We start from the raw sequence: 142341 nt of genomic DNA on the forward strand, positions 1-142341 counted from the left end.
CTACCCACCTTCACTATATGCGCATGAATTAAGAATGATTGTTTATTGTAAGAACTTATACATTTGTGTAATGTACAACACTACTTTAACACTTAAGGGAGAACCTTGAATGTCTGTGATGTACAGTACATCAATCTATTGCATTTCTACCGAAAAGAATACCATAATAATATATGCCATTTAGCAGACGCTTTTATCCAAAGCGACTTACAGTCATGTGTGCATACATTCTACGTATGGGTGGTCCCGGGGATCGAACCCACTACCCTGGCGTTACAAGCGCCATGCTCTACCAACTGAGCTACAGAAGGACCACCATGACAATTATTTTCTCTCCAAACAATGACAAAATACAGGTCTCCAGCATCAATAATTTCACAAGAGTTATGAACACACTTCTTTAAAACATCAAGCTTCAAACATAAGATAACTACAATTATAGACATTTTTCAATCATGTAACTGGAATTCTAAACAGATTTCAAAGTAAAGTAAATCACTGAATCAAGTAAACACTTATTTATCCCCTCAAGTCCTCTGGACCTTGTTGGCAGGTGCATTGTCTTTCCTAAGGTGGCTTAACTTTAGATAATTGAACTGTCTTTACAGGTTTGGAATTCAGGCCTGCCATATGTGGGGGAATGTTTGAGGCAAGGATGTTTAGAGATCTGTTGGTGGAGCAGAGGTGTAGCACAATTTATTGTAATCAGCTAAGGTTTACAGTAAACCGATGGCATGGTTGCACTGTCCTTGGCCAGCTTTGCAGTTGTATTTAGTATCCATGAAAAATGGACTTTCAGAGGAGAACTCCATCTGGGGAAAAAAAATAGAGACTTGAGTTAGACAAGTTGGCCTAATATTTATTTCAATACACCATAAGGGTCACAGACAGAACAGAATGATATGAATTGTCCATACAATTCCGTAATGCATGAACTTATCCAGGCTGTATCATATCCGGCCGTGATTGGGAGTACCATAGGGCAGTGTACAATTGACCCGGGTTTGGCCTGAGGTAGGCCATCATTGTAAATAATAATTTGTTAACTGACTTGTCTAGTTAAATAAAGGTTAAATTGTTATTATTATTTTATTTTTAACTTAGGCTAAAACAAAGGAGATGCCAAAAGGAGAACAATGCATAACAGAGTACTTGCCTGAAATGAATATCAAAAAGGTTTGATTATTGCATAGATTTACGGATTTTCAACAATGTTTTTAAAGACTACAAAGTATTGTTATTGTAACTTTCTGGTAGGGCCAAAATTATTCAATTCGGTATATTAAATCTAATTAAATCCATAAACATTTGCATTTCAGCAGCGTGTTTAGCAAGCAGATTTGAAATCACTTTCTCATTTCAGAGAAAGTGGCTATTAATTATTTTAACAATATATTATTCTGGATGCAAATAGAAATGTTCTACATTTTACACACATATCACACAGTTCGTGGCATTTTAGCGCACGACTAGAACACATACCACCACAATTCGAGTCTTGCATCCAAACTCGGATTATTCTAAAGTAATCTTATCCTAATTTGCACGTAGAAACTGACATATTCAACTGACACCCCCATTTACCTAATTGACCAGCAAACTACATGAATTATGTACGGATCATTATTTCACATTGAGCAAAATCGTTCGTAAATCGTTCGTAAATTCAATCTGGAGTGCCAGAGCTCTAAAGAGCGTTAGGCTCTTTAGAGCATTCAGAGCGCACACAGGATGCGTTCTGACCTCACAAACTCAGTCAAGCACCCAAGCTAACGGGCTAATGTTGGCTAACTTGCTAGCTACTTCCAGACACAAATGAGAGAACACCTCACTGACCATTTTAGTCACTTTAATAATGTTTACATATCTTGCATTACTCATCTCATATGTACAGTTGAAGTTTACATACACCTTAGCCAAATACATTTAAACTCAGTTTTTCACAATTCTGACATTTAATCCTAATAAATTCTGTTTTAGGTCAGTTAGGATCACCACTTTATTTTAAGAATGTGAAATGCCAGAATAATAGTAGAGAGAATGACTTATTTCAGCTTTTATTTATTTCATCACATTCCCAGTGGGTCAGAAGTTTGCATACACTAAATGAGTATTTAGTAGCCTTGCCTTTAAACTGTTTAACTTGGGTCAAACATTTCAGGTAGCCTTCACAAGCTTCCCACAATAAGTTGGGTGAATTTTGACCCATTCCTCCTGACAGAGCAGGTGTAACTGAGTCAGATTCGTAGGCCTCCTTGCTCGCACAATACACCAAGTCACTTGGCTCTGTCATAACCTCACATGGTCTCTCTTATCATTGCTATGCAGACGACACACAATTAATCTTCTCCTTTCCCCCTTCTGATGACCAGGTGGCGAATCGCATCTCTGCATGTCTGGCAGACATATCAGTGTGGATGACGGATCACCACCTCAAGCTGAACCTCGGCAAGACGGAGCTGCTCTTCCTCCCGGGGAAGGACTGCCCGTTCCATGATCTCGCCATCACGGTTGACAACTCCATTGTGTCCTCCTCCCAGAGCGCCAAGAACCTTGGCGTGATCCTGGACAACACCCTGTCGTTCTCAACCAACATCAAGGCGGTGGCCCGTTCCTGTAGGTTCATGCTCTACAACATCCGCAGAGTACGACCCTGCCTCACACAGGAAGCGGCGCAGGTCCTAATCCAGGCACTTGTCATCTCCCGTCTGGATTACTGCAACTCGCTGTTGGCTGGGCTCCCTGCCTGTGCCATTAAACCCCTTCAACTCATCCAGAACGCCGCAGCCCGTCTGGTGTTCAACCTTCCCAAGTTCTCTCACGTCACCCCGCTCCTCCGTTCTCTCCACTGGCTTCCAGTTGAAGCTCGCATCCGCTACAAGACCATGGTGCTTGCCTACGGAGCTGTGAGGGGAACGGCACCTCAGTACCTCCAGGCTCTGATCAGGCCCTACACCCAAACAAGGGCACTGCGTTCATCCACCTCTGGCCTGCTCGCCTCCCTACCACTGAGGAAGTACAGCTCCCGCTCAGCCCAGTCAAAACTGTTCGCTGCCCTGGCCCCCCCAATGGTGGAACAAACTCCCTCACGACGCCAGGACAGCGGAGTCAATCACCACCTTCCGGAGACACCTGAAACCCCACCTCTTTAAGGAATACCTAGGATAGGATAAGTAATCCCTCTCACCCCCCCCCCCCCCTAAGTTTTAGATGCACTATTGTTAAGTGACTGTCCCACTGGATGTCATAAGGTGAATGCACCAATTTGTAAGTCGCTCTGGATAAGAGCGTCTGCTAAATGACTGAAATGTAAATGTAATGTTTTCCAGTTCTACCCACAAATGTTCTATATGATTGAGGTCAGGGCTTTGTGATGGCCACTCCAATACCTTGACTCTGTTGTCTCTAAGCCATTTTGCTACAACTTTGGAAGTATGCTTGGGGTCATTGTCCATTCGGAAGACCCATTTGCGAGCAAGCTTTAACTTCCTTACTGTCTTGAGATGTTGCTTCAATATATCCACATAATTTTCCAGCCTCATGATGCCATCTATTTTGTGAAGTGCACCAGTCCCTCCTGCAGCAAAGCACCCCACAACATGATGCTGCCACCCCAGTACTTCACGGTTGGGATGGTGTTCTTCGGCTTGCAAGCCTCCCCCTTTTTCCTCCAAACATAACGATGGTCATTATGGCCAAACAGTTCTATTTTTGTTTCATCAGACCAGAAGACATTTCTCCAAAAAGTATGATTTTTGTCACCATGTGCAGTTGCAAATCGTAGTCTGGCTATTTAATGGCGGTTTTGGAGTAATGGCTTCTTCCTTGCTGAGCAGCCTTTCAGGTTATGTCGATATAGGACTCGTTTTACTGTGGATATAGATACTTTTCTATCCGTTTCCTCCAGCATCGTCACACGGTCTGTTGCTGTTGTTCTGGGGTTGATTTGCACTTTTCGCACCAAACTACGTTCATCTCTAGGAGACAGAACGCGTTTCCTTCCGGAGCGGTATGACGGCTGCGTGGTCCCATGGTGTTTATACCTGCAGACTATTGTTTGTACAGATGAATGTGGTACCTTCAGGCATTTGGAAATTGCTCCCAAGGGTGAACCAGACTTGTGGAGGTCTACAATTTGTTTGCTGATTTCTTTGGATATTCCTCTTTGTCAAGCAAAGAGGCACTGAGTTTGAAGGTCGGCCTTGAAATACATCCACAGGTACACCTCCAATTGACTCAAATTATGCCTATCAGAAGCTTAGAAAGCCATGAGATCATATTCTGGAATTTTCCAAGCTGTTTAAAAGGCACAGTCAACTTAGTGTATGTAAACTTCTGACCCACTGGATGTGTGATACACAAGTGACATAATCTGTCTTAACAATTGTTGGAAAAATTACTTGTGTCATGCACAAAGTAGATGTCCTAACCGACTTGCCAAACTATAGTTTGTCAACAAGAAATTTGTGGAGTGGTTGAAAAACAAGTTTTAATGACTCCAACCTAAGTGTATGTTAACTTCTGACTTCAACTGTATATACTGTATTTTATACCATCTATGCCGCTCGATCATCGCTCATCCATATATTTATATGTATATATTCTTATTCCATCCCTTTACTTAGATTTGTGTGTATTAGGTAGTTGTTGTGGAATTGTTAGATTACTGTTAGATATTACTGCACTGTTGGAACTAGAAGCACAAGCATTTCGCTACACTTTCAATAACATCTGCTAACCATGTGTATGTGACCAATAAAATGTGATTAGATTTGATTTTACTCGCCCTAGCAGAGCTGGATAGGCTGTTTTCATGTTATCCAGAGCGTTGATGACTAACTGGGCTGCAAGCAATAATTGAATTACACTTTTTTTGCTAACATTTACTGACACCGGCCATATTCAACGGGTGTTGAGCGCTCATAAATAAATCTGTTATTCTGCATTCTGGCACACTCAGACGAGAGTGGTCTGAAATCGGAGTAGATAGCCAGATGGAATTTACGAATGCACCCTACACCTGCCTCACTCACTCCTGACTGTGAAACGATACTTGAGTCTTAAAAAAAGATGGTAAGGACAGCCACAACAAAACAGGAAATATTAGCTAACTACTTAGCTACAAAGGTTGGATGTAGCAATAGCTGAAAACATTCAGCAATATTGTCAAATAAGACATGTTAAAATGGCAACTTTACACCTTTTTCAGCCTACGTACGACATTACGTTAGCCAACTGCTGTAAACAGTAGCTACCAAGCTAGCAACAAACTGTCTGCAAAAAAACCCCACATATACATAATCTTACCTTGTACATCGTGAACGTAACCCTCGATCCAGTAACTGTAACCTTTCAGTTGGACAGCCTTTAGCAGTCTGCAGTCTTCATCTGCCCATTTATTGATATAAGTCGATGTATGAGAGCATAAGTTGTTCTGGATGACTGTGTGATCATGTTCTCCGTAGCCGATATAACACCTTTAAACAGGTCAACATTCACAAGGTCACAGGGCCAGACGGATTACCAAAACGTGTACTCCGAGCATGCGCTGACTAACTGGCAAGTGTCTTCACCGACATTTTCAACCTGTCCCTGACCGAGTCTGTAATACCAACATGTTTGAAGCAGACCACCATAGTCCTTGTGCCTAAGAACACCAAGGTAACCTGCCTAAATGACTACCGACCTGTAGCACTCACATCTGTAGCCATGAAGTGCTTTGAAAGGTTGGTCATGGCTCACATCAACACCATTATCCCAGAAACCCTAGACCCACTCCAATTTGCATACCGCCCCAACAGATCCACAGATGATGCAATCTCTTCTGCATTCTACACTGCCCTTTCCCACCTGGACAAAAGGAACACCTATGTGAGAATGCTGTTCATTGACTACAGCTCAATGTTCAACACCATAGTGCCCACGAAGCTGATTAGTAAGCTAAGGACCCTGGGACTAAACACCTCCCTCTGCAACTGGATCCTGGACTTCCTGACGGGCCGCCCCCAGGTGGTAAGGGTAGGTAAACAACACATCTGCCACACTGATCCTCAACACAGGGGCCCTTCAGGGGTGCGTGCTTAGTCCCCTCCTGTACTCCATGTTCACCCATGACTACATGGCCAGGTATGACTCCAACACTATCAAGTTTGCCATGACAACAACACAACAGGCCTGATCACCGACAATGATGAGCCCTGGCAGTGAGGTGCCAGGATAAAAAAACTCTCCCTCAATGTGATCAAGACAAAGGAGATGATTGTGGACTACAGAAAAAGGAGGACCGAAAACGCCTCCATTATCATCAATCATAATCATCAAAATATATATATTTTTTCCCAAGATGGCATAGCAGTTCAGACGTCTTTTGTCCTCGTCTTGTCCATATATATATATATATATATATATATATATATATATATATATATATATATATATATATATATATATATATACACACACACAACTTTTTTTCATAAATTTTTCTGGTTAGTGTTTATTGGCTTATTTCACTGTAGAGCCTCTAGTCCTGCTCACTATACCTTATCCAACCTATTAGTTCCACCACCCACACATGCAATGACATCTCCTGGTTTCAATGATGTTTCTCGAGACAATATCTCTCTCTTCATCACTCAATACCTAGGTTTACCTCCACTGTATTCACATCCTACCATACCTTTGTCTGTACATTATACCTTGATGCTATTTTATCGCCCCCAGAAACCTCCTTTTACTCTCTGTTCCAGACGACCAATTCTTATTGCTTTTAGCCGCACCCTTATTCTACTCCTCCTATGGTCCTCTGGCGATGTAGACGTGAATCCAAGTCCTGCAGTGCCTAGCTCCACTCCTATTCCCCAGGCGCTCTCTTTTGACAACTTCTGTAACCGTAATAGCCTTGGTTTCATGCATGTTAACATTAGAAGCCTCCTCCCTAAGTTTGTTCTATTCACTGCTTTAGCACACTCTGCCAACCCGGATGTTCTAGCTGTGTCTGAATCCTGGCTTAGGAAGACCACCAAAAACTCTGAAATTTTAATTCCAAACTACAACATTTTCAGACAAGATAGAACTGCCGAAGGGGGCGGTGTTGCAATCTACTGCAAAGATAGCCTGCAGAGTTCTGTCCTACTACCCAGGTCCGTACCCAAACAATTTGAACTTCTACTTTTAAAAATCCACCTCTCTAAAAACAAGTCTCTCACCGTTGCCGCCTGCTATAGACCACCCTCTGCCCCCAGCTGTGCTCTGGACACCATATGTGAACTGATTACACCCCATCTATCTTCAGAGCTCGTGTTGCTAGGCGACCTAAACTGGAACATGCTTAACACCCCAGCCATCCTACAATCTAAACTTGATGCCCTCAATCTCACACAAATGATCAATGAACCTACCAGGTACCTCCCCAAAGCCTTAAACACGGGCACCCTAATAGATATCATCCTAACCAACTTCCCCTCTAAATACACCTCTGCTGTCTTCAACCAAGATCTCAGCGATCACTGCCTGCATCCGTAATGGGTCAGCGGTCAAACGACCTCCACTCATCACTGTAAAACGCTCCCTGAAACACTTCAGCGAGCAGGCCTTTCTAATCGACCTGGCCGGGGTATCCTGGAAGGATATTGATCTCATCCCGTCAGTAGAGGATGCCTGGATATTTTAAAAAAATGCCTTCCTAACCATCTTAAATAAACATGCCCCATTCAAGAAATTTAGAACCAGGAACAGATATAGCCCTTGGTTCTCCCCAGACCTGACTGCCCTTAACCAACACAAAAACATCCTATGGCGCTCTGCATTAGCATCGAACAGCCCCAGTGATATGCAGCTGTTCAGGGAAGCTCGAAAACATTATACACAGGCAGTTAGAAAAACCAAGGCTATCTTTGTCAAGCAGAAATTTTCTTCCTGCAACACTAAATCAAAACATTTCTGGGACACTGTAAAGTCCATGGAGAATAAGAACACCTCCTCCCAGCTGCCCACTGTACTGAAGATAGGAAACATTTCAATAAGCATTATTCTACAGCTGGCCATGCTTTCCACCTGGCTACTCCTACCCCGGTCAACAGCACCTCGCCCAAGCCTCCCCATTTCTCCTTCTCCCAAATCCATTCAGCTGATGTTCTGATAGAGCTGCAAAATCTGGACTCCTACAAATCAGCCGGGCTAGACAATCTGGACCCTTTCTTTCTAAAATTATCTGCCAAAATTGTTGCCACCCCTATTTACTAGCCTGTTCAACCTCTCTTTCGTGTCGTCTGAGATTCCCAAAGATTGGCAAGCAGCTGCGGTCATCCCCCTCTTCAAAGGGGGGACACTCTTGACCCAAACTGCTACAGACCTATATCTATCCTACCATGCCTTTCTAAGGTCTTCGAAAGCCAAGTCAACAAACAGATTACCGACCATTTCGAATCTCACTATACCTTCTCTGCTATGCAATCTGGTTTCAGAGCTGGTCATGGGTGCACCTCAGCCACGCTCAAGGTCCTAAAAGATATCTTAACCACCATCGATAAGAAACATTACTGTGCAGCCGTATTCATTGATCTGGCCAAGGCTTTCGACTCTGTCAATCACCACATCCTCATCGGCAGACTCGACAGCCTTGGTTTCTCAAATGATTGCCTCGCCTGGTTTACCAACTACTTCTCTGATAGAGTTCCGTGTGTCAAATCGGAGGGTCTGCTGTCCGGACCTCTGGCAGTCTCTATGGGGGTGCCACAGGGTTAAATTCTTGGACCGACTCTCTTCTCTGTATACATCAATGAGGTCGCTCTTGCTGCTGGTGAGTCTCTGATCCACCTCTACGCAGACGACACCATTCTGTATACTTCTGGCCCTTCTTTGGACACTGTGTTAACAACCTTCCAGGCAGGCTTCAATGCCATACAACTCTCCTTCCTTGGCCTCCAATTGCTCTTAAATACAAGTAAAACTAAATGCACGCTCTTCAACCGATCGCTACCTGTACCTACCCGCCTGTCCAACATCACTACTCTGGACGGCTCCGACTTAGAATACGTGGACAACTACAAATACTTAGGTGTCTGGTTAGACTGTAAACTCTCCTTCCAGACCCATATCAAACATCTCCAATCCAAAGTTAAATCTAGAATTGGCTTCCTATTTCGTAAAAAAGCATCCTTCACTCATGCTGCCATACCCTTGTAAAACTGACCATCCTACCAATCCTCGACTTTGGCGATGTCATTTACAAAATAGCCTCCAATACCCTACTCAACAAATTGGATGCAGTCTATCACAGTGCAATCCGTTGTTACCAAAGCCCCATATACTACCCACCATTGCGACCTGTACGCTCTCGTTGGCTGGCCCTCGCTTCACACTCGTCGCCAAACCCACTGGCTCCATGTCATCTACAAGACCCTGCTAGGTAAAGTCCCCCCTTATCTCAGCTCGCTGGTCAACATAGCATCTCCCACCTGTAGCACACGCTCCAGCAGGTATATCTCTCTCGTCACCCCCAAAACCAATTCTTTCTTTGGCCGCCTCTCCTTCCAGTTCTCTGCTGCCAATGACCGGAACGAACTACAAAAATCTCTGAAACTGGAAACACTCATCTCCCTCACTAGCTTTAAGCACCAACTGTCAGAGCAGCTCACAGATCACTGCACCTGTGCATAGCCCACCTATAATTTAGCCCAAACAACTACCTCTTTCCCAACTGTATTTAATTTATTTATTTTGCTCCTTTGCACCCCATTATTTTTATTTCTACATTGCACATTCTTCCATTGCAAAACTACCATTCCAGTGTTTTACTTGCTATATTGTATTTACTTTGCCACCATGGCCTTTTTTTGCCTTTACCTCCCTTCTCACCTCATTTGCTCACATTGTATATAGACTTGTTTATACTGTATTATTGACTGTATGTTTGTTTTACTCCATGTGTAACTCTGTGTCGTTGTATCTGTCAAACTGCTTTGCTTTATCTTGGCCACGTCGCAATTGTAAATGTGAACTTGTTCTCAACTTGCCTACCTGTTTAAATAAAGGTGGAAAAAAATGGGGCTGTAGTGCAGCAGGTTGAGAGCTTCAAATTCCTTGGTGTCCACATCACCAACAAACTGTCATGGCCCAAACACACCAAGACAGTCGTGAAGAGGGCACAACAACGCCTATTCACCCTCAGGAGACTGAAAAGATTTGGCATGGTCCTCAGATCCTCATAAAATTCTACAGCTGCACCATCGAGAGCATCACGACCTGGTATGCCAACTGCTCGGCCTCCGATTGCAAGGCACTACAGAGGGTGGTGCGTACGGTCCAGTACATCACCCAGGACCTCTATACCAGGCGTTGTCAGAGGAAGGCCCAAAAAATTGCCAAAGACTCCAGCCACCCTAGTCATAGACTGTTCTCTCTGCTATCGCACGGAATGTGGTACCAGAGCGCCAAGTCTAGGTCAAAAAGGCTTCTTAACAGCTACCCATACTATTTGCATTGTCCCCACCCCCATTTTTACACTGCTGCTACTCTGTTTATTAGCCATGCATAGTCACTTTATTTCTACCTACATGTACATATTACCTCAATTACCTTGAATAACCGGTGACCCCGCACATTGACTCGGTACCGGAACCCACTGTATATAGCTTTGCTACAGTTATTTTACTGTTGCTCCTTAATTATTTGTCATATATAATATTTTTTTTTAACTGCTTTGTTGGTTAAGGGCTTGTAAGTATGCATTTTACTGTAAGGTCTACACCTGTTGTATTTTGCGCATGTGACAAATACAATTTGATTTGAACAGTTTTATACTAGCCCACGCCATTGTTTTGACTAGCAACTTCCGGTGGTTTCCCACGTCAGCCTCGCTAAGTTTTGTAGACTTCACCTTTTGCAGACTTTACCTTTTTCAGAGTAGGCGTTCCCTAACGGATATATGCAGACGCATACTAAAACGTGCCAATAAGATATCACTAGTGCATGCTTGGCTCTGCCCACTATGACTAATTTGTTTAATTTAGAAACGACAAGTTGTGTTCTATCTTGGTTTAGTTATAAAAATAGTTTGTTGTATTATTCCTTTTACGTCGTTTGTGAGCTTATCAACGACGTAAAAGGAATAATACTGCCTTCTTGCGGCCGGTTGGGGTAGTCTAGTCTGCATGTAGGGCAGCCATATCTATTGACAAAAATAATTACAAATGTTGATAGTAAAATGTCTTCCGTTTTAAGTAAATAGATATAGCTACATGTACGGGAGAGTGCAGTGCTGTGGCTCACATGGTTATAAATGCATTTAAAGTCTACAGTGGCTTCAGAAAGTATTCATTTTCTACATTTTGTTGCGTTAAAGCCTGAATTTAAAATGGATTAAATTGACATTTTTGTCACACATACCCCATAATGTCAAAGTGGAATTATGTTTTTTTTGTTTTATGTATTGAGTCAATACGTATTCAACTCCTTTGTTATGGCAAGCCTAAATAAGTTCAGGAGTAAACATTTGCTTAACAAGTCACATAATAAGTTGAATGGATTAGTGTTTAACATGATTTTTGAATGCCTAGCTCATCTCTGTACTCAACACATACAGATAATTGTAAGGTCCCTAGACAAGCAGTGAATTTCAACCATAAAGACCAGGGAGGTTTTCCAATGCCTTGCAAAGAAGGGCACCTATTAGAAGACGGGTAAAAAGCAGACATTGAATAACACTCTGAGCATGGTGAAGTTACTCATTATACTTTGGATGGTGTATCAATACACCCCCCCAGTCACTACAAAGATATAGGTGTCCTTCCTAACTCAGTTGCTGAAGAGGAAGGACACCGCTCAGGGATTTACAAAACACTTTCTTCAACCATTCATAACTCAGTTTATATATGATCAAATATTGTCATTAATATTGTCATTTCCATTCTCCACACAACCTAATGAAACCATTCTGAAACGGTGGTATGGTATTTACTTAAGGAAAATGGATATAACTTGTATGACACACAGGTGGGGAACAAGGTCGATAAACCAGTTTCATGTAAACTTAATTTCATTATATACTCACAGGCCAGTTTAAAAGGTACACCACAGCATTCACAAAAAATGGATCGCTCCTAAAGACAGTGGCTTGCTATATAAAGCAGGCAGACAGGAGGCATTCAGTTCATTTGCTCTTAACTGACTTACCTAGTTAAATAAAGGTAAAATAAAAGTTACCATTTGATTGCATGTTAGAATGGCCAAAACGAGTGACCCAAGCGACTTTGAGCGTGGTATGATCATCTGTGCCAGGAGCGCTGGATCCAGTATTTCAGAAACGACAGCCCAAGTGACTTGCCTAGTTAAATAAAAAAAGAGGAAAAGCTTGTCAAAAATTCTAAAAGCTTCCGTATTGTATTTTTCACATAGAAAGTGTTACTATGTAATTATGAACTATTTGTTCCATCTGGTCTGAGACAACATTAAACTTGTGTGTGGATCCCCTGGGTATGCAGGTGCCCCTACTATGACACTGGACACTTTCCTATGTGAGTTTTCTGATGTGACTTCATACCAGAACACTGGGGGGAAGCATTTCCCACACTGTGTGCACTTGTAGGATTTCTCCCCAGTGTATCACATCTGATCAGGTTGCACTGCTGGGTGAAACTCCTGCCACACTGTTCGCAGGTGTACGGTTTCTCTCCGGTGTGACTCCGGAGGTATTCTTTGAGCTGCCAGAAACGTGGGAAGCTCTTACCACAGAAGGTGCAGCTGAAACGCCTCTCGGTGGTGCCGCCTGATCTCCACTGACTCCTCATTCTCTTCACCATGTTAAAACTACTGTGACTCAGGCTGTATCCAGAGAAGGTGGAGGTGGTGGCCATGTTTGACCCTGTCATGCACTCACTCAATCTCACTGCTGTCCCTCTGGCATCTGTTGTCTAGTCTCATCAGCCAATGTCCTGACATGTATTTTTATATGTTTTGCTGCACTGAACATGTTAGCATGTGGTTTCCATATAGAAGAGTGAAGCGATGGCCCTACATCATCTGTCATAGTAGGAACAGATGGCAGCCCACTATGAGATGGGAAAATTGAGTATTCTGAGAGTACTCTGTGGAATGAAAGGAGAAATCTGGGTGGCCATCAGGGTCAGTGTCTCTGCCTGGATCCACAGAGGTCCACAGCTGCCCACCAGACTCATCCATAACAAACTGGTCAGGTCCTGCCAGGGTCGTGGTCTGTTTCAGCTCCTCATCCTTCACCATCACTAGGTCTAGTGAGTCCTCGTCCTCGGCTGGCCGGTGCTGCTCTGTACTGAACACCTCTGTAGATGCGAGCCGGGGTGTTCCTGGTTCCTCTGGACAATCAGAATTGCGGTAATGTTCCACTGAGTGTTCAGAAGATATGTTGGGTTGTGTGATGAAGTCCTCATCACGGTGCTGTTGCTCAAAGGATGGTGGTTTCCCAGGCTTGAAACCAGATTCTAAAGATTTGGGCATAAATATTAAGAAACATTACAACTGTTTTTTTTGCCCAAATCTTTAGAATTTAGGACTACAAGCGAACTAGAACAAAGTCTCGTTGTCTGGCAAATATTGTGTATCTAATAAGATGAAAGAAGTATCATACAAACTCATTCACAGAATCGACCCTCTAAAGACCATTATTGTACAGATTCAAAATTGCTATTGATAACAAATGTGTATTTTGTGGTTGTGACCCTGAGACTCTTTACCATTTATTTTGGGACTGTTATGTTACAAGATTATGGAGTGAGTTAAAATAAAATCTAAGAAAAACTTCAAATTATATGGACCCCTGATTTAACTTTCATTGTTAGTTTATTTTTCATGGCAGATTCTTTATCCATAAAATGAAGCAGGCAGAGAACAAACCTCTCTTCACATTGTTATGGAAAGAATTGAAACATTTTGAAATGATCTTTAAGTGTAAAAACAAAAGCAATAATAAAACTTTCAAACGCAACATGTAACAATGTCAAAGATTTTACTGAGTTAAGAGTTCATATAAAGGAAATCAATCAATTGACAATTTATTTTATGAATCTATGGATTTCACATGACTGGGAATACAGATATGAATCTGTTGGTCACAGATTCCTTCAAATAAATTAAAAAGGCAGGGGTATGGATCAGGAAAACCATCAGTATCTGGTGTGACCACCAATTTACTAACATTTCTGAAAATGGATATAGTGTTTTGGAATAAAACTCTTCATATACACTCCCCTATGTATTTATTTATAAAGTGAAGCTAAAACTTTTCATTTGGCGCTATACTCCATTTTGGATTTAATATCAAATGTTTTATGAGGTGACCTTTTATTTGAGGGTATTTTCATACATAACTTCTTTACCATTTAGAAATGTATGACCTTTATCTAGTCGCCCCCATGAAAGTTTTATAAGTATTTGGACAAATTTACTTAAGAGTATTACATTGTCAAACGTTTAGTATTTTATCCCATAGTCCTAGCACGCAGTGACTACAAACATGCATGCTTGTTGGAAACACTTGCATTTTTTGTGTTTGGACCAAAAATGTCTCAAAGCAGTGAATTGGGAGCATAAACAATATGAAGGGCCTTCCTCATCGGCACATGTATTCTTTCTTAGCCCAGCACATTTAAGGATGTGCGTATGCCCAACTTCTCTAACGCCATTATGTTGTGCCCAATAGAATTTAAAAGTAAATGATGTAGTGTGTCATTTTGGAGTCATTTTCATTGTAAATTAGAATATATTGTTTGTTTTTAAACAAATAGATTATTATTTTATAAGTGAGGAGTCGTTAAATGTCAAACATGAACAACATTTTACCTTCTGTACCACATTTACCCATAAAGTGTTACAGAAAGAACTATGCAAGTATGAACTATTTGTTCCATCTGGTCTGAGACAACATTAAACTTGTGTGTGGATCCCAGGGTATGTGGGTGCCCCGTATTGAGACACTGGACTCTCGCCTATGTGAGTTCTCTGATGTGACTTCATACCAGAGCGCTGGGGGAAGCATTTCCCACACTGTGTGCACTTGTAGGGCTTCTCTCCGCTGTGGACCACAGCATGTCTGATCAGGTTGCATTGCTTGGTGAAACTCCTGCCACACTGTTCGCAGGTGTACGGTTTCTCTCCGGTGTGACTTCGGAGGTGTTCTTTTAGCTGCCAGAAACGTGGGAAGCTCTTCCCACAGAAGGTGCAGCTGAAACGCCTCTCGGTGGTGCCGCCTGATCTCCACTGAGTCCTCATTCTCTTCACCATGTTAAAACTACTGTGACTCAGGCTGTATCCAGAGAAGGTGGAGGTGGTGGCCATGTTTGACCCTGTCGTGCACTCACTCAATCTCACCGTTGCTTCTGAAGCCCTGTATTGATGCTGCTTTGACTGTAGAGCTAAACTATTTCCATCATTATTTGAGTTCAGCGTCTCGCTACTCTGTCCCTCTGGCATCTGTTGTCTAGTCTCATCAGCCAATGTCCTGACATGTCTTTTCATATGTTTTGCTGCACTGAACACGTTAGCATGTGGTTTCCATATAGAAGAGTGAAGTAACGGTCCTACATCATCCCTCATAGTTGGAACAGATGATAGCCCACTATGAGATGGGAAAATTGAGATATTCTGAGAGTACTCTTCTGTGGAATGAAAGGAGAAATCTGGGTGGCCATCAGGGTCAGTGTCTCTGCCTGGATCCACAGAGGTCAACAGCTGCCCATCAGTCTCATCCATGACAAACTGGTCAGGTCCTGCCAGGGCCGGATCTAACTCCTCCTCTTTCTCATCCTTCACCATCACTAGGTCTAGTGAGTCCTCGTCTGGCCGGTGCTGCTCTGTGTTGAACACCTCTGTAGATGATAGCCAGGGTGTGCCTGGTTCCTCTGGATGATCAGAATTGGGGTAATGTTCCACTGAATCTCTGGGAGATATATTGGGTTGTGTGATGAAGTCCTCATCACAGTGCCGTTGCTCAAAGGATGGTGGTTTCCCAGGCTTGGAACCAGACTCTAAAGATTTGGAGATAAACATAACAAAAGACTCTTAACAGTTGCAAAATATGACTGCTTTAGAACTGAATGTGTGTATGTGCACTCCATATGCCAGAACATAAAACACCAGTCTTCCATAGACAGACAGAGCAGTACCCCTTATGGTCACACCCACCCTCTCCAGTGATCCTGAGCTCTTCCTGAGGGTCAGTCTTCCACACATCCTCTGCTGTCTCCTCATCTTTGATCAGTATGGGTTCAGTCTCCACTCTCTGCTCCACATCTGTAGGCTGTAACAGGGACTGAGGTTATTACTCTGGACACACCATGTCTAATGCTTTTCATACTCATGAATCACACACAATAAGTAAATTGTCCTGATATTCCAATATCAGAACTGTCATTTTAAAATGTGATGTATCACACCTTGGGTTGACAGTCCCCTTCAACAGCCATCTCTCCGCCTCTCCACTGTGAACTACTCCTCTGCTTGTTCAAAACTATCTTGACTGGATATGAAGATCTCTCTGATGCCATGGGATAAAACACGGGAAAATACTAGTAATTGTATTCAGTCAAATATTAGGGCTATTAACACATTTACGTGTTGCATATGCAATCAATTTAACATGAATAACATCAACTACCTTTTCTCCTGACTCGTCCTCGTGTCTTCTTCAGCTCGCTCTCCATCATTTGACACTTCCTTTTCAGTACATCAATATCTCGCTGGCTTTGGATAACTTCCATGCGTATAACAGCACAGCTATCATCTACACGATTGTTTATTTCGGCTACCGCTGCTTTAGCCAATACCTCCATAATGGATATAAACTGCACCTGAAAACTGCAGCTGGCCATCTTGTCCAGCCCAAATTACAGATTTGTATTATCTATGTGAAGTAAAGTCTACAATTTCCAAGCTAATGTTCAATAAACAAGCCGTAAATGTCGATAAATTAAAACAACGCGTGATGCGTGCGCAATTACACTTCCGTTCAACAACTCGTGACCTAAGTATTTATTACCGTAAATATGAGATTGCAACAAACCTTCAAAATTGTTAGAATTAGCAGGGTCTATTATAGTCTGAATGTAGGATAGCCATATCTATTGACCAAAAAAGACGCCGTTTTAAAGAATTCAGATCGTAAAACGTATTAGTCAACACAAGATATGGCTACATGTAGTGTAATGCAGTGACGCACATGGTTATTACAGGTCATGACCATACATGTTTTTCATAAGATTGGATGGTATTTGGATGAAACCTGATCAAAGTATGATAACCAAAGTATGAAAAAAATACTGTTGGTTCTACATTGATACAATTTGATCATAAAGTTACTGGTCCCTTCCTCCATGTCAAACACTTGGATACAGGAGGCACGCTTATTGAGAAGGGTGCAATTGCGCCCTGTGATTTGGAGTGTTCATGCATTTGAGCATTCCTGATAAACCCCACAGAAGTAGGGTCGGGCACTGTTTTTCCCGAGTTCCATTAACGTCGGTGAGGGCAGGCGGGAGCGAAGTACACTGTGTACTAGTTTAGATAGTTTGTCAATGACTCCGGTACACGGAATGAGGGGACCAGTTAGTACATGATGTCGCTAACTATCAAGATAGCTAGTACACGGTGTCACCCGAGCGGGAGGCGGAGACAATCGTGAGACAGATGCAGTAATGCCCACATGCAGGAACACCGCAAATTATGACCTGCAGTTTCACAGAGGATTATTAAAGGAATAGGTTGACATCGCCCTAACTCTCATTTTAATACACCAGTGGTAACATGATATCCTCTTACCTAATTTACATAAGTACCGCCTTGTATCCAACAGGCATTTCTCTACACCCGCGATAACATCTGCTGAACACGTGTATGTGACCAATACAATTTGATTTGAACATTGGAAAACGCGTGTTTGCGGAGGGGGTGCTAGATAGCTATAGAATCTCACAGTGGAGGTCATAATACCCATAAAACCTAACAGGGAAATTGTTCCAATTGCTATTTCCACCATTCATTTTTCCCATAGGGAATTTTAGAAAAACTTAAAATAAGGGCAGTGTTTGGTGTAGGCTTACCCTGGCGTGACATTTTGAGAACCAAATACATCTATGACTTTTATCAAATATTCAGCTCAATTTACTCTCAGATTCAAAAATGCTAATAAGCATCAAAGACATCATGCAAGACTACAAATCTCTAGCTGACATATCTAGCTGACACCAAGAAGGAGAGTGATGTCGTACTGCATCAGATGACCTGGCCTCCACAATTACCCGACCTCAACCATACAGAGATGGTTTGGGATGAGTTGGACCGCAGAGTGAAGGAAAAGCAGCCAACAAGTGCTCAGCATGTGGGAACTCCTTCAAGACTGTTGGAAAAGCATTCCAGGTGAAGCTGGTTGAGAGAACACTAAGAGTGTGCAAAGCTGTCATTAAGATAAAGGGTTGCTACTTTGAAGAATCTAAAATAAACAAATAAAAATACATTTTTATCACACTTTCTTGGTTACTATGTGATTCCATGTGTTATTTCATAGTTTTGCTTTCTTCAATGTAAAAAAAAATAGTAAAAATAAAGAAAAACCCTTGAATGAGTAGCTGTGTTCACATTTGTGACTGGTACTGTGTGAGAGAGCGAGAGATAGCGCACACAAACCCACACTTTATTTCAGGTAATTATTGCATACTACATGCATTATAGCTGATTAACATTCAGAGGTCCTTCTCTTAGGTTTTAAAGGCATGTACATATAAGTATTGGTTATTAGTATGCATATTGTGTTGATTGAGCTGCTTGAGAGAATATTCATAAAAGTACAGTAGTACTGATAGACTACATGCAAAAGTATGTGGACACCTGCTTGTCAAACATCTCATTCCAAAATCATGGGCATTAATATGAAGTTGGTCTCCCCTTCTGCTATAATAACATCCACGCTTCTGGGAAAGCTATCCACTAGATGTTGGAACATTGCTGCGGGGACTTGCTTCTATTCAGCCCCAAGAGCATTAGTAAGGTCGAGCACTGATGTTGGGCGATAAGGCCTGGCTTGCAGTCAGCGTTCCAATTCATACCAAAGGTGTTCAATGGGGTTGAGGTCAGGGCTCACACAGATCTCAACAAACCATTTCTCTATGGGTGCATTGTAATGCTGAAACAGGAAAAGGGCCTGCCCCAAACTGTTGCCACAAAGTTGGAAGCACACAATTATCTAAAATGTAATTCTATGCTGTAGCAGTAAGATTTCCCTTCATTGGAAATAAAGGGCCTAGCCCGACCATGTAAAACATCCCCAGACCATTATTCCTCCTCCACCAAACTTTACAGCTGGCACTATGCATTGGGGCTGGTAGCGTTCGCCTGGCATCCGCCAAACCCAGATTCCTCTGTCGGCCTGCCAGATGGTGAAGCATGATTCATCACTCCAGAGAATGCTCCAGAGTCCTATGGCGGCGAGCTTTACACCACTCCAGCCGACGCTTGGCCTTGTGCATGGTGATCTTAGGCTTGTCTGTGGCTGCTCGGCCATGGAAACCCATTTCAAGAAGCTCCCGACAAACAGTTCTTGTGCTGACGTTACGTCCTGAAGCCGTTTGGAACTCGGTAGTGAGTGTTGCAACCGAGGACAGACAATGTTTTTTTTACACGCTTTGGCGGTCCCGTTCTGTGAGCAGTCCCGTTCTGCAGGGCAGAAATTTGATGAACTGACTTGTTGGAAAGGTGGCCATCCTATGATGGTTCCAGGTTGAAAGTCACTGAGCTCTTCAGTAAGGCCATTCTATTGACAATGTTTGTCTATGGAGATTGCATGGCCCCCCTAGCTCTGACAGCTACGTTAAAGGAACATTTCTACTTTCTATGCCTGTGATGTGGTTGTCCCCCTAGCCATCTTAAGATGAATGCACTAACCTTTAGTCACTCTGGATAAGTGCATCTGCTAAATGACAAAAATGTCCATGTAAAATGTGTGGCTGAAATAGTCAAATCAACTAATTTGAAGGGGTGTCCACATACTTTTGTATATATAGTGTATAAATGTGTGAGAGTAAGTTAATTATGACTCTGTGCGTGTATACAATGTATGTGTGTACACTGGGTGATTATTCTCTCCAGGAGAGGAAGTAGAGCTGGCCCAGTGCATCGCCACACACCAGTTCACTGGAGCAGTGTGGGTTCACCTCCAAGACCAGAACAGGACCCGCACACACAAACACACCCACCTGTGCAGAAACACAGAGATAGTGTAAGCACACACACACACACACACACACACACCCACCTGTGCAGAAACACAGAGATAGTGTAAGCACACACACACACACACCCACCTGTGCAGAAACACAGAGATAGTGTAAGCACACACACACACACACACACACACACACACACACACACACACACACACACACACACACACACACACACACACACACACACACACACACACACCACTGTGACTATTCATCTGTTCTTTGTAAAATGATTTGAGTGCGTGGAAGAGTTAGAATGACATGCACCTGTTTCTTGGTGTTTCTGTCCCACATTTTGACCGTTCTGTCATGGGATGCCGAGATGATAGTGCTGTTGGTGAGTCTCAGAACACTGATCCTGTCACTGTGTGCCTAGGGAAAATCAATCAAAATTATCATAGTAAAATAAGACAACAGTTTCCTCTTCAAGACAGTCACCATCACCATCAGAGAAAAGGGAGGGATCTTACAGGTTTCCTGCTGCTCCAGGAGTTGATGTTTGGTGGCTGGTTGAACCACATATTCCCCTTGGAATCTCCACACACAACCAACTCTGGAGACAGGACACAAATTACAGTGCAGTTAATACATCATTAATTTACAGATGATTCACAAGTAGTATCAAAAGTAATATGAGTATGTGAGTGTCATTGTACTGCAGTGCAGATACCTCTCTCCACAGTCACAGCAGTTATCCAGCCACCTTTTCCACCACAAGTCTCCTCCATTTCTAGCTCAATTTTACCACATGATGACTGCAGGTCAGTCTTTGGGCCCATGGCATACTAGGGAAGGCAGATAGGACCATATTATAATCAACCAATATAACTCTTATTAAAACAATCTAAAACAGCAGCAGTGTTGTCATTGATGATGATTATATCAGTGATGGTGGTAAACTTACCATGAAGCCAAGCACAATCTGTCCTTTCTTTTCGCCCACCAGCCAAGTGCTTTTTTCATCATTGGCCACCATCCCAAGAATTTGTGTGTCATCCTTCCAGCTGCAATTTAGGCAAGTTATGTACATTTCAAGTCAGTATTTTTCATCTAATAATGTGTATACCATGAGTGAGTGAGTGAGTGAGTGAGTGCTTTACTTGTCAATCTCTCGATCAGCGTCAGCAAGGACATTGATGATATTTCCATCCTCACAGGTTCCCAGCAGGATGGAGCAGTAGTACAGGTGCATCACTGGGGTAGGCACTGAGTATGTGGAAACCTTCAACAGACTAGGGACAACAGGATGACAGTCTTTGCCGGCAGGCAATGCAGGAGTACAAGAACAAATGTTGACTAAAATTTTATCCATGTACTAATGAAAGTTATACAAATTTGCAACCAGCAGATATTGCCTGAATCAATCTCTTACAAATGCCAAATTGGGCCAATAGCAACCATCGCCATAGTGTGAAAACTTGACATATAATGGCCAAGAGCTGACCTTGCAGCGTTGTGCTGAGGATTCCACTCCACCTTCCACACTGACACAGAGCGTTGCCTGCATCCCACAGCAAACTGGTCATCAGGCATGGAGCATATCGCTGTTACACTACTGTCAGACACCTGAGCGACACAAGCAAATCAAAGATAAACCAACTTTGTTCTATTAGTCAATGAGAGAATCACAATTACAAAACAAGGTGCTGAATGGTTGGCACTGTATGGAGATACCTTTTTGTGGCCAACTGCAGAATTGTGTTTCCATAGCTCCACTCTGCCAGACTCATAGCCAGACAGTAGCAAATCCCCACTCTGGCAGAAGGACAGAGCGGTAACAGTGCCCCTCTGGTTGAGAGGACTCTCTGGAAGAAAAAATAAAGAGGGGAAATTAATAATAAAAAATAAAAAACAAAGTATAGAAATTGGAGGATTGGTTTAGGTTGACAATTCAGGTTGATAAATGTGTTACCCATTGCTGCAGCAACGCTCCAAGACCTCAACGACCGATCTTGAGACACAGTGAGGAATGTCGGGACTCCTTTCTGCTTTGAGACTGCTCCATGTATCCCTCCGCTGTGGCCTTGCAAGGTGCTGTGATGCTGTACCTAGAATTAGGAGGCAAAGAGACAATCAGACCAAGCATCACTGCATATTGATACATGCATCTTATTCAAAATCAACATAAATCCTAGAAATTACAAGCAAATTGCATTAATCCCACCTGGAAGGGGTGCCACAGCTTCACTGTGCCATCATCAGATGCCGTAGCAACCACCATGTCCTCCTGCTTAGTTTCCTTGGTCTTGTCTGAATACAAAACATTTAGGAACAATACACTACATGACCACAATGGTATGTGTATCATAGTATTTTTAAAAAGGGGAATAATATTAATATGTTTAATTATTTAGTAAAGATGCAGTACCTGGGTCAGGTAGCACAGAGCAGTGGTGTATGCGTGACCTGTGAGCTGAAATCCTGCTGATTTCCATCCCTGAATCCCATTTCCACACGTGCAGCTCCCCCTCGGCACAGCCTGCTATCACAAACTCTCCCTGCGGACCCCCCAAGACAACACAAACATCATCAAGACAAAATGGAAACACCATCACAACTTACAGTGCCTCATTACATATAGACAGCACAATTTCACCGTGAAGAAACTTTTTTTCCCCTCAACACCTTCTCCATTAAGACTACAGTTGAAAGCCATCCATCCAGTGCCATTTTAGAGAGGTCCATACTGTTGTTAGACTCACCAGGCAGCAGACTGCACTGAGGGAAGATCTCGCCAGGATCTCTCTCACACTGCGACCTTTCTGTAGGTCCCACATACGGATCTTGCAGTCACTGGAACAGCTCACCTGAGAGACAAACAGACATCAAGTTACTTGGGTTTAATTCAGAAGTATCTTTGTAGTTGAAATGATAATTATCATCAAGATAAAAAAACAGGCAACAAAAGGACATAGAAGAAAAAAAACACTAAAACAGACACTAACCACACAGTTTGGGCCCCAGACACAGCCAGTTATCCAGTCTCCATGGCAGTGTGGTAGAGACTGAGTGAGAATAGGAGGAGAGGAACTGGCATTCCACACCATTAGAACCTGAAAAGAAAGTCACATTATCACTACAACTGCCGCAAGTAACAGACAGCTCTTAATATTCTTGGTTGTTTCCATCAACAACATCCCCACTATTCACAATAAAAGTACAATTTCAACACACTAACTAATCTCTCGTGGACTGACTACGTAAACAACAGGTACCGTAGATCTGTCATGACGAGCAGCATTCATTTCAGTACTTGTCAATGGTTATTTGGACAAAACACGATTTCACAGGTGTTTGCAACTTTCACATTTCTGAAGGGGACATTTGGCCCATAGACTTGCCCGTAACTTGCAAAGAGAGCGGGTGGAGCTCTTAGTTTCGATCCTCGTTCTCCCTCTTCCTTTAACACGTATGGATCCAGAACTTAAATCGAGCATCTGACCACTTTAGTTCTGGGTTAACTGAGATTACACACCAACCGAAACTCAAATATGAACACACTCTTTAAACCTATACCTGATCTTTTCCACCAGACAGCAACTCCTCCCCAGTTGGACTGAAGGCCAGGCAGGTGACCCCTCCACTGTGACCTCTCAGGACAGAGATCACACTGGGGTCAACCCAGGGGTCAGAGGTCAAGTCCTTCACTGCCCACAGAGCAATGGAGCAGTCATCTGAGGAAAGAGATGGTGAAAGTTAGTAAATTGTTAATAAAATGATTAGATGAATTAGTGATTAGTACAAAATGAGTTTACTACTGATAAACTGAGTGTTTAAGTTATTGGTCTGACCTGAGGCAGTGGCCAGACAAGAGGAGTTTTGTGCCAGGGCCAGGATGGGGCCTTGTTGCACCCCAAAACATCCCAGCAACACCATGTCTGCCTCCTCCTGTCTCCACACCCTCAGCCGCTGGTCCCCGCCCCCAGACACCAGCAGCTCAGGTTCGTCTGCAGCCAGCCACATCAGGCAGAGGATAGACACCCGCAGGTCCTTGCTAGCCCATGTCCTCTCACCTGCACAATAGGGTTGGAGTGTGTTAAGTGATTCATTAAATTGATTCATTTCCTTGGCTTGCAAAGTTGTGTTTGTTGGAAAACTTAAAACCATATACCTGATTCAAGACTGAAAAGCTTCAACCCATCACCATGGTAACCCACAGCAGCATAACCACCAGCGACAGCCACACATAGAGCAGCAGGCTCCGTGGTTGACATCTTCTTTCCCTTCTGAATAACAGACTCCTGAATAACAGACTCCTGTCAAGGCAAAGAAAGTGATTTTTGAGATTCCAAGTGACAGAAATGGAAATTGAGGAACTTCTGAAACATGAGTGGAACAGCATACCTTGGATTCTCCAAATACATTTACAGAGCGACCCAGACCACCTGACCATAACTGGACCTGTGGAGGAAGGGGGAACAGGCAAATAAGGAACCTCTCAAAGTGTGTGTGCGCATATGGGAAGATCTATATTGCTTACTCCTCGCATCCGCTCTCCTCAAAACCCATTGGATGAGAAAGACAGGAGGTCCCTCCTCTCTGAAACTACTCCTACAATGGGTTTTGACAAGGAGAGGATGCAAGGAGTATGCAATTGAGATCTTCCCTGTGTGTGTGTAGGTAAACCATCCTTCTCACCGTGTGGTCAGATCCAGCACTCAGGAGTACCGTCCCGCCCAGCAGGAAGGTGAGCACCTCTGTAGATCCGCTGTGAGCCTGGTAGCGCCCCACGCAGGTAGAGGCTGGAACTGACCACATCCTCACCTCTCCAGACAGACAGCCAGAGCATAGCAGAGAAGAGGAGGGAGAGAAAGACAGACTGCGTACTGACCTCTGATGACCAGAGAGAGTCTGGAAGGGAGGAAGGAAGGAGGAATGATGAAAGGTTGTTTTAAAACAACGAACTAATTAAACATTTAACAGTGTGACATCTCTCGCTGCAATGCGGTCCTTCATTCGACTCACCGTAACTTCACCCTTCAGCCAGTTCCAGAGACGCACAGCTCCATCCCAACCCCCAGCTGCCACAAGATGACCTTCAGGGTCAAAGGTCACACAGTTCAGAGGGCTAGTGCTGGAGAGGGCCGTGACCAGACTGCCCTTTGGAGATGACCACACCTGTGGAGAATAACATTGATAACATTAACGTTCAAATGAATGGCTGAAGTAGGAATCAGAGCGACTGGCATAGTCTTGATGTGAGACTCACTTTAAGGCTCAAGTCCAGAGACACAGTTGCAAGGTGCTTCCTGTCTGCACTGACGTCACTTCCTGTTATTCTGTTTGAGTGGCCATCGATGAGGGCAGTTCTAGAAAGACAAGACAGTTAACCATTTTGTATGTCTGCAAGTTTGGAATTTCGTAATCCCATATAGGCCTTGGGAACTTTTTTTTTATTCCAAGCATTGTCTCACCTGCAGCCATTCTCAACATCCCACAATTCAATCCGTCCATCAAATGAAGTAGTTCCCATAAGCCCCTCCCTCAAGAAGACACATCCTGAGATTCCGTCACAGCTGCTCACCAGTGACCTCACTTCCTGTTAACGGTCAAGGTAAAATGGACTTAGATTCAAAGATGGAGCATTTGAAAGATATTACTGTCATATTTTAGTGCTGATGGTGGCATATAGTCAGTAGTAAGTCCTTTCCTAGTCTGTTAGGTCAGTGGCATATTGTTGTTATGAAAATAGAGCAGGAGTTTACCTGTCCAGTCTCTGTGTGGACGAGGTGGAGGGTGCCCTGTCCAGTCCCTACTGCCATGACCTCACCCCCTGGACTCACAACCACACAGGTGGGCTCAGAGGAGAAGGTGGAGACCAGCTTACTGTGGTAACAGAGGACACCAGCATTACTAAGATAACAATATAACTAACTCACTGAGGTAGGGAACACAGAGGTCAATGTGGTCTAACTGCAATAACTGTACAAATCAGATTAGCTACCTGGTTTCCGTCTGGGTATGTTGTTCATTGTTCAGCCACCTCATCACATGCACCCCTTTTCCCATCATGCCTTGTGCCCATACATGGGCGTCAGTGTGGTTGGGCTCGTTGAGAGCTTGCTGCAGAAACAGGGCTGGCCATGAGGACAGGATGGGTGCATGCCGCTGCAGGAACCCGACACAATCTGTCAGACCGCTCTGGTCTTCAGAGGAAAAAGGAGAGAAAGACTCAACTCTGGGCTTTCTGTCTGAGGAACAGATTCTAGAGACTTTTCTATACAGGTAACCAGTAAAAAGGGCTAAATTATTTTACCTGAAGTGTCCCATGAACCAATACCTTCCGACTCAAACCTCTTGCCTGCAGTGAAGAGAATAATAAAAGTGGAAGTAGAGTAGATTAGTTACTAGATAACCTAACACCCATTATCGAATGAAGTTCTTCCATTTCTCCAGAGAGGTGACTTACCAAACAAGCTGTAGGTCTCCAGGAGGTGGTGCAGGAGGCCATGGCGCACGTTTGCAAACAGGAAATTATAACTAGAGAGCAGGCAATGCAGCGCGTCCCACTGGCCACTTCTCATCTGACCAAAGACAACCAAGTGTTAAGGTGTGGTCAGTGACACAGAGGTCAACTGGGAGAGAGGTTAAAAAGCTAGAGGAAGTGTCACTGACCAGGTGGAATGGCAGGTTCAAAATGGAGCTGGCCTCACAGTGAAGAAATGTGCATGTTCCCTGAGGATCTGCCAGCACCCAAAGATGGGCTGAGAGAGAAATAAACACATCCTTATGTATCCATGTTTGTTTATATACAGATGTAAGCAGTGCATTTGTGTGTAGGATCTTTATAATAGTAGCTACCTGCCAACAGGATATGAGCCCTGGTCCAGTCAGCCTCTCCTGGCAGGAGGAGCTCTTTTTTAAAGGCCAGCTTGACCTCGGGATTGGTCAGTGCCAGGAGGTCATCCGGGCCGTAACAGTGGGATGGATCAATCAGGCTGCAGAACATAGTCAACAAAGAGATGGACTGTGTTTACGTTCAATTCCTTACAACAGCGCATTCCATGAGAGGGAGTGAACACTTCTGGGAGAAGGCTAGAGAATTGAGCATCATCCAATATTAGTTTTATTGCCTCATTAACCCAAATCTGACCTCCGACTGCCCATCATTTGACACAGCCTCATACCTCTGTAGACTCCGCACCATGTGGGAGAAGGTTGCCATTGGGACACGCTTTATGGGCTTTCTGGCCAAGTGCAGCATATCCTGCCATGTTGCCTTCTCACCTCCAGAGGTCAGGCCATTGCACATGTTCAGTATGGCATATAGGTCTCTCTCCCTTAGGCCTGCAATGGAACCAGGGGGGAATTGTTATGGCATGTCACAGAGCAGCATTGCTGAGTGAGATGAGGAAACGTGATTAGTAAGTAGGGTATGACTATTAGTGAGTGGTAGATTTTAGCCACTGGAGTCACTTGAGCAGATATAAAAGTTTGTCCACACCACCATCAGCCACCAGGTAAGGAGTGCATGTCCAAATTAGGTTTTGGGTAACATATATAGGAAGTACAGTTGAAATCAGAAGTTTACATACACTTAAGGTTGGAGACATTAAAACTTGTTTTTTCAACCACTCCACAAATTTCTTGTTAATAACCTCTTGAAGCTAGGGGGCACTATTTTTATTTTTGGAAAAATACGTTCCAAATTTCTCAGGACTAGAAGCTAGAATATGCATATAATTGCCAGCTTAGGATAGAAAACGCTCTAAAGTTTCCAAAACTGTAAAAATATTGTCTGTGAGTAAGACAGAACTGATATTGCAGGCGAAATCCTGAGAAAATCCAATCAGAAAGTGACTCTTATTTTGAAACCTCTGTCTTTCTATGCATTCCTATTGTCCATTGAAAGGAATATCAACCAGATTCCTTTTTCTGTGGCTTCCCTAAAGTTTTTACAGCCTTTAGACAGTTTCGGGCCTTTATTTTGAAGAATGAGCGTAAACGTCCACATTTCTTAAGTGGTCAGTTGTTGGCTCTAAGTGTGATTTTTACGCTAAACAGAGAGGTAGCAATTTTTCCTCCCGGTCCTAGTGAAAAGCCAACTGTCCCGGTTGATATATTATCGAATAGATATTTGAAAAACACCTTGAGGATTGATTATAAAAAACGTTTGCCATGTTTCTGACGACATTATGGATATAATTTGGAATTTTTGTCCGCGTTCACGTGACCGCTATTTCCGGTGGATTCCTAGGCATAACGCATCAAACTAACGGAGGTATTTGAATATAAAAAATATCTTTATGGAATATTTGCCGTCTAACTGGGAGTCCCGTGAGTGAAAACATCCGAAGCTCAAAAGGTAAACGATTAATTTGATTGCTTTTCTGATTTTTGTGACCAAGTTACCTGCCGCTAGGTGTACATAATGTTTTTCTAATATATCGATAAACTTACACAAACGCTTGTATTGTTTTTGCTGTAAAGCATCATGTCAAAATCTGAGACGACAGGGTGATTAACAAAAGGCTAAGATGTTTCGCTATATTTCACTTGTGATTTCATGAATATTAATATTTTCTAGCAGGATTATTTGACCGTTGCGCTATGCTATTTAGTGTAGTTGATGACAATTATCCCAGATCCGGGGGGGTGGTTCCAGGAGGTTAACAAACTATAGTTTTGGCAAGTCGGTTAGAACATCTACTTTGTGCATGACAAGTCATTTTTCCAACAATTATTTACAGACAGATTATTTCACTTATAAATTCACTGCATCACAATTCCAGTGGGTCAGAAATTTACATACACTAAGTTGACTGTACCTTTAAATAGCTTGAAAATTCCAGAAAGTGAAGTCATGGCTTTAGAAGCTTCTGATAGACATATGAGTCAATTGGAGGTGTACCTGTGGATGTATTTCAAGGCCTACCTTCAAACTCAATTTCTCTTTGCTTGACATCATGGGAAAATCAAAAGAAATCAACCAAGACCTCAAAAAGAATGTGCAGACCTCCACAAGTCTGGTTCATCCTTGGGAGCAATTTCCAAACACCTGAAGGTACCACGTTCATCTGTACAAACAATAGTACGCAAGTATAAACACCATGGGACCACGCAGCCGTCATACCTCTCAGGAAGGAGACGCGTTCTGTCTCCTAGAAATTAACATACTTTGGTGAGAAAAGCGCAAATCAATCCCAGAACAACAGCAAACGACCTTGTGAAGATGCCGGAGGAAACAGGTACAAAAGTATCTATATCCACAGTAAAATGAGTCCTATATCGACATAACCTGAAAGGCCGCTCAGCAAGGAAGAAGCCACTGCTCCAAAACCACCATAAAAAAAGCCAGACTACGGTTTGCAACTGCACATGGGGACAAAGATCATACCTTTGGGAGAAATGTCATCTGGTCTGATGAAACAAAAATAGAACTGTTTGGCCAATGACCATTGTTATGTTTGGAGGAAGAAGAGGGAGGCTTGCAAGCCGAAGAACACCATCCAAACCGTGAAGCACAGGGGTGGCAGCATCATGTTGTGGGGGTGCTTTGCTGCAGGAGGGACTGGTGCACTTCACAAAATAGATGGCAACATGAGGCAGAAAAATGATGTGGATATATTGAAGCAACATCTCAAGACATCAGTCAGGAAGTTAAAGCTTGCTCGCAAAATGAGTCTTCCAAATGAACAATGCCACAACTTTGGAAGTATGCTTTGGGGCAAAATGGCTTAAAGACAACAAATTCAAGGTATTGGAGTGGCCATCACAAAGTCCTGACCTCAATCCTATAGGAAATTTGTGGGCAGAACTGAAAAAGCATGTACGAGCAAGGAGGCCTACAAACCTGACTCAGCTCTGTCAGGAGGAATGGGCCAACATTCACCAATCACTTATTGTGGGAAGCTTGTGGAAGGCTATCCGAAACATTTGACCCAAGTTGAACAATTTAAAGGCAATGCTACCAAATACTAATTGAGTGTAATGTGAACTTCTGACCCACTGGGAATGTGATGAAAGAAATAAAAGCTGAAATAAGTCATTCTCTCTACTATTATTCTGGCATTTCAGATTCTTAAAATAAAGTGGTGATCCTAACTGACCTAAGACAGGGAATTTTACTAGGATTAATTGTCAGGAATTGTGAAAAACTGAGTTTAAATGTATTTGGCTAAGGTAAACTTCCGACTTCAACTTTGTGTGTTGAAAAGACAGTGGATGGTGCCTCCCGGGTGGCGCAGTGGTTAACAGTGGATGGTGACAGTGGATGGTGCCTCTGGGTGGCGCAGTGCCACCAGAGACTCTGGGTCGCGCCCAGGCTCTGTCGCGACCGGGAGGTCCGTGGGGCGACGCACAATTGGCCTAGCGTCGTCCGGGTTAGGGAGGGCTTGGTCGGTAGGGATGTCCTTGTCTCATCGTGCACCAGCAACTCCTGTGGCGGGCCGGGCGCAGTGCACACCAACCAAGGTTGCCAGGTGCACGGCGTTTCCTCCGACACATTGGTGCGGCTGGCTTCCGGGTTGGATGGCGCTGTGTTAAGCAGTGCGGCTTGGTTGGGTTGTGTATCGGAGGACGCATGACTTTCAACCTTCGTCTCTCCCGAGCCCGTACGGGAGTTGTAGCGATGAGACAAGATAGTAGCTACTAAAAACAATTGGATACCACAAAATTAGAGAGAAAAAAGTTTTTTTTTTTTTTAAACACACAAAAAATAAAAAAGACAGTGGATGCAGTTTGTGAATAAGGCGGTTTTGAAGTGCCCTGGCTCTCACCGGTGCTGCTGACAGTCAAGGCGGCCAACGCCCAGCCAAGTCCCACTTCTCTGTACTGGGACTGCAGTCTGCTCAGGCTGTGCTGCACCAGCTCACTCAGAGACTGAGGAAGAGCCTGCAGGCTCTCCTTCATCTGGAACACAGACACTTATTCATCATCTGACACAGATCATCATGACTATGGGTCGGGTCATTGTGACATGCATGATGTCTGACCTTTTCAAAGGTGGCAAAGTTCCTCAGGTCCTCACAGGCCAGGTGCAGATAAAGTGGACTCACTGCTCCCTTCTTCATCAGAAGGGTCTGAAGCTATACAGGTACACAGAGACAATAGTTAATTAATGGTGACAAAATTATACAGAGCAGGTCATACTATTCACAACACTGTTAGTAGGCTTTTCAGAGTGATGATATGGGGTCCCATGTGGCTCAGTTGGTAGAGCACGGTCCTTGCAACACCAGGGTTGTGGGTTAGATTCTCACAGGGGACCAGTACAAAAAAGTATCCACTCACTACTGTAAGTTGCTCTGGATAAGAACAGCTGCTAAATGACTAAAATGTAAAGATAATAACCTGATTATTGAAAGCTGAGTCACTAAGCTTCTTCCCATAAATGCCAAGTTCCTTCTGAACTATCTCCTTTCTGTCCGGTAAAGAAAGCTGTCCTAAAGGAAACAAGAAGGCCAGTTTCCTCTTGGCAAGGACTCGCAGCAGGGCCGAAGTGGAGGTGACACTCAGCACCAAAGACACACCCTGTCAGAAGAACACAACAAAAGAAAGAGCAGAAGTTTTTTTTTTTTTTTGTTATTTTACCAGGTAAGTTGACTGAGAACAAGTTCTCATTTGCAGCAACGACCTGAGGAATAGTTACAAGGGAGAGGAGGGGGATTAATGAGCTAATTGTAAACTGGGGATTATTAGGTGACCGTGATGGTTTGAGGGCCAGATTGGGATTTTAGCCAGGACACCGGGGTTAACACCCCTACTCTTAGGATAAGTGCCATGGGATCTTTAATGACCTCAGAAAGTCAGGGCACCCGTTTAACATCCCATCCGAAAGACGGCACCCTACACAGGGCAGTGTCCCCAATCACTAACCTGGGGCATATTTTTTTTAGACCAGAGGAAAGAGTGCCTCCTACTGGCCCTCCAACACCACTTCCAGCAGCATTTGGTCTCCCATCCAGGAACTGACCAGCACCAACCCTGCTTAGCTTCAGAAGCAAGCCAGCAGTGGTGGTATGCAGGGTGGTATGCTGCTAGTGTTATGTCCTATACTACAATGGGGCAAAAAAGTATTTAGTCAGCCACCAATTGTGCAAGTTCTGCAAATTAAAAATATGAGAGAGGCCTGTAATTTGCATCATAGGTACACTTCAACTATGACAGACAAAATGAAAGGGAAAAAAATCCAGAAAATCACATTGTAGGATTTTTAATGAATTTATTTGCAAATTATGGTGGAAAATAAGTATTTGGTCACCTACAAACAAACAAGATTTCTGGATCTCACAGACCTGTAACTTCTTTAAGAGTCTCCTCTGTCCTCCACTCGTTACCTGTATTAATGGCACCTGTTTGAACTTGTTATCAGCATAAAAGACACCTGTCCACAAGTTCAAACAGGTGCCACAGATTTTTTTCTCTCATTTTGTCTGTCATAGTTGAAGTGTACCTATGATAAATTACAGGCCTCTCATCTTTTTAAGTGGGAGAACTTGGCTGACTAAATACTTTTTTGCCCCACTGTATATGATACTACATCACCATCAGTGGAGGCTGCTGAGGGGAGGATGACTCATGTCTGGAACGGAAAGAACAGAATGGCATCAAACACATGGAAACCATGTGTTTGATAACATTCCACTAATTCCACTTCAGCCATTACCACGAGCCCGTCCCCCCCAATGAAGGTGCCATCAACTTCCTTTGGTCACCATCTACACAGAAACCGAAAACATCTGTGTACATTTAGGCTGGGTTTCTGACCTGAGGAAGGTGCTGTGGTATCCAATCAGAGGTCAGCTGTCCTGTACCATCCTGCACATGCTCTGCCCCATCAACAAGCAGGGCCAGTGGTTGGTCCTTCCTGGTGTCACTCAACTGGGAGTGGAATTCTGTCAGCAGATCTCTATGATAAAACAGATATGGTTGGATTAGTCTTGAGCAGCATTGGCCCTTCCTACTGACTCAAGCACATTTATTGGCAGGGTCATTGAAAGGCCATTTGACAAAATCTGGATAAAATGTTTGCTGACTGCACTCACTTATAAGAGGAAGGGAGAGGCAAGTCTTCTTTTTCATTGCCTCTCCGTAACCACTGTACAAGGCAGCGTAGAAGGTTTTCCACAGTGCATGCTGATTGGGTAGCAGCAGTGGAGTAGGAGATGACATCACCTCTAGGGGTTTTCTGGGACTTGGTAGGAGTTCTTAAGGCATTCGCCAGAGCAGCCTGTGTGAAGGGAGGAGACAATTTATGAGAAAAACCTTACAGAAACCGGGGAGGACTAAAAGATGGATAACATCTTTATACTGAGCGAATAAATTGTGTTTGTGTATCTCTGCTAAGCTGCTGCTATGGTTTACCATGAAGACAGTCTTGCCCTCTCCTGGAGCTCCCTCCAGCAGCACCATTCCTCCTTTGAGCTGAGCCTCCTGGACCTTCCCCACCGCCCCAGAGAGCAGCTTGGCACGGCCAAAGAACTGCCGCTGCAAGGCGCCCTGGTGCACTTCCTGCTCTGACAGATCTGACCTGGAATCACTTTCATCCGTTTTCTGTCAGAGAAACAACATCAATACAATGATTGGTGGAAGTGGAACCCAAAATGGCTTCAATGTTAAGTTGCCTGTCATTTTTAAAGTCTCTGACCTCCACAAACTGCTTCAACAGTGCCCCCCAAAGGTCCTCCAGCACCACCTTCCCAAACTCCTCCAGGCCTTTCACATAGGGCTTCCCATCCACAACACCACCCCACTCACAGGGGTAACTGAGACAGAGAGACAGAGCCCATGAGACCAATAATCTTAACAAAGCTACTTCAAGACAATGTGTAAGGAACAAAAACTGAGCTCACTTCTCTGTGACTTTCGCTTCACTATCCACTATTCTTCTTTTCAGGTCAGCCATCTTACATTCAGCCTCCTTGGACTCAGGAGCAAAGTCTGACCTCCACGCCACAGGAACAGACCTGAGAAACAAACATTGTACGATGATTATTAACATTATATTATTTCATATTCAAATGCATACAGTCAATTTTATTGTTCATATCATTGGCAGATGAACAATTGGACAAATTAGTATTTTTCAAGGTGTGAAGCTGGATAAGTGAAGTGGACTGATTTGATACTGTACCTAGACAGATGGGGTGTCCTGAAGTAGCAAAATATGCGATTCTGAGCTGTGTCTGGATGAAGGGCCTGGAACTGTCGAATCTCCATCTCGGTGATTGACAACCCCGAAGGAGCAGAATCCAGCTGTAGAGAATGGTAACCAAATCATGAAATATTTTTATCTTATTAAGCATATTTTCTGACTAGATGTGGCTGCAAATAAAAACGTCTCTCCTGATAGAAAACATGACATTTTGTGCAACCAGACAGCTTAGTAGGACTAAGAAAGAGAGAGATGGAAAGAAAGATAGCGTCTTGAGAAGGCAGGCCTTACCCAGCTGTATTGTGGGAGGTCTGGTAGGGATGGACAGGGAGGAAGCAGTCCATATCGCTCTCCCAGAATGCCTAGCAGCAGTTGGCTACGGCACACCTCTGAGAGGCAGAGCTCCACGACACGCCCAGTCTCCTCCTCAGTCACCCCCCAGCGCAGTTCCACCTCCTGCAGGTAGAGGCAGTGTGGTGCCGCACGACGCCGGAGCTCAGGGAAAACACTGCGCACCAGAACATCTCTCTCAGCGTGCATGTCTCTGAACGTTGAGGAGACAAACACACGCACGCCTCGCCATCTAAAAAGACAGGTAGGACAGAGAGCAAACGACAGGCAGAGAAAAGGAGGGGGATAAGAGTCAGTGATGCAAGAGGAGAGAAGAGAGTAATGCTCAGCTGGTTTCGTGTTCATTCAGCTCTATGGTTCTCTTGGTAACCCTATGGCTACCCTATGTTGTCAGAGACAGCCCAATCATCAAGTATGGATAATCATGGACAACCAAACCAGTTTTGAAGGAAACGTATTCAACCTGCCCTGCCACAGTACCTCATTTTTGGAGTGGCAGGAAGTGGGGTGATGGCAGATTCTCGCTCAGCCTCTTTAGCACCCCCGTGTGGCGGGATAATGTGATGCAGCTTGTCTATGTGCTCCACGTGATCCAGCAGTCTAGACGAGCCTCTTTCAGCCACAAACCTGTAGAGTTAAACAAACACTTCAGAGACACCATGCCACAATATGTGTGTGTGTGTGCGTGTGTGTGTGTCAGAGACAAGAGGGTAAATGAGAAGAAAGCTTGCCTGAGGATCTGCTCGCTGAAGCCTTGGAGTACCACACAGTTCCTGTCTGTGGATTGGTCTATCTTCCTGCAACAGACAGAGGCAGGACATACACGGCAAAGGTTTTAGCCGTTATCCCCAGTGTGTTACAGAACATGGACTGAAAATGCTCCTTCCAGGAAAGAAAGCAAGCAGGATGACTATAGAAAAGGTAGTTTCTCATAGAATAGCAAATGTATGGAGACAGCCCACTGCTTGCTCTCTCCTACGTGGCAGAGATATGCTGCTGCTCAGCACACAGAAAAGCAGCCCCTACCCTTTCCCAAAGAAGATTTTCACTACGAGGACATTGTTGTTCACATCCTTCCTGTATCGGTCAAGCGCTATGTCCATGTTATTATCCAAGTAACGATCCCACAGCACGATGATATTGTCCACCTGAGAATGAAAACGGGAAGGTCACGATTCAAAGTACAATTAAGTCAAATGGAGCCCTGAAAACAATTCAAAATGTGCAAATAAACACACCTTGTTTTTCTGCGTCATCTCTCTGGTCATGAAAGAAGAGAATGTTTCATGCTTGTCATAGGCATTCTGAGCCTCCTGTAAAAGAAATGATTGAATCTACTATCAATCTCCAATACATCAGACTTTAAATATTCCCTTCAGTTTATTTAAAAGGACTTCACAGCAATGGCATTATGTTGGAAGTGTATTGAAACCGTTACAACAGTGTGTAGTTAGACATGAGGGAAAGGAAGCGACAGCCTCACCTCTATCTGCTTCATCACATGCCTGACATTATCCAACAGCACATCCGACTTGAGCTCTACTTCTGCACAACCCCACCAGTAAAAGTGGATCAGCTGGGGATGCTCAGCGCTGTGGGCTATCATCAGTGACAGCAACACTGCCACCTCCTGCATCTGTGAGGAGATACACAAATCAACAGGGTCAGTAATAAGCACAGATTACTGCTGCTAGGCATTGTAGAGTGTGGACCCATCTAGAAAAAGATCCCTAGCCCCTACTCACTAGGCACTTGTCTGGGAGGACTGGACAAGTCTAAGCAATATGGAGAAAATGTGACCTAGCATGTCTGAGGGAAGGGTGAAGCTGCTACCATACTGACTATACTTCCCCATTTTTTTTAAAGATCTACACAAGTGTGTAGAGGGTAGAGGCTAGGGGTTGTTTCTGGTCAGGGACGTAGTGTGTTGAGGGTTCTTACAGAAGGTGTGAGTTTCTCTTCCTTAGTTTCATCTACTTTCTCTGCCTCTACGTCAGGCGGACAGCAGAAGTCCTGAGTGGCGCTCCAGGTGTCGTCCTCAGCCATGTTACCAGCGAACAAGATCACGGTGCGACCAGGGAGGGGTGGCACGTTGTAACGGCACGAGATCTGCACCGCTGTTTCCAGAGCCTTGCGGTACTGCTCCAGAAGGGCCTGCGAATACAGTCTCTGGCTGTGGATGGACACACACACACACTTCAGGGTGCATCGTCCTTACTCAGTATAAACATATATCTATTTATTATCACGCAAACACAATGCAGATTTTAATATTACAGTTTTCCTCTGGACTTCCTCTACCTGATAAATATTCATGATCAAATCTCCCATGTCCCTTGGTTCCCCTGTCTGGATCACCTGATTCCTCTCCCAGGTGAATACCCGGTTTCATACCCGGTGTTGATGTCTGTACCTGGCTTTCTGCAACTGACTCTTCTTCATGTTGTAGATGCGGTAGACAAAGGGCACACCTAACGCCACCCTCAGCCTCTTCTGTCCAGCCGTCTCCCAATCCAAACGACTGAGGCTCTTGCTCTTAGGCATCTTCTTCAGAATGCCCCTGAGGATCTCCTTAGAGCTGGAGACCGCTTTCTCTGATGCACGGGCTAAAAGAGGGAGGTAAAAGCTTTTCAGACAACATCAAATGTAGACTTCTCCAAACTAGAATATATGTTTGTGTGAAAGATACTAACCCATGTTGTTGAGCTCCATTATGACCTTATAGGCGGAGAGGAAACGGAAGGGAAACTGTCTGCTCTGAATCACTGCTTTCTGTAACAACACCAGTGTTTTATTGGGATATAGGTGTTAATGTAAATATGCTGTATTCCCTACTGTAATTTCTAGCAACTTTTATTTGATCCTCCGCTAGACTTGTATCCTAGTGGTCAAAATCTACATGGATGTTGGACATGTGCTGACAATATATTTTTTATTTGTCCAATGATGTATTCTGCCGATTGCTTGAACATATTATAAAACAAGTGGGAATTTTTGTTTTTTAATTAATCATGGTTACTCACCCTGAAGGTCAGTCTTCCCAGAATCTTCTGATGATGCCGCTCACTGATGCCCTGGGTTATCATATTTCTCAAGTTCCTCAGCATTGCCATGAAGGGCAGAGAGTTACTGTCTGTAAAATAAATAAGGACAGCATTATAACAATATTACAGCCACAATCTGCAGCATTGATTCACTGTGAGTGTGTGTGTTTTTAAACTAGACCTATCAGTTTCTCCCAGGTGGAGGCTTTGTTTCCCTCTTGGCTGAGTTTGCGTTCCCATGTGTCTGGCTGTTTGAGCTTCATACGCTGCCCTGCCCGCTCCCTGTCCCACACCCCACTGAGCCCACTGCGGGAGAACGCCTTGGGGTCACCAGGGTACCTGAAACACACATACAAAGCACAGTATCGAGACTGTATACAGCTCAGAAAAGTTTTTAAAAATGTTAGCTAATAGATCGTTGGATCTGTAAAATAGAAAAACATCTGTCAACTTTTGTGTTTGGTATACAGTACCGCTTTCCTAGTATGGCCAGGACATGCTGAGCAGGCTCTTTGATGTGAAGCCTCTTGATCATCTTTTTCAGACTGAACTCACTCTGCTTCTTATCCACCACAGGTCTCTCCTCCATTTTCAACTTCAAACATTTACATTATAGTAATTTAGCAGACACTCTTATCCGGAGCAACTTACAGTTCATGCAAAATCTTAAAATAGCTGTGGGTTTATATTTTTTCAGAAGATGGGTAAGGCTGCTGTCCTAGCTTCATAATCTCCTAGCTTCAAACAGAGATATCACACACACAGTATAGGCTACAATATCAACATTTCCCAAGACATCACAAAGGCTAAAAGAGATTTTTAGCATGCTAGAGAACACAAGACTGTACACACAAAATACATTTCCATCCAAGTTTTATGCAAGTAGAGTCGTACTGTAGGGGAAAAAAATGCAATTTTATAAATGCTGGCAAGTAATTTATTTGTTCAACATCTTCTGTCAGTAAAATGTATTTAGCAAGAAAATGGCAGTGGAAACACCTTCATGCGCATATAGTGATATAATCCTTCTAGACCTATCGGCTGCCTTCGATACTGTGAACCCTCAGATCCTCCTCTCCACCCTCTCAGAGTTGGGCATCTCCGGCACGGCCCACGCTTGGATTGCGTCCTACCTGACAGGTCGCTCCTACCAGGTGGCATGGCGAGAATCTGTCTCCTCACCACGCGCGCTCACCACTGGTGTCCCCCAGGGCTCTGTTCTAGGCCCTCTCCTATTCTCGCTATACACCAAGTCACTTGGCTCTGTCATAACCTCACATGGTCTCTCCTATCATTGCTATGCAGACGACACACAATTAATCTTCTCCTTTCCCCCTTCTGATGACCAGGTGGCGAATCGCATCTCTGCATGTCTGGCAGACATATCAGTGTAGATGACGGATCACCACCTCAAGCTGAACCTCGGCAAGACGGATCTGCTCTTCCTCCAGGGGAATGACTGCCCGTTCCATGATCTCGCCATCACGGTTGACAACTCCATTGTGTCCTCCTCCCAGAGCGCTAAGAACCTTGGCGTGATCCTGGACAACACCCTGTCGTTCTCAACTAACATCAACGCGGTGGCCCGTTCCTGTAGGTTCATGCTCTACAACATCCGCAGAGTACGACCCTGCCTCACACAGGAAGCGGCGCAGGTCCTAATCCAGGCACTTGTCATCTCCCGTCTGGATTACTGCAACTCACTGTTGGCTGGGCTCCCTGCCTGTGCCGTTAAACCCCTACAACTCATCCAGAACGCCGCAGCCCGTCTGGTGTTCAACCTTCCCAAGTTCTCTCACGTCACCCCGCTCCTCCGCTCTCTCCACTGGCTTCCAGTTGAAGCTCGCATCCGCTACAAGACCATGGTGCTTGCCTACAGAGCTGTGAGGGGAACGGCACCTCAGTACCTCCAGGCTCTGATCAGGCCCTACACCCAAACAAGGGCACTGCGTTCATCCACCTCTGGCCTGCTCACCTCCCTACCACTGAGGAAGTACAGTTCCCGCTCAGCCCAGTCAAAACTGTTCGCTGCTCTGGCCCCCCAATGGTGGAACAAACTCCCTCACGACGCCAGGACAGCGGAGTCAATCACCACCTTCCGGAGACACCTGAAACCCCACCTCTTTAAGGAATACCTAGGATAGGATAAAGTAATCCTTCTCACCCCCCCTTAAAAGATTTAGATGCACTATTGTAAAGTGGCTGTTCCACTGGATGTCATAAGGTGAATGCACCAATTTGTAAGTCGCTCTGGGTAAGAGCGTCTGCTAAATGACTTAAATGTAAATGTAAATAATAACCATCATATCGATGTAAACTTGGAATCACGCGATGATATGGTGTGTGGTTCATTTATTTAATCTGTAGCCTAATAAACCTCCCACTACGACTCAGTTTATTGCAGTTTATTAGGCTACAGATTAAATAAAATTAACTTCAAAGGGTAGTAAAAGTGCACAGCGATGAGCATGATGCTCCTTTCCAATAAATATTGAGGGTCTTATTCTGGTGAATGATGATCAATGCTTAAAAATATTCATCTTATCCATTATCCATGTCCTCTAGACTAGCCTACCCGCTCTGTATCTGCCAGCAGTTGTTGGCTAGAGTGCACATGCCAAGAATTTGCTATTTTACAACAGACTGTGACAAAACTAACCGCTAGAGTTGAAAATGCATTAAAACACATTTTTATTCAGTACATGAAAACTGTGTGCACCAAGTCATCATGCACAGATTGTTATCCGCCAACAAGTCTGTTTGGTGGAAACACCACTAGTGGGAAATTTAGTACTTTTCTTCATGTGGATTTTAGAACATTCACATGAAAATCTGTCGCCAATAGGATGGAACCCTAGCACCACACTCACATATTTCTGCAGATTGGTGGCATCACTTCCAAGCATTTTTGCCCATTTCTCCAACTGCTGAGTGGATGGTTTCTGTGATGGAGAGAATGAGAGAAGATGGAGAAGAGAAAAAACAAGGTGTGTGTGCGTGTGTACAGACGCTTGCCGTACCTTGCCTTTGGGTCTAGAGCAACTGTGTTTGCAGCGATGTTTGCGTGTGTTGTATTTGGCCAGCTGATACTCGTTGAACTGCTTGAACTTGTCTCCCAGGGCTTTCTTCAGACAGGTGGGTAAAGAGTGGCCAAAACACTGAAGATGACATCACAGTGGAATGGTTAGGAGAGATATTCAGTGGATCGGCCTGAGCAAAGCACTGCACAGAATCCCTGATCTACAAATCAGTTTGCCTCCCAAACAACTACTCATTAAGTGATCAAGACGAGCAAACATGTGCAGTACCTTACCGAGTCTGTCCCATGTGGGGGGAGAGAGAGAGAGCGAGAGAGAGCGAGAAACATGTGCAGTACCTTACTGAGTCTGTCACATGTAGAGAGAGAGACAAACAAAGAGCAGTTGAGATTAGTAAGAGATTCACTGAGATTGACCAAGACTCACCGTGCTGTAGAGTCTCACCACTTCCAGCCAATCAGAGGGTAGCTGCACAGCTGCACAGAAGTACCTACGCACGTGTGGCTTAGTGGTGGGCAGATGGGCAGCAAGAGCCAAAAGGAAGTTAGCTGTGATACGGATGTTCAACTCCTGTCTGGTGTAAACTGCAACCTAAAGGGGAACAGGAAAATATGGTAAAATAGGATAACTGTTTAATGCACCCGAAAATCCATAGAGGACCCTAGTTGGACATTACCAAGAGAGGTTCTCCAGTAACACACACCTTGAGGACAAACTGGGGATCGTCAGTAGAGATGGCCTTGGACAAGTTCTGGATCCTTTTCCAGACACTTTCCTCTACATCCCAGTCCTTCTGACCGGGAGCAGTGTTCTTATTCACCAGAGAACAGCACACCTCGTTCAGCAGCAGGTACTGATTGAAGGGAAAGTGTGAGGAAAATAAATTGTGGGGTAGAAAGAGAGAGCAGGAAAGGGGAGGGAGAATGGTTTTGAGGTTCAGGTTGATGTTGAGATACATGGTTTTCTGTGCGAGACTAAATGCAGAATCTACTCCCTCACCTTTTTGTCTTTCAGTTCTTCCTCCAGTTCATCTTTCCCCCTCTCCATCTCACCAAAGTCCTGTTCCCCGAATGGCATGGTTTGGTCCAACTTCTCTTCATCCAATGCCATGTCCAGGACAGGCATTTCTGTGGATGCCTCAGTCTCCTCAGCCATGAGGCTGTCCCGGTCAGAATCCTACCATTTCATAAGGAGGAAAGAAAACACATTTGGTACAATGACAACAAAATGTGCCTGGACTGGAAGGGACCTTGTGCAAACCACATCAACAAAGCCAGACTGAAAAGGATGCATTGTGCCATATACCACAGTCATCTCTTCATAGTAAGACAGCGCGTCCTCAGAGGCAGGCTGCCTAATTCTTCCTTCTCCTCCCATCCGCTCGTCTACATTCAGAACCGGAGGGGGGAGAGAACAGGTAGGAGGCAGGACACATGTAGAGGGTGCCAGGGTTGAAGAGAACAGAGGGGGGAGGGGAGAGGGGAGAGAGAGGGAATGAGGGAAGAGTAGTGAATCCTTCTTTAGGAATTTGTTCTCTGTGCTGAGGAGTGGAGAGGTGAGGAGGGGAGAGGTAAGACAGGGAGAAGTGAGGGAGGAGGTGGTAGTGGAGAGGAGGGAGGAGGTGGTGGAGGTGAGCCTGGAGGGCTGGAGAGAGGGGCAGGAGGAGGGCTGGGATACTGGTCCAGAGAAGGACTGAGGCAGCACAGATGCATGGATCAGGCATCTGTTCTCCATGCTCTGGCCATGGTAGTTAGAGTAGAGCCCCCCTGATGCAGCCTGCTGGTCCTGGGCCCCATGAGGCTGGAGCAAAGTCAGCACCTTCATCTCTGCTGGGAGACAGGTCAATAGACTGTCAGGCAAATATTCACTCAGCACAGGGAGGGTCCTTTTTATAGTACATCTAGGACAGCGTTTCCCAAACCCAGTCCTCGGGACCCCAAGGGGTGCACGGTTTGGTTTTTGCCCCAACACTACACAGCTGTTTCAAATAATAAAACATTTATGATTAGTTGAATTAGCTGTGTTGTGCTAGGGCAAAAAAACTAAACGAGGAGAGTTTGAGAAACACAGCTCTAGGACAAACAGATTACACAGTACCTCAAGGTAATAATGTATTTGTACTGTTTTACACCGATTGTAACCTGTGCACGTGGAAAGTAAACTTTGAAACTCGACTGACTACGTTTGTTAGAGATAAGCAGTTCATCCGCATTCTAGACAGGTCTTATTTAAACAGTCAACGGTAAAACATACAAAAGGGCATTCATGTGTTTGGGTGGGTCGCTTGAATGACAAAGAGAGTGGTAAAAAAAGAACAAAGTTCACTCGACACACATAAAGATTGTCTTGTGCTTTAGATATGACTGGCTCATTAAATGAATGACAAATCCAGAACCATGCACCAATGCTGTTCTGTCCATGTCCAGAACACCAGACAGAAGTGGTGCTTGTACACAATGATAGATTGGTACAGTACTGCCTAGCTCTGGTCCAGGGCGTTAGGGACACGCACTAACGCCCTGGACCAGAAGTATAGCGCATCAATGTTCTTCCTACAAATAATAACAACACAGAAACACGAATGTCCAGACTAGAATACATTGTGCCCATAGAACAATATTGTGCGAACTGCACAGGGATGAAAGTCTAAAACCAGGTAGTAATCAAAAAGCACATTGAAGTAGCAAGGCTACCCAGACTTACAGGTACTTTGAATGGGCGTGACTGTAGCTAATTCTTCTGAAAGTCACAAACAGGGACGCAAACTTACCTAATAAGTAGCGGGACAACTACTGGCTAACACTTCAAAAATAATTCTATTTGTGTTCAGTTTTCAAATCACTGGTTCAGAGCAGCCAGATGAAATATTATTTCCGCATACGTCTCCGCCATGTAGCTGTCTGTCAGACGAGCGCAGTCTATACATCTATCCTCTACGGACACCGTAGGAGATCATATGATCAGGCGCTCCTCCCCTCCGTTTGTTTTCGCGGAAGTAAAAATTATCAATGTGGTAGCTAGCTAACTAACATTTGTCTTTCCGACTGAAAATTATCTTTAGAAACATAACACTAGTCAGATAAAATGTTGTTCCAGGAGAATATGACTAATTGTGTTACTTTTCAAACCAAATTAAGCTCAGTTATGGATGTGTTGGCCAAAACTGCGGTGGCAGAAATAAGTAAAATGTTCGATGATGGGTTTGCTGTTTTACGCTTGGAAATGTGCAGAAGAGAAAATGAAATTGAAACCTTGAAAAGACAAATATTATTTATGGAGAACGAACGGCAAACGATGAGGTCCAAAACGCAAGAAGCAGGCTGTTCTTCTACATGCTCGTCCTCTTCCAGCAGAACGGAGGAGGGACAGGGTGAGCCACATCCGGCTTACTGTACTCATAGAAATATAATTCTGAAATATGTTGCTGTAAATCTCAACTCAAGGGTCAATTCTTCAAAAATATATCAAATGCAGTAGGATTGAATCCTTTAGCACAATGCCTAACTACTGTAGCTAGGTTTCAGTTGTATTGTTACTTTGTTAAATTGTGCAGTGCTCTCTCTATTGATTTTGACATACCAGTAACGTTATGCTTCTGACAATTCATTAAAACCTCCTCTTCAGGGTCCAAGGGGTCTGATGAGGATGCTAGTGAAAGCACTTCTTTTGAGCAGAACGCCAGAGAGAAAAATGACCAACTGGATCGAAATAGACCACAGCCACATGCAGAAGAAGTAGAGGGGCTTGATGAACAGTACAGGTCTGGCCACAGAGAGAAGGGTAGTGGACTAGAGTTAGTGAAGAGAGAGCAAGTGGAGGAGTATGATGTTATTTCACTACATTCATCAGTAAGTGAACATGGCACAGAGAGATCAGATCATGAGGAAACTGAGTTTGCTGTGGATGAGAGAGAGAGTCAGCTCTGGGAGTCTTTAACAGAGCGCAACTGTGACTCAGAGGGTCCAGGTTACCATAAGTGCACAGAACAATATCCACTGGATCAAGATACAGACATACAGCTCATTCAAAGTGCAGTGGAGGGTCTCGAAAGCATTCCATCGTCCGAGATGGGTGACATTAACAGAGTTATGAAAGAAGAGATGCGAGCACAGTCTGTTTGGAATGACAGAAGGACCCCTACAGATTTGGATCAGGCACAGCCAGGACAGCACAGAGAAACCATGCACCCAGAGAGAACCCAGGATGGGACAACTACCAGAGTGCCGTCAGACAAACAAACGCTAGCCAATGAGGGTGCAGGATATTCAAATGTTTGGCTAAACAGTGTATTTTCGCTTGCCCCAAATAGTTTTCACTCAGCAAAGGTATCCCCAAGGAGAACCCCAGCAAGAGAGAAGTGGTTTGTTTGCTCCTTTTGTGGAAAGAGCTTTGACCGGTTTGGTCACCTGGAGATGCATCAGCGGATTCATACGGGAGAAAAACCGTACAGCTGTGTCACGTGCGGGAGGTGTTTCGCTCAGCAGAGTAATCTCCGCACACACCAGCGAGTACACAGGGCCCTCAGAACAAACCAAACTGTCTACTGATCCATCACCATGACGAGACAATTTAGAGCATCCTGGAGAAACCAGAAGCCCATCCCACACATTATGAAACACAACCTCATTGACAAACATTTTCTAATGAGAAGACCATCAAGACACTTGCAGAAAGCAGCAGTGTGTTACTTTTGTCTTCCCATTCTATAAAGTGAGAGCAGTGAGACCCTACCACAACTGTTGCACTAGTGGTGCTTATATACTGTAGTGAGGGATCAGAGTTGCAGGTTTACAGCTTCCTGCTTGTAAACTTTTAAGGAACGCTTAAGAGGAGGATCTCCATCATCTTTAGGTTTTTGTAGAGCTATGCCAGACTAACACGACAATGGACATGCTTTTGTCAATGCATACATTTTTATGAATAAATGTGAATTCTCTCAAACTTTGAGCCCTTTCGTGTGTGTGGATTCTATAGGTGCCAGGATAAATGTTCAGGAGGGCTAACATCTGAAATGTTGCAGATAGAACTGACATGGGTCCTTGATGTACATGAGAACCATATCTATTATACACAATGTATTTCTACATTTTTATACAGAACATTCTGTAACGTTGTACCCTACTGAATTCAACCCTTATTAACATCTTAAGCCAACATGTTTGTGTGTGTGTGGGGGGGGGGTGTATTTACACTGAACGAAAATATAAATGCAACATGCAGTTACAGTTCATATAAATCAGTCAATTGATAAATTCATTAGGCCCTAATCTATGGATTTCACATGACTGGGAATCCAGATATGCACCTTAAAGAAACGTAGGGGTGAGGATCAGAAAATGAGTCAGTATCTGGTGTGACCACCATTTGCCTTATGCAGCGTGACACATTTCCTTCGCATAAAATTGATCAGTCTTGATTGTGGCCTGTGGAATGTTGCCCCACTCAATGGCTGTGCGAAGTTGCTGGATATTGGTGGGAACTGGAACACGCTGTCTTACACGTCGATCCAGAGCATCCCAAACATGGTCAATGGGTGACATGTCTGGTGAGTATGCAGGCAATGGAAGAACTGGGACATTTTCAGTTTCCATAAATGATGTACAGACTCTTACGACATGGGGCCGTGTATTATACTGAAACATGAGGTGATGGCTGAGGATGAATGGCACGACTATGGGCCTCTGGAACTCGTCATCGTAGCTCTGCATTAAAATTGAAAAATGCAATTGTGTTCGTTGTCCATAGCTTATGCCTGCCCATACTGTAACCCCAACGCCACCATGGGACGCTCTGTTCACAACGTTGACATGAGCAATACGCTTGCCCACACAATGTCATACACGCTGTCAGCCATCTACCCAGTACAGTTGAAACTGGCATTCATCCATGAAGAACACACTTCTCCCAACATGCCAGTGGCCATGGATGGTGAGCATTTGTCCACTGATGTCGGGTGACGCTGAACTGCATTCAGGTCAAGACCCTGGTTAGGACGAAGAGCATGCAGATGAGCTTCCCTGAGACAGTTTCTAACAGTTTGTGCAGAAATTCTTCGGGTTGTGTAAACCCACAGTTTCATCAGCTGTTTGGGTGGCTTTTCTCAGACAATCCAGCAGGTGAAGAAGCTGGATGTGGAGGTCCTGGGCTGGCATGGTTACACATGTGGTCCTGTGTAGCTCAGTTGGTAGAGCATGGCGCTTGTAACGCCAGGGTAGTGGGTTCGATCCCCGGGACCACCCATACGTAGAATGTATGCACACATGACTAAGTCGCTTTGGATAAAAGCGTCTGCTAAATGGCATATATTATTATTATTATATTACATGGTTCGCGGTTGTGAGGCTGGTTGAACTTATTGCCAAATTCCATAAAATTACATTGGATGCGGCTTACAGTAGAGAAATTAACGATAAATTATCTAGTAACAGCTCTGTTGGACATTCCTGCAGTCAGCAGGCCAATTGCAAGCTCCCTCAACTTGAGACATCTGTGGCATTGTGTTGTGTGACACAACTGCACATTTTAGTGGCCTTCTATTGTTCCAAGCACAAGGTGCACCTGTGTAATGATCATGCTGTTTAATCAGCTTCTTGATATGCCACACCTGTGAGGTGGATGGAATATCTTGGCAAAGGAGAAATGCTCACTAACAGGGATGTAAACAATATTGTTACGATTTTTGTGTGTATGGAGCATTTCTGGGATCTTTTATTTCAGCTCATGAAACATGGGATTAACACATTACAATATATAGTTATATTTTTGGTTCAGTGTATATGGTTAGCTAAAATGACAGCACAAGCAACACTGATGTGGTTAGACAAGACTGGGTTTATAGTTGACACAGTGACGCTGCAATCTTGTCTAATCTCTACTTCGCTGGTAAATATTGTTTACATAGTGGAACACAAGAAGGCAATGCTGATGTAAAAAAGGACAAAAATCAACCATGAAAGTGAGCATGAGATTGCCAAACGCTTACTCTTCAGTCAAACTGTATCCCCGTTCAGTTCACTGGAATAAGTAACAAGCCTCCTGACAACCCAGGTCGCTGAGCATTGAGGGATGTCTGTGGGCTCCACACTGCCATATTATAAGTTTTGCTCTGGGACCAGGTTGGCTTCATGGGGACAAGGGAGGAAGGCCAGTCCTGAGAAATTGAGCCCCACAGTGGAGGTGTCATAAAACCTTGCGGTCAAACAGGGAAATGTTCCCAATCGTTTTTCCACCATTCATCATTCTCATGGGGGATTTTAGAAACACTTAAGGGTTGTTTTATTGTAGGCTTACCGTGATGTTTTGATAACCATGTAAATCTCTCAGACGAGGACTTTTATTAATATATTCAGCTCTATTTACTCTCAGATCTGAAAATGCTAATTAGCATCTCTAGCTGACACCTTTGCTAACAGTTATGTCAATTTAAAACTTGCACAAGACAGTTCACAGAATTATCAATTTAAAGACATTTTGCAAATGTATTCATTACTAGCCAACATTACATGGTTAATCCAGAGATTCTTACATTTTCCTCAACTCGGCAGTCTCGTCCAGATCATCATGGCATTTGTAGTTCTTTATGATAGCCACAATAGCAGCTAATTAGTGTTTTTCGTTTTGGGGGGTTAAATACAGGTGAATATATTAATAAGTCACTTTGTCCTAGAGAGATTTACACGGTTATCAAAATGTCACACCAGGGTAAGCCTACATGAAACACAGCCCTTATTTGAAGTGTTTCTATAATGGGAAAAATGAATGGTGAAAAAACGATTGGAACCTTTTCCTTGTTTGACTGCTAGGTTTTATGGTTATTATGACTCATACTGTGGTACTCTATTGCGAGCTACATATTGCCAGGCATTGAGAGAAATAGATAGGCCTGTGAGTTATTACATAGTAAACTTAATGTGCATTTTTAAACTTTCACAAATCTGTTCCTCTATATTGCCATCTCTTCAATCTAAGCCTACAGGATAGTGTGTCCCCTAAGGCCTGGAGGGAACAAACGAGCATGATATTACAAAAAAATACATTCCACTGCATGAGCCACAGACATTGCCTGACAACTCACCCTGAATTTAATTCCGCTGCTCTATCGATCGCTTCACACATTCAGTCCGAATCTGCCATTCTAGAAGTTGTTTGTGTGACTTCAAAATGGGGGGGGAATTGTACAAAACAAATGAATCAACTACTGGACCGCCTCTAACAAATCTATCCACATCCGAGTATAAAAGTTGATAACATCATTGTGTAGGCCGGCTCTGGCTCCACCCATCGTTTCTGTGACCAATCAGAACGGTCAGAAAGTGTTCACATTCTAGAAATTGTCGCAGGGGAGGGAGGCAAATTCAGACTCTTTGTGGTGTAGAAATGTCAGTTGAACTAGAGCAATGTGGATGGGTAGCCAGGCAACATCAGATATTGATATACTAAAGAGGATTCGTGGAGGGGTTGATTCACTGATGTGGTCATCCTGTCTGGCTTGGCGCCCCCCCTTGGGTTGTGCCATGGCGGAGATCTTTGTGGGCTATACTCAGCCTTGTCTCAGGATGGTAAGTTGGTGGTTGAAGATATCCCTCTAGTGGTGTGGGGGCTGTGCTTTGGCAAAGTGGGTGGGGTTATATCCTTCCTGTTTGGCCCTGTCCGGGGGTGTCCTCGGATGGGGCCACAGTGTCTCCTGACCCCTCCTGTCTCAGCCTCCAGTATTTATGCTGCAGTAGTTTATGTGTCGGGGGGCTAGGGTCAGTTTGCTATATCTGGAGTACTTCTCCTGTCCTATTCTGTGTCCTGTGTGAATCTAAGTGTGCGTTCTCTAATTCTCTCCTCTCTTTCTTTCTCTCTCTCGGAGGACCTGAGCCCTAGGACCATGCCCCAGGACTACCTGACATGATGACTCCTTGCTGTCCCCAGTCCACCTGGCCGTGCTGCTGCTCCAGTTTCAACTGTTCTGCCTTATTATTATTCGACCATGCTGGTCATTTATGAACATTTGAACATCTTGGCCATGTTCTGTTATAATCTCCACCCGGCACAGCCAGAAGAGGACTGGCCACCCCACATAGCCTGGTTCCTCTCTAGGTTTCTTCCTAGGTTTTGGCCTTTCTGGGGAGTTTTTCCTAGCCACCGTGCTTCTACACCTGCATTGCTTGCTGTTTGGGGTTTTAGGCTGGGTTTCTCTACATCACTTTGAGATATCAGCTGATGTACGAAGGGCTATATAAATACATTTGACCAGCACAGTTGAAACTGGAGCTGCAGCACGGCCAGGTGGACTGGGGACAGCAAGCTTAAGCAAAGGGACCGCGAAGTACTGAAGCACTTAAAAATTGTCTGTCCTCGGTTGCAACACTCACTACGGAGTTCCAAACTGCCTCTGGAAGCAACGTCAGCACAATACCTGTTCGGTGGGAGCTTCATGAAATGGGTTTCCATGGCCGAGCAGCCGCACACAAGACTAAAATCACTATAGTTCGGGCTAGGCCCCTTAGTTCCAGAGAAGGGAAATCTTAACGCTACAGCATACAACAACATTCTGTGCTTCCAACTTCATGGCAACGGTTTGGGGCAAGCCCTTTCCGGTTTCAGCATGACAATGCCCCGTGCACAAAGCGAGGTCCATACAGAAATGGTTTGTTGAGATCGGTGTGGAAGAAACTGACTGGGGTGCACAGAGTCCTGACCTCAACCAGAACCCTGTTCAACCATAACCCAAAAGAGCTTCGGGACATCAGAACAGAGATTACTGACCTTGAATTGGACAAACAATTTTTCTTGAATGAGTCGGACGAGAGGGATTTACATCAGACACCCGAACAGGCCCTCATCCCTTTGATTCACAGGAGATAGAGACAGAGATTTCACGGAAGGAGATCGGGGTGCCTTGTGAGGATCAGGCAACGAGTGGCTAATCTGCCTTTGCCATCCATAATTATTAGCCAACGTACAATCGCTGGAAAAAATTTGGAACAAATTAAAATCACACATCCTACCAACGGGACATTTAAAAACTGTAATATCTTATGTTTCACCGAGTCGTGTCTGAACGACGATAGTGTATAACCCGCCAGCTGTATGTTATCCATATCGTCAGGATCGAACAGCAGCCTCTGGTAAGACAAGGAGTGGTGGTCTATGTATATTTGTAAACAAAAGCTGGTGCACTAAGGAAGTCTCGAGGTTTTGCTCGGCTGAGGTAGAGTATCTCATGATAAGCGTTAGACCACACTATCTACCAAGAGAGTTTATCTTTATTTTCTGTAGCTGTCTACATACCAACACAGACAGATGCTGGCACTAAGACCACACTCAAGGATCTGTATACCGCCATAAGCAAATAGGAACATGTTCAGAGGCGGCGCTCCATGCCAAATGTGCAACAAGAGGGGGAAAAAATTCTAGACCACCTTTACTCCACACAAAAAGACGCGTACAAAGCTCACCCTACATTTGGCAAATATGAACATAATTCTATCCTCCTGATTCCTGCTTATAAGCAAAAATTAAAGCAGGAAGCACCAGTGACTCGGTCAATAAAAAAGTGGTCAGATGAAGCAGATGCTAAACTACAGGAATATTTTGTTAGCACAGACTGGAATATGTTCCGGGATTCTTCCGATGGCATTGAGGAGTACACCACATCAGTCACTGGCTTCATCGATGACATCATCCCCACAGTGAATGTACGTACATACCCCAACCAGAAGCCATGGATTACAGGCAGCATCCTCACTGAACTAAAAGGTAGAGCTGCCGCATTCAAGGTGCGGGACTCTAACCTGGAAGATTATAAGAAACCCTGCTTTGCCCCCCAACAGACCATCAAACGGGCAAAGCGTCAATACAGGACTACGCCGGCTCCAATGCTCATCTGATGTTGCAGGGCTTGCAAACTATTACAGAACTCCAAGGGAACCACAGCTGATAGCTGCCCAGTGACACGAGCCTACCAGATGACCTAAATAACTTATATGCTCGCTTCGAGGCAAGAAACACTTAAAAATGCACGAGAGCATCAGCTGTTCCGGATGACTGTGTGATCACGCTCTTCTCAGCCGATGTGAGTAAGACCTTTTTAAAGAGGTCAACACTCACAAGGCAGCAGGGCCAGACGGAATACCAGGACGTGTACTCCGAGCATGCGCTGACCAACTGGCAAGTTTCTTCAATTACATTTTCAACCTCTCCCTGTCTGAGTCTGTAATGTCAACATGTTTCAAGCAGACCACCATAGTCCCTGTGCCCAAGAACACTAAAGTAACCTGCCTAAATGACTACCGACCCGTAGCACTCACGTCTGTAGCCATGAAGTGCTTTGAAAGGCTGTTTCACAACACCATTATCCCAGAAACCCTAGACCCACTCCAATTTGCATACTGCACCAAAAGATGATGCAATCTCTATTGCACTCCACACTGCCCTTTCCCACCTGGACAAAAGGAACACCTACAGTTGAAGTCGGAAGTTTACATACACTTAGGTAGGAGTCATTAAAACTAATTTTTCAACCACTCCACAAAGGTTTAACAGCTGCACTACAGAGGGTAGTGTGTACGGCCCAGTACATCACAGGGACCAAGCTTCCTGCCATCCAGGACTACCAGAAGGCCCTAAAAATTCTCAACGAATCCAGCCACCCTTGTCATAGATTGTTTTCTCTACTACCACACTTCAAGCGGTACCGGAGTGCCAAGTCTAGGTTCAAGGGGCTTCTAAACAGCTTCTACCCCCAAGCCATAAGTCTCATGAACATCTAATCAAATTGCTACCCAGACAATTTGCATTGCCCCCCCATCCCCCCTCTTTTACGCTGCTGTTGTAAGAGCATATTATCATTTTTTAAATGGTGGGGTGGCCCTCAGAACAGCCTCTCTAAGAAATTAATCGGGGCATGAACTCTACAAAGTGTTCCACAGGGATGCTGGTCCATGTTGACTCTAATGCTTCCCACAATTGTCAAGTTGGCTGGATGTCATTTTGGGTGGTGGACCATTCTTGATACACATGGGAAACTGTTGAGTGTGGAAAAACCCAGTAGCGTTGCAGTTTTTGACACAAACCGGTGTGCCTGGCACCTACTTCCATACCACATTCAAAGTCAATATTTTGTCTTGCCTATTTACCCTCTGAATGGCACACATACACAATCTATGTCTCAATTGTATGAAGGCTTAAAAATCATTTAATTCTTCAGTCTAAGACATTGGGGGGGGGATTTTGAATTTTAGGACTCGTTTAGTAGACCATAGAAACGCATTGAATAACACATTCATAAATGTCAAAATGGACAATAAAAAATGGTAGAATAAGAAACAAGGTTTTGAAGTGTCTGTCCTAAATCTAAGAGAGAACCTTTTTTTTACACAATTAATCCCTTTTACTGGTAGGAACAAAACGACCTTACTTCCATTCGTTTTTTTAAAAACGGTACCACTTACCTTTAGAAAAGTCCCGTGACGCTTGTGGGGGTCGTAGAGCAAAATAACACCATCTTGTTCGTGAGAGTCTCCCCTTTCCATAGAATGGTCATAACCGTTTGGACGCTACAGACGTTTACGTGAGAAGACCGATTTTCGGGATGTGTCATGGTCTGCCAAACACCGCTCTAGCTCTGCCTCCTTTCAACGCAGATAAAGAAGTGCGACACTGGCGGATGTGGTGGATTGAGACGCATCCAATGCAAGAAAAAAATCATGTCTCTAGTTTAAACTGACAGGTTTTGATGGGGATTTTTTAGTTATGTAATTTAGATTAACGCACCAATGAGTCAATCGACTCTAGGGGATTAACCTGTCTCCTCCCCCTTACCTACACTGATTTGAAGTGGATTTAACAAGTGATCGATCATAGAGATCAATTTGATTCACCTGGCCAGTCTATGTAATGAAAAGAGCAGGTGTCCTTAATGTTTTGTACACTCTGTGTAATTGTATATATTATTACCAACTTCAGGGGAATTAGACGCAGGTCCTGGTGCAGCCCAACCTCCAGCCTAGGTTGGCCTAGATGTCACATAATGGGCACAGTACTGTATGAGTGTGTTTAAGGCATTATAGATGTACAGATGTAGGATCTTAATTTGAGTCAGTTTGCAACAGCAGGAAAATTATCCTGCAGCAACAGGAAATGTGAGTGAAGTGAATTATAATAAATGTACATTTTGTCAGGGTTGATACGTTTTTCTTAAGGGAAAATAAAGTCTACATTTCAAAGTGGAAATTACAAACTTCAGAAGCCTTTCAAATCCTCAAATACACTATAAGTAAAAAATGTCCTGCGTTGCATAAGTTGTCCTGCAACAGGGTGATCAAATTAAGATGCAACATCTGTATACTTAAGGTTAACTGTTACCAAGGTTATTTTTGAAAATATGTTTACGAGAAAAGTGTGCAGAGAACTTGCCGATCAGATCCTGGCCCTCAACAAATTCCCCTCCCAGGTGAGGCTGTGCTGATTGGTATGGGGTCCTCGAGGTTGTGGACATGGAATTATGTAGAAATAGACCAAAAATAAATGAAATTATATGTTTTTAAAAAAGGCGACAACGCCTAAAAATAAGAAAAGACTTGGTGTAAACACTGAAATCATTCTGTAAGAAAATGCCTGTTCTCTGTCTCTCAAAGCTATCAAATCCAAATCCAATTACTTTTTGAAGTCAAGATTAATGAATTTCGTTATTTACTATTGTGATCCTATGTATTCCCACCAATGATTTCAGCCGTCTTTAAATAATCTTTGACTTTTAATGCCTTCAGGATCCCCTTCAATTCCTGTCCTCCTCACAGCAATGGGCTTTTGTGGTAATGCCTGCCATTTGCCCTGTGTACTGTTAGAGTTGCGTCTTTCGAATCCGGTATCAGGAAGAATAAAATTCAGAATCTGTCGTTAATTATCTTTAATTCAATTCAAGCAATAAATGGTAAATGCAATTTTCGTATATATGGGCTCTCTGCCCCACCTCCCAGGGCAAACAGAGAACTGACTTGTTCCTGACAAAGATATTATAAATATACTCTGACAGAGGTAGTTCCTGCTTTCGAGCCGGCCTGTCACAGAGTAGAGACTGGGTGTGGTTTAGACTCACCCAGACTATCGTTGATTGTTGGCGCAGAGGCTGGTCCCAGCCCCCTAAGCGCTTCAGTGGTCAGTCGTTGTAGCTGTGTAGAATATACAGTTATCAGGCACCTGGCTCCTGTTATCTAACAAAAGACTGTTTGATCTCTCAACACTACGTTCTGAATGTGTCCCCCCCCCAACTCATTGCACAGTTCCTGTCTTCATGTCATTCTGTATTTTTCCATCATGAGAAAGGCCCATGGCCCTGAAACTGTTAACAATGTTTCAAGTCAGCCATGTTGCATAACACATACATCCACACAAGCCAACAGCAGATAATATTCAATCACATATGATATGGTAACGGGCTATAGTGCATAACACAGAACCTCACAGTACCTGCCGTAACTCCTGACATACAGAAAATGTGACAATGTCAGTGACACTGTTTAATCTATGTTTTCTATCAAGGCATTACAAAAACAAAACATTTACTTGTTGAAATAAAGTAGAAATGCTGTTAGCGGAGGTCCAATTCACAAACGTTGCTCTCTAGGGAGCAATTGAAGAATTTTGATTAAAAATGTTATAAATAAACCAAGAGACCACAGCCCATCGTTTCAAACGGGAACAAATTAGTAATAGTGGGCAGAACAAGCAAGGAAGTGGGCAGAGCCAAGTACGAGCTAGCGAGATCCTATTGGCGCGTTCTAGCATCATTTGCATATTTCCGTTAGAGAACGCATACTCTGAAGTGCACGTGTGCCATAATGCTAATTCGACTTTGCACTCCTAAACAAATCAAAAAAATATTTTTACTTTGGGAAAAGGTCCAGTCTAAAAACGTAATCCACTCTGATTCTAGTTTAAGGAACACAAAACTGTATTCAGATCAAATGTTTAATCAATGACAAAACAAGCAGAAAGTCGGTCAAAATCCATCTTCTCCCACTGTCAACCACTGGGCTTCCTCTCACTACCATATTTGGATACGTCACATTTATACATATGGTGAAATATGTATCATTGTTCTATCTTTGCTTTGATCACTTGAGGGTTGATATGACCCACAATTCAATGCAAACTGTAGACACGTGTCAAATTTAATCAACACTGCTGCATTATCGACATGTCAGACAAAATTATGACGTTAGCTTGCATAAAAATAGTTCAAAAGTTTGGACACATCTACTCATTCAAGGGCTTTAATTTTTTTACTATTTTCTACATTGTAGAATAATAGTGTAGAAAAACTATGAAATAACACATATGGAATCATGTGGTAACCACAAAAGTGTTGAACAAATCAAAGTAGATTTTAGATTCTTCAAAGTTGCCAGCCTTTGCCTTATTTGCACATGCTTGGCATTCTCTCAACCAGCTTCATGAGGAATGCTTTTCCAACAGTTTTGAACGAGTTGCCAATATAATTATTTTCATTTATTTAACCTTTTAACTAGGCAAGTCTGTTAAGAACAAATTATTATTTACAATGACGGCCTACCCGGCCAAACCCGGATGACACTGGGCCAAATGTTTGCTGCCCTATGGGACTCCCAATCACGGCCGGATGCGATACAGGCTGGATCATGTGCTGAGCACTTGTTGGCTGCTTTTCCTTCACTCGGTCCAACTCATCCCAAACCATCTTAATTGGGTTGAGGTCGGCTGATTGTGGAGGCCAGGTCATATGATTCAGCACTCCATCACTCTCCTTCAAATGATAGTCCCACTAAGCACAAACCAGATGAGATGGCGTATTGCTGCAGAATGCTGCGATTTCCATGGTGGTTAAGTGTGCTTTGAATTTTAAATAAATCACAGACCGTGTCACCTGCAAAGCAGCCCCACACCTACTCCATGCTTCACGGTGGGAACTACCCATGCGGAGATCATCCGTTCACCTACTCTGCGACTCACAAAGACACGGCGGTTGGAACCAAAAAAAAAAAACATTTGGACTCATCACATTTCAGACCAAAGGACAGATTTCCATTGCTCGTGTTTCTTGGCCCAAGCAGGTCTCTTCTTATTGGTGTCTTTAGTAGTGGTTTGTTTGCAGCAATTCAGCCATGAAGGCCTGACTCACAGTCTTCTCTGAACAGTTGATGTTGATCTGTCTGTTACTTGAACTCTGTGAAGCATTTATTTGGGCTGCAATTTCTGAGGTGCAGTTAACTCTAATGAACTCTAATGATCCTCTGCAGCAGAGGTAACTCTGGGTCTTCCTTTCCTGTGGTGGTCCTCATGAGAGCCAGTTATATCATAGCGCTTGATGGTTTTTGCGAGTGCACTTTAAGAAATGTTCAAAGTTCTTAATATTCTGGATTGACTGACCTTCATGTCTTAAAGTAATGATGGAATGTTGTTTCTCTTTGCTTATTTGAACTGTTCTTGCCATAATATGGACTCGGTCTTTTACCAAATAGGGCTACCTTCTGTATACCTTGTCACAACACAACTGATTGTCTCAAACGCATTAAGGAAAGAAATTCACCAAATTAACTTTTAACAAGGCACACCTGTTAATTGAAATGCATTACATGTGACTACCTCATGAAGCAGATGTCACGTATGAGTGAATCTTAAATGTCCCTTGCCTAAGCGAGGGACAGTAACGATCGGAAAGGCAATGTCCTTTGTTGATAAAAGGATATGTAGAAGGGTGAGCCGGTTAAGGATCGATTCAGACAAGGTGGTAGATTGTACGACAAGCGACAGATTTATTCAGAGTGAGAATATCTGGTACACGTATATACGGCTCTCCCATTCGCTCGCACAGAACAGCAGGAAAAAGAGAAAGAGTGAACCGTTACAATACAATTTATACAAAACAGAAAGTAGGTTGATCCTGGGAGATCGGATCTTTTGATTGGTTCAGCTGGGCCGTTCGTCTGTAGTCTTCCGCCATTGGCTCAGCTGGGCCGTCCGTCACTCTCGAATCCCGCCGTCACATCCGTTCAGCTAAAGGGGACTGTGTGTGTGCTGGATGGGGGTGTGTGTGCGTGAGTTATCCTGTAGGGGGCCCCACATCCTTTACTGTGAGTTATAGCCATGCATTTAGCAGTAGGCTGATCACTTGCATAAGAGAATAGCAATTCTTTACAAAACCCTCTCTTCACATCTCACCAGAGACGTGACACAACCTAACTAGATCCAGACACAAAGAGAAACTTCTCCCTAATGGACTAAGAAATAAGGCACGGTATTAAACAGAAATAGACATATGTATATTACCATCATGTTCTCCATTCAATCCCACTATGTACTAAGTTGGCTACCAGCCACCTAGGAACTTACAACCCTCATTCAACAGAGCGGAGAACATCTCAAAATAAAAGTAAAATGATTGTCCACATATGCCAACTTTTTTCCAGCGGGAAAACGCTGTGATTCCTCTCTTCACATCTCCTAAGAGATATGATATAGTCCAGAGACATTACTCCAAGCAAAACGAAAACATAATCCAAAAAGGAAAAATAGCCTATGCTAGGTAAGTCTATACGGAAATGGCCCACAAAGAAAAATAATTTCCCCCTCTTCCCATCCCAGATGGGACACGACATACAATGGAGAAGCTTAATCAATATAAGCAACTGGATCCCCCTCCTAAAATGGCTGCAAACTGAAAGATGGGTCTCATGCTCCATACCATTATCTCGCACCTGGCTCCTGTTATCTAACAAAAAGTCCGCTTGTTCTCGCAACCCACGCTCTGAATGTGCCCTCCCTTCTGTATTTTCCAGCATGAGAAAGTTCCATGGCCCTGATACTTTTAACAATGTTTCAAATCAGCTAGGTAGCATAACACATACATACCTCCACACAAGGCAACAGCAGATAACATTCAATCTTATGGTAATGGATATAATGTAAAATAACCCCAAGGGTGTGAACACAAATTCAGCAATGAATCATATAACAGTTACAAAGTTTAAACTACCTTCATGTCAAAAGAGAACAGCTCTCATTCAAAAACTGAACAAAAGAAAATAGTGTGAAATCTAAGTCCCCCTTTTGACACCCGCTAGGGTGTCACTCACTATCCTTTATTTCAGTAGTCATAGCATTTCATGAAAATAATAAAAAGTGTATTATTAATAAGAAGTGATATATGCCTTTGTTGTATGCTTTTGTTTCCCCCTTTTTTCACCCGCAAGGGTGTCACTTATCAAAAACAGGATAAAACTTTATTGTTATTGACATGTAAGATGTAGGATAAAACTTTGGTCATGGAAAACAGAGTAAAGAATTATTAGAAACCATCTGGTCCTCTCAGCTAATCCTATCCTGTACCAGGTGGGCTCCTTGCCACCCAGGGACTCCAAACCTTCACAACAGCATATCATGTGTCATCCTCAGTCAGTCCCATCCTCCCTGAATCCTTCATCACATCTGTAACAGACTTCTTAAAACACAGTATGATGCAAGCAGCACATCAATAACAAATAATACAATAATTAGGGTCAGAAATCCAGTAACCATCATACCAGTGTACTTACCAAACCAGGCCAAGAGAACAGACTCCTCCACCCCCCCGTGGACCTCATCTTAGCAGATAATGTATCAAGCCCGCCTTAGATATATCACCATCTGGACTGGTATTATTATGAATATACGTGCAACATTGTTTACCGAACATCTTGCAGACGTCCCCTGACTGGCAAGAAGCATATCCAAGGCAAGTGTATTCTGTCTGGAAACCCCAAATGTGGCCTCAAGCTGTTCAGACATACCAGTGAGTGCATCACGGGAGTAATTCACCAAACGCTGTTGATTATAGTAGATATAATTAATCCAAGCAGTCTGTCTAGCATCCACCATGGCTGGACCCATACTAGGTAGTAAGTGCCAGAGTCCATCATTCCTACCCAAGGCCTGAAACTCATGAGGAACCCCCACTGGCACTCCCAACAGGTTAGTGTATGTCAACTACATCCTCTGTCCATGGAGCACTACGTCTATGTCTCCCATGGGATGGAATGTTCTCAGGTCCCCTGGATACAGAACTCAGCAGCTGTTCAGCAGTAACATCAACAATGGTCAGTGGAATTATCAAACTGGTCAGACCACACGTACCTTGCCATTCTCCTCTAAGAATGGATCTCAGCACTCTTTTGGCTCCACACATCATCCACAAGTGGAATTAATGGTTATGTTACTGCTGCAATCAGCTCCAGGCAATCTCCCATAATCAATGCCATTACCTGTACCCGTGATGCAACTGTAATTGCCCCCATATGCCCCAACACCAAATGGGTGTGTAGCCAGAACAGGTCTAGCATGACTACAAATAATGCAGTCCTTTATTGTCAGGGATTTAGCTGTGTACCTCATATAAGACAGCCACAAATTGTCCCTACCATCAAAACCAGTCCCAGTTCCTAATTGATCAATAGCCGAATAGTCTCTAACATTAATTATCTGAATGGTATTTTTAACACAGTGGTGGTAGAGGAGTGTGTCCGATTACCTCTGGTCTTGGCAGTACCTTAATAGAAAACACACCCATCATGTCTGTCCTCGTCCTTTGTAGTCCGAGGGTGTGAGTGCCTGCATCATAGAGCTTAATATTTTTGATGGTTAGTAGGATTTCATCACCTTTACAAAGTTCAACATTGCTCCCAGGTTTCCCCATATCATGGAAAACCTATCCACCCTTGTGGGACCCTCTATGCTATAAGGATACCCTCTTCTCCAATCCTAGAACAGTCCGAAGTCGGTTATCATGTAATCTCTACTCTAACTTCCTGTCTACCCAGATCTAGGGATCTCTTATGTTCATTTTGGAACAAAATACACATCACTTAGCCAGAGCCAGACACATCCTCACTCCTATGGACAAAAACAGGGGTGATAGGACAGGTAGGGTTACTTCATTCGGGAGTTAGCCCCCGGAATTCTGTTAATTCCAGTTCTTCTCCCGAACTCTGTTTATTGTCCGACAGTGAAAAAGTGTCTTACCCTTCCGCCGTGCGATATGAATCTGGGCAGCTCTTTCAGCTAGCTGTCACCAGGGGTCTTCTATGGTCCCCAAGCCTCTGGGACTGGATTGAGTGACTTCACCTGTAGTTCACCTGTAATGCATAAAATCCTGGACATACAGGCTTGGTTAACAAACAATTTCTCATATGTTTTATCTGATTACATCTTTAACTTCTATGCCCAATTGTTAGCTTACATTTTTATTTTATTTTTTATTATTAGTTTCTTATCCAATAGTCCCCATTTTATTTTTTATTATTAGTTTCTTATCCAATAGTCCCCAAGCCTCTTTCATACCGATATTAGTCCCCGACTGAATATCAAACGTATTTCATGCACACGATTTGAGTCTCACAAATCTTCATTTACGCCAGTAAAAACTTCAATTTACACCAGACACACACAGATCTTCATTCTCCCCAGCAAGCAGACCAGTAGGAGATGCAATAGCCCCACCTTCTGTCCATTCTCTGTACAGCTTCTCACCCAGTCTCCTCTACTCTTTGCCCTCTCTGCCTTTATTTAAATCTAGAGTGGACTTCGGCGTTCTCTACACCTTTTCCATTTCCAACGATATTCCATGTACACTACAATACTGCCAACAACCAATGTCTTTACTGAAACCCAAGTGATACCCTTTCCCTACGGCTAAATCGATCTCAAGTCCGAGTAATCAATTTAAATATCCGTCATTCACACTTGGCCCTGCCTAATACATCACGTTCGCATCATATGACTTTCTATTCGCACTTTGGCGATCACTCGTTGCTCACCACTCATACATGTAGTCCCAGACTATCCATTCAAGCTTTGGTGGCCACCCGTTACCCATCATTCATACACGTGGTAAGTGATCTCTGTTACCACCTACCAACCAGGCATACTAGTACATCCCATACACAATGCTCCATTAAGTATGGTTGATCAATAATAAAATTGCAGTTGCCAATGGAGATATTACTTTCTCAACTATTTTCCAATCTCACACATCATAATAGTTTAAATTTAGTAACTTACATCAAACAGGTGTCTCACAAAACTAAATTTGTATAACTCCAATGTGCAGAACTTTAGTTTTCCACAACAGGTGTCTGCTTACCCTTTTTTAGTTGACCGGTCAGGATTTGTGAGACACACCGTCCAACGACAGTACTGGCCAATCGGCTGGCACACCAATGTCCAGCGATATCTTTTTACCAGACCACGTCAGGGTCACCATTTGTCATGTATTGTATGTTTTAGTAATTATATATGTAGAGGGATTTGGCGCCATCTCCTGGTGGTAGCTCGTCTGTTCATCTGCCCCTCGTGGGGGAGTGGCAACCCCCCATCATTTCAGGATTTTTTTTTTTAGTTGTGCTTTCTGCGCTTCTTCTATGGCCCAAGTTCCTATCTTTAGTTCCTCTTCTGCTCTCTCTCTCTGTTTGGTCCCTTGGTTCCTCAATAAATGGGCCTTGTTTCTTCCTATTTCCTTGTCTCTAGCTTCCTGCAACGTCTCCCTTAACCCACATTCCATTGTTTTCAACTGGACCCCGGTTGGCAGTCCCCCTCCTAGGTAACCTGCTTGCGTCCATCTTAACTTTACTCCCCCCCAGACTTTCTTTATATCCTTCCACTGTCTCTTTCCCCCTGATCTATATTCTATTTTTTTTTTATCTAGGAACTCATTAAACTTCAGCTTTGGAGTATTGGGGGTCGCCATTGTGAATTTTAAATCGTAATTCAATTTTAATTCAATCGGAAATTAATCGTAATTTAATCGGAATTTTACCAGACTACTTGAATATAATTAGAATATGCTTAGCCCGTCGTTAGTTAATAACAACGATGTATTCGAGGAGGCACTATTGCTCACACTCTGCCTTATCTCAGAGCTTTTCCTTGAATATTCAGTTCGAGAAAAACGATTGGGTTGGTATAGCTTTTGTGGAGCGCGCAACCAAGGGATCTATTCGACTATATAGTCACAATATTAATTATTATATTCAGATCTTATTTCAATTATACATCAGTCATTTTGTTCCTGATTATACATTTTACACAGAAGTTATAGATACATACAACATGGAAGTTTACATACAACATGGAAGTTTACATACAACATATAAGTTTCGGATTATCCAATAACCCTTCTTGAGTTCTCTCTCTCTCTCAAACCATCAACAATCTTGATGGAGACGATTACAACCACATTACATTTTATATGAACAGTTACAAATACACGTGTTCTCTCTAAACATTATCAGCCTATCTTTTGGACTACTTATCAGACTGGACTTCGACCGAGTCGCGGGACAAAGTTGCCAATCTTTTCCCCTCTCGGCGCCAGGTTTAATGAATAGTAATTAACTATCCCCTTACTGATTTTTATCCCTAATCTCTACCGTGCTGATCCTTATTATCCTTAATCCAAATTCATGTCCGACCCCTATCAATCAACACCATCAGACTGGACTTCGACCGAGTCTCGGAACAAAATTACAATTTGTCCCCTCGGCGCCAGGTTTAATGAATAGTAATTAACTATTCACTTACTGACCTGTTATTAACCCCTATCGGAACGTATCCAAATCCATGTCCATGTCCGACCCCTATCAATCAACACCATCAGACTGGACCTCGACCGAGTCTCGGTACAAAATTACAATTTGTCCCCTCGGCGCCAGGTTTAATGAATAGTAATTAACTATTCACTTACTGATCTGTTATTGACCCCTATCGGAACTAATCCAGGCCTCAAAAGTGATACCTCATCATTGAAAGCTATCAGACTGTGCTGACCGGGTCATGGGACAAAATTACAATTTATCCCCTCGGCGCCAGATTTAATGAATAGTAATTAACTACCCCCTTACTGATATCTCATCAATGATTTAATCACCCGGCCGTCGCCGGTTTGTACCACATATGTTCACTTCACTGTACTTTCAACTTGTCAGCAAATTATAAATTTACACAAGAATTCATACTTACTCGGAAATACTGATCAAAATTTAGACAGACTATACGACAATATGCAAAGTTTGATTTAACAGGTTTTGCTTACCTTGTTTATAGTGCACCTTTTAGATCAGTTTCCCGAGTTGAGCAGAATTATTGTCCTCCCCCGAATTCCTTCACCCGTCTTCCTACAACCGTCCTTCCGTCACTCTCCTTCTCACACCCAATCAACTCTCTTCGACCAGACCGTTATTAAACCATCCTCTGCTACCAAGTTCTGTTGATAAAAGGATATGTAGAAGGGTGAGCCGGTTAAGGATCGATTCAGACAAGGTGGTAGATTGTACGACAAGCGACAGATTTATTCAGAGTGAGAATATCTGGTACACGTATATACGGCTCTCCCATTCGCTCGCACAGAACAGCAGGAAAAAGAGAAAGAGTGAACCGTTACAATACAATTTATACAAAACAGAAAGTAGGTTGATCCTGGGAGATCGGATCTTTTGATTGGTTCAGCTGGGCCGTTCGTCTGTAGTCTTCCGCCATTGGCTCAGCTGGGCCGTCCGTCACTCTCGAATCCCGCCGTCACATCCGTTCAGCTAAAGGGGACTGTGTGTGTGCTGGATGGGGGTGTGTGTGCGTGAGTTATCCTGTAGGGGGCCCCACATCCTTTACTGTGAGTTATAGCCATGCATTTAGCAGTAGGCTGATCACTTGCATAAGAGAATAGCAATTCTTTACACCTTGGTGAAAATCTTGAAGTTGAGCTTAAAAACAACCAACCTAAAGCTAATAATGTACATAGCAAGCTAACATAGCAAGGTAGCACTGCTGTCAGGTAGCTAGCTACCCATAGTTAGTTTTATAGTTTGGTCATTTATTCCAATATATTTCAGAATTGCCAAAAATGTTTATGAAGCTAGCTACATTTTATAAGCTCCTCACTACGAGACTAAGCCCATTTGCCAACGCTAAAATCAATGTAATTTCTATATATTTTTTAGCATGCAAGCATAATTTTGTCTGACATGCCGAAAATGCAGCCTTGTTGATTAAATTTGACACTTCAGTGGCTATAGTTTGCATTGAATTGTGGGTCAAATCAACACCGCAAGTTGACAATGTCTGCGTTTCAAACTCAAAGTAGACAGCCCTCGGCCCTATGCCCTTGGGGGAATCTCCAATGCCATATTTGTCATTGGTCCAAACGATTAGCCAAGCAAGGAAAGTTTGCAACGTAAGCCCCTCAGCCCTCGTTTTTAATGGGGTTTGCGAGTGTACAATTATGTTCACTTCGGGGCCTGAAACGTCCCATAATTCCATTCACGATGAATACATCCGCTAAGAAAATTCTGCCAAAACTTAAAACCTCAACTTTAATATGGAGTCAACATACAAGTGTAAGTAAAAACGAATTTAACTCAGTTAGAAATTGTGCCACTAATGCACAAACACGTCTCATGTTTTTGTTTGGTTAGCTTTTGGAAATTATAGAATTTAAACATTTTCCTTCTTCAGAAGTAACTGGGCAGATTAACTTTAGTTAGCTAGCTATCACACAGTAGGTGTATATTAATAATTATATAGTTAATATAAACTGCCTGCCACCCAGGACCTCTACACCAGGTAGTGTCAGAGGAAGGCCCTAAAAATGGTCAAAGACCCCAGTCATAAGACTGTTCTCTCTACTACCGCATGGCAAGCGGTACCGGAGTGCCAAGTCGAGGACAAAAAGGCTTCTCAACAGATTTTACCCCCAAACAATAAGACTCCTGAACAGGTAATCAAATGGCTACCCCGGATTATTTGCATTGTGTGCCCCCGCCATCTTTACACTACTGTTACTCTCTGTTCATCATATATGCATCGTCACTTTAACCATATCTACATGTACATATTACCTCAATCAGCCTGGCTAACGGGTGTCTGTATGTGGCCTCGCTACTGTATATAGCTTGTCTTTTTTACTGTTTTATTTCTTTACCTACCTATTGTTAATTCATCTAATACCTGTTTTGCACTATTGGTTAGAGCCTGTAAGTAAGCATTTCACTGTAAGGTCTACATCTGTTGTATTCAGAGCACATGACAATTAAACTTTGATTTGACATGCAATCATAAATGACTGCAGAGCATATAAAGCACCCACAAGCAACCGGTGGCTGAAAACACAATCATGGCGGGATGAATTTCTGAGCAAGGGAAGTCGATTTAAAAATCATTCCTTTCTCCCTTGCACCTTGCCCTGCATACTCTTCAGACGTCATGAAACGTCATTAGAAGTGTCCACTTAATTTGAGGGGATGGGGTATGTCTTAAGTGTTTGGAATGCAACCTAACGTTGTTCACTCGCTCCCTCGAGCTAAATCAAAGGGGCAACCTCCACATAAAATGGCAAAGGCTACGGGGGAAAAAAGTGTTTGGACTGCAGCCAAGTTCTTCACTTGCTCCGTTGTTGACTAAAATCGAGGGCCGAGGGGGCAACGTTTAGTGAATTGATTCTCGCCCTAAAATGGCAATTAAACTGCATCCGGTTTCGACGGAGATTTCGCCGAGGGAAGTGGCTATCGCGAGCGCTGAGAGGGTAAAAATGTGTTTGGACTGCATCCCCTACTCTACAGACACCATAGGACTGTTTAATGATCATATGACCACTCGTTCCTCCCCTCCGTTTGCTTTCGCGGAAGTAAAATCTGTCAATGAGGTAGCTAACAAAGCAGAGCATCTATTACTATTTCTTTTTTTTTCAGATTGAAAATCTGTAGAAACATAACACTAGACAGATAAAATGTTATTCCAGGAGAATATGACAAATTATGTTACTTTTCAGACCAAATTAACCTCCGTTATGGATGTGTTGGCCAAAACTGCGGTGGCAGAAATAAGTAAATTATTCGATGATGGGTTTGCTGTTTTACGCTTGGAAATGTGCAGAAGAGAAAATGAAATAGAAGCCTTAAAAATCAAATTATTGTTTATGGAGAACGAACGGCAAACGACAAGGTCCAAAGCGCGAGAAGCAGGCTGTTCTTCCACATGCTCTTCGTCTGCCAGCAGAACAGAGCAGGGTGAGCCAGCTCCGGCTTACTGTGCTAGCTAGCTAGACCTATCTGAAATGTGTTGCTGTCCATCTCAACTCAAGGGTCAATTCTTAAAAAATATGCAGTATTAACAATGGCAATTATTTCTCAATGCCTATAACTAGTGTAGATAATGGGTTGCTGTTGCAGTGCTCTCAATTTTGGTATTTAAAAATCTAACATTAATCTCTATGCAGATAGTTTTTTACTCCTGTGCACACTCAGTACAGCAGGTCATCCATGACCTTCAGCATGGTTTTGACTCAACTCAAAAATTACCTACTTACCTTAAACTAGTGCTAAATGCTAATATACCCAAGTTTGTTATGTAGATCTCGTAATGTTGACTCGTGAGGACCTGCATATTTGCACATTGACGGGAGCCCACATTGAGCAAGTTCCCCATTCTAAGTACTTAGGTATTTGGATTTATGATATTCTTAAAACGCACTGAAAACTGACAAAAGATGAGAATTAAGATTAATTTCTTTTATAGAAATAAATCCTGTCTCACTTTGGAAAGTAGAAGGAAGATTGTTCAAGCAATGCTTCTCCCAGTACTTGATTATGATGATATAATCTACATGCATGCAACAGCCTCTGTTTTAAAACCTTTTAGATGGTCTCACTCAGCACTGTGATAATTTTTGTACAAAACACTGCATTTTATATAGTTCTGTTGGCTGGGAGTCTGATTACCAGAAGAGCCCAGCATTGGCTACTTTTTGTATATAAAGCGGTTCTTCAGACTCCCCCACTACCTCAGCTCATGTGTTAATTGGAGATACAGCCATTTTCAGACCCACTCTATAGACTGGCTAGTTCTGGAGGTCCCGCAGGTCTACATTGACCAGGGGGAAAATGTGTTTTGTTTTTATACCCCCAGCTCATGGAATAGCCTTCAGGCCACATTGAAATTGGACTCACTGGTCTTCATTGGACAGTTTAGATAGAGGTTTAAGGGAGGTGATATGTGAGTTGTTTGTTTTGATTATTCTTAAATTTAGTATGTTCTTGTTCACAAGGCACCCTTAATTAGACCCTGGTCTCAATGGTGACCCACCCTGTATAGATAAAGTAAAATATCATTTTTATTTTTAAAAAAAACATTATACTGACAGTTCCTTTAAACCTTCCCTTTCAGGGTCCAAAGGCTGTGATGAGGATCCTGGTGAAAGGACTTCATTTGAGCAGAACGCCAGAGAGAAAGACGACCAACTGCATCAAAATAGACCACAGCCACCTGCAGAAGAAGTAGAAGGACTTGAACAGAACAGGTCAGGCCACAGAGAGAAGGATAGTGGACTAGAGTTAGTGAAGAGAGAGCAGGAAGAGTATGATGTCATTTCACTACATACATCAGTAAGTGAACATGGCACAGAGAGATCAGATCATGAGGAAACTGCGTTTGCTGTGGATGAGAGAGAGAGTCAGCTCTGGGAGTCTTTAACAGAGCGCAACTGTGACTCAGAGGGTCCAGGTTACCATAAGTGCACAGTACAATATCCACTGGATCAAGATACAGACATACAGCTCATTCAAAGTGCAGTGGAGGGTCTCGAAAGCATTCCATCATCTGAGATGGGTGACATTAACAGAGTTATGAAAGAAGAGATGCGAGCACAGTCTGTTTGGAATGACAGAAGGACCCCTACAGATTTGGATCAGGCACAGCCAGGACAGCACAGAGAAACCATGCACCCAGAGAGAACCCAGGATGGGACAGCTACCAGAGTGCCATCAGACAAACAAACACTAGCCAATGAGGGTGCAGGATATTCAAATGTTTGGCTAAACAACGTATTCTCACTTGCCCCAAATTGTTCAAATGGTTTCAACTCAGCAAAGGTATCCCCAAGGAGAACCCCAGCAAGAGAGAAGTGGTTTGTTTGCTCCTTTTGTGGAAAGAGCTTTGACCGGTTTGGTCACCTGGAGATGCATCAGCGGATTCATACGGGAGAAAAACCGTACAGCTGTGTCACGTGCGGGAGGTGTTTCGCTCAGCAGAGTAATCTCCGCAGACACCAGCGAGTACACAGGGCCTCACAACAAAGCAAACTGTCTACTGATCGTTATCACCATGACTAGACAACTAAGAACATTGTGGAACAACATTTTCAAATGACTGAGAACAGAGTTGATAAGACCATCAAGACACTTGCAGAAAGCAGCAGTGTGTTACTTTTGTCTTCCCATTCTATAAAGTGAGAGCAGTGAGACCCTACCACAACTGTTGCACTAGTGGTGCTTATATACTGTAGTGAGGGATCAGAGTTGCCGGTTTTACAGCTTCCTGCTTGTAACCTTTTAAGGAACGCTTAAGAGGATCTCCATCATCTTTAGGTTTTTGTAGAGATATGCCAGACTAACACTACAATGGACATGCTTTTGTCAATGCATACATTTGTCTGAATAAAAATCTAAATTATCCAACTTTGAGCCCTTTTGATTTGTTGTTGAAATGAACATGAAAATAACTAACTCACAAGGTCAGGATATATTTGGATATCTGAACTATAAGGTTAGCTAAAATGATAGCACTATCACAGAGTGCTTACACAAGACTGGGTTTATAGTTGATACAAAGTGTTGGTGCAATCTTGTCCAATCTCTACTTAGGCTAGTAAATTCTGTTTACATAGGACATACAAGAAGACAATGCTGATTAAAAAAAAGACATGGCAATGAACGTGAGCATGTTGCCAAACCCTCACTTCTGTATAATGACCACTAGGTTAGGGTGGAGCTGAGTGCAGTTCCCTTTTCAGCCAAGCCTCATGTCTAGATGATCTGTCCTCTGGGGTGTAGGAGGATGGCGTTGGAGTGTGGTTTGGGCCGCAGGAACCCGTTGCTGTAGTGGAAGTGGTTGGAGAGCGCCTCTGAGATCTGGTAAGAACTGGTGTCACAGTCTGCCTCATCAACCTCCAGCACAGCCCGTCTGTGGCCCCAGTCTTCCCCTTTGGTCACCCCCTCCCTCTGGCCACACAGGTCACTGAGCATTGGGGGGATGTCTGTGGGCCCCACACTGCCATCCTGGTCCTGGGGCTTGATGGGGACAAGGGAGGAAGGAAGGCCAGAGTCCTGCAAAATTGAGACCACATATTGCAAGGCATTGAGAAAAACAGTTTATTTTGTAATAACTCACAGGCCTATGTGCATTTAAACTTTTACGTATACTCTTCCTTGATCAAACAAATACACACCAGGGACATATTGCTTCTCTTCAGGTACGACTCCACCCTTCGTCTGCGCTCTTCCCTCTCTCCCTCCATCTCCGCGCCCCTCATACTCTCTCTGCCATCATGCCAGCTAGACTGGTACAGGACAGGGCGTCCTAGGTAGTCCACATCCCCCTCTCCAACAGTCCCCTGCCTCCCACCCAGGGATGATTCACTGCCTATGTATATGGGACGGTCCTAACAGGATGGATCCAAATAATGCCATAGATTGATGTTTAATGAAAAAAATCTTTGATAGTGGACATGTTGTAAATGTAGAATATTGCTAAAAAATATTTTATGGACTCACCTCTAGGGACATTAGGCTGTTTTTCATTCTACTGTCTAGTCTGAGTAGTGTACAGTCTTCATTCTGGGGTGAAAAGTAGAGAGAATTATTTGGGGTATCACAGTCATTCACAAGTAGATACTAACTGATCATGATAGTTCATCATCGATTTTGCTCCAATTTTCAGTTGAGTATGTAAAGTACTGAGTACCTGTCCTCTGGGGTCTGTGCTGACAGAGTTGAGTCTCCGGGAGGAGTTCTGTCTGGAGAGTGTGTTGATTTTTAACCTGTGAAAGACAGAGAATGTCAAACTGAAGGGGATTTGAGGATAGGGGTTAAGAGCATTGGGCAAGTAACCAAAAGGTTGCTGGTCCGAATCCTAGAGCCAAATAGGTAAACAATTGCAGATGTGCCCTTGAGCAAGGCACTTAATCCTAATTGCTCCTGTAAATCACTCTGGATAACAATCTGCAAAATGACTAAAATGGAAAGGGGGAGCAAATTATTGTGGAAATCAACTCACGTTCTTTCGCTAAGCTCCATCTCTAATTTTCTGTTTTTGCGCCTGTGGTATCGGTTGACTAAGATGATGATGATGATCATGACGATGACCAAAACCCCAGCAGCCACAACTATAATGATCATCACTAGAGTGTCAACAGTGGTTTCCTGCACACTGCGAATTTTCTCTATGTGAGGGATGGGAACATACACAATTGTAAACAAACAACCAACTGCAGTGATAGAGATACGTTGCAGATTTTTGATATGAGCAAAGTTGGTATTTCAGATCACCACAAGGGGCAGCAATGTTGCACAAATGGTACCAAACACAGCAGGAGATAAATTCTATTATGCTGTCCAGGTTCTCCCAAAATACAGGAGTAACTTTGCCCATTACCTGTTACTGTGATGTTCGATTCTACTTTCCTTGTCCCAATGCCGTTGTTCACCACACATTCATAAACTCCAGTGTCATTCTGTCTCAGGGCTCGGCCAAACAGAAGCCTTGCTCCATTCACAGTGAGACCGTCTGGCAGGGCCTTACCACCCCTGCAGATGGAGACAAACACATACATTAAATAAGATTGCCCATATTAATACTGAGCTACTCAACAATGTAATCATAACCTAATTAACATGCACAACATGACCAAAAGTATGTGGAAACCTGCTCATCGAATATCTCATTCCAAAATCATAGGCATGAATATGGAGTTGGTCCTCCCTTTGCTGCTACAACAGCCTCCACTCTTCTGAGAAGGCTTCCCACTAGATGTTGGAACATTGCTGCGGAGACATACTTCAATCGAGCCATGAGCGTTAATGAGGTTGGGCGATTAGGCCTCTTTGCTCGCACATGCCTTTTCAGTTCTGCCCACAAATATTCTATGGGATTGAGGTCAGGGCTTTGTGATGGCCACTCCAATACCTTGACTTTGTTGTCCTTAAGCCATTTTGCCACAACTTTGGAGGTATGCTTGGGGTCATTGTGCATTTAGAAGACCCATTTGCGACCAAGTTTTAACTTCCTGACTGATGTCTTGAGATGTTGCTTCAATATATCCACATCATTTTTCTGCCTCATGTTGCCATCTATTTTGTGAAGTGCACCAGTCCCTCCTGCAGCAAAGCACCCCCACAACATGATGCTGCCACCCCCGTGCATCATTGATGGGATGGTGTTCTTCAGCAAGCCTCCTTTTTCCTCCAAACATAACGATGGTCATTATGACCAAACAGTTTTATTTTTGTTTCAGACCAGAGGACATTTCTCCATGTGCAGTTGCAAACCATAGTCTGGCTTTTTTTATGGCTGTTTTGGAGCAGTGGCTTCTTCCTTGCTGAGCGGCCTTTCAGGTTATGTCGATATAGGACTAGTTTTACTGTGGATATAGATACTTTTGTACCTGTTTCCTCCAGCATCTTCACACGGTCCTTCGCTGTTGTTCTGGGATTGATTTGCACTTTTCTCACCAAAGTACGTTCATCTCTAGGAGACAGAACGCGTCCCCTTCCTGAGAGGTATGACGGCTGCGTGGTCCCATGGTGTTTATACTTGCATACTATTGTTTGTACAGATGAACGTGGTACCTTCAGGCATTTGGAAATTGCTCCCATGGATGAACCAGACTTGTGGAGGTCTGCAATTTTTTGGGGGGTCTAGGCTGATTTCTTTAGATTTTCCCATGATGTCAAGCAAAGAGACACTGAGTTTGAAGGTAGGCCTTGAAATACATTCACAGGTACGGTACACCCCCAATTGACTCAAATATGTCTATCAGAAGCTTGACTCAAATGATGTAATTTAGCCTATCAGAAGCTTCTAAAGCCATGACTTCATTACTTTTTTTAAAGGCACAGTCCACTTTGTGTATGTAAACTTCAGACCCTCTGGAATTGTCATACAGTGAATTATGAGGGAAATAATCTGTCTGTAAACAATTGTTGGGAAAATGACTTGTGTCATGCACAAAGTAGATGTCCTAACCAACTTGCTAAAACTTTAGTTTGTTAACAAGAAATTTGTGGAGTGGTTGAAAAACTAGTTTAAATGACTCCAACCTAAGTGTATGTTAACTTCTGACTTCAACTGTATGTGTGTGTGTGTGTGTATGTATATATCTATATGTCACACACAAGTATGTGGACACCCCTTCAAATGAGTGGATTCAGCTATTTCAGCCACACCCATTGCTGAAATGTGTATAAAATCGAGCACACCGCCATGCAATCTCCATAGACAAACACTGGCAGTAGAATGGCCTTACTGAAGAGCTCAGTGACTTTCAACATGGCACCATCATAGGATGCCACCTTCCCAACAAGTCAATTTGTAAAATGTATGCCCTGCCAGAGCTGCTGTAAATACTGTTATTGTGAAGTGGAAAGGTCTAGGAGCAACAACGGCTTGCCGGGAAGTGGTAGGTCACACACGCTCACAGGACGGGTCCGCAGAGTGCCGAAGCGCATAGCACTTAAAAAGTTGTCTGTCCATGACTGGCCTGCACAGAGCCCTGACCTCAGCCCCATCAAACACCTTTGGGATGAATTGGAACACCTACTGCGAGCCAGGCCTACAAACCTGACTCAGTTACACCATCTCTGTCAGGAGGAATGGGCCAAAATTCACCCACCTTATTGTGGGAAGCTTGTGGAAGGCTACCCAAAACATGTGACCCAAGTTAAACAACTTAAAGGCAATGCTATCATGTGGTCCTTCTGTAGCTCAGTTGGTAGAGCATGGCGCTTGTAACGCCAGGGTAGTGGGTTCGATCCCCGGGACCACCCATACGTAGAATGTATGCACACATGACTAAGTCGCTTTGGATAAAAGCGTCTGATAAATGGCATATATTATTATTATATTAAATACTAATTGAGTGTATGTAAACTTCTGAACCACTGGGAATGTGATGAAACAAATAACAGCTGAAATAAATCATTCTCTGTAATATTATTCTGACATTTCACATTCTTAAAATAAAGTGGTGATCCTAACTGGCCTAAGACAGGGAATTTTACAAGGATTAAATGTCAGGAGTTTTGAAAACTGAATTTAATTGTATTTGGCTAAGGTGCATGTAAACTTCCAACTTCAACTATGTGTGTGTGTGTGTGTGTGTGTGTGTATATGAGCGTACTTACAGTGCATTCGGAAAGTATTCAGAGCCCTTCACTTTTTTCCACATTTTGTTGCGTTACAGTCTTATTCTAAAATGTTGTTTTTATCTACACACAATTCCCCATAATGACAAGGCAAAAAACTGAAATATCACATTTATGCAACTATTCAGATCCTTTACTCAGTACTTTGTTGAAGCACCTTTGGCAGTGATTAAATCAAAATCAAATTGATTTATATAGCCCTTCGTATATCAGCTGATATCTCAAAGTGCTGTACAGAAATCCAGCCTAAAACCCCAAACAGCAAGCAATGCAGGTGTTGAAGCACGATTACAGCGTAGTCTTCTTGGGTATGAAGCCACAAGCCTGGCACGCCTGTTTTTGATGAGTTTCTACCATTCTTCTCTGCAGATCCTCTCAAGATCGGTCAGCTTGGATGGGGAGTGTCGCTCCACAGCTATTTTTAGGTCTCTCCAGAGATGTTCGATCGGGTTCAAGTCCAGGTTCTGGCTGGGCCACTCAAGGACATTCAGAGACTTGTCCCAAAACCACTCCTGCATTGTTTTGGCTGTGTGCTTAGGGTCGTTGTCTTGTTGGATGGTGAACCGTCGCCCCAGTATGAGGTCCTGAGCACTCTGGATCAGGTTTTCATCAAGGATCTCTGTACTTTTCTCTGTTCATCTTTCCCTCGATCCTGGACTAGTCTCCCAGTCCTTGCCGTTGGAAAACATTCCCACAGCATGATTCTGCCACCATTATACTTCACTGTAGGGATCGCATTGGCCAGCTGATGAGCGGTGCCTGGTTTCCTCCAGATGTGACGCCTGGCATTCACGCCAAAGAGTTCAATCTTGGTTTCATCAGACCAGAGAATCTTGTTTCTCATGGTCTGACAGTCCATTAGGTGCCTTTTGGCAAGCTCCAAGCAGGCCGTCATGTGCATTTTACTGAGCAGTGGCTTCCGTCTGGCCACTCTACCATAAAGGCCTGATTGGTGGAGAACTGCAGAGATGGTTGTCCTTCTGAAATGTTCTCCCATCTCCACAGAGGAACTCTAGAGCTCTGTCAGAGTGACCATTAGGTTCTTGGTCATCTCCCTGACAAAGGTCTTTCTCCCCCGATTGCTCCATTTGGCTGGGCAGCCAGCTCTAGGAAGAGTCTTGATGGTTCCAAACTTCATCCATTTAAGAATGACGGACGCCACTTTGTTCTTGGGGACCTTCAATGCTGCAGAAATGTTTTAGTACCCTTCCCCAGAGCTGTGCCGAGACACAATCCTGTCTTGGAGATCTACGGACAATTCCTTTGGCCAAAATACCAGCAACAGTGTGTGAAAACCTTGTGAAGACTTACAGAATACATTTGACCTCTCATTGCCAACAAAGGGTATAACAAATTGAGAAACTTTTGTTATTGACCAAATACTTATTTTCCACAATAATTTGCAAATAAATTCATTAAAAATCCTACAATGTGATTTTCTGGATATTTTTGCTCATTTTGTCTGTCATAGTTGAAGTGTACCTATGATGAAAATTACAGGCCTCATCTTTTTAAGTGGGAGAACTTGCACAATTGGTGGCTGACTAAATACTTTTTTGCCCCACTGTATATATACATACACACACACATTTGCTAACATTTTTTTTAAACAAACTTTTTTATTATGGGGCATTGTGTGTAGATTAAGGGGGAAAAATATTCAATCAATTTTAGAATAAGGCTGTAACGTAACAAAATGTGGAAAAAGTGAAGGGGTCTGAATACTTTCGGAATGCACTGTATGACTAATGGAATAGCAGACTCACTACATGAAACAACGGCTATGTTCATGAAGGCAGATGTGTATTGATCAACCCTGTCCAATACAATTCAAAAGTTCTAAGTCTATTTATGAAAACATTTTTAAGGCCTTTTGTTCAGCAAGACATTACCAGAATATAAACCTCTGAAGGGAATGTCAACTAAGCTACGCAGAAGTAGCCTATAATTACATCCAAACAATAGGTCAGTGTGCATTGGTGAGGTGTTTTAGCTAAATACATTTGTTACATCAGAGTTACCACAAAAGGGAAACCAGCAATTTGCCTTCATCTGTAAAACCAGTTTAATTACTGCTCCTATTGATCTGAATAGACAAATGCCGCTTGGCTTGGTATGAGCCAACTACTATATGAAGGAAGACTAAGAGGCCCCTGAATAAGCTCAGACGTCCCAGGAACTATAATAGAGAGGCAGTTTCTGATCCCACCAGGAACTAGGTCCACTGAGAGGGCTCAAGTTGCCCATGTTTCACTGTGCCAGCCAGGCTGCCATTTTACTGCTCAGCCCAACAAGGGGCTTCTCACATTTCTCTTCTTACTCACTCAGCCCCACCTTATAACCAATCCTTTATAATGGAATCAAAGCCAGAGATTACATCTGACACTGAATACATGTTTGACAATAATTATACTGATAGGGTTTATTTTCATTCAAATGCATTAAGGTTTTAGAAACATGCCATACATGTGATACTCTATAGACAGTACATTTAGAGCAATTTCGGAAAAGTATCTCTTCAATTATTTTTAACTTCTGTGGAAACTGACGCACGATTTGTTAGCATGCTGCAATAGTGAGTATTTAATTGTGTGTGCTGTCATTATTGTAATGCTCGGAGAAGAATCTTTAATTACATGCAGACCCTGTGTTTTACAGTGTATTAGAGTGATATTTAAAGTGAGGCACTATGATTAAGTGCTTAAGGGGCGTCTCCAGAGCTTCCTCCCTCCATGGCTCCCTCCCCTCCCTGGCTCGCTCACTCGTGTGAAAATGTATCCCTTCCAATCGGTTTTCTAATTCTGTAACTCAACAATGTATTTATTCCATATTGAAAGAACAAAGAGAAAGACACCTTCCTCTAGTTGACACTTTATCGTGCATGTGTGTGCGTTTCTCTTGCAAATATTTGAATAGTACATTTTATAGTGCAAAGTGTTACATTACGCAAATAATGACAGACAGAAACAGTCAGACAGGTAATACCTGGTCCAGGTGAAGCTCTGTGGTTTGGGGTTTCCTCCAGTCTCACACTTGAGTTCAGCTCCCTTCAGTCCCATGTACCAGTTTCCATTATAGCCAGTGACAGCTGCATCTGGGGGAACTGTCAACATAAACTTGGTCACTTTAATCCAAGCATGGCCATTTAATTAGACTATCCCACCACAGTGACAGCTGAGGGTAAACTCACATTGCACCACCAGGCGGTTACTGATCCTCCGGGGTTGCTCCAGAGCAGGGTGCCAGACGAGGCAGTCCAGCCGCATGCCGTTCATACTCCTCAGGGGGTGCAGGGAGAAGTGGGTGGACACGGCCCCGCCCTCGGAGCTGCGGGTCTGGTTCTGACCAGGGAGATCCGTATCCCAGGTCAGTCGAGGTGGAGGACGGGCCACGGAGCGGCAGGAGGCAGCTATGCGGAAGGACTGGCCCTCCTCCAGAACCACTGGGTCCAGAGAGGAGATTGGTAGGGCTGGGGGGGAAGGGAGGTAGAGGGGCAGGGCCAGGCTATATGAGATTCCATGTTGTGCAGGTAAATTGAGAGTGTAAGTAAGGCTTTGGTCAGCCAGAACAGATATTTCCTTCAGTGGTTGACTCCAACTAATCAAGTCAAATGTGGGGTTATTAACAGGAAATGACTATGATGAGTATAACAATGAATATAGTCACATGGTTTACAACTATGATAAAGAGGATGGTGAAAGTAATTAGTCTTACTCCACACAGTGAGTGACAGCTGCCTCTCAAAGTTCCCATAGGGGAATGTGCTGATGTGACAGGTGTATTTCCCCTCATAAGACTCCTCCGTGTTCATGATGAGCAGGGCAGAGTCCACTGTGGGGCTACTGCTCTCAAACCTCACTCTCCCAGAGTATCGCCCAAACTCTGACAGACATAAGACAGAGAGACAAACAGAGAGACAAAGACAGATTTATTCCTGGTAAACATTACAATCCTTGCAGACAAATGCAAGAAAACAACATTATGATTATAGTGATTGAGTGACTAAGTGGTTAAGATGTGGGTCTACTCTGTGAGTTTGTGAGGGCATGATGCACCAACCTGTGTGTCCCTCTGTGAGGTGGGCAGTGATGATTTGTTCCTTGGTGCCATCAGGTAGCTCCTTGAACCAGCTGACCTGAACAACCTGCTCCTCCTCCTGAACTTGAAACTGACAGGGCAGCCGCGTCTCAACCTCCGTCAAGGAACGCAAGGAGAAGGATGGAGGAGGCTCCACAAACCCACCCCTCACACACACTGCTGTATGAGAGAGAGAGGTGTGTGTGTGTGTGCGTTAGAGAAAGCAAAACAGGGTGAGTGACGGTGTGGAGAAAGAGTAATGCATCATCACTATAACAAACAAGGAAACGCAAACATTGCCCTTTGAAGTGTTGAGGTGGGTATAGACTGTCTGTAGTTAATGATTCCTTCACTCATTAATGATTACACCTGCAGTTAAAAGACCATGGCACATACATGTAACTGCCAAAATAAAGAAAACACCAACATACTGTAATGTGTTAATAGGGCGTTGGCCCAACACAAACTGCCAGAACAGCTTCAATGCACCCTGGCATAGATTCTACAAGTGTCTGGAACTCGACACCCTTCTTCCACGAGAAAATCTATATCATGTTTTGTTGATGGTGGTGGAGTCGCAGTCTCAAGGGACACTCCAGAATCTCCCACAAGTGTTCAATTGGGTTGAGATTTGGTGACCGACACACACACACACACACACACACACACACACACACACACACACACACACACACACACACACACACACACACACACACACACACACACACACACACACACACCCTTCTAACCCCCTATTTGTATTTATTATGGATCCCCTGACAGAGTACTCTTCCTGGGGTCCAGAAAAATTAAGGCAGATTATACTATTTTAAAAACATTACAATACATTCATAGACTGTGTGCCCTCAGGCCCCTATTCCACGACCCTGTGCTACTTTGAGCCCATTCTTTGAAAGTCACTGAGATCTTAAGGCTCCAGAATGGCGCAGCGGTCTGCTAGAGGTGTCATTACAGACCCTGGTTTGATCCTGGGCTGTATCACAACCGGCCGTGATCGGTAGTCCCATAGGGCAGTGCATAATTGTCTCCTCATCATCTGGGGTTAGGGGAGGGTTTTGCCGGGGGAGGCCGTCAATGTAAAATAAACATTTGTTCTTAACTGACTCGTCTCGTTAAATAAATATACATCTCTTCTTCTAGCCATGGTAGCCAAAATAATAGGCAACTTGATTAATTAACTCAGGAACCACACCTGTGGAAGCACCAGCTTTCAATATATTTTGTCTCTCTCATTTATCCAAGTGTTTCCTTTATTTTGGCATGTTACCTGTATACGAGTCATTCCGTTCATTTCAACCACACAAGAACAAGGACACAGACACACAGAGGAATGCAAACAAACTCACACACAGGCTCACACTTATTTCTAGTGAACACAAAAAGGGACTTGTTGTGACCTATTTGACAAACGGGAGAAACAGACAGGCGCACACAGGGCCTCAGACGGAGGTCGTTAGTGCCACAAAGCTGTGTTACTTGCTTTTCCTGTTCATGGCATTCATTGACCTTTATCACACCTCAGTTTGGCAGTTATGCTAAGGCCTATATTAAAACACTAACAGAGTGCACCACACAGGAAGCTTACTTTTAAACACAGGTATAGACCTACACATGCTACAAAAATGTGTTAGTTGAAACACTCACTACTAATCAAAACAAAAAGATAACAGCAGGGAAGTAGCCTGCACTTTGTTTTCCAAAGAATGTTACCCTGGTGCATTTCTATGATGCCGATCCGTACTTGTCACCACTCCCTTTCCTTATAGTGTCAAGTATGCAACAAACATACATACCCAGATATACACCATACAAATTGGGCTTCACATTTGTATTTTTTTAAAGAAAAAAATCAAATAAACATTCCCAAATCTTACCAAATGCCCATAGCACCAACCACGCTGTGCCCCACTGGCTCTGGCCCCGGCCCCGGACAGGTAACTCCATCCCTTGATTCAGTGGCACTCCCAATATCAATCTTAGGGAGTTCCAAAATCTATCCAAGTTGAACAACAAGCTTCAAAATGGTATGAAATAATGCATTTTCGTAATCTCATTATTATTAAAAACATGAGAGTAAAGTGTTGCCATTGGAGTAGCCTATTTGGAGAAACATTTGTAGACAAGCTTACGGCGGTGGACTGTGCGTCAGGTATTCGTGTCTCTTCGTAGGTCTTGCCAATCAAACCAAAGCTGCTCGATTTATTTACAGTAGCACACAAATTGTGTACACATTTTCTACAGTATAACTACATTCCAAATATTCAGTAACAAGAAAAGGTCCCAACTTTTCGGTTTACTTTTCAAACATTTATTTCGCTCACTCTCCAGGTATTCGTAGTCCGTAAGCCTACCTGACGCACGAGGTAAAATGTTAATTCCAACTCGAACAGTTGCAAAACACCAGACAATCGGGTAACACTTCTTGCTCTACAACATCGGAAAATAATTCGATTAAGTCATTAGCCTACACAAGACTAACATTCTTCTGTGAAATGTCTCGAATTTACACTTTGCTCAAGCTTTTGCATTCCATTGTTGAATACATATTTTACTGCCTGCGTCTCTCTCCACCCCCTAATTATCATACAACGTAAAGTAGCCTCCTTTTTTGTCTTTTAAGTCTGACCATACAACAGTGAATTATTTTATTTGACACAATGCAATGCACAATACTGTACACAACATTTATAAGTGGTCTATTCTCAAATGGCTCTAGTCGTATTTAAATCTAAACGTATTTGGCCATATTAATGGAAATTACTATTGAATCAGATAAAATCTCATTTCAATAAGTAACGTTGACGTCTAATTGGTCCCTTTCACTCTTACCGAGGTCTACAGTCATATATTGGCCCGGAATTGTAGATGTTTTGTTTGATATTAATTATGGGTATTCACAAGGGGGCGGCAGGTAGCCTAGTGGTTAGAGCGTTGGACTAGTAACCGAAAGGTTGCAAGATCGAATCTGTTGTTCTGCCCAAGGCAGTTAACCCACTGTTAACCCACTGTTCCCTGAAAATAAGAAAGGATGCTGTTGTTACAAAAATACATGATATAAGGTCTACATTTGTCATTCCTGTTTCAGACCAAGACCATTTTGAAAAAGTGAACATACATGTATTTTACTACCAGGACTAGAATGTTATTGTGCTTTTGGTCTTGTGAGTTCATGTTACTGTGGAGATTAAATCTTGCATATTGCCGTTTCTCTATTATTTTATTTATATATTTTTTGATTTGAACCTTTATTTAACTATTGAAGTGGTTATTGTTTTGAATTTGTTTTGAATACAGTTCCATGACCAGTTATTTGTGTATGTAAATAATGGTGTTGCATGAGATATTGTAGACTTTGAGACACCTGAGCCTCATTTCCAATGAGGATGTACTCCAGTGTTTTACCCAAAAGTCTCAGACTTATCTGTTTCTATCTACCTGGGCCAGCACCCGTATCTCACTGGGCCATGGCTCTGTCGGACCAGCTCTATCTTGGATCCAAGGAAAGGCTCTGTGTACTTTTCAGCACCATTTACATAACAATGGCTAACTATAAACTTCAATACCTTCAACCAGAGGTTGTTGATTCGGCTCGCCACAACTATTGATGGAAACAATAACATAAAAAGGGAATTTCACCTTGGCTCTGCCACGGCATACAGCCATTACTATATTAACATTATTACGTTTTTATCATAAACACAATTATCCAAACCACAAGCTAATACTAGCACATTTTCATTTCAGTGGTAGAATCGGGAAATTTCAACTTCCCGTGTATGTAACAGATGTGAAACGGCTAGCTAGTTAATGGTGGTGCACGCTAAATAGCGTTTCAATCGGTGACGTCACTTGCTCTGAGACCTTGAAGTAGTGGTTCCCCTTGCTCTGCAAGGGCCGCTGCTTTTGTGGAGCGATGGGTAACGATGCTTCGTGTGTGACTGTTGTTGATGTGTGCAGAGGCTCCGTGGTCCGCGCCCGGGTATGGTCTAAAGATATACTGTTACATGTATTCATCTGCTCATAGTCAACCACAAAGTCCGGCATTCAAATGCAGATAACGCCCGCTAAGGTAGATGGGGCGTGCCCAGAAACTTGAGCGATACCAATGTGTACTTCAAACGAACACACAGCAATCTCAGAACTTCTGTATGCAAGATTTCTTTGGACAATATTTGTTTTTCACTGTCATCATACCTGTGTGGTGTTCTGTGCCTGGCTGTGCTAATTACAAACAAGCATGAAAACATGTTATCTTTCAACATTCTATCTACCAGAGATTTACCACAATTCTGCCAGTGGCTTGCATCTATCAAGAATGATGCTGCTTGCGGTGACTAAAGATTATCAGAGGGATTTTCAGGCTGAACTGATGGGGAATCCATTTCGACGACAGCTGAGAAGCTCTCCCTCGCCCTCCATTTGGTAAATCCAATCACAACTCTATCCTCCTGATTCCTGCTTACAAGAAAAAATGTAAGCAGGAAGCACCAGTGACTCGGTCTATAAAAAAATGGTCAGATGAAGCAGATGCTAAACTCGTCTGTGTTTTTCTATCACAGACTGGAACATGTTCCGGGATTCTTCCGATGACATTGAGGAATATACCACATCAGTCACTGGCTTTATCAATAAATGCATTGAGGACGTCATCCCCACAGTGACTTTATGTACATACCCCAACCAGAAGCCATAGATTACAGGCAACATTCGCACTGAGCTAAAGGGTAGAGCTGTCGCTTTCAAGGTGCGGGACTCTAACCCGGAAGCTTACAAGAAATCCCGCTAAGCCCTGCAACGAACCATCAAACAGGCAAAGGGTCAATACAGGTCTAAGATTGAATCATACTACACCGGCTCCGACGCTCGTCGGATGTGGCAGGGCTTGCAAACTATTACAGACTCAGACTACAAAGGGAAGCACAGCCACTAGCTGCCCAGTGACACGAGCCAACCAAACAAGCTAAATCACTTCTACGCTCGCTTCGATGCAAGCAACACTGAGGCATGCATGAGAGCATCAGCTGTTCCGGACGACTGTGTGATCATGCTCTCCGTAGCCGACGTGAGTAAGACCTTTAAACAGGTCAACATTCACAAGGCTGCGGGGCCAGATGGATTACCAGGACGTGTGCTCCGGGCATGTGCTGACCAATTGGCAGGTGTCTTCGCTGACATTTTCAACATGTCCCTGATTGAGTCTGTAATACCAACATGCTTCAAGCAGAACACCATAATCCCTGTGCCCGAGAACACAAAGGCAACCTGCCTAAATGACTACAGACCTGTGGAACTCACGTCCGCAGCCATGAAGTGCTTTGAAAGGTTGGTAATGGCTCACATCAACACCATGTGAGCCATGACCAGCCTTTCACAGCACTTCACGGCTACAGTCGTGAATGCTACAGGTCGTAGTCATTTAGGCAGGTTACTGTAGTGTTCTTGGGCACAGGGACTATGGTGGTCTGCTTGAAACATGTTGGTATTACAGACTCAGTCCGGGAGAGGTTGAAAATGTCAGTGAAGACACTTGCCAGTTGGTCAGCACATGCTCGGAGTACACGTCCTGGTAATCCGTCTGGCCCTGCAACCTTGTGAATGTTGACCTGTTTAACGGTCTTACTCACATTGGCTACACAGAGCGTGATCACACAGTCGTCCGGAACAGCTGAAGATCTCATGCATGCTTCAGTGTTGCTTCCCTCGAAGCGAGCGTAGAAGTGATTTAGCTTGTCTGGTAGGCTTGTGTCACTGAGAAGCTCACTGCTGTGCTTCCCTTTGTAGTCTGTAATAGTTTTCAAGCCCTGAAACATCCGATGATCATCGGACCTGATGTAGTACGATTCAATTATAGTGTCATGTTTGTCATTTATTATCATGTCTTGTCCCTGTGCTCCCCATTCTATTCGTTTCCCTCTGCTGGTCTTATTAGGTTCTTTCCCTCTTTCTATCCCTCTCTCTCCCCCTCCCTCTCTCACTCTCTCGCTCTCTCTTCTCTCTATCGTTCCGTTCCTGCTCCCAGCTGTTCCTATTCCCCTAATCATCATTTAGTCTTCCCACACCTGTTCCCGATCCTTTCCCCTGATTAGAGTCCCTATTTCTTCCTTTGTGTTCCGTCCCTGTCCTGTCGGTTCCTTGTTTAGAATTCACCGTGCTGTGATTGTGTATCGCCCTGTCCTGTCGTGTTTTTGCCTTCATCAGATGCTGCGTGTGAGCAGGTGTCTCTGTCAGCTACGGCCTGCGCCTACCCGAAGCGACCTGCAGTCTGTGGCCGCTTCTCCTGTTATTCCCCTCTACAGACTAGAGGATTTCTGTTATTCCCTGTTTGGACATTTCCTGTTAAGGATTCAGGATTTGTCGTTTTCTGTTTGGACTTGAATAAACTCTGTTTCTGTTAAGTCGCTTTTGGGTCCTCTTTCACCTGCATGACATATAGTCCTGTATTGACCTTTGCCTGTTTGATGGTTCGTCAGAGGACAAAGCGGGATTTCTTGAAAGCGTCTGGGTTAGAGTCCCTCTCCTTGAAAGTGGCAGCTCTACCTTTTAGCTCAGTGCGGATGTTGCCTGTAATCCATGGCTTCTGGTTGGGGTATGTACGTACGGTCACTATGGGGATGATGTCTTCGATGCACTTATTGATGAATCCAGTGACTGATATGGTGTACTCCTCAATGCCATCGGAAGAATCCCAGAACATATTCCTGTCTGCGCTAGCAAAACAGTCCTTTAGTTTAGCATCTGCTTCATCTGTCCACTTTTTTATAGAACGAGTCGCTGGTGCTTCCTGCTTTAATTTTTGCTTGTAAGCAGGAATCAGGAGGATAGAATTATGGTCAGATGAGCAAAATGGAGGGCGAGGGAGAGCCTTATACTCGTCTTTGTGTGTGGAATAAAGGTGGTCTAGAGTTTTTTTCCCCTCTGGTTGCACATTTAACGTGCTGATAGAAATCAGGTAAAACATATTTAAGTTTCCCTGCATTAAAGTCCCCAGCCACTAGGAGCCCCACCTGTGGATGAGCGTTTTTCTGTTTGCTTATGGCCTTATACAGTTCATTGAGTGTGGTCTTCGTGCCAGCATCGGTTTGTGGTGGTAAGTAGACAGCTCCGAAAAATATAGTTGAAAACTCTCTTGGTAAATAGTGTGGTCCACAGCTTATCATGAGATACTCTACCTCAGGCGAGCAAAACCTCAAGACTTCCTTAATATTAGATTTCGTGCACCAGTTGTTATTTACAAATAGACACAGACCGCCCCCCTTGTCTTACCGGAGCCAGCTGTTCTATCATGCAAATGCAGCGTAAACCCCACCAGCTGTATGTTATCTGTGTCTTCGCTCAGCCACGACTCAGTGAAACATAGCATATTACAGTTTTTAATGTCCCGTTGGTAGAATATTCATGATCGTAGCTTGTTTATTTTGTTATCCAATGATTGTACGTTGGCTAATAGGACTGATGGCAGATTACCCACTGGCCGTGGGATCCTTACAAGGCACCCTTACCCCTGACCTACACCCCTCTGTCTCTTTCTCATGTGAATGACAGGGATTTGGGCCTTGTCGGGTGTCTGAAGTAAATCCTTCAGGTCCGACTCGTTAAATAAAAAAATCTTTGTCCAGTATGAGGTGAGTAATCACTGTCCTGATATCCAGAAGCTCTTTTAGGTCATAAGAGACAGTATCTGAAACATTATGTACAAAATAAGTTTCAAATAACGCAAAAAAACACACACTATAGCACAATTGGTTAGGAGTCCGTAAAACGGCAGCCATTTCCCACGGCTCCATTCTTTGGTGTAGATAGGAACATTGCTGAAAGACGTCCAATGGCTCTATCAAACAAGAACAACCACATCTACACGCACAAAAATAAATAGTGTGATCAGTATAACATAAAGCCTTCGAGAAATGCCCCCATCAATACACCGGAAGCAGTCATAGGGTGTATAATTCAGGACGCAAAGCCCAGACCTGCCATCCTCCTGGGTAATTATGTGTGAAACACATCTCCCTGTCTTAGAAATGCCTCGAACATGATGAAAACAAGCCCTCAGGGTGAAAATCTCCTTTAACATAAAACACTGACATCTCACTGGTGTGGGGGTAAGTCTCAATGTAAAGGCACCAATCATTTGGAACTATGGATCTGCGAATGCCATCTAGTGGTCTTTCTTGATCTCAAGCAAGGATACCTGGCTTTGACAGATAAAATAATCTCACATAATCTCACAGGTCAGTCAGTCGGTCAGTCCGTCGGACTCTGTGCAGTCAGTTGTTGAGCCTTTCTTTGGTTCTTCCCACGGTGACACAGTAGTATGTAGTAGTAACACTCATGTGTAACACAGTAGTAACACATATGGTTTTGCAATATCATTTTAAACATGGACAGAATACATTCACGTCAATGAAGCTGTAATCCAAAAAGAAAACGGACCCTGATTTAAGGGAGTTTCTGCATCATTTAATCTTTCTGAATCATTTAATCTTTAAATGACAAGTTAATTGATAGTCAATTATAGAAAGGGCTGCTTTACAGCATAACCAAAATGCATCTTAAACACTGCCCATCTCAGGCCCCCAGTCAACAGCCACCAACACTACTGGTCCAACCTAACCTAAGGAAAGGGAAGCAAGCAGTCATATAGATCTAAACTCATTTAAATGCCATGTAAGACAGGGTTGTGGTTTGTTGTTTACCACCACTCACACTACTGTCTTCTTCCTCTATCACACCAGCATCGCTTTCTTCTGCACCTTGATGGTCTCATAGGTGTCCTGACCTTTATGGGTCAAACCCTGTGAGAGGAAGAACAATGTGGGACTTGAAAACAACTTGCAATCCTTAAAACTGCAATACTCTTTATCATTTATGATATACCGTAAGTCATAATAAGAATAAGAAAAAATATCTTACTGCGTAAAGTCCCTCTCCTTTCTGTAAAATGGAAATTACGAGAGCTGTTATCTGCGTTGTTATCTGCAGAAGGCACACATGCACATGCACACAACACACAATTTATTTTATCAGAAGAACATTTAACAGAAGAACATCATTCCTCATTTCTCCTTCCATCTTTCTCATGTTCTCCTTCTCTACTTCTTTTTATCGGCAAAGACAGGAATTGGTGTAGAAGACTAGACACAGAGGGTGATGATGAGACCGTTTAAAGCTTTCACTACTCTTAGCTTCCACTGTAATTTGAATTTCTTTCTACGCATCTGTTTACCGGGGCATTTCTGTATAACAGGATATAGTGTTGCATTTTAGTCTGACTGTAATGGAAACTGTGTTTATAAGTGGCAGGGTTGGTGGTCAGTTCTTGTTAACAGGAAATTATCACAGTTGCTGAAGGAGGGGGACGAAAAGCAGAACTGTGGACTTCGAGGTGACATGGTAAGACGGCATATGACTTAACATATTCCTCTTGCATAGCTAATTTGTTGAACAACCAGGATGAAACATTTCGCCAGCTGAATTTGATCAACATTCAGATGTATACATATATTTTTTGCTTTGTAAAGAAGGCTAGTTGAATATTGGTTATTGAGAATATTGTGTAAATTATACATGCCCAATACACATTCACTTTCTCTCTCGCTCTTTCTTTCTCTCCATCTTACATACGCACACATTTTTATTGTACCTGTGGATACCCGCCAGTGACCTGTGGAGATCCGCCATTGTTTATGTAGATGGGATGCATCTGAGGAACATGATAAATATCATTAAACAGCTGTGTGAATGTGAAACATATTCTATTTATGCGGGAGCTGGTCTTTAATTGGTGTGGCACTTATATTCTTATTGATGTTGTGAATGTGCTATTATTATATAAATAGGATTGAAATATAAATGTAATTTTACAGTATGAATAGTGTTGATATGTGTGCACTGCATACCCTGATGTATCATACGTTTTGTGGATGGTGGGATGATTTATAATGTGTTATAGAGCGTTTCTAATTCCTTACCCTCAGTCTGCAGTACAATATGGTGAGCATGACGCCGTAGATCACGAGAATCCCATCCAGGATATAACACAGTTTCCCGTCTGGCACTTGGGCCTCTGCACACATTATGGGATCACATTGCATCATCATCATCATCACTATCCCATCATCATCATCATCATCATCATCACTATCCCATCATCATCATCATCACTATCCCATCATCATGTAAAAAAATGTTTTATCTTCCATAAGCCTACTATTTGTATCTGTTCATGTTGTAATACTGCAAATAATGAATTATACATGTAATACACATTAGTGTTTAGAACATTGTAGTTAAATATAAAGATACATCATCTATTACATAGAGTACTGTATTACTAGGCCATTAAGTTGAGGATAAGGAGTAATTATCACAGTACACTGAGTATACATGCCACTCTATGTGTGTGTGTGTGTATGTATATATACATATATACACATATATATATATATATATAGAGTATAAATATCCCTGTCCATGATGGAATAAAAAAGTGCTGAACATCATAATGTATAATAAAACAGGATTCTCACCTGCCATGCTGAAGTTCAAGAGTAGAGCGACCAAGATCAGAGATCCCCGAAACATCTTCGTAGCAGGCACAAAATGAAAGACACGGTTAAAGAGAGTAGATGGAGAGTTGGAGCACTTGGTGTTATTTCAATGGCTGACTGTGGGTTTCTGACACCTCTGAACAGAAAGTGCAGAGAGCTCTATAGCAGGAAGTTATGGGCTCATACTGGTGTCCGTTTTTATATGCTAAAACCACATGCTTGTCCCCTTCCCACCCACAGATATACACTATTTGTTAACTTCAGTGAGATGAGAAGATGGAAACACAAACATGTACACATTTATGATGCATACATTATTACACTGTGCCTGGATACCTCATTATGTACCATACTGTAATTCAAAAGAATTGATACTGTGTAAGGCTACTTGTTAGTGTGATTAACTTTCTTTAAAGTTGTGATGTAAATATAAAATAATATGGTGGTCCGAAACTTCAACATAGTATGATATACGTACATACACATGGCTAAATAAGAAGTTACTTTTCAGGGTGTTGACATGGTGTTGCATGTTGTCACTAAAGCATTGTTCACACTTCAGGCCTTAATGCTCAAATCAGTTTTGTTTTTCAAATTAGTTTAGGAATATTGACTGTCCAAACAGCAAGTTACAAGTAACCAAATCGGATTTGTGCATGTTCAGACAGCAGTCATTCGCTGACATGGCTACGCTATTTGTCGTAGTAGTGACAGGCGTGTGCACAGCGGTGTAGGCTGATTGGTGGTGGTGCTCCTGCTTCCTATCACACATAAGTTATGTAGCAAGCTAAGGTGACAACAATGCCTGCCTTGGACGTTTCCCAGTTAATTTGAATGTTCAAAATCATAGTGTAAGAACCCTTTAAAAGCCTCAAAGGATAAGATCCAACTTTCTAAATGAGTTTCCTTAGCCACAGCAGTCAACTAGCTAGGTAGCTTTTTTGCTTTCTAGCACATTCACTACTTTGTAAACAATTATCTAGTTACCTACCACATGTTCTTGTCAACAAAGTAGCTAGCAAGCAACAAGATATGCCAAATAACATTCTAAAAATCACTGAGGGCAAATAAATCAGATATGACCGTTCAGACACAAGTCGCATGGCCAGGTATCAATCAAACTGATTTATAAACCCTCAGCTGATGTCACAAAGTGCTATATAGAACCCTAGCCTAAAACCCTAAACAGCAAGCAATGCAAATGTAGAAGCATGGTGGCTAGGAAAAACTCCCTATAAAGGCAGGAACCTAGGAAGAAACCTATAGAGGAACCAGGCTATGAGGGGTGGCCAGCCCTCTTCTGGCTGTGCTGGGTGGAGATTATAACAGTACATGGCCAAGATGTTCAAATGCTCATAGATGACCAGCAGGGTCAATTAATAATAATTACAGTGGTTGGTCAGCACCTCAGGAGTAAATGTCAGTTGGCTTTTCATAGCCGAGCATTCAGAGTTCAAGACAGCAAGTGCGGTAGAGAGTCGAAAACAGCAGGTCCAGGACAAGGTAGCACATCCGGTGAACAGGTCAAGGTTCCATAGCCGCAGGCAGTTCAGTTGAAACTGTATCAGATTTGTGTCTTGAAATTTCATATTCCATGTTCTTTTTGACTGTTCAGACTGCAGGAAATGTAACAGATTCGAATCAGAAATGCCAAATAATAGGATGAGTCACTTCAAACTGCCAATGTGCAGTTTGAAGTAGCTTTAGCTTAAGAGCTATATTGAATTGAATAATGGGGTACTATGCACACACAAAGAAAAAACAATGGAACTGACCAGGGAAAAAAAGTTTTTGGTAAGAAAGGGAAGTTTAAACACAATCTGAATGATTTTTTATCCTTCTCTGAATTATGAAGGAGCCCTGAGATCAGGGATTAGATATACTGTAGAATCTTCCTTGTTTAAAGACCTCACATATTCCATTAAGTCTTTAATCATCTTCTAATCAGTAGGCTTACCATACTCTTTTTGCTAACAGGGCAGGATAATGATAACCTCTTACAACCATCTGGAACTCTCCCAAGATTACATTCTGTTCCACTACACAGATTTCAGCAGTAATCAGTCTAGTAATATGAGGCTTGGAAAATGACTGACAATCACAACTCGGTGTGTGTGAGAAAAAGGGGTGAGAGAGAGAACAGGTGCACAGGAAAATGGTTTAATAATGTCAAAAACATCTAGCACACTATACAAGCTGCTATTATTAATAAAATAAACAATGCAAGTCAAATGTACACGTGTACAAGCTGTCCTCTTTTCCAAAAGTAAATGTTACACTTTTATTGAATTGCATTATAACTTAGGCATCTTAAAAAAAAAATTAAAAAGTAACAAACAAGCTCATCATATAAAATGTACCTAAACCCTAAATTCTAGAATCCATAAAAAAACTGGAACAACCATTTGCGTTCTGTCATCCAGATGTTCTCGTCAGTTATGTCAACTAGTTCTGAACTTTGTTTCATTGGTTGTTCTCACAGAAATGAAGGGCATTTCTGCTTGAATTCAAATGACTGGCAGTCATAGTGGCTCAGTTGTCCAAAAGAAGGTAGACAACAGTTTGGAGCAGTTCAAGTCTCAACACCAGGCTGCCAGTTACAGTATGTCTTGGTTAGAACCGAGAAGTTTAGTGGTCAGAGAAGTGGTTCTTTGCCAGAGATGACCGGAAAGCGTTTCGTAGTTCACACATGGGTAAGGCTGTTGGATGCCGCAATCATACTGTGCTCGTTTTAATATGTGGCACAATCTGGTGATTTGCTACAACTGCAGAGGACTTGCAGTGAGGATACAATCACATGTTCCTGGTCAGAGGGAGATGGATGGAGGACAGTGGACACAGGGTAAAGACAAGAGGAGTCCGTTCAAAAAAGCTTAATTGAACTACAGGTTATTCAGGACAGTATGTCTGAGAAAGCTGTCCCAAGGCAGGGATGTATTCTCAGATTTCCTCATTCAATGTTACCAAAATCATGATAACGTGTGTAAAAAGGCAAGCATAAAATGAAATGAGAGCCACATATACACAGAATATATGACTCCTTACAACATACAGTCTCAGGTACAACAAGCTCAGGAATGTAGTTCCTTCCCAAACAGATGAAGACAGTTGGCCTACAGGCAAGAAGAAAAACCTTACCTCAATACCTATACATTCAATAATTAAAAAAAGTCACACCCTATATAAAACAGGCCTAGTCATCACTTCAAGCACAACACACTGGCAATGAGTAGAAGCAGTATACCAACTTTGCAGTCAGCTGACTTATATTTGAGTCATTTAGCAGACACTCTTATCCAGATTGACTTACAGGAGCAGTTATGGTAAAGTGCCTTGCTCAAGGGCACAGATTTCCCAGCTGGTCGGCTCGGGATTCGAACCAGCAACCTTTTGGTTACTGGCCCAACACTTTTAACCGTCAGCCTGCCTGTCACCTTTGAGAGTTGTACTCTGATTGGTCATTTCGTAAGACATGACAGAGCCCCTCTAACGGGGTCATGGCTAGAAGGGATCCATCTTTTGTCAAATTAACGTTAGGTTGACTTTTCGTAGCAGGTTAGGAGAATTAACGTACCAGGTTAAGATAATTAGGTTAAGGGTTAGCTAAAATGCAACTTTTGATGTTAATTTGACAAAAGCTGTATCCATTCTAGCCATGACCATCTGGCAGTCAGATAGTGATCTTTATGTGACGAGTCTACTACACAGTGATGTATTCCAGTGGTTGCAGTCAAAGTAGCAAAGATTGTTGTTATTCATGAGAATAAATGTAGGCCAATGCTCCCTTTGGAAAAACAAGGGAATTTTTACAGTGTATCATAAAGCATGGTCAAGGCATCCATCTTCTTTCTATGGAAGATTGAAGCTTCATCACATTCTGTTAACATCCATGACAATGGTTCAATAGGAGATTACATGATCTAGCACCCTGCGTATCCCAATAGGATGAGGGGCCTCCACTGACCCCTCTACACAGAGGTCTCCGACTGTAGCCTCATCACAAACTTGTGGCTCTTGGGGTCGATAAACTCCTCACCAATACGCAGGAAGGGGAGGGGCTGCACCGTGACGACCAGGGAGAAGTCAAGGCGGCGCAGGGAGAAGACCAGACCGTGACGCAGGGCAGAGGTCACCGGCTCCTCGCTCACTAGAGTCCAATGGCGCCCCCTGCCGTTCTCGCGCTGGTACTGCAAGGTAGGGCCCGGGCTGAGGTAACGCTCTAGGAAAGCCTGAAAAGACAAAAATACAGCCTTTCAAAATGAACCTTAGTGAGGAAGACCTGTGAATGGGTACAGAGTAGATGAGTGACTGTGTGAATTGTAGATCTGATCAAATGCATGCTATTTATCCCAAAAGCTGTTGTAACATTATACCCAGGAAGTGACACAATGTATCCCTTCTCTTTGCAGGTTATACATTATAGACAAGTGAACGTGATACGTTGTTTCTCACCTTGGGGGTCATGTTGTGAGTGATACAGAACTGCAGGTGTGTGAGGATGCTCTCCATGCTGTGGTAGGGCTGCTGGCGCGTGGTCCTCAGGTACTTCTGCATGGCCCGGGCCATGGGGGCGAAGATGGCCTGAGCCGCCTCCCGGGGGTCCATCACCTCACGAGGGTGTTTGGGGGACGATGCTGCGGGGTCATCATCCTGGAGACGTTTGATGTGGGTGAAGGCCTCTTCCACTGCCACTACCAGCCTGGACAACACAACAATCATCATTATGATCACCATCATCATGCTCCCGAGTGGTGCAGCGGTCTAAGGCACTGTATCTCAGTGCAAGAGCCGTCACTGCAGTCCCTGGTTCGAATCCAAGCTGCATCACACCCGCCCACAGGGCGGCGCACAATTGGCCCAGTGTCATCCGAGTTTGGCCGGGGTAGGCCGTCATTGTAAATAATAATTTGTTCTTAACGGACTTGCCTAGTTAAATAAAGGTTCAATATTTTATTATTATATATTTTTTTAAATCATGATACAGGAGAGCTTAATGGATAGTGTCATCAGTCATCATTACTGTACACTATGAAAGGGACTGGTCATTCTCTAGCAACGTTCATAACAAAATTCACTGAACACAAACATTAACAGGGTTTGTCCCTCTGTAATCACTTAAAAGTATATTATGAAATGTATCAGAAACCGGATGTTGTCCGCCTTACCTGGCCTTCCGCTTGCGGCACCTGCGGTCCAGCTCGGCCTCCTCGTAGTAATACTCACTGTGAGAGTTGTCTCTCCTGCGGGCTGCAGCAGCAATCATGGCCCGGGACTGACTGTTGGTGTTATTGGTGCTGTTCTCTGTGGATCAAGACATATACAGTGGGGCAAAAAAGTACTTAGTCAGCCACTAATTGTGCAAGTTCTCCCACTTAAAAAGATGAGAGGCCTGTCATTTTCATCATAGGTACACTTCAACTATGACAGACAAAATGAGAAAAAAAATCCAGAAAATCACATTGTAGGATTTTTTATGAATTTATTTGCAAATTATGGTGGAAAATAAGTATTTGGTCAATAACAAAGGTTTATCTCAATACTTTGTTATATACCCTTTGTTGGCAATGACAGAGGTCACATGTTTTCTGTAAGTCTTCACAAGGTTTTCACACACTGTTGCTGGTATTTTGGCCCATTCCTCCATGCAGATCTCCTCTAGAGCAGTGATGTTTTGGGGATGTTGCTGGGCAACACGGACTTTCAACTCCCTCCAAAGATTTTCTATGGGGTTGAGATCTGGAGACTGGCTAGGCCACTCCAGGACCTTGAAATGCTTCTTACGAAGCCACTCCTTCGTTGCCCGGGCGGTGTGTTTGGGATCATTGTCATGCTGAAAGACCCAGCCACGTTTCATCTTCAATGCCCTTGCTGATGGAAGGAGGTGTTCACTCAAAATACATGGCCCCATTCATTCTTTCCTTTCCACGGATCAGTCGTCCTGGTCCCTTTGCAGAAAAACAGCCCCAAATCATGATGTTTCCACCCCCATGTTTCACAGTAGGTATGGTGTTCTTTGGATGCAACTCAGCATTCTTTGTCCTCCAAACACGACGAGTTGAGTTTTTACCTAAAAGTTCCATTTTGGTTTCATCTGACCATATGACATTCTCCCAATCTTCTCCAATCTCCTTCTGGATCATCCAAATGCTCTCTAGCAAACTTTAGACGGGCCTGCACATGTACTGGCTTACGCAGGGGGACACGTCTGGCACTGCAGGATTTGAGTCCCTGGCGGCGTAGTGTGTTACTGATGGTAGGCTTTGTTACTTTGGTCCCAGCTCTCTGCAGGTCATTCACTAGGTCCCCCCGTGTGGTTCTGGGATTTTTGCTCACCGTTCTTGTGATCATTTTGACCCCACGGGGTGAGATCTTGCGTGGAGCCCCAGATCGAGGGAGATTATCAGTGGTCTTGTATGTCTTCCATTTCCTAATAATTGATCCCACAGTTGATTTCTTCAAACCAAGCTGCTTACCTATTGCAGATTCAGTCTGCTGGGAACCTGGTGCAGGTCTACAACTTTGTTTCTGGTGTCCTTTGACAGCTCTTTGCTCTTGGCCATAGTGGAGTTTGGAGTGTTTGAGGTTGTGGACAGGTGTCTTTTATACTGATAACAAGTTCAAACAGGTGCCATTAATACAGGTAACGAGTGGAGGACAGAGGAGCCTCTTAAAGAAGAAGTTACAGGTCTGTGAGAGCCAGAAATCATGCTTGATTGTAGGTGACCAAATACTTATTTTCCACCATAATTTGCAAATAAATTCATTAAAAACCCTACAATGTGATTTTCTGGATTTTTTTCCTCATTTTGTCTGTCACAGTTGAAGTGTACCTATGATGAAAATTACAGGCCTCTCGTCTTTTTAAGTGGGAGAACTTGCACAATTGGTGCCTGACTAAGTACTTTTTTGCCCCACTGTACATCAGTCAGTGGATGGATGGATGGATGGATGAATGGAGTGAGGTAGGGGTTGGTTAGTTGGTAGATGAATGGAGTGAGGTTGGGGTCGGTTAGTTGGTGGATGAATGGAGTGAGGTTGGGGTCGGTTAGTTGGTAGATGAATGGAGTGAGGTTGGGGTTGGTTAGTTGGTAGATGAATGGAGTGAGGTTGGGGTTGGTTAGTTGGTAGATGAATGGAGTGAGGTTGGGGTTGGTTAGTTGGTAGATGAATGGAGTGAGGTTGGGGTTGGTTAGTTGGTAGATGAATGGAGTGAGGTTGGGGTCGGTTAGTTGGTAGATGAATGGAGTGAGGTTGGGGTCGGTTAGTTGGTGGATGAATGGAGTGAGGTAGGGGTTGGTTAGTTGGTGGATGAATGGAGTGAGGTAGGGGTTGGTTAGTTGGTGGATGAATGGAGTGAGGTAGGGGTTGGTTAGTTGGTGGATGAATGGATGGATAGAGGGATGAGGTAGAGAAAGTAAGTAGTATACAGTGCTATTTACCATCAAGAGAGTAGACTTTGAATCCAGACATCTTCTTGGAGAGGATAGACTTGGGCAGGTTGAGCAGGGCAGGGTTGTAGACAGGGAAGTCCCTGTAGTACTGATCCAGAACCCACACTGCTGCCCTCTGGACACTGGAACACACAGACACCATCCGCATCACATTGAGCATGCAGAAACAGCTATAATGTACATGCGTGCCCTGTGTAAAACCATGACAGGATGGACCATCATCATTGTGAGATCCATCGTCATCATAATCTTTATCATTGTGTTAGTAATGATCATCCTCATCCTGACACACTACAGTCACACACAGACAGCACAGACTGACCTGAGGTGTCCCACGTTGTAGAAGCGGCTAGCCCCGTCTGTGGTGCGCACCACCTTGAGGCAGAAGGCAGGCTGCAGGTGTCTGACCTCCAGTAGCACCAGGGCCAAGTACTGGATGAAGAGCAGCGCGTCCACCAGCGACGCCGCATACTCCACGATGCCTCTATAGTCCCTCTCCCGAGGCTCCAGCACGCGCACGCCGTAGAACAGCCAGTAGGACGCTACGAACAGGAACACCAGCACCATGAGCAGGCAGCGGAAGACAAAGAAGCGGGGCAGGGTGGCACGCGGAGGGCGCAGGAACAGCGCCCAGGAGGAGATGAGGAGCACCAGGAGCTTGAAGGCCAGAGAGACGTATAGACCCTCGCAGGGCGTGCCGCAGGGCTCCAGGGCCTCATGCCACAGCAGCTGGGGAAGGACCAGGAAGGCCAGGGGGGTGAACAGGGCGAACAGGCCCAGGCAGCCGCCCAGCACAGGCCCCAGGAAGCGCTTGCATTCCAGAGGAGACGATTCCTCTAGCTCCTTGGAGACGCGTGTCAGGTCCTCGTTGGAAACGCTGTGTTCTGATGTGCCTGTGACCACAGTGGTGGTCTCACCCCAGTTGTCATCCTACAGAGAGGAACAGAGACATGAGATAATGTAAACGTACAGGAGAGATTGGAAAGGGGGCTTTAAAGAGATATGAGAGGATAGAGATGTTGAGATTTGGATGGGTAGGGAAGATGACTGGGGCCCTGAGGTTTTTCTGACCACATAACCTGACATGGTCAGGAAAACCTCTGGCCCTATTATGAGATAAGGATTTTGAGATGTAGAGGGGTTGGAGAGGAGGTTGTGATTCTGACCCGGTCATCTCCGCGGGTGGATTCTGCATCTAGCAGTGGCTCCCCAGGGGCATGGACGGTCACAGACTTGTCTCCACGGCTGCTGCCGTCTCTGCTCTTGGAGCGATGCCTGTCCCTCCGATCCCTGGAGCACAGAAACAGGACAACCACACAGTTATGTCAGCGTGTTAAGCCCATGTCATTGTGTGACCGAAGCCTGGGGGTAAATGTGTGATCCGTGCGTGTGGTTGCTCATCAATGTGCCCATTGACTATTTGATCGATGTGTTTTACACACATGCCTTTGATCTCAGTGTTTACAGTGTGCCTGCACGCTTGTGTGTTTTTGGGGCATTTGTGACCACCCTTCTGGTACCTGTGCTTGCGGGAGCTGCGGGAGTGGGATGACTTGTAGGAGTAGCCCGAGTACTGTGACTCGTTGTCCATGTCGCGGGTCGGTGGGCAGGGTTTGCGGGCCCCTCCTCCCCCCGTGGCTTGTTCCCTGGCTCCGCCCAGCTGGCTCTTGCGCTCAGAGATGGACTTGGTGGACAGGGCCAGAGGCAGCTTCAGCAGGTCAACCTTACTCCTGAAGGAATCTATTTTGGAGGCCGGAGGACAGGGAGAGGTAGAAGAGCCCACCAGATAGAGGGAATCAGGGAAACGATGGACTAGAGAAAGGAGGGAAGGAGAAGAAAAGCTAGACTAGACAGGGGGAGTAAAAAGATATGATGGTTGGGAGTATAGGAGGCGGGTGTTGGAAGTGGACAGGTCCTGAAATAGAGGAGAAAAGGGGTAGAATTAGTGACAAAAACCAACTCCTATCCCTAAGCTGTGGTGTTTAAAACCAACCAGTTTCTTGGTATTTGACCCCAACTGTCTGTGCAACTCAAGACGACGTTAACCAATTGAGCTAAAATATGTTAGCTCTAGGGGTAAAGATAAGCCTTCAGATCTCAGGAAAGGTTGGTCCTCACGTGAGCGTAGTTCTACAGGCCATAAGACTGCAGTGAGATGAGGTTCTGTAAAGCCTACAGATCCGATACAATGGCAGCCACATTGGATTACTGTGTTTTCACAAACTTATTTGACCTCTCCCTCTTTCCCCATCTCACATTCCCTCTTGGTCTCCCTTGGTCCCCTGGGTAACAGGGCCTCTCCGCTGCCATGGTGATGAAAGAGGGTGTTCAGCTGGAGGGGATTTGAGGTTGACAGTTTCCATGGGAACCTGACCTTACCCCACCCTCTCGTACCCTGAGGAAAATGCCAAATAAATACAAGTGTTTGTGTGACTGTCTTGTCACATGCTTAATTGTATGGGCACTATGTTGTTTGTATGGGCACTATGTTAATTGTATGGGCACTATGTTAATTGTATGGGCACTATGTTAATTGTATGGGCTAACGATGTTAATTGGAGAGCTTGATGTTAATTGGAGAGCTTGATTTGTCACATGTAGGGCGATAGTAAGTCATAGCCTTGCAAGGCATTCAATTAAACAACTCCACCAAAATACCATTATATTCTCAAGTTCCCTCCTTCCATAAAAAATGTAAAAGTATGTGTGTGTCTGCTTGCAAGGCTATGTTGACATAAACCTCGTCTTAGTAGAGTGCCCCACTGTTTATGCTAATAAACACAGCCTTTGTACACAACAATAAAAACATATGAGCCCCAGAGCATGTGCTGAACTTCAGCTACCATCGCATGCTGAAAAGAAACACAATCTATTAATCAGTCTCTATGGAGGTGTTGTGTAAAGGATGTGGGGAAAAATGTATGCTTAATGTATAGGCATACTCCTGAAATTCGAGACAAGGTAGGCTACGCTACATAGTGAGGAGCAGGGAGAAGACATGCTCATCCCAGCTTGCTGTTAGTATTCCCGTGATCTGGACTTGATCCCCCAAGGACAGACCAGGCTGTCTGCTTGATACTGGGGATATGATGAACACCTGATCCATCAAGGTGTGGTCTGCTGGAGAGATGTATAGGCCTAGATAGAGTTTCCTTTCCCTATTCAACCCTGTGTGTCTTGTGACCCAGTTAATTAACTGTGCGGGTGGTGGTGGTGACTCCTCACGTGACTAACGCCAACCTCACTCAACCACATCATCATGTCATAAAGGCTAACCAGAGCCACGTAATTAGAGAGTTGGGCCATTGAGGTTTCTGCATTATGATGCATTAACATGACACTCCAACATTCTGTGGCAGCCATGTTAGCGCCTTGTTAACATAACATGTGGAATATTTAAATAATGGTATAACTGAATGTCTAGAATTACAACAATATAAAAAAATATAAAACAATGTCCCAACTCTCTAAATACTCGGCTCTGAGGCCAACCATCCCATAGCAATCTAAACAAACATAGAAAGCTGTCAGATTCACCTGCCTGTTCTTGTAGAAAATCCATACACAAGCAAGCCCAGTACCAAATCAACCAAATTCACTTTTAGCAGCCTAATCTGGCCCTGTAGTCATATTATATATAGATATATACACACAAAAAATGTTTTTATTATTTTCCTCCCAATTTCAATCTTGTCTCAACGCTGCAACTCTCCAAGGGACTCGCTCGGGAGAGGCGAAGGTCTAGTCATGACTCGCCAAACCGTGGTACTAACACCCGCCCACTAAACCTGGAAGCCAGCTGCATGCAGGCGCCCGGCCCGCCACAAGGAGTCGCTAGAGCGCGATGAGCCAAGTAAAGCACCCCCCCAGACAAACCCTCCCCGAAACCCGGACGATGCTGGGCCAATTGTGCGACACCTTATTGGACTCCCGGTCGAGGCCGGTTGTGACACAGCCCGGGATCTAACCCGGGTCTGTAGTGACGCCTCAAGAACCGCGATGCAGTGCCTTAGACAGCTGCACCACTCGGGAGGCCCCTATTTATTTATTTTAATAGGTAGTCCCATTGAACCTTAGTCTCTTAAAATATTCATTTTGTAATTTAACCTTTATTTTAAAAAGATGATGATCCAGTCAGACAAGGGCTTTCCTGACAGTGTATTACTACTATGCACGTCTCGTTGCTTCATAGTGAGTATCATAGATGCCTTGCCTTCTCTGAGTACATCTCTCTCTTCACATAACAGCACACATGGCTGACAAATGACACCACCATCTCCTTCCGCTCTCACAAAGCTTAATCTTTTAATGGAGCTTGGTGAATATAAGCAGGGGAGGTGATATACACCTAACTACATGCCCACACAGAGAGACCCTTCAAAACCATTTGTATTAAATCAAATCCAAACTTTCACCAACTGCTTGAGGGAGTGGCAAAGTCCAAACAGAAACAATGATCATAGTGTCATGTTCCTTCATGTCAGAGTAATGATCAGTGTCAAAGCGGTATGTTACTTCATGTCAGAGTAATGATCAGTGTCAACGCGGTATGTTACTTCATGTCAGAGTAATGATCAGTGTCAACGCGGTATGTTACTTCATGTCAGAGTAATGATCATGTAGTGTCAAAGCGGTATGTTACTTCATGTCAGAGTAATGATCAGTGTCAATGCGGTATGTTACTTCATGTCAGAGTAATGATCATAGTGTCAAAGCGGTATGTTACTTCATGTCAGAGTAATGATCAGTGTCAGAGTAATGAAAGTGTCGGTATGTTACTTCATGTCAGAGTAATGATCAGTGTCAAAGCGGTATGTTACTTCATGTGTCAAAGTGCGGTATGTTACTTCATGTCAGAGTAATGATCAGTGTCAAATGCGGTATGTTACTTCATGTCAGAGTAATGATCAGTGTCAATGCGGTATGTTACTTCATGTCAGAGTAATGATCATAGTGTCAAAGCGGTATGTTACTTCATGTCAGAGTAATGATCAGTGTCAAAGCGGTATGTTACTTCATGTCAGAGTAATGATCAGTGTCAATGCGGTATGTTACTTCATGTCAGAGTAATGATCATAGTGTCAAAGCGGTATGTTACTTCATGTCAGAGTAATGATCAGTGTCAAAGCGGTATGTTACTTCATGTCAGAGTAATGATCATAGTGTCAAAGCGGTATGTTACTTCATGTCAGAGTAATGATCAGTGTCAATGCGGTATGTTACTTCATGTCAGAGTAATGATCATAGTGTCAAAGCGGTATGTTACTTCATGTCAGAGTAATGATCAGTGTCAATGCGGTATGTTACTTCATGTCAGAGTAATGAGTGTCATAGTGTCAGAGTAATGAAGTGTCGGTATGTTACTTCATGTCAGAGTAATGATCAGTGTCAAAGCGGTATGTTACTTCATGTCAGAGTAATGATCAGTGTCAAAGCGGTATGTTACTTCATGTCAGAGTAATGATCAGTGTCAAAGCGGTATGTTACTTCATGTCAGAGTAATGATCATAGTGTCAACGCGGTATGTTACTTCATGTCAGAGTAATGATCATAGTGTCAAAGCGGTATGTTACTTCATGTCAGAGTAATGATCATAGTGTCAAAGCGGTATGTTACTTCATGTCAGAGTAATGATCATAGTGTCAACGCGGTATGTTACTTCATGTCAGAGTAATATGAAGGAAAAAATGGCAACTGTGAAAATAAATGTTCAAAGCCCAGCACCAGTGGTGTAGAGAGAGTGTATGAGAGAGGGCCACACACACACCATTTCAAACCCCACCCACCTACTGCTAGCTGCAAAAACACCAGAAAACCCACTGGAAAACAGACAACTGTGCACTCTCAACCTTTGTGCCCAATCTGCCCATGTGATATGAAGTGGAGCTGGTGTATGTAGAATACAATGTGGAAGATGGGGTGTGGCCAAATCAATAGATTATGGACTGGACAGTGCAGTCTTGTTACGATTGATACAAGAGGGGCAAGACAATTTACCAAACACAAACTGTGCTGTGCCCATAAGACATATTCAAGCCCATGCATGGGTTAGAGGTTACCACTGTCCCAAGTCTGGCCTCTGTCACCATTGACTTCGCCTTATCTATAGGCCTATGACTTGTTGGCCTGTTTATTTTGAGAGCCACGGCAGCTGGGACAATAGCCTGGGCATTGGGAACTCTACAGTAGCCCAAGCAAAAGCTAGTGGCCAATTACTACATGATAAAGGTAGGCATAAAATTAACAAAATAATAATATTGTAGCCAGCTGTTATTTTGTTTATATATTTTGGATGATTGCAGTGGCAAAGTTGGTTATTTGTTGTACTTTCATTAGCTTCTGATCATTTTACAAGACCATTTTGATTTCATTTTGTGTAACGCAAAAGTTAACTTTAACCTAACATAACTTTCAACTGAAAACATTGTAATTGTGTACATTTGAGTAATTTAGCAGACACTCTGACTTACAGGAGCAAATAGGGTTAAGAGCTTTACTTAGGGCACATATAGATTATTTTCACCTAGTGTGTTCGGGGATTCGAACCAGCGACCTTTCGGTAACCGGTCCAACACTCTTAACCACTGGGCTACTTGCTGCCCAGTTTTTGTAGTAAAACAAGCACCAGCATTTGAGCTGCTGCAGTAGTCTACATACATACCGTTTCACTTTAATTTCTAGACTGCAGAATACATTTATTACATGCCTAGCTACAGTCCTTTTTACAATGTTACAATCTTGTTACAATGGGGTCAATCCTTGCTACAATGTTGTAACAATGTTACAAACATGTACTTTAACCACCAGCTGAATCAGATACAGTGTAGCAAGTTATATTCGTAACATACAGGCATGCATCAGCCTCATTTCGTGCCCAGCCTGTTTAGAACAGGGACCAACATGAAGGTCTATTAACAATTAAACATCACAACCACAAAGGACTGAATGAAACAATAACCTGTTACTACATGAGCAATAAACTAGCAAACAAAATATGTTAATCGAAGATTCACCTACGAAAAACAAGTTATAAATGCTAATTGTATGCAACATCAGCATCGTCCATTATGAGGTTTAGGGCAAACAATGGGGCGAGACTGACATTTCCAGTCGGCGAATCTTTTCACCCTCTTTTCGAAAAGGAAAACCCTGAATGAATGGATCATGCACCAAATAAACACCAACCTTCGGCGAAAATTCTCACGAAGCTGGAACCCATGTATCCTCTCCGAGTCTAGTTTCCATGCCGTCGCGATGAGGGTAGGCTACTTCCTCCCAAATTGTTGGGGACTCAGGACTCAGCCCTACGAACCGTCCGATATCTGGTTAGATACCGTAGATACGTGTCCAGGGTGAATATAACAATAGGCCCGATCAGGGGTCCTCTCTAAACTTCCCTGCAACTGCGGTCTCGAGCGATAACAGACTTATTGTTTCAGAAACATGAGACTCTAGCGCCTATTTATTTTGTCTTCCCTTGTACTTCAATGGTCAATGATGTCCAAACATTGTTCTCTATACCTATCCACACTGAAAAACTGCTTAGATGTCTCAAAATATTAATTCAGGTATTTTCTCACGTTCCTCATTTCCCCCCCTCAACGGTAGTACCCTGGGGCCCGCCCCCGATTCATTGCCCCTCCTCCACTCCTTTTTTTTTGTGGAACCTCAAGGCTGATGACGTAGCCAACTTCAGACCCCCCCATGTAATATCCTACTGAGAACTAGTACCAAAAACAATGATGCCAATTTAGCAATTTTGTTGCTAGATTTTGCAACTTTTCAGACTACCTTGGCTTTATCAGACGACTTTTTTTTTTCAAACAGCACCTAGCAACAGATTTAGCTACTTTAAAAAAAAATGTATTTGGAACTTTTAGCAACTTTTGAAAAGTGACTCAAATGCTAAAATGCACGCATTTCCCCTCTAAATGACACAAAAACTATTCTCTCTGTCACACAAATTATCAATTTATCAATGAACCTACAAGGTACAACCCCAAATCCTTAAACTCGGGCATCCTCATAGATATCATCCTGACTAACTCGCCCTCCAAATACACCTCTGCTGTTTTCAATCAAGATCTCAGCGATCACTGCCTTATTGCCTGCATCCGTAATGGGTCTGCGATCAAACAACCGACCCTCATCACTGTCAAACGCTCCCTAAAACACTTCTGCGAGCAGGCATTTCTAATCGACCTGGCCGGGGTATCCTGGAATGACATTGACCTCATCCCGTCAGTAGAGGATGCCTGGTTGCTCTTTAAAAGTGCCTATCTCACTATCTTAAATAAGCATGCTCCATTCAAAAAATGTAGAACCAGGAATAGATATAGTCCTTGGTTCACTCCAGACCTGTCTGCCCTTGACCAGCACAAAAACATCCTGTGGTGTTCTGCATTAGCATCGAATAGCCCCCGTGATATGCAACTTTTCAGGGAAGTTAGGTACAAATATACAATTAGGAAAGCTAGGGCTAGCTTTATCAAACATACATTTGCTTCCTGTAGTAGAAACTCAAAAAAGTTCTGGGACACTGTAAAGTCCATGGAGAATAAGAGCACCTCCTCCCAACTGCCCACTGCTCCGAGGCTAGGAAATCAAATCAAATCAAAACTTGTCATTCCAATCTCCTTGCATTAGCGTAGCCTCTTCTGTAGCCTGTCAACTATGTGTCTGTCTATCCCTGTTCTCTCCTCTCTGCACAGACCATACAAACGCTCCACACCGCGTGGCCGCTGCCACCCTAATCTGGTGGTCCCAGCGCGCACGACCCACGTGGAGTTCCAGGTCTCCGGTAGCCTCTGGAACTGCCGATCTGCAGCCAACAAGGCAGAGTTCATCTCAGCCTATGCCTCCCTCCAGTCCCTCGACTTCTTGGCACTGACAGAAACATGGATCACCACAGATAACACTGCTACTCCTACTGCTCTCTCTTCGTCCGCCCACGTGTTCTCGCACACCCCGAGAGCTTCTGGTCAGCGGGGTGGTAGCATAGGGATCCTTATCTCTCCCATGTGGTCATTCTCTCTTTCTCCCCTTACCCATCTGTCTATCACCTCCTTTGAATTTCATGCTGTCACAGTTACCAGCCCTTTCAAGCTTAACATCCTTATCATTTATCGCCCTCCAGGTCCCCTCGGAGAGTTCATCAATGAGCTTGATGCCTTGATAAGCTCCTTTCCTGAGGACGGCTCACCTCTCACAGTTCTGGGCGACTTTAACCTCCCCACGTCTACCTTTGACTCATTCCTCTCTGCCTCCTTCTTTCCACTCCTCTCCTCTTTTGACCTCACCCTCTCACCTTCCCCCCTACTCACAAGGCAGGCAATACGCTCGACCTCATCTTTACTAGATGCTGTTCTTCCACTAACCTCATTGCAACTCCCCTCCAAGTCTCCGACCACTACCTTGTATCCTTTTCCCTCTCGCTCTCATCCAACACTTCCCACACTGCCCCTACTCGGATGGTATCGCGCCGTCCCAACCTTCGCTCTCTCTCCCCCGCTACTCTCTCCTCTTCCATCCTATCATCTCTTCCCTCTGCTCAAACCTTCTCCAACCTATCTCCTGATTCTGCCTCCTCAACCCTCCTCTCCTCCCTTTCTGCATCCTTTGACTCTCTATGTCCCCTATCTTCCAGGCCGGCTCGGTCCTCCCCTCCCGCTCCGTGGCTTGACGACTCAATGCGAGCTCACAGAACAGGGCTCCGGAAGGCCGAGCGGAAATGGAGGAAAACTCGCCTCCCTGCGGACCTGGCATCCTTTCACTCCCTCCTCTCTACATTTTCCTCCTCTGTCTCTGCTGCTAAAGCCACTTTCTACCACTCTAAATTCCAAGCATCTGCCTCTAACCCTAGGAAGCTCTTTGCCACATTCTCCTCCCTCCTGAATCCTCCTCCCCCTCCCCCCTCCTCCCTCTCTGCAGATGACTTCGTCAACCATTTTGAAAAGAAGATCGACGACATCCGATCCTCGTTTGCTAAGTCAAACAACACCGCTGGTTCTGCTCACACTGCCCTACCCTGTGCTCTGACCTCTTTCTCCCCTCTCTTTCCAGATGAAATCTCGCGTCTTGTGACGGCCGGACGCCCAACAACCTGCCCGCTCGACCCTATCCCCTCCTCTCTTCTCCAGACCATTTCCGGAGACCTTCTCCCTTACCTCACCTCGCTCATCAACTTATCCCTGACCGCTGGCTACGTCCCTTCCGTCTTCAAGAGAGCGAGAGTTGCACCCCTTCTGAAAAAACCTACACTCGATCCCTCCGATGTCAACAACTACAGACCAGTATCCCTTCTTTCTTTTCTCTCCAAAACTCTTGAACGTGCCGTCCTTGGTCAGCTCTCCCGCTATCTCTCTCAGAATGACCTTCTTGATCCAAATCAGTCAGGTTTCAAGACTAGTCATTCAACTGAGACTGCTCTTCTCTGTATCACGGAGGCGCTCCGCACCGCTAAAGCTAACTCTCTCTCCTCTGCTCTCATCCTTCTAGACCTATCGGCTGCCTTCGATACTGTGAACCATCAGATCCTCCTCTCCACCCTCTCCGAGTTGGGCATCTCCGGCGCGGCCCACGCTTGGATTGCGTCCTACCTGACAGGTCGCTCCTACCAGGTGGCGTGGCGAGAATCTGTCTCCTCACCACGCGCTCTCACCACTGGTGTCCCCCAGGGCTCTGTTCTAGGCCCTCTCCTATTCTCGCTATACACCAAGTCACTTGGCTCTGTCATAACCTCACATGGTCTCTCCTATCATTGCTATGCAGACGACACACAATTAATCTTCTCCTTTCCCCCTTCTGATGACCAGGTGGCGAATCGCATCTCTGCATGTCTGGCAGACATATCAGTGTGGATGACGGATCACCACCTCAAGCTGAACTTCGGCAAGACGGAGCTGCTCTTCCTCCCGGGGAAGGACTGCCCGTTCCATGATCTCGCCATCACGGTTGACAACTCCATTGTGTCCTCCTCCCAGAGCGCTAAGAACCTTGGCGTGATCCTGGACAACAAACTGTCGTTCTCAACTAACATCAAGGCGGTGGCCCGTTCCTGTAGGTTCATGCTCTACAACATCCGCAGAGTACGACCCTGCCTCACACAGGAAGCGGCGCAGGTCCTAATCCAGGCACTTGTCATCTCCTGTCTGGATTACTGCAACTCGCTGTTGGCTGGGCTCCCTGCCTGTGCCATTAAACCCCTACAACTCATCCAGAACGCCGCAGCCCGTCTAGTGTTCAACCTTCCCAAGTTCTCTCACGTCACCCCGCTCCTCCGCTCTCTCCACTGGCTTCCAGTTGAAGCTCGCATCCGCTACAAGACCATGGTGCTTGCCTACGGAGCTGTGAGGGGAACGGCACCTCAGTACCTCCAGGCTCTGATCAGGCCCTACACCCAAATAAGGGCACTGCGTTCATCCACCTCTGGCCTGCTCGCCTCCCTACCACTGAGGAAGTACAGTTCCCGCTCAGCTCAGTCAAAACTGTTCGCTGCTCTGGCTCCCCAATGGTGGAACAAACTCCCTCACGACGCCAGGACAGCGGAGTCAATCACCACCTTCCGGAGACACCTGAAACCCCACCTCTTTAAGGAATACCTAGGATAGGATAAAGTAATCCTTCTCACCCCCCCCCCTTAAAATATTTAGATGCACTATTGTAAAGTGGTTGTTCCACTGGATGTCATAAGGTGAATGCACCAATTTGTAAGTCGCTCTGGATAAGAGCGTCTGCTAAATGACTTAAATGTAAATGTAAATCAAATGTTATTTGTCAAATACACATGGTTAGCAGATGTTAGTGCAAGTGTAGCGAAATGCTTGTGCTTCTAGTTCCGACAATGCAGTAATAACCAACGAGTAATCTAACCTAACAATTTCACAACAGCTACCTTATACACACAAGTGTAAATGGATGAAGAATATGTACATAAAGATATATGAATGAGTGATGGTACAGAATGGCATAGGCAAGATGCAGTAGATGGTATCGAGTACAGTATATACATATGAGATTAGTAATGTAGGGTATGTAAACATTATATTAAGTGGCATTGTTTAAAGTGGTTAGTGATACATTTTTTACATGTATGGCAGCAGCCACTCAATGTTAGTGGTGGCTGTTTAACTATCTTTAACAGACTCTCGGTCCCTGCTTTGACGCACCTGTACTTACCTCGCCTTCTGGATGATAGCGGGGTGAACAGGCAGTGGCTCGGGTGGTTGTTGTCCTTGATGATCTTTATGGAATTCCTGTGACATCGGGTGGTGTAGGTGTCCTGGAGGGCAGGTAGTTTGCCCCCGGTGATGCATTGTGCAGACCTCACTACCCTCTGGAGATCCTTACGGTTGTGGGCGGAGCAGTTGCCTTACCAGACGGAGATACAGCCCGACAGGATGCTCTCGATTGTGCATCTGTAAAAGTTTGTGAGTGCTTTTGGTGACAAGCAAATTTCTTCAACCTCCTGAGGTTGAAGAGGCGCTGCTGCGCCTTCTTCACGATGCTGTCTGTGTGGGTGGACCAATTCAGTTTGTCCGTGATGTGTACGCCGAGGAACTTAAAACTTTCTATCCTCTCCACTACTGTCCTGTTGATGTGGATAGGGGGGTGCTCCCTCTGCTGTTACCTGAAGTCCACGATCATCTCCTTTGTTTTGTTGACGTTGAGTGTGAGCTTATTTTCCTGACACCACACTCAGAGGGCCCTCACCTCCTCCCTGTAGGCCGTCTCGTCGTTGTTGGTAATCAAGCTGGTGCTTAAAGCTAGTGAGGGAGATATGAGTCTCCAGCTTCAGTGATTTTTGCAGTTCGTTCCAGTCATTGATAGCAGAGAACTGGAAGGAATGGCGACCAAAGGAGGAATTGGCTTTGGGGGTGACCAGTGAGATATACCTTCTGGAGCGCGTGCTACGAGTGGGTGCTGCTATGGTGACCAGTGAGCTGAGATAAGGTGGGGCTTTACCTAGCAGAGACTTGTAGATAACCTGTAGCCAGTGGGTTTGGCGATGAGTATGAAGCGAGGGCCAACCAACGAGAGCATACAGGTCCCAGTGGTGGGTAGAGTATGGGGCTTTGGTGACAAAACGGATGGCACTGTGATAGACTGCATCCAATTTTTTGAGTAGACTGTTGGAGGCTATTTTATAGATGACATCGCCGAAGTTGAGGATCGGTAGGATGGTCAGTTTTACGAGGGTATGTTTGGCAGCATGAGTGAAGGATGCTTTGTTGCAATATAGGAAGCCATTTCTAGATTTAATTTTGGATTGGAGATGTTTAATGTGAGTCTGGAAGGAGAGTTTACAGTCTAACCAGACACCTAGGTATTTGTAGTTGTCCAAGTATTCTAAGTCACGAATGTTTGATCTTGAACAGAACTTACAACATCAATCAATATGTCTCAATCAAAATTGTACAGCCAGAAGTACAGAAAAGAGTGGGAGTCTGTACCTGAAGTAATGTCAAATCATATTTTTCGCTGAGATGGCCTGTCAATTTGAGTAACGTTATTGTGTATTCTACATAATGACGCAGTTTTACGTTATCACGCAATGACATCACAATGTCATTTAGCAACTTTTAGCAACAAATCAACCTGCCTCTAGCAACTTACCCTGAAAATTAGTTGGCAACACTGACTTAAACTCCAATATCAAAGATACAAAGCCTTCAGATATTCACACCCTTTGACGTTTTCCACATTTTGCTGTGTTACAAAATTAGATTAAATGGATGTAATTGTCATTTTTTTGTCAACGATCAACACTGAATACTCTGTAATGTCAAAGTGGAGGAAAAATTTGAACATTTGTAAAAAAAAAATATATATATATATATATATACCTTGATTAGATGACTATTCAACCCCCTGGGTCAATACATGTTTGAATGACCTTTGGAAGCGATTACAGCTGTGAGGCTTTCTAGGTAACTCTCTAAGAGCTTTCCACACCTGGATTGTGCAACATTTGCCCATTATTCTTTTCAAAATTCTTCAAGCTCTGTCAAATTGGTTGTTGATCATTGCTAGACAACCATTTTCAGGTATTGCCGTAGAATTTCAAGTAGATTTGAGTCAAAACTGTAACTCGGCCACTCAGGAACATTCAATGTCTTGGTAAGCAACACCAGTGTAGATTTGGCCTTGTGATTTAGGTTATTGTCCTGCTGGAAGGTGAATTAATCTCCCAGTGTCTGGTGAAAGTAAACTGAACCAGGGTTTCCTCTAGGATTCTGTCTGTGCTTAGTTCCATTCTGTTTCTTTTTTATCCTAAAAAACTTCCCAGTCCTTAACGATTACAAGCATACACATAACATGATGCAGCCACCACCATGCTGAAAATATGAAGAATGGTACTCTGTGTTGTATTGGATTTGCCCCAAACACTTTGCTTTCAGGACAAAAAGTGAATTGCTTTGCCACATTTTTTGCAGTATTACTTTAGTGCCTTGTTGCAAACTGGATGCATGTTTTGGATTTAAAAAATATCTGTACAAGCTTTCTTCTTTTCATTCCCAACTAGATTACCATTGTGGAGTAACTACAATGTTGTTGATCCATCCTCAGTTTTCCTCTATCACAGCCATTAAACTCTTAAATGTTTTAAAATCCCCATTGGCCTCATCAAGGACCCCACACACCCCAGGAACGAGCTGTTCTCTCGCTTTCCTCACCATGCTCAGAGGGATATTCAATGCCTGTTTATTTCTATATATTTTTTTGCACATTTACCAATAGGTGCCCTTCTGGAGGCATTGGAAAACCTCCCTGGTCTTCGCGGTTGAATCTGTATTTTAAATCCACTGCTCAACTGAGTGACCATACAGATAATTGTGTGTGGGGTACAGAGGTAGTCCATGCAATTTATGTGACTTGTTAAGCACATTTCCTATGTAGGTTTGCCTTAACAAATGGGTTGAATACTTATTAACTCAAGACATTTGATTTTCATTTTTAATTAGTACAAATTTTTAAAAACAATTCCACTTTGACATTATGGGGCATTTATTTTAAATGTACCTTTATTTAACTAGGCATGTCATTTAAGAACAAATTCTTATTTACAATGACAGCCTAGCAAAAGGCATCCTGCGGGTATGAGGGCCGGGATTAAAAATAAAATATAGGACAACACACATCACAACACTACATAAAGAAAGACCCAAGACAACGACATAGCATGGTAGCAACACAAAACATGGTACAAACATTACTGGGCACAGACAGCACAAAGGGCAAGAAGGTAGAGACAACAAGACGTCACGCGAAGCAGCCACAACTGTCAGTAAGAGTGTCCATGATTGGGTCTTTGAATGAAGAGTATTGTGTGTAGGCCAGTGACAAAAAAACTATATTTAATCCATTTAAAATTCAGGCTGTAACAAAATGTGGAAAAAGGGGTGTGAATAGTTTCTGAAGGCACTGTATGTAATTGCATACTTTAGTACCTTCTCCTGTCCTAGACCATGTCCTGTACCAAAACCATGCTGGGAAATAGTAGAGAAGCAACATTAGATAGGAAAAAAGGCCATGTTTATTTAGTTCTCTCTCCTTTTGTCATGCAGGTGAAAGAGGACCCAAAAGCGACTTAACAGAAACAGAGTTTATTTAAGTCCAAACAGGGAATAACAGAAATCCTCTAGTCAGTAGAGGGGAATAACTGGAGAAGCGGCCACAGACTGCAGGTCGCTTCGGGTAGGCGCAGGCCGTAGTAGACAGAGACACCTGCTCACACGCAGCATCTGATGAAGGCAAAAAAACACGACAGGACAGGGCGATACACAATCACAGCAAAAACACGACAGGACAGGGCGAAACGCAATCACAGCATGGTGAATACTAAACAAGGAACCGACGGGACAGGAACGGAACACAAAGGAATAAATAGGGACTCTAATCAGGGGAAAGGATCGGGAACAGGTGTGGGAAGACTAAATGATGATTAGGGGAATAGGAACAGCTGGGAGCAGGAACGGAACGATAGAGAGAAGAGAGAGCGAGAGAGTGAGAGGGGGAGGGGGAGAGAGAGGGAAAGAACCCAATAAGACCAGCAGAGGGAAACGAACAGAATGGGGAGCACAGGGACAAGACATGATAATAAATGACAAACATGACACCTTTATTTAACCAGGTAGGCAAGTTGAGAACCAGCGCTCATTTACAATTGCAACCTGTTATCAAGGCAATAATCACATTTATTCCCCAGTTGGTCAAAATCAGAGATCACCTTCACATACAAAAAAACCCAGGTCAATTAACAATTCCATCAATTACATGATTAAAAACATGTGGGCATGATGTTATTAAATCCTGCAATTTATGTCTAGACTTAAAATAAAGTTGATTTTTTAAAGACTGCAAACCAAATAAAAAAATACTATTTGGATATCTGAATGTTTAAGCATAGTAATGGTCATTCAGCTGAACCCACATCCAAAGTCCATTTGCCGACATAAGGTTTCATTCTCCTGAGAAATGACAGGAAAGCTATTGTACATACTACAACCGCATACTCAATAAACACACTTGCACATGCTCGCAAACACTCACCATTTGGACACACACACACGTCAAGGTCAAACAACGTTTAGTGCCTAATCCCATGATACAGTAAACAAAACATTATTTGACAAAACAAAAAAAATTAAATATGAACATATTTTACACTGGTGGCAATCTGACCCTGTTGAGTCCACATCCATCCAGGCCAATCAAATCCGGTTATGTGTTAAAACTCATCTGTTTGAGTCCAAACAGGCCATTCACTGTGAGTTAAAACCTCAAGTTCTGCCTAACCTGTCTGTTGGTCACCCTAACCTGTCTGTCTATATGTCTGTATACCTATTGTGTGTAAAAAAAAAACGGTTTGGTTGTGAGAGTAGTGGTCGCTGGTCACAGGTTAGTATGAGGCAATCAGTATGCGGCGTTGTTGGGTTCCCTGACGGAGCTGAAGAGGACATCTGCCTTGGTACTGACAAAGTATGTGACCAGTAGCGATGTGAACAACACGGCCACTCCCACGCCTAAGGTCAGCATCTATGAGAGAAATTAAGAGGAAAGAAAAAGGTAAATAATGTAATTCTCTTCTACCATCATCTTTATCAGACAATGGACAGTCAAACATGTAAAAACAATATACAATAAAAATACAATATTTTACCACTTACACAGGCTTACTAGATTCAAACATAACTATATGAATGTATACAAAACTGTAATTAATTAAACAGATGGATCATGGTGGGAAAATTGAGTGCAGTTTTACCTCCAGTTCCCAGCTGGCAACTAGGAAAATTTGAGCTTTGATGAACTTCCACTGCGATTTTGTCCATGTGGAATATTCTTTGGAAATGTAATCCCCCAGATCGAAGGCGGGGGACACTGCCTTGACCAGGCGTACTGCTGTGCGTACGCAGAAAGACTCCCTCTGGGTGCTGTTGGGTGGGACCACGCCCTGAACCCAGAGATAAGAGTACAACTGAGGGAGAGAATGAGCGAATCAGAGTGCGGTGTGGTTCCGGCAATACAAAGAAACACATTTTTAATGTGTAAACATCTATCCATCAGAACAGACAGATACAGAGCCACATTTACATATGTGCTCTCGTTCGGCAGCTCATCTGGCTTCTTGCACTGGCTCTGGGTGAGGTTGGTGGCTGATCCCGTTAAATTAGCCAGGAGACATTGGACCAGATAGGTCAGTGCATTAGCCTGATGGGACGACTTGGCAACACCAACGTAGTACTGGGGTGGGTTGGGCTCTGAGAGACAGAAAACACAACGCAGTGAAGACCCAAGTACCATCTTTATGGATGTGAGTGTGTCTGTGACTAGTCCATATCTGCATGGGTTTTACGACGTCAGTAGGAGCAGAATACCTCTATAGCGTCAAAGGGTGTCCTTGTGAAAAAGTATCAGACTAAAACTCACGGAGGATGTCCTTCAGTTCTGGGGCCATCACTGCCTGAAACCAGCTGTTGTTGGATCTAACCAGAAACCCATACAGCATCTGGGTCACCTGAGAGAGAGATCCACAGTGTTGGTCAAACAATTCTGCTCACTGTTCCAAAAAAGTGAATTTTAAAAGATTTTAGATGTTGAGAATGACATATGGTAACAGGCATATTGAAAGTGTCATGGAAAATAACAGACTATAACAGTATGACTGATCAGGTTAAAAAAACATTTCTTACCCCTTTTTCTCCCCAATTTAATTGTGTGGTATCTAATTGGTAGTAACAGTCTCGTCTCATCTCTGCAACTCCCGTACGGACTCGGGAGAGGCGAAGGTTGAGAGCCATGCGTCCTCCGAAACACAACCCAACCAAGCCGGACTGCTTCTTGACACAATGCCCACTTAACCCAGAAGCCAGCAGCACCAATGTGTCGACCGAAACACTGTGCACCTGGCAACCGTGTCAGCGTGCACTGCGCCCGGTCCGACACAGGAGTCGCTAGTGCGCGATGGGACAAGGACATCCCTGCAGGCCAAACCTTCCCCTAAGCCGGATGATGCTGGACCAACTGTGCGCCGCACCATGGGTCTCCCGGTCGCGGCCGTCTGTGACAGTGCCTGGACTCGAACCCAGAATCTCTAGTGGCACAGCTAGCACTGCCTTAGACCACTGCACCACTCGGGAAGCCATGACTGATCAGTTTCACTTGTTCAACACCTCATCAATCATCGAGTCCCACTGTTTTGGGGTCTGCATTGATTTTGTTTACTTGGGAGTTGTTTCCCCCAGCCTGCTTGAAGAGAGCGCGGGCAACTGCAGTAGCCACCTCGGTAAGAGACTGAAAGAGTACAGTGAGGGAGGGAAGAGAGAGAGATATTATTCTAACAGACAGTGGAGAATGTAATGGAAACTGTGACTACTACAAATAAACCCATCAGTGGGTTTACTATGGTAACAATACCTTTGCAGTATCAGTCACAAACTCTAGCTGTTCCTCTGGACTTAAGTTAGATGGAGAAGTCAGGTTCGGGTGGGCAGCATTGTCATAAAAACTCTCATAGTACCTGCGCATGGGTAAACAAAAATAGCCTAAGTTGGAGACTTGCATCTCCCTCACTAACTTTAAACATCAGCTATCTGTGCAGCTCACCGATCGCTGCAGCTGTACACTGTACAGCTGTAAATAGCCCATCCAACTACCTACCTCATCCCCATATTGTTTTTATTTACTTTTTTGCACATCAGTATTTCTACTTGCACATCATCATCATCTGCACATCTGTCACTCCAGTGTTAATTGCTCAATTGTAATTACAGTGCCTTGCGAAAGTATTCGGCCCCCTTGAACTTTGCGACCTTTTGCCACATTTCAGGCTTCAAACATAAAGATATAAAACTGTATGTTTTTGTGAAGAATCAACAACAAGTGGGACACAATCATGAAGTGGAACGACATTTATTGGATATTTCAAACTTAACAAATCAAAAACGGAAAAATTGGGCGTGCAAAATTATTCAGCCCCCTTAAGTTAATACTTTGTAGTGCCACCCTTTGCTGCGATTACAGCTGTAAGTCGCTTGGGGTATGTCTCTATCAGTTTTGCACATCGAGAGACTGATTTTTTCCCCATTCCTCCTTGCAAAACAGCTCGAGCTCAGTGAGGTTGGATGGAGAGCATTTGTGAACAGCAGTTTTCAGTTCTTTCCACAGATTCTCGATTGGATTCAGGTCTGGACTTTGACTTGGCCATTCTAACACCTGGATATGTTTATTTTTGAACCATTCCATTGTAGATTTTGCTTTATGTTTTGGATCATTGTCTTGTTGGAAGACAAATTTCCGTCCCAGTCTCAGGTCTTTTGCAGACTCCATCAGGTTTTCTTCCAGAATGGTCCTGTATTTGGCTCCATCCATCTTCCCATCAATTTTAACCATCTTCCCTGTCCCTGCTGAAGAAAAGCAGGCCCAAACCATGATGCTGCCACCACCATGTTTGACAGTGGGGATGGTGTGTTCAGGGTGATGAGCTGTGTTGCTTTACGCCAAACATAACATTTTGCATTGTTGCCAAAAAGTTCAATTTTGGTTTCATCTGACCAGAGCACCTTCTTCCACATGTTTGGTGTGTCTCCCAGGTGGCTTGTGGCAAACTTTAAATGACACTTTTTATGGATATCTTTAAGAAATGGCTTTCTTCTTGCCACTCTTCCATAAAGGCCAGATTTGTGCAATATACGACTGATTGTTGTCCTATGGACAGAGTCTCCCACCTCAGCTGTAGATCTCTGCAGTTCATCCAGAGTGATCATGGGCCTCTTGGCTGCATCTCTGATCAGTCTTCTCCTTGTATGAGCTGAAAGTTTAGAGGGACGGCCAGGTCTTGGTAGATTTGCAGTGGTCTGATACTCCTTCCATTTCAATATTATCGCTTGCACAGTGCTCCTTTGGATGTTTAAAGCTTGGGAAATCTTTTTGTATCCAAATCCGGCTTTAAACTTCTTCACAACAGTATCTCGGACCTGCCTGGTGTGTTCCTTGTTCTTCATGATGCTCTCTGCGCTTTTAACGGACCTCTGAGACCATCACAGTGCAGGTCCATTTATACGGAGACTTGATTACACACAGGTGGATTGTATTTATCATCATTAGTCATTTAGGTCAACATTGGATCATTCAGAGATCCTCACTGAACTTCTGGAGAGTTTCCTGCACTGAAAGTAAAGGGTAACAATTCTGCACCCCCAATTTTTCAGTTTTTGATTTGTTAAAAAAAGTTTGAAATATCCAATAAATGTCCTTCCACTTCATGATTGTGTCCCACTTGTTGTTGATTCTTCACAAAAAAATACAGTTTTATATCTTTATGTTTGAAGCCTGAAATGTGGCAAAAGGTCGCAAAGTTCAAGGGGGCCGAATACTTTCGCAAGGCACTGTATATGGATGACTCCAATCCTCTACGGTGCTGGAGGCGCCTCAAATTATGTGGAGAATGTGTCACAGACATGGGGTCTATATATAGGGGCAGACCCCAGCTGTGACACAGGTGTACACGAAGGGAATCTGTAAGGCCTCACCTCGGATGTATCCCTCCTCCGTGGAGTGATACCAATATCTTGGAGTGATCCATATACAGTGGGGCAAAAAAGTATTTAGTCAACCACCAATTGTGCAAGTTCTCCCACTTAAAGATGAGGCCTGTAATTTTCATCATAGGTACACTTCAACTATGACAGACAAAATAAGAAAAAAAAATCCAGAAAAATCACATTGTAGAATTTTTAATGAATTTATTTGCAATTTATGGTGGGAAAAAAGTATTTGGTCACCTACAAACAAGCAAGTTTTTTGGCTCTCACAGACCTGTAACTTCTTCTTTAAGAGGCTCCTCTGTCCTCCACTCGTTACCTGTATTAATGGCACCTGTTTGAACTTGTTATCAGTATAAATGATACCTGTCCACAACCTCAAACAGTCACACTCCAAACTCCACTATGACCAAGACCAAAGAGCTGTCAAAGGACACCAGAAACAAAATTGTAGACCTGCACCAGGCTGGGAAGACTGAATCTGCAATAGGTAAGCAGCTTGGTTTGAAGAAATCAACTGTGGGAGCAATTATTAGGAAATGGAAGACATACAAGACCACTGATAATTTCCCTCGATCTGGGGCTCCACGCAAGATCTCACCCCGTGGAGTCAAAATGATCACAAGAACAGTGAGCAAAAATCCCAGAACCACACGGGGGTGACCTAGTGAATGACCTGCAGAGAGCTGGGACCAAAGTAACAAAGCCTATCAGTAACACACTACGCAGCCAGGGAATCAAATCCTGCAGTGCCAGACGTGTCCCCCTGCTTAAGCCAGTACATGTCCAGGCCCGTCTGTAGTTTGCTAGAGAACATTTGGATGATCCAGAAGAAGATTGGGAGAATGTCATATGGTCAGATGAAAACAAAATATAACTTTTTGGTAAAAACTCAACTCGTCGTGTTTGGAGGACAAAGAACGTTGAGTTGCATCCAAAGAACACCACACCTACCGTGAAGCATGGGGGTGGAAACAGCATGCTTTGGGGCTGTTTTTCTGCAAAGGGACCAGGACGACTGATCCGTGTAAAGGAAAGAATGAATGGGGCCATGTATCGTGAGATTTTGAGTGAAAACCTCCTTCCATCAGCAAGGGCATTGAAGATGAAACGTGGCTGGGTCTTTCAGCATGACAAATGATCCCAAACACACTGCCCGGGCAACGAAGGAGTGGCTTCGTAAGAAGCATTTCAAGGTCCTGGAGTGGCCAAGCCAGTCTCCAGATCTCAACCCCATATAATTTTTTTGGAGAGAGTTGAAAGTCAGTGTTGCCCAGCAACAGCCCCAAAACATCACTGCTCTAGAGGAGATCTGCATGGAGGAATGGGCCAAAATACCAGCAACAGTGTGTGAAAACCTTGTCAAATGTTTTCTGTAAGTCTTCACCTCTCATTGCCAACAAAGGGTATATAACAAAGTATTTAGATAAACCTTTTATTGACCAAATACTTATTTTCCACCATAATTTGCAAATAAATAAATAAAAAATCCTACAATGTGATTTTCTGGATTTTTCTTCCATCATAGTGTAAGTGTACCTATAATAAATTACAGGCCTCATCTTTTTAAGTGGGAGAACTTGCACAATTGGTGGCTGACTAAATACTTTGTTGCCCCACTGCTGCTCACAACTTTCCTGCTTTCTGTTTTGCTCTAGGACACACACGTCTCCTAAATGGAAGTACATGGAGATAGTTTAGTGCCTAAAACAAGGGGATAAATACATGCTGAAAGTTCCCTGATCTTTGACATCTCTGAGATATAGGACAGGCACTTTAGAAAATCTAAAGGAAGTTTGTTCTGAAAGAAATTTAGAACAAACTGTGTTCAAAAGCAAACTGCAAGATGGTTTGTCAAAATGTTACAATGGCAATTATTCCTACATGAGTAGAGTTAATGATTAAACCTGTACTCCTCTGGGAAAAAAATGAATAACTAGGACTTTAAACAAGCTAGAATCATACTTGTGGAATTAAAGAATGGTGCACACAATTTTATTTAACGAGTTACACAAAGCAGTGGTGTATACAAGTCCGAAAGAGACCAAAAGGGATGGCTAGTAGGGTTCTAATAAAACTACAATTCTCAATTGTTGGAGCAGAGATGACATGCACTCACAAGTACAGCATTACAGGAAAGGTAAAGCAGACAGTCAAATGTAAATGCTTAATAGCAAGCATTCTCACCAATAAATCACATGTCATCCTAGCAAGCATTCTCTCGCGTCAATCAAGTTTTGTTCTCTCCAAACCTAGTGAGAAAAACTGTATATATAGAATAAAGTGTGGATGTGTTTCTCTGAACGGATCACTGTCGTTCTTCCCTGGTCCTCTTCATGTTCTAACGGAACTGCAGGGGACTGACACGCAGACCAATCACATCTTTTCCGATCTCCGTCACCTTGGAAATAAGGTTCAAGGGTCAGAGATATCACTGGGAAGGTGATGTCTAAACTCTGTTTAAATACTGACAAAGCAATTAATACAACATTTACATAAAAGCGGGACACTTCTAAATAAGAGGGGCTTTGTGTACATAACACAGTACAGCAGTTCTCTTGACTGACCTGTGTGACCCTGCAGACCTGGCCTTTGTAAGGGGGGCAGTAGCAGGCCCCAGACAGAGGGCACTTCTCCACGGGGCGTCCACGGTATAGGGGCGTGTAGGAGGCAGCGCACAGGTCAAATGGATTGTGGGGGTCGTAGTTCAGCTGGTGAGCATCTGTCAGAGTCTTCTCGCATGCTGCCAAGATCTTGCGTGTCTAAAAGACAGCGATAGAGATGGTAAAATTGACAATATGGAAATAATTGCATTTATATACAGACAAACAGTTAGATTGTTACCTGCTGTGCCACCTCTGGTTTGGGCCCTAATTCAAGCAAGCGACGGGCAAAACTGGCAGCTGTCTTGAAGTTCTTCAGTTTGAAGAACAGATTTAGTGCCGTACGTAATACCAGGACCATGTGGACTGGCTGGAGACTGCAGTGGGTGAAGTAAGCTGCCATCTGAAAATATCAAACAATCAAAGACAATAATTAAAAGACTACTGGGTAGTAAACTTAACGGTTGAGTTGGGATGTAGACAAACATCGACAATACCTCACACAGCCTCTTCTGCTGGTCCAATGTGTCTTTAGGCAACTTCTTCCTTTCTGTTTCCATGGTGAGGCCAACAATGTATTCTCTGCAGATTGTGATCAGCTGCTGAGCCTAAGAGAGACAGTAACCTCAAATCAGGTAACCACCACTAACTACCATCCGGCCCACACTTGATTAACCACAGTAAATAACATTGACCGCAATGAAATCATTTCACACTAAAACATGTTTGCATACCTCTGCGATCTCCTGCTTGTTGTCGACCACCAGCAGTGGCACAGACAGCAGGATGGCGCGGAAGCGTTCAACGGCCTCCTCAAAGCGGCCGGCAGTGGTGAGCTGGTAGCACTGCTGCAGGCGGGCGATGAGGTCAGAAAGACGAAGACCCACGGCAGGCAGCCCTTGCTTGGTCCCACAGTCCTTCCAGTTCCTCTGGGGGTTGCCACGCAGGCAGGGTAGAGAAGGCAGGCCCAGGTAGCAGGTCCGCCCGCGGGACAGAGTCTGCATGAACAGCTGCTTATAGGGCCCAAACTGCACCACCCCAACCTGGTCATGGAGCAACTGAAAAGTAGAGAAAGAGAGAGACTTTGTACTAAAGTATAAACCTGTATAGAATGTGTGTGTGCGCGTGCGTGTGTGTGTAGGCTTACCCTCATGGCGGTCTCAAATGAGCCTGCCAGGACGTGGTCCACAGGGAGCTGGGAGTTGTTGCACCACAGCTGTGTGGGGCTCATGCCCTTAGTGGGCGGGACAAAGAAACCATCTTCAGCCCCTCCTCCAGAGCCAGCTGACAACTCCTAGTGGTAGAGAAAATAAACGTTCTCAAACTGACATGTCATCATTCCTGCATTCCTGATTTGCATTCCTTAAGCTAAATTGTCAAGACAGAACTGATCTCAAAGAAGAGTGAATCATCTCACCAGCTCTGGAGGAAGGTCCAGATCTTCCTCCACCTCCCAACCTCCTCCTTCCTCCTTCGCTGCACCTCCTTCCTCTCCTAATCCATCCTGGGCATCCATGAAGCCATCTGATGGAAACAGAGAAGATAAATGAGATGAACATAGGAAGAGATGAGGAGTAACAGGCAGGGTCCATCAGATGTCTCTACTTTCTGACTGACTCACCCTCATCCAGCTGAAGCTCTGCATCCTCTCCCCAGCCCTCTCCTCCTGGGGCATCAACATCCATGTCTGCAGCCATCTGACCAGCCTTCCCTGAATCACACACACACAAAAAAAACAAAAACACATTTAACATCTCTACGCAACAAGTACTCTGACCACTTCCCACTCCAACATAAAAACATTTTCAACTTAATACACGCCATGCTGACATGGCACATTACATCCCCATTGCATCTAAACATTACATCTAAACTCAAATGACTGTATGGAGTGTCAGGGCTGAGGACTCACTCACCTTTGGCTGCAATGGCTCCCTCAAAGAAGCCCTTGGACACAGTAAGCAGGGGCCAGTTGGTATCCAGGGGGTTGATAGGTGGTGGTGGCTGCAGCAGCTGGGCAGTGAGGTCCACCTCAGGGACAGTCTCCTTCTCCAGGTCAAATGTCTCTTTCAGGGATTCTGCCTCTTCGTCCATCCCGTGGGTAGCAGCAGTCAGATATGCCAGTGACTCTACATATGGAAGACAGCCACACAGAGATCAGAGTTACAGACAAGCAGTTTAGACCAAAAGCACCAGAAACAAGAGTCTTGTGTCAGAATTGTCAAGGGAGTGGGAGAGAGATTGAGGTGTTTGAATTAAGGGGGACTCACTCTGGCCACAGTTCTTCAGTATGCGAACTCTCTCGCTGACGTCCCCCAGATACAGAGCACCCTGGTAGTGTCCACTCATGTCCTTCCTGATCTCAGCTGCAACACCACACAGACGTCTGTCATACAACTGACAAACACACCGTCAGTCAAACAAAAGACAAAAACAACAAAATAATCTCTTACCGATCTTCATCATCTTGCGGAGCTTGGCCAGGTTACCAGTGATGAGGTAGAGGAAGGTGAGCTTGTCAAAGTTCTTGGTCCTCTGATAGCACATCTCCACGACCTGGTGATGACCCTGCAGCAGCGCAGCCTCGCCCAGCCGCTCCCAGCAGCCCCTCTCATCCAGAGCCTTGGCAGCCTCCAACGCCACCTACAGACACAAAGGAAAAATTACATCACACAGTGTTTCACACAGATGATCTCAAGAGATTCCCAATGAAACCTGGGGTCTCAAACTCACTTCAATGTTGCCACACTCCAGAGCTAGAGTGAAGCGGGTCTTCTCATCCTTGACAAAGTGCAGGGCTACCTCAGGGTAACCCTTCTTCTGCAGGTAGGAGATGATGGACTGGCCAACCAGCTTGGCGTTACGCACCATGTGCAGAACCTGGAGGAAACAAAGGTCGGGGGTCACAAAGTCAGTCTAAAAGAAAAAGAGATGTTTATGTTAACTCTAAGAGATAGGAGCACTGAATTGCATCGTTCTCACCTCTTCATATTTGCGGTTGACCAGGGCCAGTTTGAAGCGGTACTCCGTGGGGTCGATGGTCAGCACACGGGGCCTGCACTCACGGTCAAGACAGTAGACGCTGTTGCCTCTGACCCGGGTCACGTAGATGGGCAGGTCCAGAGTCCGGATGATACCATGATCACTACAGACAAGAGTAGAGTGTGATAAGAAAAATTGGATACTCCCCTAGTCTCTCAAACGCATCACTGAAGGAGTAAACAGCTTTCATATTCCAGTATGTTCAAAAACGACTAGCAAGGGAATGAATCAATATACTGTACTTCGAATATACTCTGATTAAAGTGTGCGTTTGTGGCGTCTTGTGCATTACCCTGAGGTGAGGGCGTATTTAATGTGGTTAGATGTGGTGTAAATGAAGACGCCACTCTCGTCCCAGGCTCCACTCTTCACACGGATGTTCTCATGGATGTTGCACAGACTCTCCAGCTTCCTGTTGCAGATCATAATTGCTGCAGAGGAAAGCAGAGATTTATCAACAAATTAAACAGCAGGTAAATCTGGGGTACTAGAGAGCGAGGGAACAGCTAAAAAGGGTGTAAATCTAGGATACATTGTTGACAACAGCTATAGAGAGTGAATTGTGGTATGTTTAAAAACAGCAAGAGGGCCCAAAACCTTGACAGCCAAGCTGTAGAGAAAGTAGAGGACAGATAAGAGTGTAATCCTGATATTGGATCTGAGTGTGTTTAGAGTGTACAGTACGTACCGTGTTTAGCCAGCAGGGCCACGTGGCTGGTGTCAGCACTCCACACCACATACTTGACCTTGGCGATCTTCACGGTGGCCAGCGAGCGTTTCTGCTGCACGTCGAAGAGGGTTACCCCATCTGCGTCGCGCAGCAGCAGGGAGCCTGTCCCGGCGTAAAAGATCTCCTCACAGCTGGGCACCTGCACCTTCTTCACAATCTCATTCTTCAGGTTCTTGATTAGCAGCTGGAGGGAGAGCAGGGTTATTATAGTCATCCTCTGACCACTCAAATGTACCATACCCATATTTAGAATAACTACAGCCATTGGCCCAGAAATTACAAATACAATTTAATAATGTACACACACTTACAGAATGCATGCGGTCCAGAACAGCAAACCTGTTCCTTGCGACCCAGACTGCAGTCAGACCGGAAGACCTCTTCCCCTCAGGAGCTGCAGGAGGGGGAGAAAGAATGAACATGGGTTTAGTGGGTTTTCATAATCTAAAAAACAGGATATGAAACTGGAATTACATTGACACTTCACAGATGTTGTCTCGCTATACGAGATAATAAGGGTGCCACTTTACCATCTGGGTTCTGAGAGTCGCTCTCTTTGGGAATGGCATACAGGTCATAGGTGCTGTTCTCCAGGTTGGTTGCCCTCTGCAAGAGCAAGACAGCATTACATTTTCAACAACTAAAGAAACGGTGTCTAAATTGAGTGTGTGTGTACAGTCGTGGCCAAAATTTTTGAGAATGACAAATATTAATTTACAAAGTTTGCTGCTTCAGTGTCTTTAGATATTTTTGTCAGATGTTACTATGGAATACTGAAGTATAATTACAAGCATTTCATAAGTGTCAAAGGCTTTTATTGACAATTACATGAAGTTGATGCAAAGAGTCAATATTTGCAGTGTTGACCCTTCTTTTTCAAGACCTCTGCAATCTGCCCTGGCATGCTGTTAATTACATATCCTGACTGATAGCAGCCCATTCTTGCATAATCAATGCTTGGAGTTTGTCAGAATTTGTGGGTTTTTGTTTGTCCACCCGCCACTTGAGGATTGACCACAAGTTCTCAATGGGATTAAGGTCTGGGGAGTTTCCTGGCCATGGGCAAGAAATATTGATGTTTTGTTCCCCGAGCCACTTAGCTATCACTTTTGCCTTATGGCAAGGTGCTCCATCATGCTGGAAAAGGCATTGTTCGTCACCAAACTGTTCCTGGATGGTTGGGAGAAGTTGCTCTCAGAGAATGTTGGTACCATTCTTTATTCATGGCTGTGTTCCTAGGCAAAATTGTGAGTGAGCCCACTCCCTTGGCTGAGAAGCAACCCCATACATGAATGGTCTCAGGATGCTTTACTGTTTGCATGACACAGGACTGATGGTAGCGCTCACCTTGTCTTCTCCGGACAAGCTTTTTTCCAGATGGCCCAAACAATCAGAAAGTGGATTCATCAGAGAAAATGACTTTACCCCAGTACTCAGCAGTCCAATCCATGTACCTTTTGCAGAATATCAGTCTGTCCCTGATGTTTTTCCTAGAGAGAAGGGGCTTCCTTGCTGCCCTTCTTGAAACCAGGCCATCCTCCAAAAGTCTTCGCCTCATTGTGCGTGCAGATGCACTCACACCTGCCTGTTGCCATGCCTGAGCAAGCTCTGTACTGGTGGTGCCCCGATCCCACAGCGGAATCAACTTTAGGAGACGGTCCTGGCGCTTGCTAGACTTTCTTGGGCGCACTGAAACCTTCACATCAATTGAACCGCTCTCCTTGAAGTTCTTGATGATCTGATAATTGGTTGATTTAGGTGCAATCTTACTGGCAGCAATATGCTTGCCTGGGAAGCCCTTTTTGTGCAAAGCAATGATGACGTCACGTGTTTCCTTGCAGGTAACCATGCTTGAGAGAGGAAGAACAAATGATTCCAAGCACCACCCTTCTTTTTAAGCTCGGTCTGTTATTCAAACTCAATCAGCATGACAGAGTGATCTCCAGCCTTGTCCTCGTCATCACTCACACCTGTGTTAACGAGAGAAGAACTGACATGATGTCAGCTGGTCCTTTTGTGGCGGGGCTGAAATGTAGTGGAAATGTTTTTGGGGGATTCAGTTCACTTGCATTGCAAAGAGGGACTTAAAAAAAAATCTAATCACTCTTCATAACATTCTGGAGTATATGCAAATTGCCATCATACAAACTGAGGCAGCAGACATTGTGAAACATAATATTTGTGTCATTCTCAAAACTTTTGGCCACGACTGTACTGTATAACCTATTATGTGTATGCACTTCTTTTTAAGAGCGAGACTCACAGTGCAGAGCAAGACAGCATTCTCTGCGGGGTTGTAAGACATGCTGAACACGGGGAACTTTGACCCACTAGTAGAAAAACAGAACGTGGTTAGATTCCACATAATGACAAAACCAGCTGACCTCTCGCATTCTTTTACAAAACGGCAGCAGTCACTCATCCTTCAGAACTCAGTTTCAGGACAGTAAAGACTCTGCAGTATTAAATGAGCATGCATACGCACACACACACCTGCGCAGCTGCATGACAGCGGTGTCCTTGCTGCTGTTAAAGTCGAGCTGGCGCAGGAAGCGGTCCTTGACATAGTAGAGCATGTTGCCGTACACAGCATAGGCCGGACGCTCACGCTCCAGCTTAAACACCAGCATACCACTGTCATGACCTGGAGGACAAACAGCCTGGTTACACACTCCACTTCTAATGAACAAATACCTCCAACACACAGTCACTGAAAGACAGTGAAATGAAGTGCAGCAATATTCAGTATGTTTCTCTATCTGCATACGAGGTGGGTCAAGACTTAAGACTATCAGATCCAACCGCCTTACAATGTAATCTACTTCGAGCACATTAAAAAGCCCCATAATGTTATCATTATGTGTAAGTCACTTACCAGCAGCAAATAGATTGAGGTTGGGGTGAGCCCCCAGCACCCAGAAGCGGTCGTGGTCCCTGCGGAAGGTCTGGACACCGGTCCTTTTGGACATGTCCCACACACGGATACTCTTGTCCTCAGAGTTGGACAGGATGAGCTCCTGGCGGGGGTGGAAGACAGCACAGGACACGTTGTTGTAGTGGCCCCTGCAGGTGTCCAGTTCCCACGCCTTGGACTCTGGGGAAGGGGAGAAAGTAAGACAAATCAAGTTAGAAAATTGCTAGGATCTTAAGGAGAATTTTTTATTTTTTAAATCAGCAACCAAGTATGTTCTTTAAATAGCACTGTACCTTTATTTTAAAAAATGATCATCTGCAGTTCATAAACACGTACATAGTGAAGACAATTCATTATCTGGGTTGTTCCATGAAATGAGTCCCTTTTTAGATATTTATTTTTTACACCAAAACAACCCTTCATGCATAAAGAACACATGTTCAACTTAATAAAAAACATGTCTTCCCATCTCAAGAGGTTAAATAATAAAAATGAAGATAGTAAGTGCCCATTAAGTGTCAAATAAAGTAACAGGGTGAATGGACGCTTCTTGTGTGCAACAGTGAGGGACAATTCAATGAAAGCGTCCCCAAAAATATGAAATTGTTCAAAAAAATTCTAGCCCATCTTTGGGTAACAGGGTTGACGTGTTATGCTCAACCCACTCAAGTTTTCCACCACAAAACAGAAAATGGCCAAAAAGAGTAATCAGCTCACCTGATTTTACAGTTTGATTTGACTATTAGATGTTCAATGTTTTTTCGTTTTTTTATTGTTAAAAAAGGAATAGTTTCACCTTATTAAAACAAGATTTCAGGTTATGTAACAGGGTTGACCTTAAAAAGACAACCTGTACCCTGTTTTACCTTAAAATGAATCACATGAAATAAATGTTCAGAAATGACTGTCAACGCAACAAAATAACTCTGGCTTTACAGTGGCTAGGTTTCCATCCAATTAGCGACAGTTTCATGCGAATATTCTAGAATCCACATAAAGAAATGTTGTGTTTTCACCAAACTGACTTGTTGAGGATAAAAATAGGTGCGTGATGAAGAGGTGCACACAAAACAGATTTTTTGGGCTTAAGTTTTCATGTACCAAATAAAATTCATTAGTTCAATGTTTCCATCGCATTTTCAATTGTTGCATTAAATAGCAAATATGACTACTCTAGTCTTCACACGTGCGCACAAGCCAACAGCTCGCAGATATGGTGCGGGTAGGCTAGTCAACATGAGATTATTATGGATAAGCGTGAGAATATTAGTCAAACATCGATCATCATGTCACCAGAATAAGACCCTATATATTTTGTGGAAAAAGCATCAACATTACTGTGCACTTTCACCATTACTTATTTAATTTGAAGCCTAATAAACTGAATGGTTTCCCAAGTCGTGGTGGGAGGACCACACACACACACCTTATTATCGTGACTCCAAGTTTACTTCGGTATGGTGATTATTATCGAAGTTTCCACCGCCATCTCTTGCATAATTCATTTTACAGACACAAAAAGATCCCACTATGTCTAACGAACAAATTCTGTCAGCATTAAAAAAAAAATTGTACAGAAACTTCCTCTTTCCATCGCAGCTGACGTGATTCGTATTTTTATACGGTATGACCTTACTCACATAAAAACTGTGGATTGTCATGACATTGCCCTCTTTGGGTATAGCAAGCCCCATCCCCCTCTCCCTGCCTCCCCCTTCAACTAGGCTGCTGTGGTCAGAGAGACGTCGTAAATTCCTGAGGTTCTCCTCATGGACACACGGTATAGAGATAGTCAATTTTCATAGAGAACAAAGGAATTTAATATATAATAATATATTCTTTCACCTCATTTCTTTGAGGTACAAACAAATTTCATGTTCCGGAGAAAGTATAAAAGATCGGTGAAGAAAACAGCTACGAACTGGTCCGTTCGTTACAACTTGGGGAAGCTCATGGGAGACGGTGTGGCCACATTAGCATAACGCCGTTTACATAATAGTCTCTGATATGAGGTTTACATCTAATTGTTGTATAAGAGGAATGAGTGAGTATGATACTGTTTACACAATTTTACAATGTGATTTGGGACTGTTTAATGAAGGAAAACTCAAAAAGGGAATTGGAGTTAACTAAATCAGAGGACCGCCCCTGAGCCCAGTTGGGGTCAGGCATCCTGGGACAGCCCTTTTCTGCAATTCCCGAATAAAACCCAACTTTGAGAAATTATCAGCAGACCATGTTTTTCTCCATTAGGAGAGGACGAAAGTTGTAGACCAATCTTTTAACCATACCACGTGGTTAAACTCTTAGACTATCGATACCAACAGAATAAGAACAAGTCTTTGATATGAATTACTAGTCTGCAGCTAGGAATTCGGTATCATTGAACGCGAAGAACGACAACCGCCGAAAGATACATTCTATAACAAATGAATTAATGTCACTGAACTATCCCCTCTAACCAAGACAGAGAGAGAGAGAGGACAAAACTCTCCAACTGAAACAAACTTTTCACCAGCGATCCAGACACACTGAGCATTTATATTAATTGCAATTGTTCCCGAATGAGTGAGCGTTCATGTGCAAAGGATTAGCATTTCAATTGTTAAAATTATCACTTTGTAGTGACTTCTGAGTCGACCCCCACTTCCCCTTTTGTCTAACAAGCCGCCATGCCGGTTTAGCCCACTAGGGCACATTCTCCTATAATTTATTGTAACCATATTGACTTTGTTTGTTTGTTTATGCATTTCTGTGAATTACTTAGTAATAAATAAATGATTTAAGACAATTGATGTATGGATGACTCTTAGTGAAGACTGGGTTCGTGCAGATAACCAACAATTTACGACTTTTGGAAAGAGACTAACGTGAGGTAAAGTAAATAATTCATTCATTTGAAGACTAATTGATCAGATAAAATATCTGAAAAGTTATTTTAGGAAATAATAACTTTGTAATCTGAATATTTTTCCTTGGTGCCCCGACTTCCTAGTTAATTACAGTTACATGATTAATCAGTTGATTGCGTAATACTAATTACAGAGAATCTTTGATAAAAACTATAAGTCTTCAATTTAATGATAGCAAAGACACGACAGGATGGATACGGTGTTAACGATGGTGAAAAAATGTTGGGGTTAAAACTTTAGGTCTAGGGGGCAGTATTCGGAAATTCAGATTAATTACGTGCCCAAAGTAAACTGCCTTCTACTCAGGCCCAGAAGCTCGGATATGCATATAATTGGTAGCATTGGATAGAAAAGTCTGAAGTTTCTAAAACTGTTAAAATGTCTGAGTATAACAGAACTGATATGGCTGGTGGAAACCGAGGAAAATCCATCCAGATTTGTTCTTTTAGGTCACAGGCCATTTCAATGCTAGTCTATGGGGATATACAATTAAATATCTCCCAGATTGCAGTTCCTATGGCTTCCACTAGATGTAAACAGTCTCTAGAAAGGGTTTCAGGCTTGTTTTTTGAAAAATTAGCAAGTAGCTGTAGTTTTTCAATGTCTCTCATCAGGACTCTAGTCTTGTGGCGCACGTGATTGAGGGTGCGCACTTTGTTATTTATCTCTGGTATTGAACATACTACATTCTGTCTTAAATTGTATCGTTTATTTACATATTAGGGTACCTGAGGATTGATTAGAAACGTTGTTTGACTTGTTTGGAAGAAGTTTTACCGGTAACTTTTGGGATTCCTTCGTCTGCATGTTGAACGAGTGGATTACTGAATCAAACGTGCCAAATAAACTGACTTTTTTGGGATATAAAGAAGGACTTTATCAAACAAAACGACCATTTGTTGTGTAGCTGGTACCCATGGGATTGCAAACAGAGGATGATCTTCAAAGTGAAGTGATTTATTTTAGCGCCATTTCTAATTTATGTGGCACCTCTGCTGGTTTGAAAAATGTTTTTAATGCTGGTGTAAACGGGGAGCTGTCAGATAATCGCATGGTATGCTTTCGCTGTAAAGCCTTTTTGAAATCTGACAACGCGGTTGGATTAACAAGAAGTTAAGCTTTTAAAACGATATAAGACACTTGTATTTTCATGAATGTTTAATATTACGATTGTTGTATTTTGAATTTCGCGCTCTGCAATTTCAACGGATGTTGTCGAGGTGGGATGCTAGCCCAAAGAGGTTTAATTAAGTTGTTAAAATGTTGCTGTCATAGAGGGTGCACAGAGGGACATGTCGAAATACCGAATTTTGGCAGTTTAGCAAGTCTTTATTCATATTTAAAATAAAAAAATGAATGTATTGAATTGCAAGAATTTCATGGAATGACCTATTCTACTTACCGTTCATCCTCCAGATCTTGACCTGCCGGTCGTCAGCCCCTGAGACGATGAGGGGCATGGTGGGATGGAAGGCGGCCCAGTTGACCCCACGATCGTGACCCTGCAGGGAGAGAGGGAAACTCACATGGCTCACAACTGGCCTAAACTTTATCTTAATAAGCACAAACTCCTGGGCCTACCAATAACATTACTGTTAATTTCAGTGACCTGCTCAGTGCTCACAACTAAAGTACCATTAATAGACAGCAATGTCTTACAGAGAGACTCAAAACACTAACCTCGAGCACGTGTTTGACAACGGCATCGGATGCTCCGAACAGATCGACACCAGAGATGCCTCGCACATCAGTTTCTACGGCCCCGGGAGAGAGGTTCTTCTTCCTCAGACCTGGAACCAACATGCATAGCACCACGCACAAGGGGGATCCATATACGTGTTACACAGGGGCACCCAGATACAGGTCAGGGAGAAAAAACATGATACATTAATACACTCTAAAATAGATACCATCAAAAAAAGGCAAAGATAGAGGTTTCTGATCATACTAACACACAAACGTAGCTGTTGAATTACCGAACACTCACACACACACACAAGCTGAAGAGCAAGGACACAACCAGTGTTCTCGGTGTGGGCCTAACTCGAGTACAGGAGGAACACTATCACCATATTTAGCACATCAAAATCATTGAGATGATTGTTGATTAATTAATCAACAACATAAAGAGCGTCACAGTTCTCCTATCATTGGATTACAGTTAATCTAGGGCTGACCCAAATTATTCGACTGGTTGATAGGCTGTTGGTTGAGCGGTAGACTAATTGTTTGCTACTGTCTGTCAATTCTCCCATTAATACAGTACCAGTCAAAAGTTTGGACACGTACGCATTCAAGGGTTCATTTAATTTTGTACTATATTGTAGAATAATAGTGAAGACATCAAAACTATAAAATAACGCATGGAATCATGTAGTACCCAAAAATGTGTTAACAGATATTTTATATTTGAGATTCTTCAAAGTAGCCATTGTTTATCTCGATCACAGCTTTGTACACTCTTGGCATTCTCTCAACCTCCTTCACCTGGAATGCTTTTCCAACAGTCTTGAAGGAGTTCCCACATATGTTGAGCACTTGTTGGCTGCTTTTCCTTCCCTCTGTGGTCCAACTCATCCCAAACCATCTCAATAGGATTGAGGTCAGGTGATTGGTCAAATAGCCCTTACATAGCATGGAGGTGTGTTTTGGGTCAATGTCCTGTTGAAAAACAAATGATCATCCCATCTATCTTGTGCTTAGTGGGACTGAGTATTGCTGCAGAATGCTGTGGTAGCATGCTGGTTAAGTGTGCCTTGAATTCTAAATACATCACACAGCGTCAACAGCAAAGCACCCCCACACCACCTCCTCCATGCTTCAAGGTTGGAACCACACATGCAGAGAGCATTCGTTCACCTACTCTGCATCTCACAAAGTGGCAGTTGGAACCAAAAATCTCAAATTTGGCCTCATCAGACCAAAGGACAGATTTCCACCGGTCTAATGTCCATTGCTCGTGTTTCTTGGCACAAGCAAGTCTCTTATTATTGTTGTCCTTTATGAGTGGTTTCTTTGTAGCAATTCAACCATGAAGACCTGATTCCGCAATCTCTTCTGAACAGTTGATGTTGAGCTGTGTCGCATTACTTGAACTCTGTGAAGCATTTATTTGGGCTGCAATTTCTGAGGCTGTTAACTCTAACGAACTTGTCCTCTGAGGCAGAAGTAACTCTGGGTCTTCATTCCCTGTGGCAGTCCTCATGAGAGACAGTTTCATCATAGTGCTTGATGGTTTTTGTGACTGCATTTGAAGAAACTTTCAAAGTTCTTGACATTTTCTGGATTGACTGACCTTCATGCCTTAAAAATAATGGACTGTCGTTTCTCTTCGCTTATTTGAACTGTTCTTGACATAATATGGGCGTGGCTTTTTATTGTCCCCAGCACAAGGTGCACCTGTGAAATGATCATGCTGTTTAATCAGCTTCTTGATATGCCACACCTGTCAGGTGGATGGCTTATCTTGGTAAAGGAGAAATGTTCACAAACAGGGATGTAAACAAATGTGTACAGAATGAGAGAAATAAGCTTTTTGTACATATGCAACATATCCGGGATCTTTTATTTCAGCTCATGAAACATGGGACCAACACTTTAAAAGTTGCATTCACATGTTTTGATTTCAGTGTAAAATGTGCCCATTTGGGGATCTGATAGTATATCTAATTGGCTTAATGCACCACCACTAATGAGCTGTGGAGCTTTGAGAATGAAAATCCCCCCCCTAGGACTCTCCCTTTTGATAACCACTCAGCATGAGTGAAAAATGTCATGCCCTGATTCAGTAGAAACTTCACAAAACTGCCTACCTGATTTCTTCTTATCCCTCGCAAAAATAGCCTACAACTGGCCCAGAATATGATATACAATGTTGCAAGGAGTTTCAGGTTGGACCCAGGTTATGTTGATATAATGTTTAAAGTTCATTGCAGACAGGCCGCGCTAGCCAATGTGATTTATAGGATATTTATTTTTATCCGGAAATTTATCATGAAATGTTTGTTGGCTTCATTGGCTATTTTTCCATAGTTGGCACTATAAGTTATTTTGTCATTTAGATTTGTAGCATTTTGACTAACCTCATGACAAAGACAAATGGGCATTTGAAAACCATAACTGGCACACAGATCGGTAGAAATGGTAAGATAAATTGGCATTCTACACGAAAAAGTTTGCAAACTCCTCATGTAGCCTATTACCAGCAACTTCAGGAGTGTAATGGCAGAATCTGCGAAAGCCAATATGAGCGGGAGGATGGTCGAGTCATGTGTGTCTTATTTTAGAAAACAGTGAGCTTAACGCATCAGACAAGCTCAATGCATATTTAGTTGATTTTATTAAAACACATAGGGTGTCTATATATGGAAAACCACAATTGGTCTAAAGAACAGACAACCTTCGGTAGACCAAGACAATTTTCCAGTCGGGGCAGCCCTAAATGAATCAAATCACAAAAGAGATGACACCCAGGACTCGAGTCAGAACACACACTTAATCTAGAGAAAACAGTCTGCGTCAGTGTCTCCAGCCCAGAGAAATCACGTGGTGAACAGATAACCCAACAGGATCAAGAAGAGGATTCATGAAGGAGAACTGCACTAGGAACCCATGTGCAGGTGTGGATGTTTCCTGGGGGAGCATGGGGACAGGTGACAAGCGGAAGTGGGAAGAGGTGGATTTGATCGATGGGCTGGTGGAGGTGGTGGTTGGGGTTGTAAAGAGGTGCTCTGATGGGGCGTTGAATGTCAGGAGGGTGAGTAGTATTTGAGTCCATGCTTGGGTTAGATACTGCTACAAACAAAACATCTTACTGCTGCTGTGAGGTTTCTGTCATGCAAAGAGTTCATGCTTCCTGACCAACAAGCTTATCATTTACCAGTCAAAGTAATCTAAAGCAGGGATGTTATGGCTACTTACAGTATTACTTACTGACTGTGCCATGGAGACATTTTGCGCTGCACAGATTGAGCATTATATCGTGCAGGTTTATTAGTTATTATAAACTGGGTGGTTCGAGCCCTGAATGCTGATTGATACAGTATACCATGGCTGTCAGCCAGACCGTATAACACAGATATGACAAGACTTATTTTTACTGCACTAATTACATTGGTAACCAGTTTATAATAGTAATAAGGCACCTCTGGGGTTTGTGGTATAAGGCCAAATTACCACGGCTAAGGGCTGTGTCCAGGCACTCAGTTGCGCACAAGAACCCTTTACTGTGGTATATTGGTTGTATACCACACCCCCTGGGGCCTTATTGCTTAATTAGTACATTTGTGATGTTCTTCTCATCAATGAGAGCAGTTAGTAGTGAGTGGTAGCACAGAGCTGATGGCTAATACAGTTTACTTGGTATTTGAGGGGTGCAATTGTGATGGCCAACAGCCTGGCGACAGGATTACATATAGTGTGTGTGTGTTGAGAATGAGGTAGGACACTTAGAGACCTAAAATGGGTCAGTGAATGGGAAGAGTGAAAGAATGACAGAAAGACAGGCAAGACACCAAAGAAAAGTAGATATTAAAACATGCAGAAGCACAGAAACACCTCTCCCATATTCTCGCTCTCCATATTTCTCACGTCACCTAGTGTTACCTTTCGTACCTCATTTTAATCCACTCTACAAATCTTCAGTGAAAGGTATTTAGTTCTGTTAATAACTAGGCTCTCTTCATCAGTTTTCCCTATTCTAAAACTATCATTTTCACTCTATTCAACTGTCCATCTCAACTAAGGAGAGGTGTTTCTGCAAAAAGCCCAGAGATTAATTCTCTACAAGGAGAGGAAGGAGGGGTTAAGGACGTGTCTCCGCCTTCCACTCCATACCACCCAGCCCCATCCCCAAACCTCACTGCCCACCCTCAACCCTGAGTCCCATCCCCACGCCCTCACCGGAGATATCCCACACACGCACGGTCTGGTCCAGGCTGGCCGACACCACTAGGTCCTCAGAGGGGTGGAACTGAGCACACATCACATAGTGATTATGCCCTGTCAGTACACTGCAGGACAGAAACACATAAATTACATAAGAATTTACAATTAGAAAAACAATAGACAAGTGTTTCAGTGAGGTGCCAACACTTGGCTCAGGCACAGACTTACCAGACACAGGTCCTGGACTGCCAGTTCCAGATACGTATTGTCTGGTCATCTGAGGCACTCAAAATCCATGGATACTCCTGGAGAAAGGAAAGGAATTAATTTCAGACCAAATTTTCAGGCCTATATGGAATTCTATGCAAGAACATGAAACTATGGGATAAACATGACATTTAAAGGTTGGGTCTTCATGTAAGTAACAACAGAATGGATGTAGGCTAGCCATTGAGAGTGAAAAAATAAGGACTCACATGATGGAAGAAGGTGGTGCGGATGTAGTCCAGGTGCCCAAGAAGAGTGAAGAGGCAACGCCGCAGCTTGTAGTTCCACACCTGGTAAAGGGAGATCAATCGTAAATGGTGCAGTGACATCAGTTTTCCAGTACGTTTTCGAATGTATTCTCTGCAATGAAAACATGTATGAAGGAGAATGTGAGGGTGTATGAATGACTAACCTTGATTTTGTAGTCATCTCCTCCAGACACAAACAGAGGCTGTTGCTTGTGGAAATCAATTCCTCTGACAGGTCCTTCACAATAAAATCACAATCATCAATAATCAAAGTAAATTACATTTATGTTAATTAAGAAATGTGAAAAACATATTACCATCATGCTCATCGAACTTGTCAATCAGTGTGCACATCCGATAGTCCCACAACTGGATGACTCCATTGTGAAGACTAGCAAGGATCCAGGGCCGTTTTGGGTGGAAACTCAGCCCTATGGAATAGAAATGTTTTCAGAAAGTTGGCTTACTAACGTTAGTAAGTTAGACACCAATGAATGGCAAAAGTTTAATCAAGTAAACCATCAATGATACACATGCAGATCACATGAATGAGGTTGAAAACTAGCGGAGGTATGAACTGAAAGTGTTAACTGGCTAGCTTAAATTAGCTGGCTAACGTTAGCTAGTTAACATTAGCTGAGCTAGCATACGTTTCCTTGGTAGCAGTTAACGTTAAGTCATGAATGATAAAAAGTGATATGACATTGCTAATCGTATCAATAACTTCGTCTTATCAATTAACCACTAAAAAAAATGACAATTTTCATGGGCAACATCGTTAGCTAGCTAACAGGCTGCAAACGTTACGTTACCTTTCACACGGGCCGACTTCGTCTCGAATTTGGTCAACATCACAGGAAAGCAATGATAACTATATATGAATCTGTCAAATTGACTCTGAAAATGTTAACCCTTATTTTTCGCAGACTGGTCTCCCAACTGCTTCTTTAGCCCATTTACTCCTCCCGAATGTTTCCTGACACGTCGACCTGTGTTGGTGCAATGTCTTCCTGTTTGGGAACAATAAAGTTCATATTAATTGTGCTTTCACAACTGAGAACCCGGGGGGGAGAGGGCAAATCATGACGTCAATGATTTCAGGTCGGAAAGTCAGAGCTCGAGAAAGATGAGTTTCTGACATGGAATTCCGAGTTGAATGACTGTTGAAAACTATTTTTCCCCATTCGGAGGCGGAGCTCGACTTCACAGTTGTCATGAACACATTGAAAGTCAAGAGTTTTCTGAGTGCCCATTTTCTAGCTGTTTTGAATGCAGCAATTAAGATACAGCTGACGCAAAAAACTCCACGGCACAGTGACGATAGAATGGATCCGCCACAGATTAGAACATCTTTGACTACAGTCTATGGATGGGGCTGGCTGGAATCCTAATGAGTTGTACTGAATGAATTATATGTAGAATCCAGCTTTCTACCAAATTCTCCTTTATATAATCATTCAAAGACTCAATCATGCATGCTGTATTCCTGCCCTTCGTGCTGTTGTCTGTGCCCAATAATGTTTGTACCATGTTTTGCACTGCTACAATGTTGTGGTGCTGCCATGTTGTGTTGCTACCTTGCTGTGTTTTCATGTGTTGATGCCATGCTATGTTGTTGTCTTATTCAAATCAAATCTATTTGTAAAGCCCGTTTTACATTAGCCGGTGTCACAAAGTGCTATACAGAACCCAGCCTAAAACCCCAAACAGCAAGCAATGCAGATGTAGAACCACAGTGGCTAGGAAAAACTCCCTATAAAGGCAGGAACCTAGGAAGAAACCTTGAGAGGAACCAGGCTCTGAGGAGTGGCCAGTCCTCTTCTGGCTGGACCAGGTGGAGATTATAACAGTACATGGCCAAGATGTTCAAACGTTCATAGATAACTAGCAGGGTCAAAAAAAATAATAATCACAGTGGTTGTAGAGGGTGCAACAGGTCAGCACCTCAGGAATAAATCTCAGTTGGCTTTTCATAGCCGATCATTCAGAGTTAGAGACAGCAGGTGCGGTAGAGAGAGAAAGTTGAAAACAGCAGGTCCGGGACAAGGTAATACGTCCGGTGAACAGGTCGGGGTTCCATAGCCGCAGGCAGAATGGTTGAAACTGGAGCAGCAGCACTACCAGGTGGACTGGGGACAGCAAGGAGTCATCGGGCCAGGTCCTCCTGAGGCATGGTCCTAGGGCTCAGGTCCTCCTTGAGAAGAGAAAGAGAGAGTGAGAATTAGAGGGAGCATACTTAAATTCACACTGAACACTGTATAAGACAGGAGAAATACTCCAGATTTCACAGACTGACCCTAGCCCCCCGACAAAAACTATTGCAGCATAATTACTGGAGGCTGAGACAGGAGGAGTCGGGAGACTCTGTGGCCCGTCCGACTATACCCCCAGACAGGGCCAACCAGGCAGGATATAACCCCACCCATTTTGCCAAAGCATAGCACCCACACCACTAGAGGGATATCTTTAACCACCAATTTGCTACCCTGAGACAAGCTCGAATATAGTCCACGAAGATCTCCCCCACGAACCCGAGGGAGGCGCCAACCCAGACAGGAAGATCACGACAGTGTCTCAACACACTCAAGTTACGCACCCTTCCTAGGGAAGGCATGGAAGAGCACCAGTAAGTAAGTGACTCAGCCCACGTAATAGGGTTAGAGGCAGAGAATCACAGTGGAGAGAGGGGAACCGTCCAGGCAGAAACAGCAAGGAGGTTCGTCGCTCCAATGCCTTTCAGTTCACCTTCACACCCCTGGGCCAGACTACACTCAATCATAGGACCTACTGAAGAGATGAGAGGAGTAATATGATCCAATTTTTGGGTTCTAGTCAAGATTCTAGCAACCATGTTTAGCACTAACTGATGTTTATTTAGTGCTTTATCCAGGTAGCCGGAAAGTAGAGCATTGCAGTAGTCTAATCAAGAAGTGACAAAAGCATGGATGAATTTTTATGCATAATTTTTAGACTGAAAGTTTCTGATTTTTGTTATGTTCCGTAGATGGAAAAAAGCTGTCCTTGAAAGTCTTGATATGTTTGTCAAAAGAGAGATCAGGGTCCAGAGTAATGCCAAGGTCCTTCACAGTTTTATTTGAGACGACTGTACAACCATCAAGATTAATTGTCAGATCCAACAGAAGATCTCTTAGTTTATTGGGACCTAGAACTAGCATCTATGTTTTGTTCGAGTTTAAAAGTAAAACATTTGCCTTCATCCACTTCCTTATGTCTGAAACACAGGCTTCCAGGGAGGGCAATTTTGGGGATTCACCATGATTCATTGAAATGTACAGCTGTGTATCATCCGCATAGCAGTGAAAGTTAACATTATGTTTCCGAATGACATCACCAAGAGGTAAAATATATAGTGAAGACAAAAGTGGTACTAAACGGAACCTTGAGGAACACCGAAATTTACAGTTGATTTGTCAGAGGACAAACCATCCACAGAGACAAACTGATATCTTTCCGACAGATAAGACCTAAACCAGGCCAGAACTTGTCCGTGTAGACCAATTTGGGTTTTCAATCTCTCCAAAAGAATGTGGTGATCGATGGTATCAAAAGCAGCACTAAGGTCTAGGAGCAGGGGGACAGATGGAGAGCCTTGGTCTGACACCATTAAAAGGTAATTTACCACCTTCATGAGTAAAGTCTCAGTGCTATAATGGGGTCTAAAACCAGACTGAAGCATTTCGTATACATATTTTGTCTTCAGGAAGCTAGTGAGTTGCTGCGCAACAGCTTTTTCTAAAATGTTTGAGAGGAATAGGAGACTTGATAGCTTTTTATATTTTCTGTGTCAAGGTTTGGCTTTTTCAAGAGAGGCTTTTAGAGAGGTTGGTAAACATCCGGTGGATAGGGAGCCATTTATTATGTTCAACATAGGAGGGCCAAGCACAGGAAGCAGCTCTTTCAGTAGTTTAGTTGGAATAGGGTCCAGTATGCAGCTTGAAGGTTTAGAGATCATGACTATTTTCATCAATGTGTCAAGAGATATAGTATTAAAAAACTTGAGTGTCTCCCTTGATCCTAGGTCCTGGCAGTGTTGTGCAGACTCAGGACAACTGAGTTTTGGAGAAATACGCAGATTTTAAGAGAAGTCCGTAATTTGCGTCAAAGAAGTTCATGAATTTATCACTGCTGACTTGAAAGCCATTCTCTCTTGGGGAATGCTGCTTTTTAGTTAGCTTTGCGACAGTATCAAAATACATTTTGGATTGGTCTTACTTTCATCAATCAATTGATTGAGCAGCAGTGAGGGCTCTTCGATACTGCACGGTACTGTCTTTCCAAGAAAATCGGAAGATTTCCAATTTAGTGTAGGGCCATTTCCGTTCCAATTTTCTGGAAGCTTGCTTCAGGGCTCTGATATTTTCTGTATACCAGGGAGCTAGTTTCTTATGACAAATGTTTTTTGTTTTTAGGGGTGCAACTGCATCTAGGGTATTATGCAAGGTTAAATTAAGTTCCTCAGTTGGGTGGTTAACTGATGGTTGTACTCTAACGTCCTTGGGTAGGTGGAGGGAGTGGAAGGGCATCTAGGAATCTTTGGGTTATCTGAGAATTTATAGCATGGCTTTTGATGATCCTTGGTTGGGGTCTGAGCAGATTATTTGTTGCGATTGCAAATGTAAATAAATTGTGGTCCGATATTTATTCTACAGGACACAACAAGGTCCAGAGTATGACTGTGGCAGTGAGTAGGTCCAGAGACATGTTGGACCAAACCCACTGAGTCGATGATGGCTCCAAAATCCTTTTGGAGTGTGTCTGAGGACTATTCATGTGAATATTAAAGTTACCAAAAATGTGAATATTTTCTGCCATGACTACAAGGTCCAACAAGAATTCAGGGAACTCATTGAGGAACGCTGTATATGGCCCAGGAGGCCTGTAAACAGTAGCTATAAAAAGTGATTGAGTAGATCTCTCTTTATGTAGTGTTGTCTCTCTTGTCGTGATGTGTGTTTTGTCCTATATATTTTCTTTTAAATCCCAGCCTCCGTCCCCGCAAGAGGCCTTTTGCCTTCTAGTAGGCAATCATTGTAAATAATAATATGTTCTTAACGGACTTGCCTAGTTAAATAAAGGTTAAATAAAAATAAAAAACCTCAATGTACATTTTAAAAATGTATCAATTGGACATGGACATCATGTGTACACAACTACCGGTTCCCAATATCTCAACCAGCAATGGTATTGCTTTGAGATCTGAACAGAACATAAAACAAAAGGAGGACTGCACTGAGTTTGTTTATTTGATAAACATTGTTAGTTTATTTCTTAATAGGCCTACATATTCCATAGAGTTGATTTATTCAATATATTCAGGCTGATAATTTAATGATGACAGTGGAAAGAGACATGTAGCTAATCGGGTAGAAATAATTGGTTGAATGACACCAGTCCTGAGAGCAGAGGCTATCAGCTCCGACAGTTACATGGACTGATCATGTTCCTTTTGCTGTAACATGAGGCAGTAACACTGACAATAGATAGGCTACCTTCATCTCCTCTCCACAGCCATTACCATATGTCAATGGTAAGCCTATACATTCTCCGCTATTTCTATCACACTTCTCTTATCTGCTGTTCCACTAGTCTATCAGCATGATATACAGTACCAGTCAAAAGTTTGGACACACCTACTCATTCAAGGATTTTCTTTATTTTTTACTATTTTCCACATTGTATAATAGGGAAGACATCAAAACTATGAAATAACACATATGGAATCATGTAGTAACCAAATAAGTGTTAAACAAATCCAAATATATTTGATATTCTTCAAAGTAGCCTCCCTTTGCCTTGATGACAGCTTTGCACACTCTTAGCATTCTCTCGATCAGCTTCATGAGCTAGCCACCTGGAATGCATTTCAATGAACAAGTGTGCCTTGTTAAAAGTTCATTTGTACAATTTCTTTCCTTCTAAATGCATTTGAGACCAATCAGTAGCCCTAGATGGTAAAAGACCAAATCCATATTATGGCTCAAATAAGCAAAAAGCAGCTGCGCTGTTGTAGGCACATTATTGGAGACATGAGCAGAACTCCGGAAGGGGAAAATGGAGTCCCTAGAGAAAGCAAGTACAAGATGAGTGTCAGGGGTGGAGTGGCAGTATTATCATAAGGAGACGTGTACTTGGAAAACGGAGAAGGAATGGAGGGAAAACAGAGAGAGAAGAGGTCTAAGAGTGAGAGAATAAGAGGGTGAGCTTGAGTCGGATAAAAATGGTGGGAAACGGAAGATTGGTTGGCAAAGAGGAATGGTAGAAAGTGTAAGCAGAGGGAGCTGAAGACAGGAGGAGAAATGGAAGTGAATGAGGGTGAAGTATCGGAGGTGGTAGGTGCAGTAAAGTTATCGGAGACGGAGGTATGCACCTGGGTTCAGGATGAACAAGAGTCCGTGACAGTAGGAGTGAAGTTTATGGAAAAAGTGGACTCATGCCTTTTGGCCGATCCATTTGTGGATTCACAGTGGGTGAAAAAAAAAAAAAAGAGTTGGGTCATGTGGAATCGATGAGGGTAACTAGAAGTGGTCTAGTGATAATTGTTTGTGTTTCTGTTGGGCAG

At 43.5% G+C, this 142341-nt stretch overlaps 9 protein-coding genes and 1 long non-coding RNA gene across 23 annotated transcripts; 2 read left to right on the forward strand and 8 right to left on the reverse strand.

Annotated features, from left to right (window-relative positions):
* Positions 1–13633: 13633 nt before the first annotated feature.
* LOC124009180 (zinc finger and SCAN domain-containing protein 31-like) lies at positions 13634–18323 on the reverse strand. The gene is made up of 4 exons (XM_046320742.1): positions 16628–18323; positions 16407–16507; positions 16156–16270; positions 13634–15998 (listed from the first exon to the last, which is right to left on the reverse strand). The coding sequence occupies exons 1-4, from the start codon at positions 16839–16841 to the stop codon at positions 14899–14901; spliced, it is 1530 nt and encodes a 509-aa protein (XP_046176698.1). The 5' UTR covers positions 16842–18323; the 3' UTR covers positions 13634–14898.
* Positions 18324–19682: 1359 nt separating this feature from the next.
* On the reverse strand, positions 19683–43953 carry tep1 (telomerase-associated protein 1). Of its 2 annotated transcripts, none has more exons than XM_046320788.1 (56): positions 43545–43953; positions 42080–42600; positions 41774–41950; positions 41478–41627; positions 41201–41365; positions 40757–40894; positions 40607–40678; positions 38210–38331; positions 37918–38075; positions 37716–37825; positions 37386–37464; positions 37106–37298; positions 36634–36865; positions 36176–36328; positions 35931–36005; positions 35719–35840; positions 35424–35489; positions 35173–35319; positions 34633–34924; positions 34321–34442; positions 34040–34153; positions 33835–33952; positions 33552–33740; positions 33233–33417; positions 32955–33096; positions 31539–31718; positions 31181–31273; positions 30965–31097; positions 27374–27533; positions 27048–27184; positions 26862–26950; positions 26656–26770; positions 26503–26547; positions 26191–26392; positions 25952–26072; positions 25661–25785; positions 25456–25555; positions 25212–25364; positions 24885–25097; positions 24591–24647; positions 24358–24502; positions 24038–24259; positions 23763–23920; positions 23192–23299; positions 22949–23053; positions 22615–22744; positions 22411–22496; positions 22159–22294; positions 21921–22051; positions 21691–21812; positions 21347–21478; positions 21151–21250; positions 20917–21031; positions 20717–20799; positions 20514–20618; positions 19683–20216 (listed from the first exon to the last, which is right to left on the reverse strand). In XM_046320788.1, the coding sequence occupies exons 2-56, from the start codon at positions 42596–42598 to the stop codon at positions 20097–20099; spliced, it is 7761 nt and encodes a 2586-aa protein (XP_046176744.1). In that variant the 5' UTR covers positions 42599–42600; positions 43545–43953; the 3' UTR covers positions 19683–20096. The 2 variants fall into 2 exon arrangements, with proteins under 2 accessions (XP_046176744.1, XP_046176745.1); XM_046320789.1 differs by having other exon boundaries at positions 42080–42603.
* LOC124009221 (zinc finger protein 24-like) lies at positions 43748–45721 on the forward strand. The gene is made up of 2 exons (XM_046320790.1): positions 43748–44144; positions 44399–45721. Exons 1-2 carry the CDS (start codon positions 43859–43861, stop codon positions 45319–45321), a joined length of 1209 nt encoding a protein of 402 aa, XP_046176746.1. The 5' UTR covers positions 43748–43858; the 3' UTR covers positions 45322–45721.
* Positions 45722–47778: 2057 nt separating this feature from the next.
* On the reverse strand, positions 47779–82577 carry LOC124009222 (nectin-4-like). 5 transcript variants are annotated; one of them, XM_046320795.1, is made up of 12 exons: positions 79992–82577; positions 78076–78273; positions 77731–77898; positions 77207–77485; positions 77002–77119; positions 71249–71400; positions 70871–71036; positions 70559–70634; positions 70369–70431; positions 70044–70256; positions 69910–69921; positions 47779–47918 (listed from the first exon to the last, which is right to left on the reverse strand). In XM_046320795.1, the coding sequence occupies exons 1-12, from the start codon at positions 80059–80061 to the stop codon at positions 47781–47783; spliced, it is 1653 nt and encodes a 550-aa protein (XP_046176751.1). In that variant the 5' UTR covers positions 80062–82577; the 3' UTR covers positions 47779–47780. The 5 variants fall into 5 exon arrangements, with proteins under 5 accessions (XP_046176751.1, XP_046176750.1, XP_046176748.1 ...); XM_046320794.1 differs by lacking the exon at positions 47779–47918 and having other exon boundaries at positions 67914–69921; positions 78076–78270; positions 79992–80110; positions 80247–82573; XM_046320792.1 differs by lacking the exon at positions 47779–47918 and having other exon boundaries at positions 67914–69921; positions 79992–80110; positions 80247–82572.
* Positions 65127–68928, forward strand: LOC124009223 (zinc finger protein 165-like). Of its 6 annotated transcripts, none has more exons than XR_006834247.1 (3): positions 66423–66464; positions 67727–67813; positions 67985–68263. XR_006834247.1 is itself a non-coding variant. In XM_046320798.1 (2 exons), exons 1-2 carry the CDS (start codon positions 65142–65144, stop codon positions 68926–68928), a joined length of 963 nt encoding a protein of 320 aa, XP_046176754.1. In that variant the 5' UTR covers positions 65127–65141. The 6 variants fall into 6 exon arrangements, 2 of the variants coding, with proteins under 2 accessions (XP_046176754.1, XP_046176753.1); XR_006834246.1 differs by lacking the exon at positions 66423–66464 and adding an exon at positions 66472–66828; XM_046320798.1 differs by lacking the exons at positions 66423–66464; positions 67727–67813 and adding an exon at positions 65127–65160 and having other exon boundaries at positions 67985–68928.
* A 3893-nt stretch (positions 82578–86470) lies between the features above and the next one.
* Positions 86471–88813, reverse strand: LOC124009224 (high affinity immunoglobulin epsilon receptor subunit gamma-like). 4 transcript variants are annotated; one of them, XM_046320800.1, is made up of 6 exons: positions 88644–88813; positions 88086–88180; positions 87758–87817; positions 87028–87090; positions 86821–86909; positions 86471–86728 (listed from the first exon to the last, which is right to left on the reverse strand). In XM_046320800.1, exons 1-5 carry the CDS (start codon positions 88696–88698, stop codon positions 86841–86843), a joined length of 342 nt encoding a protein of 113 aa, XP_046176756.1. In that variant the 5' UTR covers positions 88699–88813; the 3' UTR covers positions 86471–86728; positions 86821–86840. The 4 variants fall into 4 exon arrangements, with proteins under 4 accessions (XP_046176756.1, XP_046176758.1, XP_046176755.1 ...); XM_046320802.1 differs by having other exon boundaries at positions 87028–87048; positions 88644–88812; XM_046320799.1 differs by having other exon boundaries at positions 86471–86909.
* A 1997-nt stretch (positions 88814–90810) lies between these two features.
* Positions 90811–103725, reverse strand: LOC124010127 (vang-like protein 2). Its single transcript, XM_046322491.1, has 8 exons — positions 103301–103725; positions 97636–98030; positions 97282–97405; positions 96438–97045; positions 96104–96237; positions 93830–93965; positions 93117–93363; positions 90811–92893 (listed from the first exon to the last, which is right to left on the reverse strand). The coding sequence occupies exons 2-8, from the start codon at positions 97704–97706 to the stop codon at positions 92633–92635; spliced, it is 1581 nt and encodes a 526-aa protein (XP_046178447.1). The 5' UTR covers positions 97707–98030; positions 103301–103725; the 3' UTR covers positions 90811–92632.
* A 7772-nt stretch (positions 103726–111497) lies between these two features.
* Positions 111498–114484, reverse strand: LOC124010057 (nicastrin-like). Its single transcript, XM_046322389.1, has 6 exons — positions 114310–114484; positions 114047–114134; positions 113711–113877; positions 113382–113594; positions 112234–113152; positions 111498–111667 (listed from the first exon to the last, which is right to left on the reverse strand). Exons 1-5 carry the CDS (start codon positions 114415–114417, stop codon positions 113030–113032), a joined length of 699 nt encoding a protein of 232 aa, XP_046178345.1. The 5' UTR covers positions 114418–114484; the 3' UTR covers positions 111498–111667; positions 112234–113029.
* A 39-nt stretch (positions 114485–114523) lies between these two features.
* Positions 114524–117313, reverse strand: LOC124009207. Its single transcript, XR_006834242.1, has 3 exons — positions 117148–117313; positions 115034–115136; positions 114524–114910 (listed from the first exon to the last, which is right to left on the reverse strand). It is a non-coding gene; the product is annotated as an uncharacterized LOC124009207 (long non-coding RNA).
* Positions 117314–119138: 1825 nt separating this feature from the next.
* On the reverse strand, positions 119139–136858 carry LOC124009499 (coatomer subunit alpha). Its single transcript, XM_046321325.1, has 28 exons — positions 136574–136858; positions 136079–136192; positions 135926–135999; positions 135723–135803; positions 135475–135551; positions 135262–135371; positions 131041–131150; positions 130763–130862; positions 126410–126628; positions 126028–126178; positions 125798–125864; positions 124065–124140; positions 123846–123928; positions 123493–123718; positions 123097–123235; positions 122745–122907; positions 122496–122642; positions 122216–122405; positions 122033–122128; positions 121679–121891; positions 121384–121473; positions 121180–121286; positions 120910–121056; positions 120497–120820; positions 120260–120370; positions 120004–120165; positions 119727–119921; positions 119139–119560 (listed from the first exon to the last, which is right to left on the reverse strand). Exons 1-28 carry the CDS (start codon positions 136611–136613, stop codon positions 119501–119503), a joined length of 3672 nt encoding a protein of 1223 aa, XP_046177281.1. The 5' UTR covers positions 136614–136858; the 3' UTR covers positions 119139–119500.
* Positions 136859–142341: the final 5483 nt, after the last annotated feature.

This window comes from Oncorhynchus gorbuscha, linkage group LG22, assembly GCF_021184085.1.
Source record: "Oncorhynchus gorbuscha isolate QuinsamMale2020 ecotype Even-year linkage group LG22, OgorEven_v1.0, whole genome shotgun sequence".
Classification (NCBI taxonomy): domain Eukaryota; kingdom Metazoa; phylum Chordata; class Actinopteri; order Salmoniformes; family Salmonidae; genus Oncorhynchus; species Oncorhynchus gorbuscha.

Bases quoted from the DNA above. Each gene is read 5' to 3' on its own strand.
- tep1 (XM_046320788.1), bottom strand. From the start codon at position 42,598: ATGAAGGTGCTGACTTTGCTCCAGCCTCATGGGGCCCAGGACCAGCAG. The intron at 34,154-34,320 runs GTACAGTATCAA...TTTGTTTCTCAG, and splicing joins AGGACACCCCATCTGTCTAG to GTCTGTTCCTGTGGCGTGGA. The intron at 26,393-26,502 runs GTAAAATAATTT...TTTCCTCTGAAG, and splicing joins TGGTTCATGGGACACTTCAG to ACCAGAGCGGTCTGACAGAT.
- LOC124009224 (XM_046320800.1), bottom strand. From the start codon at position 88,698: ATGTTTCGGGGATCTCTGATCTTGGTCGCTCTACTCTTGAACTTCAGC. The intron at 88,181-88,643 runs GTGAGAATCCTG...TAATGTGTGCAG, and splicing joins CTTGAACTTCAGCATGGCAG to AGGCCCAAGTGCCAGACGGG. The intron at 86,910-87,027 runs GTAAGATATTTT...TTCCTCTCACAG, and splicing joins AAGGAGAGGGACTTTACGCA to GGTTTGACCCATAAAGGTCA.
- LOC124009499 (XM_046321325.1), bottom strand. From the start codon at position 136,613: ATGTTGACCAAATTCGAGACGAAGTCGGCCCGTGTGAAAG. The intron at 135,804-135,925 runs GTTAGTCATTCA...TCCCTTTACCAG, and splicing joins GAGATGACTACAAAATCAAG to GTGTGGAACTACAAGCTGCG. The intron at 124,141-125,797 runs GTGAGTCTCGCT...TTGCTCTTGCAG, and splicing joins ATGCTGTCTTGCTCTGCACT to AGGGCAACCAACCTGGAGAA.
- LOC124009222 (XM_046320792.1), bottom strand. From the start codon at position 80,061: ATGGAGTTACCTGTCCGGGGCCGGGGCCAGAGCCAGTGGGGCACAGCG. The intron at 71,037-71,248 runs GTAATGGGCAAA...TCCCTCACATAG, and splicing joins ATCGAACATCACAGTAACAG to AGAAAATTCGCAGTGTGCAG. The intron at 70,257-70,368 runs GTGAGTCCATAA...CCATCCTGTTAG, and splicing joins ACAGCCTAATGTCCCTAGAG to GACCGTCCCATATACATAGG.
- LOC124010127 (XM_046322491.1), bottom strand. From the start codon at position 97,706: ATGGACAACGAGTCACAGTACTCGGGCTACTCCTACAAGTCATCCCAC. The intron at 97,406-97,635 runs GTACCAGAAGGG...TCTGTGCTCCAG, and splicing joins CGCAGCTCCCGCAAGCACAG to GGATCGGAGGGACAGGCATC. The intron at 92,894-93,116 runs GTGAGAAACAAC...TTGTCTTTTCAG, and splicing joins CTCACAACATGACCCCCAAG to GCTTTCCTAGAGCGTTACCT.
- LOC124009180 (XM_046320742.1), bottom strand. From the start codon at position 16,841: ATGGCCAGCTGCAGTTTTCAGGTGCAGTTTATATCCATTATGGAGGTA. The intron at 16,508-16,627 runs GTAGTTGATGTT...CCATGGCATCAG, and splicing joins AGGACGAGTCAGGAGAAAAG to AGAGATCTTCATATCCAGTC. The intron at 16,271-16,406 runs GTGTGATACATC...TCCCTGTTACAG, and splicing joins AAGGGGACTGTCAACCCAAG to CCTACAGATGTGGAGCAGAG.
- LOC124009223 (XM_046320797.1), top strand. From the start codon at position 66,549: ATGTTATTCCAGGAGAATATGACAAATTATGTTACTTTTCAGACCAAA. The intron at 66,829-67,984 runs GTGAGCCAGCTC...CTTCCCTTTCAG, and splicing joins TGCCAGCAGAACAGAGCAGG to GGTCCAAAGGCTGTGATGAG.
- LOC124009221 (XM_046320790.1), top strand. From the start codon at position 43,859: ATGTTGTTCCAGGAGAATATGACTAATTGTGTTACTTTTCAAACCAAA. The intron at 44,145-44,398 runs GTGAGCCACATC...CCTCCTCTTCAG, and splicing joins CAGAACGGAGGAGGGACAGG to GGTCCAAGGGGTCTGATGAG.
- LOC124010057 (XM_046322389.1), bottom strand. From the start codon at position 114,417: ATGGCTCTCAACCTTCGCCTCTCCCGAGTCCGTACGGGAGTTGCAGAG. The intron at 114,135-114,309 runs GTAAGAAATGTT...TCTCTCTCTCAG, and splicing joins TAAATTGGGGAGAAAAAGGG to GTGACCCAGATGCTGTATGG. The intron at 113,878-114,046 runs GTGAGTTTTAGT...TCTGTCTCTCAG, and splicing joins AGAACTGAAGGACATCCTCC to AGCCCAACCCACCCCAGTAC.